A 130,370-nucleotide genomic window follows, 5' to 3' on the forward strand; every position below is an offset into this window, starting at 1 on the left:
TGAGGAGACGCTTGAGTTGTGGAGAAATTCGACAACGACGAGCTCAAGCTTGCCCAGCCAAGCCCGGCCCGAGTCAGCCAAGACGTATCGTACGAATGGATAGATGCTCTTTTTTCCAATGGTGAGCAAAGCGGGCACGTGACCAACGGCCAACACTCCATTTCGTCGCAAGGCTTTGAGCGGATCGCGTTGTCAAGCAGCCATAACTGAGCCTTGAAAATGAGAACAGAAACTGGCGCCCGATTTGAGCCGAGAAAAGCATAGCACACCAAGAGCAGACAAGGAAAAGGCGGGAGCGATAACTTGGGCTCTTTTCCCAAGTCGCAACCAGGGCGAAATGTTGTTCTTAGCAGCTCAATTCACCGCTCATCTGCTTCGGACAACGAGTCAGGCAGGAGTCGACCAAACTCACTCGTCCTGCTCCAGGTCAAGATGTCTGTGTTGGTTCTGCTTAAGTTCCGTCGGCCAAGTTCGATGGTAAGTGAGCGGAATGTTTCTTCCTGTGTTGCTGGCTCGAGAGCCCTTTGCCCCTTGGCCGCGCACCGAGACTTGCGCTCACTCTCAAACCACACAAAACGACAAACCGCGATGCGTTTTCACGTTTAATCTTTCGATTTGGAGTCCGATCAGCTCCTTGACCAGCCTGATCTGGTTGAAGTGCAGCAGCTCAATTTGATACATACTCGCTTTGTAGTGTCTTCTTTGGCGGGGGCTAGCATTTAGCGTGCTTGGGTGTCACAGGGTCTGCGCAGTGTCAGCGGTCGCGTGCCTGAGACCCAAAATCTGTACTAAAAGTCAATTACAATCAATCTCGGCAAGATCTATTGTAACAGCCTTCTATAATTATTCTTGCTGGAATCTGTCATAGGAGCCTTCTATGACTCTTCCCACTTGAATAGGTTGTAACTAAAGGTTATCATGATTCTTGACTAACTGCTGTGGACACTCCATCTGGAGGTAGCTTGGCACAATCAAAGTCCAATAGTCTCCTGTAACTGACACCAAGGTCTGGTGCAAATGTGTTTGTCTCGACACAGGTGTCCAGTGTGTTGATGGTTTGCTTGAGTTGAGTGATCCTGTCATAGGACCGCATGCACAGGAGGATCTGGAAGCATATGAGGAGTGGTGCAGGAATCGTCAGATCAGGCCAAATGAGGGTCCAAAAGCCAAATCCATTGAGATCAGTAGTAGAGAGGTCCTACAACAGATCCCACTCAAATTGGTAAGAGCAGGAGCTTACAGCAAAACCCACCAGAATCAGTAGTATCATGATCATATGACAGATCTCACTGAAACCAGCAAAAGGACATCAATATCATGGATGGGTGGCAAGGACATCTGGGTCTGCCACAAATGAAGCAGGGGACCTGCTTGGTAAATGAATCCAGGGCTGGAGATGGGAGAAATGAAAGGGGGTGTGAACTGTTGCTCACATGAGGTGGGAATGACCCCTGTTGATGATGAGACAACACAAGGACTGTCCATCCACAGGAAGCACGAGACACGGTGCTGATGAGCAGCACTGCAGGATGGATAGAAGGAAGAAGGGACAAGGAGGAGGAGGAGCAGTGCTGAAGAGGCGTTCCAGAAGCGGGAGCAATGTGTCATGGGCCTGGATGCGCAGAAAACAGGAAGATCCATTGATTCATATGAAGGTAGTGCAGGAATCGAGGGATCGGGCAGATCATGGGACTTGCAGAAGTATTCACCAAGATCTGTGGAAGAAACAGCTCTATGGCAGATCTCACCAGGATTGGCAAGAGCCAAGATGGTATCACAAATTATGCTGGGATCTGTAGTAACAAAGTTTAGATGACATGTTCTGCAGAGTTGAGGGGCAAGGATGATTGTACAACAGATTTGGCATAAAACTACATGGCAAGGACATTCGGGGTTGCCACTGGATGAGGTAGGTGTCAGTGGTCATGCACCCAAAACCTGATATCTGTAATAGAGTTGCATCTATTACAAATTCTGTCAAGATATGTGACAATGCTTGGGGTATTGCAATTCTTGGTGAGATATGTAGTAGAGGCATCTCTATCACTTTTCTTGCTTGGAAATGCAGTAGTGGTTTTGCTATTGCAGGTTTCAACTGACTGCTGTGGACACTCTGTCCAGAGGTAGCTCAGCATGATCAATAACTGGTATGAACTGGTACTGACACCAAGGTCTGGTGTAAGAGATATGTTTGGTGGCACTGACACAAGTGTCCAGTGTATCAACTGTATGCTTGAAGTGATCCCTGGACTGCAGTGGACAACTGCCTTCAGTTCTATCTTTATCCAGACTGCTGGTTTGCTATGAACTGCCTTCAGACATCAGTGAGCAGTGATACAACACATGTGCTACAATGGAAGCAACCTATTGAGATTGCAACTTGCTGACAGAATACTAATGTATACTTATGTGTAAAGCTATAACTAGTAATGTATGGTGTAGAGTGGATGGGGATCCACTCACTTGCTATGATGAGGAGCATGGTTATATAACCATCCCTGTGATGTTGCCTGTGACACTGCTCCTTCCCTGAGGGCCTTGTCAACTCTGCTCCTCCTCCTTGTCCTTCCTATCCTGTCCATCCTCCTGGTGCTGTTTCTTTACCGCTTCTCTCGCTTTGTGCAGACAGATGGTTCTTGTGCTACTTCATCATCATCAGGGGTCAGTCCCACCTCATCTGAGTGGCAACTTGCATCTGTTCATTACCCTCCTGTCATTAGCACCCATCTGTTTGCATCGATTTCATTGTCGTGCAAGGTCCCTACTTCATATGGTGGCAACTGTCCTCCCTTGTACAGTATCCTCCCCTTGTCGTATTGGCGATGGGGTGCCTCCCTGACCGATTCTCGTGAGACCTGTCATACTCAGCATGATATTGCTGTCACAGGGTCAGCAGGCCAGCGCAAGAGAGTGCGCCAAATTGATCAATGGCAGTCATGGGAATGTCATGCAATGGAGCAATGTATGAAGGGTGCGCAATGGATCAATATATGGAGGGTGCGCCAGATTGATCGGTGCCAAACCATCAGGGATCAACAAGATTAATCGGGCTGGCAGTGCATATGAATTATGAGATCGATCGAATCCTGGTGTCAGGGGTCGCATGCCTGAAACCTGAGATCTGTGGTAGTATTGATACTATCACCAATTCTGTCGAGTTATGCAACAGTGCTAATGGTATTTCGATTCCTAGTGAAATATGTGACAGAGCCATCTCTGCTGCTACTCTTGTTGGAATCTGTAGTTGTATTGATGTTATGACAGATTTCGACTGACCACTGTGGACACTCCATCCAGAGGTAGCTTGGCATGATCAAACTATGATATGACTCTAAGTGAACTTGATGTTGACACCAATGGTCTGGTGTGAGTATGGATTGATGATGCCAACACAAGTGTCCAGTGTGTCAACTAACGCTTGAAGTGATCCCCAGACCACAGTGGATGACTGCCTTCAGTTCTATCATTATCTGGACTGCTGGTTTGCTAAGAACTGCCTTCGGATGTCAGGAAACAGTGATACAACACACATGCTTCAATGAGGAGCAATCTATTGATTACTACTATACTGACTATAAACTAATGATACTTATGCTTAAAGTAATACTAGTTGTTATGATATGAGTAGAGTGGATGAGGATCCACTTGACCATTTGTGACAAGAAGGTATGACTATATATCTCTTCATAGTGTTGCCAGTGACACTGCTCCTGCTCTCTCTCTCCAGAGAGTACCCTCTTTGTCGAGTACAGTACAGGGATCCCCAAGGAGGCCCCTCCTCTGTATCGAGCCTTGTCCCTCCTGTCTTTCCTGAGCTGTGTCAACTTCATTGACACTGCTCCTCCTCTTCATGTCCCTCTCGCTGGTGTCCTTTACACAGCTCTCCTTCCTTTGACCAGCAATGGTTCTCTTTTACTCCTGTCCTGTGGGCCCCTGAGTGGTAACCGACTGCGTGTCACTGAGCTCAGTCCCTCTCGCATGTGAATCATCATATGGACATCCTTACTACCGATCTCCACAGAATCTGCCACATGATCTCGCTTGCTGCAGATTCTGGTGGGATTCATGATATCGACAATGCTTGTGCCGATTTCACTGTGTTCTGCCATAGAGCTGATCCTACTGCCAATCTCAGTGAACTCTGTCACAGCTCCTACAATCTACCCGATTCCATGATTCTTGCACTACCTTCATATGAACTTCGGTCTTTCCTCGTTCTGTGCACCCAGGCCCATGACACCTGGGTTCCAGATTAATCTCATGGGGATCGGTTGGAATCAGTCAGATCAGCATTCCTCAACAAGTCGGCCAATACAAGCAAGTACTAGGAGACTCAGGAAGGAAGGTACTGGCATCAGAAGGAGAGGCACTCAGAGATAACCATAGGAGGGAGCAGGGGACTGAGCTCAGTATCACACAGACAGTTACTGCTTGAGGGGTGCATGTGTAAAGTCACACAGGCCCAAGCACAGGGGTGACCACATGACCAAGGGATTTGGTCATGAGGTTCAACAAGTGGCTAAAGGGATTCACAAGACAAGGTCAAGAAGGAGCTGTGTCAAAAGGGGTCATCACACATCATCAGGCAGAAGGAGAGCATGAAGGTGAGAGGGCAGTGTTGCATAACCCTTACACTGTGCAAATGGTAGGGGCACAGTATCAATGGGATTGATGCCAGCAGGACAAGACAGTGTTGAACAGGGGACAAAGGCCCCTCAGGAGGAGCAGGATAGGTGTCGTGGGCAACACCAATCAAATGCATAAATACTCTCACTCTACCATAGCATATGAGTGGAGCCCCATCCACTCTATACTCTATCTACTTACTTACTCGACTCTTAGTTTCGTACCATTGCAATAGCAGTGCTCTTGCAATGACCCTCAAATGTGTGTGTTGTATCACCATTAGGCATCAACTGTAGGCAGTGTTCTTCAACACTTGTGGTCCAGTCCCTTGCTGTAGGCAGTGTTGCTTGACACCTGCAGTCCAGTCAGTTATTGTAGGCAGTGACTCACACCTGTGGTCCAGTAACTCCTGTCCTCTGTAGGCGATTAGCATATTGCAGTCCAGACAACATCCAAGAGCATTATCAACAGTACTATGAACACTCGTACTGTAGGAGAGGGTGTATCACTCACTCACCAACAAACAGCATTCATGCTGCGCAACCTCTGAACAGAGGGCGGTCAGCCGAGACTTACCAGTCAGAGACGTCTGGTTACATTTAAGTCGAAACATATCGAGTAGACCTTACTCAATCAACCTCATCTATACTGAACAAGTAACACCCAAAACTAGTCTCTGGCGCGCGACCGCTTACAATTGCAATCCCCACTGAACTCTGTGGTAACGGCTTTGTTCCTGCTGATCCCGGCGAGTTATGCTATAGGATCATTTCTCCTACTGATCCCAGCAAACTATGTCATAGACTTGTTTCTCCTACTGATCTCGGTGAATTCTCCCTTAAGCTCTCATGTAGCCTGATCCTGCGATTCCTGTGCTCCTTCATATGACTTCAACTTCTTCTTTCCTCCTGCACATCTGGCTCCTATGACATTACCCCCCTCTTAAGAGCTGAGCTCTGTCGAGGCCAGTCTTGCATCATGTCTGCATTACATGACCCCCTCCCTCCCCTGCCATCCAACTCTTTCCCAAGATGGTGACCTCTCCATACCAAACTCGCTCCAAGACTGTGGTGAGCACACCTCATCCCAAGGTGACTGCAGCTCCCTCTCATCGGTGTCGGATCATGGTCTGGCTCTGTTCACACAAGGGTCCTGTTGCAGGCACCAGCCCTCCTGCTTCTCCCATTCCAGCCCGTGTGGCCGATCCCCTTGCTTCTCCAGTGGCTCTTTCGCCACTGGAGCCTCTTTTCTTGGGGATGGATGATGACACCATCATCCCCAGTCCCCTCCCCTCCCCCTTCTTGGCATGCGCTGTTCCCCCCCTGTGGGGAATGACTATTCCCCAACCTCTCTGGAGGTTGACTTATACATGGTGGATGCAAGACATCCTGCAGTGGAGATGATGATGCCAGAGCATCAAGCCACCTGGGAGGCCAAATTGGCTTGGACTCCTACCCTGCCTCCAGATGCCAATGACATTGTGGATGCTGTCTTGGTGTTGGCTCAGGCTGCCACGCTGGAGTATTGTCCCAACATGCAGCCTCTTACCCCTCCTCCCCACTGGGTTGGTTGTTGGACCCCCCCACCTCCTCCTCCCAACCATCATCTCCCAATGAATGGTGAGATTGCTGGTTGGGCTGAGCAGTTTGTGGTGGTGGACCTGGTGGCCCAGATTGCAGATTGCCACTTCCCACTTGATTGGGATGTGCCTATCGGCTCTCTTCCGGAGCGCCACCTCCACTGCTTGGTGATGCTGTGGTTGACTGAGGGCTGTATGCCCTGGCCCAGCTGGCAATGTTGCTGCTGTTTCAACCTGGGAGTCCCATAAGTATCTCCTGCTCCTTGGTTTTCCTTTCTCTGCTGTTACTGACTTTCCCCTCTTTGTTTTCCAGTTGTTTTGCCTCTGCTTTCACCAATCTGTTTGGTGAGCAACACAGGATCCCCTGTGCCTGCACTCACTGCTATCTGGCTGGTTTGGGGCACTGTGAATGTACCTTCCCTGCCCATCTGGGCATGGAGCACTGGGGAGACAGGACTCCCAGCTTACAGCCTTGTGGTTCACATCAAACCAAGCAAGCCCACTTAATGGTAGCAGATGGATATGGTCCTGGGTTCATTTGGTTGGAGGAACAAGTGTTGGACCCTGTCATGACTCCCAGGCAGGTTATGGCCATGCAAGTTGTGTGGCACTTGCCCAACCCTTCTCTGGTGAGTTCAATCTTACAGACCTTACAAGTCTTCATGGCCCACCACAACAACTTGTATTCTGAACATCAACTGCATGAGTTGGTGATGGTGTCTGGTGGGTCCCAGACCCTCTCAACCATTGGGTGGCTCCCACGGTTGAAGAACAAGTGGCTCGTTCGGTTCTGGCTCCCCCTCCTGTTCCCTCAGACTATGTCGACATGTAGTGACATAGCTGTCATGGGACAGGATGTGCAGAAATCAGGAAGATCCATCAAGACATATGAAGGGAGCACAGGAATTGAGGAATTGGGCAGATCATAGGACTTGTAATAGAGTCCATTGAAATCTGTAGGAGAAGCAGCTTGTCATGGGCCTGGATGCTCAAGAAGCAGGAGGGTCATGGGTTCATATGGACGGAGCACAGGTATCGAAGACCTAGTCGATACCAGTAGAGAGCATGGTCGTAGTGCAGTCTCCATGGAGACCATGGACTCCTATGGATTCACATGCAAAGGAGCACTGAGCCCATATGCGAGGAGGACCAGGCACAGCCACGAGGAGGACCAAGCTCAAAGAGCAGGCGCAGCCATGAGGAGGACCAAGCTCAGATGGTTACCACTCAGGGGCTCGAGAGACAGGAAGTCGACACAGGTCATGAGGAGGAGGAGCAGTGTCGAAGGAGTCGACACAGGTCATGAGGAGGAGGAGCAGTGTCGAAGGAGTCGACACAGGTCATGAGGAGGAGGAGCAGTGTCGAAGGAGTCGACACCACTCAAGAGGCACAGGGGTGCCAAGCAGGAGAGGCCCCTGAGCAGTACTCGATGAAGAAAGTACTCTCTGGAGAGAGAGCAGGAGCAGCATCGCTGGCGATGCTGTGAAGAGGTATATAACCATGCTTTCTCATCATCATAGGTCAAGTGGATCCCCATCCACTCTACTCACCATACAACTAGTCAATACTTTAGAAACACAAGTACTCATTAGTTACAGTCAGCATAGCAGCAATCTATCAAGGTTGCTCCTCATCGTAGTGTGTGTGTTGTATCACCACTACCTGACGTCCGAAGGCGCCCATAGCAGGTTAGCGGTCCGGATATAGATAGAACCGAAGGCAGTAGTCCACTGCGGTCCGGGGATCACTTCAAAGCATCAAGTCAACACACTGGACACTCGTGTTGACGCCACCAACCTTATCACCAACACCATCAACCTCATTATCATTGACATCACCAATCTTATCATCAACACCATCAACCTCATTATCATCGACATCACCAATCTCATCACCAACACCATCAACCTCATCATCATCAACACCCACACCAGACCTTGGTGTCATCATAACATTGATATTGATCGTGCCGAGCTACCCCTGAACGGAGTGTCCACAGAGGTCAGCCGAAACCTACGATAGTATATACAACAAACGCCACCTGCTGTCACTGCACAACTTGATAGTCACCGAGTATCTCGAGACAATAGCTGTCGCACAGTTTGATAGTCACCGAGTATCTCGACAGACCGACCTGGGTTTCAGGCGCGAGACCCCTGACAGATGGCAGTATGTACTGCCTTTGGATGGTGTCAAGTAGCTGTGATACAACACACATGCTATATTAGAAGCAATGGCCTGCAATTGCAACTTGTGATGGAACTACTAAGTATATGATATGGTAAAGATATAGCTAGTAAGGTGTAGAGTGGATGAGGATCCACTTGACTACTATGACAAAGAGAATGTATGGTTATATAGATATTCTTGCAGTGCTGCCTGCAACACTGCTCTTGCTCTACTCAGGAGGCATAGGGTCTCCTTTGGCACAGCCCTTCCTCCTCTTGTCTCTCCTATGGCCCTTGTCTCTCTTAGGGTGTATACTCTTTGTTGACACTGCTTCTCCTGCTCCTTGGGGGTTGAGGTTGAGGAGACCCAGTGCTGTTTCATTGTTGATAGGGGTTGCTCCCACCTCCTCTGAGTGGCAGGGTGCACCCTCTTTCATCTGCTCCAGCTGACAGTGTCCATCCCCTTATGCCAAGTTCATTGTCACATAGGGCCCTTCCTTCATCTGGGTGGTGGGCTCTAACTTTCCATGCCCCATTGTCCTTCTATTGGTAGGGGTCATCTGGCCCCCTCACCTTGGTCATCTTCTCCTGGGTGGTGTGTTTTGTGAGATTGGTGTAATTAGCCCCCTTGACTTGGTTTTGTTGAGATCTGTCATACAGCCCTTGTTCTGCTGATCCCAATGAGTTTGATCATAAGGTCTATCTTCTGCTGATCTTGACAAACTCTGTTGAAAACCACTTATTTGCCTGATTCCACAATTCATGCAGATGTCACTTCTTCCTTCTGTGTACCTTGTCCTATGACACAGTGCCTCTGCTGCAGTCTGGCCCTTCCCATCTGTAGGTGATAACTCTATTGTGGTCCAGATACCAGAGCGCGATTTTTCTGGCTTGTGCAACCTTCAGGTGGCCTGCTTCCTTGGTGCCTGGTTCACCATGCTTGCCCAAGCATTGAGACCTTGGCAGAGCGATGCTGAAAAGTATCAACATCTTTGTGTTCTCAATTGGTTCGAACCAGCCATCCATAGCAATGCTAGAGGGTGTCAGAAGCTCCAGACAGCAGCGTTTTTTTTTTTTTTTTTTTCCTTCCAATTCTCGCCTGTGGTTGGGAGGCAGACCAGGAAGGCGCAGCAAATCAGCAGATTCGAAAATCCAATGGCATGCCGCTCAGCAGCGGCTGCCATTTTCAGAGTGTTAGAGCTGCACGAGCTGAACAATGTAAATTGTCGGAGCTTTGTTCTTTGACTCGCACGAGCAAAGAGACATGAACCGAATTGTTGGCGCCTTGGCCTTTTGAATTGCTATTTGAAATGGTATTTGGATTGCTATTTGAATTGCTGCTGCCGAGACGTTACGTCATAGAGGCAATTTGCTGTTGAGATTGGAATCAGGCTAAGGAGGCTAAGAAGGCTGTGCGGAGAGGAGAGTTGGAGAGCATGTAACTTGACGGTGTGGTTGCCTGTCTGGCAGGCGAACCTGGCGCGCTCGGCTGCCTTTTAGCGTTGCCCGCAATCTCACGGTTGGCGCGTCATTTCTGTGAAATTGCGAAATTCACGCTGCTGTGGTGCTGAGCGTTAAGGGAGTGTGGCGAAAAGTGGCAGAGAGCTCAGTCGGAGGAATAGAGTGAGAGACTCTCTCTCATAAACCCTTGCTCTTGGCCCTCCTTGGCTCCCCCTCTTGGCGCCCTCTTACGGCTCCTTGTTCTCCTCCTCCACCTTGTTCTCCTCATCATCGCCTCCGACTTCCACTTCAATACTCTCTTCCACATCTGCTCTTCCACATCTGCTCTTCCACATCTGCTCTTCCACATCTGCTCTTCCACATCTGCTTCTTTGCTTTGCTCGACCGCCACTTTGCACATCTCCTTACCTTTCTCCACTGGATACTCTTGCCGCTTTGCGTTTCTCGGAAAACGATCGCCTGCTTCGACCTGTCTCCACATCTCTTTCTGCCACCCGCACCGTTGGCAGCCATCATCCCACATTGCGACTGCTGCAAGATCATATATATACACCTTAGCGTCCGCACGTCACGCAATTCACAGTCTCGACCTACTGCACCCTTACTTGCCACATCTTGTTGCCTTGGCTCTACATTGCATCTTCTGCTGCCTCTCTTGGCCCTTCTCAACCCGATCTCCCATCGCATACCCCGACCATATCACTCTCTCCTCTCTTCTTCAACTCAGCATCCCTTGCTTCCCGCCTTGTTCCCGGATCAGCCCTCTCTGTAGCTTTACTTTAGCCCATCTCAATACACAGCATCATCAACACTCCTCCAGCTGCTCATGTTGTAAATCCGCCCACCCATCTCCGGTCTATCTCATTAGAAAGCAAACGATATCGACGTCATGCTACTCTTCTAATTCAAACCCTCGATAACCGCTACCACTCTGGACTCCTATCAGCTTCCCTTCCACCTATTCTCATTAGCATCGCCATCTAGCGATCACCAACAACTTTTGCAAAAACATGATGTCCACACAATTACCAGAGACCACCACCAAAGCCAAGTCTCGGCGCTCTCTTCTTCCTCCGCTCAACTTTGCATCCTCATCTTCTTCCTCGGCATCTTCTTCCTCCGCATCCTCTTGCTCCAGCACAACCTCCTCTCATCCATCCCGACCTCCACCCATGACTTCAGCTGCCCTCTCCTCCGCCGCTGAGCCGGACTACTTTGCCTCGATCCACCTCCCGGACACAAATCCACTTAAGCCTGCAGCGGTTCGAATTGCCAGTCCCTTTGCACTTGCAATGCCCCTCGTATCTGCATCAGGCGCTCGCCCCCCACCACGAGCCAACGGTCCTGGTGCTGCTGCTCATGACGACTCGCAGGACGGCGAGCAACATCCTTGGGCCAAACTGTTCCCTGAGGCTGGTATGGCGACAGCACTCCCAGATAGCTTCCCAATCGGTCCTCTAGCTCTTCCGCCCACACCAACCGCAAATCATAGCTCGGTTACCAGCAAGATGCAGCAGCAGGCTGGCTCACAAAACTCCATACCCTCCGATTTCAGGCGCAATCTCAACCTACCCGCTAGACTCAAAGCCGGTCTCTCTTCCAACGCCTCTTTGCCCTTGCCTGCTTGTTCATCTTCGAACAACAAAGCGAGTGCATCGACAGAGGATTTGTCCAAGTTTAAAGCATTGGATGTCGATGGACTTGCAGAAGTGCTGTCGCCACCATCATGCAAGATGCAGCGCAAAGCTTCACCATTGGCTTCACCATTGGCTTCACCATTGGCTTCACCCTCGGCTTCGCAACCGGCCACACCCCAAGACGTTCTCGTGCTCGACATTCGACCCTCCACTTCTTACTCGATGGCTCGTGTTGCATCCAGCATTAACATCTGTGCACCAAGCACGCTTCTCAAACGCCCTGCTATCACCGTCGAACGCATCGAAAACGAGATGCTCGCCAACGTCAGCGATCGTCGACATTTCATGCGATGGCGCAAAGGTCCTCTCAAGCCAAAGCCAGATGCTAAAGCTAGTCCCAAGGATCAAGCCTCGTTGGAAGCCGTACGTAAGCGTGATGCTACAATCTGTTTGCCAGACGAGCCAGGTGTCAACAAGATCATTGTGCTCGATACAGATACTTGCCGCATCGATGGCACTGGCAATGCTACAGCTGGCGGCGGTGGGCCTTGCCTTATTGGTGTGCTCAAGAAGTTCGAAGCTGCTGGTTTTGCTGGTGAGCTCTGCTGGCTCGTTGGAGGCTTCAACAAGCTTGCCCGCTCCAACAAGGCTCAACAGTTTATCGACACTGGTGCTCCCCAAAAGGGCGCCGACATTGCAATCAGTGGCCATGATCAGACGCCAAGCCAGAGTCGGCAGAATAGCAAGCCACCGACCCTCAAACTGAACGGTGTCGTTGCCACTCCTTCATTCGAAAGCCCGGCTTCGAGCTACGATCAACGCAAGTCCCTTGTTCAGCCTCGTGGTCTTCCTATGGAGGCATTCAACTCGCACAGTACCATCCCAGGATGGATGGGCCAGAATGGTACTTCACCAGCCAACGACCTTTCTCAGCGGGACTCGGGCGAGCACTTCCAGTTCAACTTGGCCGTTCGTCAGCAGGACGAGAGCCGCAACGGCAGCAACGCTCAGCATGGCGCTCAAGCAGGCGGACAAAACCGATCTTCGGCCAACTGTGCTAACCCCTTCTTTGACAACATTCGTCAGAATCGTGAACTTCAGCACGGCATCACGGAGAAGATCCCCATGGACCTGCCCCAGATGAGCGAATTGCAGGTGCAGCAGTTGCCGCCCTTCTTGCAGAAGCTGGTAAACATGCCCGATGCTGATCGCGCACTCGCACTTGCTCAAGCCTTCTTCGATATTGAAAAGGCAGAGCAGAACCGTCTCATCGCGACCATGCAGCAGCATTCCGCAGAGTCTGAGCAGGATCCTCGCTCCAAGGACTTTGCCAGTGCTCAAGCAGCTGCATTGCAGAAGCGGTCTTCAGCACAGACTGGGCGCTATCTTGACCCCAACTCGCATGTGTTCCCATTCAGCATCGCCGCAGCTCTCGAACGAGGTGCTGACAACCGATATAACAACATCTGGACTTATGAGCACAGCCGTGTTCGTCTTTCCAAGCCGCAATCAACACACGATCCCGGTTCGGACTACATCAACGGCTCCCATGTTCAGCCTTCTCGTCGGTTGGGTACCAAGCGTCGTTACATTGCAACGCAAGCACCTTTGCCGAGTACATTCGATGCATTCTGGACAGCCGTATGGGAGCAGAATAGTCACGTCATTGTGATGCTCACTCGTGAACACGAGAGTGGACGACTGCAGAGCCACCCTTACTGGCTCAAGTCCGAGTTTGGCGACTCGATCCGTCTCACCAAGCTGGAAGAAGTCGTGCTCAATGAGGCTGGTCAACAGATGCGCCCAGAGCAGTGCGATGGCCTGCTCAACAACGAGTCGCACGACGGTGGAACCTTGTTCCCCACCATGCCCTCGCAGCCTTCCAGCCAGCAAAAGCAGGGTGTAGATGCGTCGGACAAGAAACGCGAGCCTACAACGGTACGCAGGACCTTGTTGCTCCAGAATCTGTCCGAACCTCAATCCGCACCTCGAAGAATCGTTCAGCTGCAGTATATCGCTTGGCCCGACTACCACATCCCGGAGACGCCCGAATCGTTGCTGACGCTAATGGACATTGCCGATGGAGCACAGAACTCGGCTGATGCCGAGCTGCAGAGTTCGGTGTCACGAGGTCGGGGTGTGCCTGCTGCTGGACCTATGGTGGTGCATTGTTCTGCTGGTGTAGGTAGAACGGGAGCCTTCATTGTGATTGATGCTGCGCTTGATGTGCTTCGTCGGGCCAGGAGGAGGCAGAAGTTGGGTCCCAGCAGCAACGGCAGTAGTGCTGAGCCTGCGACATGGGAGAACAACATTGTCTCGGTTACAGCTACAGGTAATAGCAGCAACGGTATTGGCGGCAACTCACCTATGGCGGATGTTGGAACCCGAGAGGTAGATATGGCACCAGTCTCGTCCCCACTTGGCGATCGATTCCCACGCACACCACGACGCAGCCTCAAACGTGAACTCTCACCTACAAGCATGGATATCGATTCTGGCAGTAACCCAGGTTCTGGCAGTGGCAGTTTCGGTCGTGACCTAAGCTCGCCATCATCCATGTTCCGTTCTCGATCCAATGAGAGTGGAAGTGGTTTGGATGCAGCTAGCAATCCCAGCAGCAGTGTTTCTAGCACCGGTAGCTCCCCTTTCCCGAGCAAGGATACACCTATGCGCACGAGTCAATCCATGCAGCAGCAGCAAACAACGGCGGAAGGTGGCTTTACGAATCCTTTTACAATAGCTACTTTCCGGTTCAATCCTACAGCTGCTGCTAGAGTTGATGGAGTGGGTGGGAACAATCAAGGTTCTCCCACGAGGCACCAAGGTCAGGGGAGCAGTACTGGCTCTGGCGCGACGGATCCCGCTTTCGCCCCTACTAGAGGTCAGACGCTGAAATTAGGTGGACAAGATGGCGCATGGAGACAAGCCTCTTCTCCCTTTTCCGAGGTTTCTACGCCTTCGCGGCAGGATGGTGGATCTGCTCGATCTTCATTCTCCAGTGCTGCTGGGACAGGATTACATTCTCGATTCTCCTCCTCCAATGGTTTATCTCCCACTGGAGCAGGAGAGCGATCCATAGAGGAAGCACTCATGTCAGCTATGAACCCGTTCGATTTCGCCATTTCCCCACAGAGCGAGACCCGCTCTAGCGACATTCCACCCAACGCAGCGACAGCGGGGGATATATCAACCATCACGGGCAGTAACGAACCCACACCGTTCGACGCCGCCTCTTCTTGCTCCGCCGATGTATTCTTCTCGCGCCACGAAGGGTCCGAGGGAGTGTCTGCTTCCAACTCAGCCAATTCCACCTTAGCCAATTCCACCTCATCCGCTTCAGCTGAACCACATACTCGCAACACTTGGATCCATTGCACTCGCGCGAACAGCAACAGCCACGGGGAAGGGCAGATGCTGGAAGCTCGCAACCATTCACAGCTGAGCGTTGCGGAGGGCGGAGCGGTAGAGCAAGTGTTGGAGAAGGGAGAAGATGTGATCAAGGCGATAGTTGAGGGTGTCAGAGAACAGAGAATGTCGTTGATTCAGACAGGAAGGCAGTTTGTCTTTGTCTATAGTGCCGTGCTGGCTGGTTTGTTGCGCGATTTGAGGTCGGAGGGGGTCAACTAGATCGCATTCCCGTATCGGGATGCGAGATCTATCTGTTTTGCATTGTATTGGTACGCTTTGTTTCGCAATTCAGAATTCTTCCTTCTACTCACACGTTGATGTTTTTGATGATGGCACATTGGATTGTGCGAGGTGGTATAAAAGTACAGCAGGAAGGCTAGGAGGTCCGGGGAGGGGATTACTTGATATAACGATTCATAAACTTGGTATGAAAATCACTCCTAGTCAAATCATTAACAAAGCCATTCGCAGCGCCGTTAGGCCTGCCCGTATTGCCAGCAGCCTCGGCTTGGTTCTTGAATATCACATCATGATCCCATCTTTTTCTCACCTCAAAGCCTTGCTCTACCTCTTGTCTTCTGGCTGGAGATTTGTGCGATATTGGTGCAAAGACGGTTTCAAGGTTGAGCAGTGGGTTTCCTCGGGCGATTTCTTCTTGTCTCTTGAGTTGAGCGCTTGTTGAGTCTAGTTGAGTTTGACGTTGTTTTCCTGCTGCTCGTTCTGCGCGGATTTTTTGTAATTCACGGAGTAGAAGTGCCTGTTCGTCTTCTTCGCTGTCCTCATCACTGTCGCTATCACTTTCTTCGGAACTTGGTGCTTCTTGATCCTCTTGTTTTGGTTTGGTTTCCTCCTCCTCCTCTTGTTCCGCTTCATCATCCGAGGAAGTTTCACTGTCGCGATCCAACTCAATAGCCCTCACAATAGCCTCCTTTCTGTTCCTCTCCTCCTCTCCCTCCCTCTCTTCTGCCTCCGCCTTTACTGTGAACGGAGCGGGGAGGGGTTCCAATCCCGATTTAGCTCTTTTGCGATTTGTAGCTTCCCATTCAGCCAGCTCCAAATCCCTCTTCAAATCTCTTCTACCCGAGGTCGAGGCGGTAGATGAAGAGGCAACAGAAGAGGAAGAACAAGTTGGCGGAGGTTGACGAAACTTTAATTTGGTATACGAAGGAATATCCAATTTACTCGTTTGAGCACTCAGGTGTGCGGTGGATTGTCTTCCTTTTGCTGGATCAAAGTTTGGTCTGTGTGCTGTTGACATTGTTGCAACTTGTTTATGCTGTAAGATGGGTCGGTGTTGGATGGACCTGAGGTTCGGCGAGTCGATGACACCTATTCAAGCAAGTGGTCGTGCCGTGTCAGGGGATCGCGAGTGTTAGTGATGATGATGATGATGGTGAGAAGCAAAGCGTGTTTGGAAACTACAGAATTGAAATCCTAAGCATCTTCAATTCAGTTGAAAAGTGGAGCAAGAAACGTCAAAATTTGCCGGCCGATACGAGTTTCCCTCGTACCCTCCCGCCTTCCACGTCGACACCCCGCACGGACACACGGCGCACTCACTTTGGACTCTTGGTTTGCTCTCGCTCTCCACCACCATCAACCTTCGAACTCGATCTGCTCAAGATGAAGTTCACCCTGCTATCCGGCGCCATCCTTTTGGCTGCTACCGCAACCGCTAACTCCAGTCTTCCGGACAAACTTCAAGTAGGAGTCAAATACAGACCTACAGTATGCGAGGATAAATCTCAAGCCGGAGACCTTTTGTCCATGCATTATACTGGTACTCTTGTAAGTTACACGCCACCCTTGCAAAGGGAAGGAGCATGGTATGCTGATATATTCCGAGTTTCCGGGTGTGCAGGCCGACGGTAAGAAATTCGATAGCTCTTTAGACCGGGGCCAACCTTTTGAGTTTACACGTAAGTCCCCTTGCACCTTGCCATCTCCTCACCCGATACTCATGTTTGCCTACCTCATTCACTCACACCTACATCGCTCGCTTCACACCACATCCACCTTCCGCACCCCCAAACCAAACGCAACCCAACGCAACCCAACCCAACGCAACCCAACCCAACGCAACGCAACCCAACCCAACGCAACCCAACGCAACCCAACGCAACGCAACCCAACGCAACGCAACGCAACGCAACCGCACATGCGATCGGATTTGTTGTTTGCGGGGTGAACAGTCGGAACGGGCCAAGTAATCAAAGGATGGGACAAAGGATTAAGAGATATGTGTGTTGGTGAGAAACGTAAGCTCAAAATCCCCCCCTCGGATGGATACGGGGAGAGTGGTGCTGGTGGAACTATTCCTCCCAACGCTCATTTGATCTTTGAGGTGGAACTGTTGGAGATCAAAGGGCCTAGAGCTGCTGCTTTCAAGGCTCAGAAGGGTCATTCCGACCTCTAACTCAGCATTACTGTTCTCCTATGCAATCAACACGCTTCGAACTAGTTTCTTTTTCGGTTTTGCACCAACAGAATAGCAACCGTTACCGACGCCGACGCCGACACTTGGGATGCAACTTTTTACTCTCGGATGCTTTGAGCTTTGAACTCTGCACCCACAGACTTAGACAGCGACCAAGATGGAAGTGATAATACGAATGTTTCCGTTTCCAAACCGATACAGATGAGATGCAAAGTGCTAAAAGTCAGGGAAAATATGTCCTAGATTATCAGGCAGATCCGTCCTACTGTATTCGCCAACATCGTTCTCCGGATACCTTTCAAACTGACTACTATCTCCATCAGCGGTAACGGTGGGTAAGTAGGGAGCTGGAATCTCTCTTCTATACAACCTATCCCAATCTACCTCTGCAAACCACATGTGGCCAAAGATGTCTTTACTTCCTCTATGTAGATTGCCGTACCTCTTACTTAAATCTGCCGTCAGTAGATTCTTGAGTAAATCTTTGACTCCCGTTTCAAAGTAGGGTGGGTAGCGAACTTTGCAAGCGATGATTTTTTCGTAAAGCTTAATCGGGTTTCCGTCTTCGGTGAAGAATGGTGGATGACCAGCGAGCATTTCGTATAGCAGCACACCTAGTGCCCACCAGTCGACGGATTTATTGTAGCCTTTGCTGCTGACGATTTCTGGTGCGAGATAATCCGGCGTTCCGCACAACGTCCAGGTTACATCGGGCACGTACTTTGCAAATCCAAAGTCAGTGATCTTTAAATGGCCATCGGCGCCGAGTAAGATATTCTCCGGCTTTAGATCTCGATAGATGATATTGTTCTGATGCAGGTAGTCGATCGCAAGGGCTACCTCTGCAGCATAGAACTTGGCTACGGGGTGTGGAAATCTCTGACTCTTCCGGAGTAAGGTAAACAGCTCGCCACCAGGCACGTAGTCCATCACCATGTATAAAAAAGTTGAGTCCTTAAAAGTTCCCCAGAGGTTTACGAGGAATGGATGACGAACGATAGAAAGGATTGCTCGTTCGGAGTTGGTATGTTCGACCTGTTTCATCTTGACCACCTGTTCTTTGCGGAGAACCTTGATTGCGTAGAACCGATGGTTGTGACGAGAGCGCACGAGATGGACACGACCGAAAGAGCCAGTGCCCAAGGTTCGTTCTATTGCAAAGTCTGTTAATGCGTATCTGCCGGATAACTTGCGTTGTTGGGCAGCAATAGCAAGGGGTAGGGAAGAGGAGGAATACGTTCCAGCTGAATTAGCCGATGCTACGTGTCCCGGCATGCCAGCTACACCTGCAGGGGTAGGTTGCTGCTTGAGTGCGGGCTGAGAGCAAGATCCAGCTGCTGCAACGGCTGCTTCATGGGTCGCCAAATAGTCGACGGTATTTTGCTTTTGCTTTTGCTGTTGCTGTTGCGGTACGCCAGACATTTCGACCGAGGTGATTGAGGAGGTGGTGGGGCTGCTTTTTCGGATACACTCTGATTCGACGACAGAGCTGGCATGCGAAGGATTTGCGGAATTGGCTTGGTTAGATGGAGCAAGAGGTGAAGCAGGCTTTCTTGGATGCTGATGGGTCGATACGAGATCGCCGGAAGCCTTTCGTTTGTGTGAGGTCACTATGGCGGATATTAGGGGAGATGCGATTCCTGGTTTCTAAGACGAGCAGTCGATGATGATGATGATGATGATGATGATGATGATGATGGTGGTGGTGGTGGTGGGTGGTGGTGGTGTTGATGACTATTGGGTGCGCAGAGAGACCGAAAAAGGACGTGCACACACGGAGTAAATGGAGTAAATGCGGTCGAGTTGGACTGTGCGTTCTGGTTGTCTCTCTCTCACTCACTCTCACACACACTCTCTCTCATCTCTCATCTCTCATCTCTCATCTCTCTCACTCTCTCTCTTTCTCTTTCTCTCTTTCTCTCGGCGCTTTTTGTCTGTACGCCCAAACACAGCGCAGAAGCCGTTTCATTTTCACTTGATATCCACTCACAAACAATGCTCCGGGTATCATATGAAGAGCAGCAAACCAGGTCGCCGTCACCGCGCAAGGTTGCATTCTCGGCGCTGCTGGCTATCCATTCTCGCACCTCGCACAGCGCCGTCTTTGGTTGGCAGAGCAAGACAAGAAAAGTCAGGTCGCTTGCCAGGCGTGGTTTGCACACTTCTGTTTTGTTTATTGTTAGACCGACGCAATCATACACCCGTGCAGAGAAAGAGAGAAATTCATCCTTTCCATGCGACTCGGCTCCGGGAAATGCATGCCGAGCCCTCCACACCACGCCTTGACCATCTCCTTGTCTTGCTCCTTCCCATTCGGCCCGACTCTCGACTCAACTCTATCCCCAAGAGTACCAAGAGTCAAGCATCCATCCATCCACCTACCTACCTACCTACCTATCTTGCCCAAAAGCCATCGATACAGCAACACGTCACAAACACAGCATCCTATCCGCCAAGATGTCCCTCCCACGTCGATCCTACGACCCACGCCGGGTCTGTCGAATCCCCCTTCCCCAACTCCCCGCATTTCTTCAAACCTCCAAACGTCAACTTGGCATCTATCTCTCTGGCGCTCTCTTCGCTCTCGGCTGGTGGTTCTTCCTCGATGCAACCATCATCTCCAACATCCGACGCAAACCCCCTCTTGACCCAACGATCCCCTTTGAACCACCAGCAACCTACATCACTTTCGCCGACTGGCTTCCCGGTCTTTGCGGCACCTTGGGTGTGATTGTAGTCAATTTGATCGATAAGCAACACTTGACCGATGTCGGTGCTGCATTTAGCTTCGGTGCCGGTGCAGGAGCGTTCTCGGGTGATACCGTACAATGGAGAGCAAGGCTTTTCCTCTTTATCGGCTTCGCGCTCATGGCAGGTGGATTGGCGGGCAGCATTACCGTGTTGACGGTCAAGTATTTGGTGCCGGTGCTGCCGCAGGGGTACGAGTATTATGGAGTGGCCAACGTGGTGCAGAATGCTGCGATTATGTCTTCGACGGTGCTATTGTGGTTGAGTCAGAATACGGAGAGTGAGTACGAGTATAATCTTACTCTTTAAGCCCGCACTAGATACCCTCTCGCTTGCTGCTCATGTCGAAGCAGCCAAGTGGCACCCAATGCCTCCAAGCGATCGACCACCAGATCGAACTCTGTCACACGTTCCAAATGCTCTGCAATGCTGCTCAAGCCAGCTCACATGGCCGCCGCTACCTGTACATACACCTACCATTTCACATCCATCCTCTGGCAATACATCACGTGCTCCCTATCTATGTCTGCCTACCAATGGCTAGGCGGGCTTATGCTTTGCCTCGATCTCACAAGCATACTGAGAGAGATGCTCTTGCTTCAGCAATCGTCCGACTTCCAACAACATCGTGTTACGTCTCACCAACCCAACAAGGCCGATATTTCGGCTACACAAAATCGCCCAGTGCCCAGTCCGGAACCTTGCTCACCACACTTCTACCATCATCTCCCAGGACCACCTCCCCATCATGTCCGAACCGTTGCATATCCTAATCGTAGGCGCAGGAGCAGTCGGTTGCTTCTACGCCTCCAAGCTTCAACACACCCACCAGGACCGTCGCATTGACGTTTCACTCGTTTGTCGTTCCAACTACAAAGCAATCGCTGCTAACGGTGTATCCCTCGAGACTCACTCCTTTGGCAACTATCATTTCACGCCCCATCGGGTTTTTGCTTCCATTGCTAGTGCTGGTGAAGCAGGCATTAGGTGGGATTATGTAGTGGTAACGACGAAAGCGTTGCCTGATGTGACCAATGATGCACATGATATCCGACCCCTCGTTACAAGAGGCCTCGAGGGAAGTTGTATAGTCTTAATCCAGAACGGAGTGGGGATTGAGGAGATTCATAGAGTCGAATATCCAGAGAATCCGATTGTTAGTGCCGTTACGGTGATCAGCGCAGAACAGATCAGGCATGGTGTGATTAGGCAGAATAGATGGACAAGAATCACTATGGGCACCTACACAAACGGCCAAGCTAAACCTAACTCTCTCCTCTCCGATCAAAACCTGCTGGAAAAGCTCACTTCTACCACCGACAACCACATCCGAAACTTGGTAACTTGCTTCACAGCAACAGGCATCAAAGACGCAGGATTTGCCCCCGAATTAGCACTCCAACAAACACGATGGCATAAACTATGCATCAATGCTTCTATGAACCCTTCCTCAGTCCTCTCCGGTGGTACGACCAACTCGAGAATGTCGCTCGATCCAGAACTCCGCATTCACCTTGCAAGCTGCATGGAGGAAATTTGGCAGACAGCACCCAAGATTCTGGGTATACAGTTTGACGAAAAGAAACATGCATCTCCCGAAAGCATTCTGAAAAGTACAGAGAGGAATACGGCAGGAAAGCCAAGCATGTTATTGGATTGGCAAGCGGCTAGACCGATGGAGTTGGAAGTGATTTTGGGAAACCCAATCAGGATTGCCAGACGGCAAGGCTTGGAGATGCCCAGATTGCAAAGCTTGTATGCCTTGCTCAAAATGGCCCAGGTGAGGAAGAAGGAGGATGCTCAACAGGAGCAGGCGGAGAAGGCCAAGTTGTAGCTAACTCCTTCCACTTAACACAATCCTCAGAGCAGGTGGTGAGAGAATGGTATGTGTGCGTGTATATATATATATATATATTGCGGTCAAGTGCCGGTTATGCTGCTTTCCAACTCGTTTTCAAAGCCTCCAGTATCGCTTTCAATCCGGGGTTGGCGATTCCTAGAACCTGCTCTAGCCGCGCTATCTCCTTGTTTGCCTGGGCGTCGAGCCGTTGGAGTACGTCTGTCGTATAGTCGAACGACTTTGTTACATTTCGCATGTACGAAACGGCGTATTGTTTCGTCGCTAAATCCGTCGGCCGTTGCTTTAACACATTCAGAATCTGCCTATTCGCTCCTCCTCCCCTACCACCTGAAGTTAGGGTTGGATTGGGAACCTTCAATCCCTGCCCCTTGTCATCTCCTCCGCCAGTGGCTCCCTGCCGGACACTAGCCCTAATACTATGTATAATAGGAAAACTAAACTTCCCCTCAGTCAAATCCTCAGCAAATCCTTTGTTCTCAGCATACTTACTACTCTGCAGATTCATAAAATCGTCCAGGATCTGAAACAGCAATCCAATCAGATTCACCACTGGTATCAAATCTGGAAATCCTACCCCTCTCGCCGGTGGAGATTGCGAAAGCATCAACTTGACCGCTATCCGAAACAATCCTCCTGTTTTGTTGTTTACCATCTCCACATACTCTTCTTCGGTTGGACAGGTTAGGCTGTCTCTCCAGAGTAGATCCATTCCTTGACCTCGATGGAGATTGATTAATTCGTCCACGACTAATCTCTCCACTGTTGCCCTCGCTTCCCCTGTATTCGGCGAGAGAGGTGGGCAAGAGCCTTCCTGGTGGGAACAAGGTGGTTCGTTCATGCAGAAGATCTCGCTGAACACCAAAAAGTAGACATAATTGGCGGTATTGATGGTTTGAGGTACACCGTAGATCTTGTGCGCGACGGGGATTCCACGACGGAGATCAGAATAGTCTTCCACATCGTCCATTAGAAGGGAGGCGGTGTGGAGCATTCGAACTACGGAACAGATCACGTCGAGTTTGCCCGTTGGGACCTGAAGCCAGACGTTGAAAGCTTCGATGAGTTTGGTGCGAACTTCTTTGCCAGGGTTGGAGTCGAGGTAGGTGTACGGTTCCAGAATGGCGGATTCTTTGTCCGAGGGCCAGGTGGGTTGGGTGGAGAGATGCGTGAGCATCGAGTCGTACCATTCCGCCTTGTTGCCGAGCGTGGAGGAGGGTGTTTGGGACAGGTTCGCTTGCGATGGACCTGGAGTTGGAGGCGACATTGTCGAGACGTTTCTTGGGTGTGAGTGAGAGTGGTGGTGATGACAAGAGACGAGGCAAAGGTGTTGGTGTAAAGATGGATCATGTGGAGGAATGCTGTGCGAATGCGGCTGCCGATCCAGAGTCTGAATCGGGTCCAATTTGAACAGCCAAGACAGCCCTTTTCCTTGCCGATTTAACGCGCAAGCCCGATCCAATGATGATGGTATGAAATTTCATTCCGACTTCCGAGAAAAAGGCATCAAATCTCAAGAAGAACATCAGCTCTTTCATTTCAAACCGGCTCGACACCATCTCTCACCTTCACCTGCACATTGCTCTCTCTCTCTCTCTGGTCACTTGCCATCCTCGCATAACCCTACTCACGGCAGCAATCGTCGCCAGGGCGGTTGAGACGCTCACTTTCTAGTCACAAAAGCATCGACTGCTAGCATAGACTCAATATGGACCCGACCAACCTCTTCGACACGCAATTCGTCGTCAAGCAGATCGATCCAGATGGCAAAAAGTTCGATCGAGGTGGGTAGCCCTCCGCACGCCCCTGCACAATAGTCTCATTGCCGTTGGCTCAATCTAATCTAACCACATCTCTCTTCCATCCCTGCCTTCAATTCGTGTAGTGTCGCGAATCATCGCATCCTCCGCTTCGCTCGAAATGACTCTATCCATCGACATTGCAACCGACATCTGGCCCGTATCTGAAGGTCAACAGCTCACATTTCAACTCGCCTCGACACTCAAAAAGGACACTGCTACCGGCGCTTCCAAAACCGACGCAGCCGACGGTGACACACAAGATGCAGCAGCTCAAGCAGCAGAGCGTGATGCATGGAGACTCGATCAACCCGGAAACGGCGGTATCGCGGACGATTTCGACTACATCATGTACGGAAAGATCTACAGATACGATGAGAAGGCGGCCGATGAGGTGACGGTGTACGGGAGCTTTGGGGGGTTGATGATGGCGTTGACGGGAAACTTTAGACATATGAGCAACATTACCATTGGTAGCAATGTTTATTTGCTGATGCGCTGAAGTGCTCAGTCCACTAGCAGGATTACAGATGGTCGGTTATGGCAAGCAGGTGCGAATAGAGAGCTTTCTTCTGCTTTGTCGACGAAAAGGAGACTTGGAAAAGCTGTACAGGATGGCGTGCACAACGACGATACTGCTCCGATTCCGTTTCTGATCTTCTACCAAAGTTACGTTGATGGAGGCACACGTCTTTCTCGTACAGTACAGTACAGCAGCATTGTCGATGTTCAGCTCGCTCCAACTTGGTCTCTACATTGCCATCCTCCGTCTCATCTCCTCTCCTCGCTGGCCAATTTCTTGCCTCCATTCTTTTCTTTTTGCCATCAACATTCTTGTACTTTTAGCCATGTTTCTGCCACTTTGCAGATCACAAATCCATCCCACTGCTTGCATTGATACTTGGCCTGAGGCTGCTAGCCAAGATTGCTCTGTGTCAAGCCGTTGTCAACTTGGCATCGACAGAAGCATGACAGTGTCGATATGAAGAGGCGTATTCAGACAGTAGTGGGCACAGGGCAGAACAGAAAGCCAAGCAGATTCACTGTTTATAAGCATTGCTGGTGCTAAATGAGGAAAAAAAGAAAAAAAAAAAAAAAAAAAAAAAAAGTGTCACTTTTCTCTCCATGTGCTCTGCTCCGTGCTTTTGCTGTCGTGTCAAGGTGCGAGCACACCTTCTTACCTTCTCACCTTCTTACCTTCTTACCTTCTCGCCTTCTCGCCTTCTCGCCTTCTCACCTTCTCATCTTGATCATCTCCGTTGGTAATGCTTCCAATCAGTCGACACTCATCGAAGCACTGAAACCCATCCGAGCATCTTGCAACGACGGCTTTGGGTCCGGCAGTATCTGCCATCATGGCAAGCACAAACCGATACCGCCCCCTCCCACCCTCATCGGAGTACGACCTGCAATCAGCCCCAATACCCCCTTCAACCTCCACCCTCCCACCAGCAGATCAGTTTGCTTTCAGCACAACCCTTCGCAGATCGAACCCTGACGAGCCATACTCAAACACTGCCTCTACCGCCGATCACAGTGCTTACCCACCACCACCACCACAGTTCGCATCGCACAAACCCAACGCTTTCGATGCATCCTATCGCCAAATTACATCGATAGACCTCGCCTCTTCCTCCCCCTCCCGTTCGACCCCCGTCTCGGCTTCCGCACAGTACACCCATCTCAGCGTAGAGCAGTGTTTGGAGCGTTTGCACTGTCCATCTCTCCAAACTGGTCTGACACCACTTCTTGTGCATGAAGCAAGAAGAGAGGCAGGCGGGTACAACGAGTTTGCAGTGAGAGCCGGCGATGATCCGTTTAAGAAGTTTCTCGCCCAGTTTCAAGAGCCCTTGATATTGCTTTTGTTGGCGAGTGCCGCGGTTAGCTTATTGATCGGACAGATTGATGATGCGCTTAGCATTACGATTGCCATCCTTATCGTGATCAGCGTTGCATTTTACCAGGAGCAAAAGTCCGAAAAGTCGCTAGAAGCGCTGAATAAGCTCGTTCCCCACTACTGCCACCTGATTAGGGATGGAGTAACAAGCAGTGTACTAGCGAACGAGTTGGTACCAGGGGATATAGTAACCTTTGCAACAGGAGATAGAGTGCCAGCAGACGTAAGGATTGCAGAATGCCTCTCCTTGCAGGTGGACGAGAGTACATTGACGGGAGAGATCAAGCCGAGGAGGAAACATGCTGATCTCATCCCTCGCTCCCACCCCCAAAGTAACGCGGTAAACGGCACCAGCGCGAGTAGTGGCCAGTGTGGGCAAGTGACGTCGATCAGCGAGCGAGAGAACATAGCCTTCATGGGAACCCTCGTCAAATCTGGTCATGGAAAAGGCATCGTTGTTGGTACAGGCGCGAGTACCGAATTCGGCATGATCTTCAGCATGGTCGATGAAGTCGTTCAAAAGCGAACACCGCTCCAGTTGAGTATGGACGAATTGGCCAAGAAGTTGAGTATGGTCAGTTTTGCTGTTATTGCGGTGATCTGTTTGATGGGTGTATGGCAAAGGAGGCCGGCGTTGGAGATGTTTACTATTGGTGTAAGTTTGGCTGTTGCTGCTATTCCCGAAGGTTTGCCCATCGTTGTTACGGTAACGTTGGCGCTGGGGGTGCTTAGGATGTCGAACAGGAAGGCGATCGTAAAGAAGCTTCCCTCGGTCGAAACTCTCGGTTCTGTCTCCGTCGTATGTTCGGACAAAACGGGCACATTGACAACAAACAAAATGACCGTCACGAAATGCTGGACTGCAGAAGATGGGATTATCGATGCCGCTCAGCACATCTCCCATCGCCACTCGCAAGCACTGTCCAAGGTGCTGTTGACCGGCAATCTCTGCAACAACTCTCATAGAAACGAACTAGGCACAAACGTCGGCCAAGCTACGGATGTTGCACTCGTCAACGTTTTGAGCGTGTTTGGATTGGAAGATCAACGACCATACTTCAAGAGGAGTTCAGAAGTGGCTTTTGATTCGGAGAAAAAGTTCATGACGATCACTGGTACCCTCGCCACCAGCTCTGCAAGTAGGACTGGGGGATTGGGGGAGGCGGTGTATATGAAAGGAGCCTTTGAAGTTGTCTTAGAGAAAAGCAGTACAGTGTTAGGAGCGGATGGATCACCGGTGAGACTGGATGATGGGTGGAGGAAGAAGATAGGGGAAGCGGCGATCAAGTTGTCGAGTCAAGGGTTGAGGGTCGTTGCATTTGCTTCTGGTTCGAATGCAAGCTTGACCTTTGCGGGTTTGCAAGCGATGCAAGATCCTCCCAGAGCTGGGGTGAAGGATGCAATTGCGCAGTTAGCGAGGGGTGGAGTGCAAGTGGTGATGATCACGGGTGATTCCGAGGTGACGGCTGTTGCTATGGCTCGTCAACTTGGCATTCTCTCGCCATCCTCTTCTTCCACCAACACCACTTCCTCCTTCTCCTCCTCCTCCTCCTCCTCTACCACCACCACAGCGGGGGTATTAACAGGTCACCAAATCGACACTCTCTCCGAGCGATCCCTCGTTGAACTCATCCCCACGATCTCTGTCTTCGCCCGCACCACCCCTCGGCACAAAATGTCGATCATCTCCGCCCTCCAATCCTCCGGTCACGTTGTCGCCATGACAGGAGACGGCGTCAACGATGCCCCCGCTCTAAAATTGGCCGATATCGGTATCTCCATGGGTCGAGGCGGAACCGATGTCGCAAAAGAAGCCGCAGACGTGATCCTAGTCGACGACAACTTTGCAACCATCTTATCCGCTGTTGAGGAAGGGAAGGGGATATTTTATAATATTCAAAATTTCCTTTCCTTTCAGCTCTCCACCGCCGTCGCAGCACTAACGTTGATTACGTTGAGTACAGCATGGGGGTTGAAGTTGCCGCTGAATGCGATGCAGATTCTGTTTATTAATATATTGATGGATGGTCCTCCGAGTCAGAGTTTAGGAGTCGATCCGGTGGATAGGAGGAGTGTTATGGCTAGACCTCCCAGAGCTAAGAACTCTCCTGTTCTTACCCGCCGGCTCTTTTATCGGATTGCGTTTTCGGCGACGATGGTGGTGTTGGGTACACTCTACGTATACATTCACGAGTTGGCTCCAGCGGATATCGAACCAGATCCCTCAGCAGCGGTGGGAGGCAAGGTAGCAGATCAGAGAGATTCGACAATGACTTTCACCTGCTTCGTATTCCTCGATCTCGTTTCTGCTGTTCAGAATAGAGGCCTGCATACGGGGATCACCGCGAACAGGATGTTAGGGTTGACAGTTAGTATAAGTTTGCTGGCACAGCTGGGGATGGTGTATCTGCCGCCATTGCAGGGTGTGTTTCAGACGACTGGGTTGGCGCTGGCAGATTTGGTGTTTTTGGCTGGGATCGCGGCGGTTAGTTTTGGGTTGCATCAAGTTAGGAGAACTTGGGAGCGAAGGGTGGCAGAGGAAGAGACCAAGCAACTCGTTGCGACTGGGAGCGGGGATTGGGCGTAATCATAGAGGATCGGCAGCAGGTGGTGGAGCTTGTATCTCAAATATATATCTCATGCATTACTAGACGTCACATGGAACGATGAGTACGAGAACATCTGTGTCAGGACCGAATGGGATGGCGTCGTTGTGGTGATGCGTCCGATAGCGAGCAGAGAAGTGAGAAAGAAAAAGAAAAAGAAAAAGAAAAAGAAAAAGAAAAAGAAAAAGAAAAAGAAAATGGCCAAATTAAATTGAAACTCATTCGCTTTTTGAGATGCACGAACCAGTCACAGAAGAAACGGCATCCAACACTTGCCGTTTTGACAACCATCTCACGACCATAAGCCACCATCCTCGACCTCTAAGGCTTGCTCGTTTCGCACCAGAGCGTAGTAGAGGGCAGCCAGCATGAAACCATAGCCGCAACAACATTCCCTCCAGCATCACACCATCCAGACAGCAGCAATGTCGTCCTCTGAAGCAGGTCCTTCCACCATACCCTCGTCCTCCAAGGAAGTAGAGCTGGCAATAGAACCAGTCCACATCTACACCGATCCCAATCCCCTGCCTCCCTCATCCACCTCTATCACAACAGCATTTGATCGCGAGCGACAACTAGCAGACATTCTGCCGGATGGAACCAACATCTTCATCTCTCGCAAGCCCGCATCTCAGCAACTTTCAGAGGATGTTAGACGGCTTTGGGCCGAAAGAGGCGATTTTTCTCGATTCCGCACATCCGATCTCACCCGCAAATGCCCCGCTTCTGAAGAAGAAGAAAGCGACGATGAAGAAGATCAGCCCAAACTACAAGGAGAAGAAGAGGAAGAAGGGATACTGCGGAATCCTTGCAAAGGCACAGTAGGCGGTACGATCGGGGAAAGCGAGTTTGTGAAACTGAGAGGCAAAGTGTTACAGAACCTGGATGTAGCGCATCTCAACTCTATCCATGCGCATCAGTTGTTGGGCATGTTGATAAAGCAGTATCGCTCCACCAATACTGCTTCTAGTTCGAATAATGCGGCGGTAGCGGGGAGGATGAGGTCTCCAGCACCGAGTCTTGGAACGCAGTCGAATAGGTCAGGTTCAACAACTACCGCCGCTCCGAACCCAACCAAAGCACCGTTGGGGATCTTCGGTTATCTTACACACCCATCCAATCGTGAAGAGGAGTTTATTTTAGATCCGCTCTCCATCGCGCTCTCTAGGACAAGTTTGAACCCTTCCACTGCCACTCGGCGAGAGGTGTCCACTGAAGGCGAAGTAGAGGAAGAGGAGGATTTTGACGAGGACCCAAACAGCGCAGCGTACGGGTTGAAACAAGCGAAGCGAGAATTAGAGTCCACAGCAGGATTCAAGCTGAATAAGTTGCGAGAGTTTAAGATCGTATTGGAAAGTAAAAGAAAAGCAATCGCTAATGCAGCAGAACTGCTGAGTAGTGCAGGGGACGAGTTGAGAGAGAGTCAAGGCGCCAATCGAGAACGATGGCGAGCATTGATAGGATTACATGGGCGAGGATGGGGTTTGACTCCAGGGCGGCCTTTGTTGGATGTTGAACGATTTGGTGTCTCGAATACTGAAGAGGAGGAAGGCTCCCAAGGCACTAAAAAGGGTGCGGGGGGAAAGAAGAAGGGCGCTGCGGGATTGCAAGGCTTTGGAACACCCGTTGTTACTTCGGACGGGAAAGTCAAAGAAGAAGGTGCGAGAGATGCTTGGATTGGGTTCGGATCGCCAGAAGCACCGATTGAGTTGAGGCGACGAAGTCTGGCCTACTGGGCCGATACGCCCGCCTCGTCTGCTGGTAGTGGTGGGAGAGAAGAAGGAGGAGGAGGAGGAGGAGGAGGAGGAGGAGGATTGGTAGAGAAGGTGAAACAAAAACTTGTCTTCCCTGATCGGATGCATCGGAGATTGCGGGTAAGGTTTGTTCTTTGGCCTTCTACGACAACAGGCGGTGAAGGGATGGAAGGGAAGGTTCAATGGTCCAGCGACCCCCCTTGTGCTACTGCTGCGGAAGGGGAAAAGAAGGAGGGAGGGATTGTTATGGGGCAGGTACTGGATTCGGAATTGCAGATGGCGTCGAGGGAAGCCTCGGATGAGTTGATTTTTGGAGATGTTGTTGCCCAGGCTCGACTGCTACCGCCTTCTTTTGGGGTGAGACTTACGCCTACTTCGGTTCGCATCGTTTTGACGAAAAGACTCGATCTTATTGTCGAGCTTGTGCCGACCAATCCTGACACTGGAGATAAAGAGGAGGAGGAGAAGGAGGAGGAGGAGGAGAAGAAGAAGAAGGAGGAGGAGAAGAAGAAGAAGGAGGAGGAGAAGAAGAAGGAGGAGGAGAAGAAGAAGGAGGAGGAGAAGAAGAAGGTGAACTACTCACCACACGCTAGTCTGCTTTTAGCCTTCCTCCGACTCGGTCCGCTTAGGAAATCGATGGCATTCATGAGCGCAACAAAGGAGGGCAGGAAATGTGATGCACCGAGTCGTGCCAGCGCACTGAAAGCGAACGCTCTTGCTGTCCCGAAGAAGTCCACTTCTGCTGGTAACGCCAAGGCCGACACAGGGTCAGGAGGAGGAAAAGGCATTGCAGCGGGAGGAAAAGCGACGAGCGCGGCGCTATCGAAACTGGATTGCCTCGGTCCCATCCTAGTTGGACTGCACTATTGGTCTTTCGTCTACAGACTCGGAGTGGTGCTACGAGGAGTACAGGAGAGAGTGCAGCGCGAAAGAGCGATCAAGCTTAGGATCAAGCTGGTTCCCATCACACCAAGAACTTGTCTCTCCCCAGCGGCGCGCGGAACGGTGGAAGAGCTGACGAGGAGCCTAGCGAGGATGGTGGATGGGGTACCTTGTACTCCTCCCACCAGCAAAGCAAGCGGGGGTGAGGGGGAAGGGTCTCTACACTCGATCTACAGGCCGAGCCAAAGTGGGAGGGAGGAGATGCTGAAAGGATCTGCCAAGGTGTATGTCGAGCAAGGTAAAGGAGGGCAGAGATTGGTTTGCACGTTATCCTTTGCTCAGCCGAGTTTGCTCAGTGTTCAATTTGCGGGAGGAAAGAGGACTTCAGGAGGAGTGAGGTTAACGAATAGACCTCTGAGTGTTGATCTGGATACGCTAGACCAGCTGTTGTCTCGATACATCTCCTGATACTTTAGCGATTCAGTACAAGTGAAAGCTGTTCATCCTCACAAACTTGCAAAGGGCGTGTGAGAGAGATGCTTTTGATTTGCAAGCATTGCTTTTGTGCTATGCTAGGTCAAGGGCTGATTCATGCTCAGAACCGCTTCATGCTCAGAACCGCTTCATATTCTGCTTCTTTCGATACTGCAATCCCAACAACACCAACGCACCTATCGCCGCCAAAACCAAACCCCATTTCAGCAAGAAAAACACAAACCCAAACACATCCTTGACAAATCGCACCAACCCTGCCCCGACTCGTGCTCGACGCTTATTGCCACTACCACCAACACTGTTTACATCACTAGACCAGCCTTTGGTGTTGCCGCCGAAATTCCAAGCTTTCTTTTTTGGTTTGAACCCGAACTTTTCTGGGAAGTGTTTGATCTTTTCTTGTCTCAGCTGTTGTGGGGTTCGGTTGCGATAGATGAGGTTGGATGAGGTGATTGAGACTACGTCGTGGTTGTCTGATACGTCACCTGTGAGTGCTGAGAATCCGAGGTAGGGGTTTAGTGGCAGGGTGATGTTATCCAGCTTGAAGCATGATTGCCAGTGGTCCCATTCGGAATGGTGGATTTGGAGTTCTGTGTAGATGTCTTTGACGTGGATAAGTTTACCCTTGGTTGCGACCTTGGAGTTACGATAGTCGATGGAACAGCCAGCAACTTCCTGTCTAGCACCATCTTTGTCATTCTCATATGCCTCGACACCGTTTGCATTCATGATTGAGATCCTGGGGAAGCTGTAGGGATGTCGAGAGTTGGGATAGGTATCAAAAAAGATGCCTAAACCGGTGAAGTAGTTGATGCTTCCAAACACGGGCCCTGGTTTTGCTCGATCTTGGGTGAGCCAGACTGCCATGCCATCTCCAGCTACGTGGGAAGCGTGGCCGTCGATGTTGAACTCGAATACGATTTCAAAGTTCTCGGCGGTGAGAGGGAGACGAGACCATAGCCAACCCATTTGGTGCGAACGGTCTTGGGTTAGACGGATGTGTCGGTTGGTGTCGACGATGGCGTCTGCTCCGAAATCCCAGAATTTGTTTTGCAGGTTGGAGTCGACGTAGGGTGCGTAGATGGAGTGGGAACGGAGCGGGACGATTGCGTCGGAATCCATTTCTCGCATTTGGACATTTTTGGCCGATGCTGAGACGGATGATGCCAAGATGAAAAGGGAGGAGAGAATCGCGAGGAAAAGAGATGTGAGGGTGCTGCTGCCAGAGCGAGAAGCGAAAGACATGACGGTGGATGCCATGATCGGCGGCGTATGAAGCGAAGACCAACCAGCGGCCGAGGGTTAAGTGTCGGTGTCGAGAGCAGGCAAGGAGTAGTGCGTGAGCCCTGTTTGGCCTGCTTGATTCGAATGCGATCGGGGTCGAGATGAGGGTCGAGATGAGGGTCGAGATGAGGGTAAGGTAAAGATGGTATTGGTGACGGGGTATGATGAGGGGAAGCAAGAGTCGGACAAGGTGTTTCGAGCAGGCCTTTCTCAGTCTTGTGAGACGTCATGCCAAGCTTGCGAATGGGCAGCGACACCTCATCATTTCGCGCTGCATTCTCAATGTTAGATTCGAATTCCTTTTACCTTCTGTTACGTCGACACAAAAGTAACACTCAGCTGGATTTTCCATCCCAAAATCCCGCCCGATGTGGTCCGCGCCTCTCTCTCTCTATCTCCTCTTCCCCTTCTCCTCTTCCCCTTCTTCTCTTCCCCTTCTTCTCTTCCCCTTCTCCTCTTCCCCACAGTCGAGACTGTCACACTTTGCCTTCATCTGTCAACCTTCTCATCATCATTTCCATCACCTCTCCAACATTTGCAAGCTTGAGCCGCTCTCACCGATCATTGCAACATAAACAACAAACGGCCAGGAAATCTACTTCCCCTCGACCCGTATTGAACGCATACACCTTCACCCTTAACCGATCACTTCTCATCGACCCTCAGCTTCCAATAGTCCACATCTACTCTCTTCCGCTGAGCTCCTCTCCAATCGCACTGGATCACTCGGTACTCGGACTTGCGGCTACGCCAATAGTAGCTGTCGCTCAGCACGCTGTCCAGCAATCACCTCCCAACTGCTTCCGCCGTTGCTGCCTGCCAACAAGCCGGCTCCAACTCGCACATCAACAAGAGTCTCTTCAGCCTTGGGCTTGCTCCGCACCATTCTGCACACGCAGGTCCCTGGCTCTGTCCTTCTGACCTGCCAGCCCGTACGAAATCACAACCTCGCAATCCGACCTTGATACCCACAATCTATAGCCACCCTCCGACACCATGACAGATCGCATCCCACCATACGACATCCCCGAGCCAACTCCCATGGCCAAGCAAGACGTCAGGGACAAGTATGCTCGCTTCGAATCGCTGCGAGCTCAGCTTGCCACCATCTTTCGTGGTCAGATCGCCATCCGTGGTGAACCTCTCTTTGCTAAGAGCATCACAATCTTTAACGATGCTGCTCCATTGGGTGGCTGGATGGTCACCATGCCTGTCGATGTTCAAGACGTTTCCGCTCTGGTCAAGTTCTGCGCTACTCACCGTCTCTCGCCATCCATCAAATCCGGAGGTTTTGCCACTGCTGGTTGGGCCATTCAGGGTGAGGTGGTCATCGACACTAGTCTCATGCATGACATCAAGCTTGTCGTGCCCAACTCGATACCATCCCGAGTTGGCGCTGGCGCTGTACCAGATTCATCACCGTTGACCGTTCCCTCTACAGGGCTCGCTACTTCTTACCAGCCAAGTAACCTTTGCCTTAACCGCTCTGACGCTGCTTCCAGATCGTCGAGCGCCTCGTCTTCTCAGCAGCAGCCCCCATTAGCAGCATCTGCTAGCTCGCCAACCTCGGCCTTCGCTGTCCCACCACCATCAGCAGCAATCGATCCCATCACCGCTCAAGCCGACTCCAACTCGATCACCCTTCAGAGCGACTCTGTCCTCCGTGCAGCAGACCAACTCACTATTCAGCAGAACCATAATTCATCCGCGACCCCTCTCCAGGATCCGGCCACCATGTCCAAAAACTTCAAGGATGACTCCTCCGAAGATGTCGACCCGCAGGATGCTCCTAAGAATGCATTGAAGCGTAAGCCACGCGAGTCGGACGATGCCTACCTCGCTACGCTCTCGGATGTCGACAATGCCAACTTCAGCGCCTCCCAGTATACATCTACCCCAAAGCGCAGGACGGAAGATAGCAATCTGTTGTATCCCACATTGCAGGATGCAACCAACGATGCCAAGTCGCGGTCACAATCAATGCAGCAGGATCAAAGTCATGAGTGTGGCGCAGATGCAGACAGCGAGAGCTCCTATGCCAGTTCAACGCATCAGCACCAGGACCAAGAACGTGACAATGATAACGAGCAGGAACGCGAGCAGCCAAGTAACGCTGCTGCCTCTAGTCTTACCAACAGCGACGTACGGCGTGTGGCCGCTTCCAGAAGTGACTTCCTTGACGCTTCCGAGCCGCCTGATACTGCGCCGCTCTACCCGACTGCCAGATCTTCCTCTTCGCTTCCATCCGTTGCACCCCTTCCCGCAAAGATCTGGGTCGACAGACAGCCTGATCTGTCGGGCAATGCATCCGACTCACCTGGTGGTGGTAGCAACTCTGGCTCCAACAGTGGTGGCAGCTCTTCGCACCTCGCATCTAGTTTCACTTCGGCTTCGAAGCAGTCGTCCGCCAAATCTTCGAATGCAGGTTGCGACCGCGACCATGCCGACATCAAAACAGACGCAGATGCCATCGGTAGCGTCATTACTGATAATGTCGGCGACGAGTCACTGCCTTTCAAGCGTCGCTCCTTGATCTCAATGCCGAAGCCTGAGGGTGGGCGCAGATCTACATCGCAGCGTCGCTCTGCCTCTCGTTCGAATTCAGCATCTGGGTCTGGTTCAGCTTCAGATTCAGGATGCTATCGACGCCGTGTCTCCAACAGCCAAACACTAGATGATTGGGACATGAGTGCCAGTGCAGAGCATTCACCATGGCACAGAAACCACAGACCGCCCGCCGACACTTCAAGCGAGAAGCTCAAGCTTCCTCAAGGTGGATTCGTGTGGCGAAGCGACGGTGCAGAAGCCGGTATCTCGAGTATTTCAACTGCACCTGGTTCGCTGCCATGGGACGCAAAAGCATTTGCAGCTGATCCTGAAGCTGCCCTGTGTCAATCCAATTCGCGCAGTTGCCGCTCTTCTTCGGGCGAAGATTCGTCCAACGAGATGGATTCAGGTCGACCCAGCGGCGCGACGGGCTACTTTGGCGCCTCGACGCTCAGCGACTTGCAAGATGCATGGCCATCCAGCACTTGGGCTGTGAATCAAGATGCCAGCAACGATTCCAGCTGCAACTTGCCGCGCTTCATCCCGTCGCCATTGCCAAAGTACGGCTCGCCATCGCCGACTCCACAGCTTCCTGACGCCTCGACCCCGTTCAACTTTGATTCGCGTTTGGAAGGGTCTCACCAGCAAGCAACGGCCATCCTGTCTCCCGGCGTGTACAAAGACAAGTATGCACTGGCATCATTTGGCCCGGGCGTAGGCATTCGAGGTCTTGATGCCTTCACAGACCGCGCAGGACGGCAAGGTAACTTGCTCGCTGCAATGGATGAGAAGAACAAAGGCAAGAGTGGGCAGGTGGAGCAAGATGATCCTATGCCACCACTCGTTGTCAATGGTGTGCCATACCACGTGCCTGTTTCGGCGTATCCTGTCGGTTCGACAGCCATGACGACTGGTGGGTTCGGATACCTGACGCGAGCTTACGGTCTCTCGCTCGACAACATTGTCCAAGTCGAGATGGTTTTGGCGGATGGCAGGATCATGACGCTCAATGACGAGTCCAGGCACAAGTCGCAGGAAGAGCAGGACTTGTGGTGGGCTGTACGAGGTGCAGCGCCTTGTTTTGGCATTGTCACTCGACTCACCGCTAAGGCATACCCTGTGCCATCCGTCTACTCGGGCAACCTCATCTACCCCCTCAATCCAGCAACGGCGAGCTCGCTCATTCGACATTGGCGAGACTGTCTCAAGGCTGGACTTCCACGGAACTTGTACACGAACCTCATCCTCACTGCTGGACCGAGCAAGACATCGCATGTCATCGTCATTCAGGTCTGTTACCTCGGCCCAAAATTGGATGGTGAAGCACTTGTCCAAGCCATCAGCAGTTGGACTGGAGAGAGGCTCTTGTTGAAGGATGTGGAAGAACGCAGCTTCCTCTCGCAGCAAGATGGTGTTGCAAAGGTTCTCAAAGGTGGCACTGGTCGACGATGGATGGTGCGTGGAGACCTCATTTCGACACTGACTGATGATGTGATTGCCAAGAGTGTTCGCAACTTCCAAAGCCTCGGTAGCCGAGCAGTGTGGCTCTTCGAACTCATGGGTGGAGCAGTGCAAGACAGTCCTGCAGACGAGACTTGCATCTGCCCCGAAGCACGAGCAGCCAAGTTCACCGTCGGATCCTTGCAGCAATGGAGTGGCAAAGCAGAGGATCGAACTTGTATTGAAAGCGTCGAGCGCTGGCTGAACGAGGTGGTGAACAAGGTCAGTGTCGGTGGGCCGTATCCTTGCTTCTTGGGCAGATCCGAGAGGATGGATCGCGTCATCGGTGCATACGGGCTTGACAACTTCACGAGGCTGTTGGAAATCAAGAAGCGTGTCGACCCAAACAACATGTTCAGACATACCTTCGCACATGGCTTCGTCGTAGATGACCCCGACAAGCTGCTGCAAGAGCTCGATGAGAGGCAGAGACACCGAACAAGGGTGCAAGAAGCTCAAGCTCATCAAGCCGCACAGGCTAACGGCCAGACCATGTCCTCGCAGGAGTGAACGCACTGCTCAATGGCAAACTGAATCTCCCTTTGTTTGAAAGCGTATGAATCGACAGACTGAGAGCGTGAAATCAACATGCAAATATGATGAGTACGAGATGTATGGTCGCTGCTGCCAGGCGTCGGTATGAGTGTTTTTTCTTTTGTGTTTGATAGACAGATGTCAGGGACGCCGCAGCGGTGAATGGCGACGCGAGATTTGGCCGAATTCGACAAGGAGCAAGCGAAAAAGGAAAAAAGAAAAAGGAAAAAAGAAAAAAGAAAAACCGGAAAGCGGAACTCGGAACTCGGAAGACCGATGCAATGCGGTCTCGGTTGCTTCCCCCGCGTCCTCAAACACTTGACTATCATCCATCATCATCTCTAACAACAATATCCGTGCTTCGAACCATCGCGGAACCTCAATTTCATCCTCATCCGACACATGCAACCAATCACGCACTCGAGCTTCACTTCAGCTCCCTCACCCCCTCTCATACGGGCACAATGAAATACCTACTCCAAGCAATCGAAGCAAAACGCTCCTCCGTCAAGCTCGCCGATTCCGAACTGCGCGACCTTCTCACCCAAGTCTGCAAAGGTCGTGATGAACGAGAAGAATTCCTCGAATCGATCGATCGAATCATTACCGAACTGAAAAACTACACCGAGCATTCCACCGCTTTCCTCTCCAAAGTTTCCAAGCGCGATGCACCGGACTACTACGACGTCATTAAGCATCCGATGGATTTGGGAACCATGCAGAAAAAAGTGAAAAGCGGACAGTATAAGACAAAGAAACAGTTTGCGGCGGATTTAGAGTTGATCTGGGAGAATTGTCTGACGTATAACAGCGATCCTAGTCATCCATTGAGGAGGAATGTGGCGTTTATGCGAAAAAAGGCGAATCATTTGTTGGAATTTATTGGCGAGAAGAGTGAGGTTAGGGATGTTTTAGGGCAGTGGGGTGCGAATGCGGGAAGCGGAAAGCGGATGAATGCGAATGGGGTGCCAGTGGAGGATGTTAGAGTTGATCAAGGCGTGGAGGGGAGAAAGGTGGGGAAGGATGGAAAGGAGCAGAGGAAGAGGAAGAAGAGGAGAGAGGGAGGAGGGGAGTTTGGGGATCAAGAAGCCTTTGTGAGGACATCGGCGGGGATGCTGAATTTTGCGAGGATTGATGCGGGGTTGAGTATGGTGGAGCAAGGTGCTGGGCCAAGTTCGAAGCCGATGATGACCGCACTAGCTAAGCAACCACTGGAAGCTATGGATAGCATTAAGGCGGATGCGGAGGAGGAAGAGCATGTGTTGAGTACGGTACTCTCTTCCATCTTCGCACCACCACCGCAGCGGGGGAAGGGCAAGGAGAAAGCTACGCCGGAACCTCGGTCGCAATCACAAGCGCAATCTCACGCTGCATCCATCACTACCGCTTCAACAACACCGCACGGAATCTCGCCCCTCGATGCATCAGCAGATTGGTTCACAGTCACCACTTCACAGCGACTCATGACTGGTGCTTTACCCTCCCTCCCCTCTTCCGACCGCGTTCCAGTTCAAGAAGCAGAAGACGAAGAAAGAGGTAGAGGGAAGAAACGGCGGAAAAAAGCATACCACCTAATCCCAGCCACCCATCGGAAAGGACTTCAGGGCAAAATAGCACGTAACATTCGAACCCTACACAAAGTTCAAGCAACCCATGCAAAGTTCCTCTCCCTAGCCCACTTTGTCGAGAACGAAGCACCGATCCCTGCATACCTCACTTCGATGAGTTCGGATGAGGAATCGGACTACCCTTCCGACCCTGAAGATGACGCTTCTTGGTCGCGTTTTGGGCAGATCCGAAATCCGTTCACCCGTATCTCGGCGGAGTCGGCGCGCGAGCATGCGTCTTACAACGTAAGGCTTATACTCGCACACCAGGGGTTCGAAGGTGGACATCGATCCGCGGTTGATGTGCTAACTGATACTCTGGGGGAGTTTTTAGGGAACATGGGTCGAATGTTGAGGCTGTATGCTGATAGGTACGCAACGAGCATGTCGGCGGAAGAAATGATCCTTCACACGCTCCAAGAGACCCAAGGAACCGACGTTGCTGGGCTGGAAAATTACATCAAGAACAACGTTGAACGGTACGGATCGAAAATGTCCGACTTACTCCGCAAACTCAGGTCGAGCTATCGAGAACAGTTTACCCTCTCCACCGAACGGGGTAGAGGAGTGATTGAAGATGAAGCATTGTTTGCGGATAATGGCGAGGCTTTGGTTGCGGGTAACTTTGCTGAAGATTTGGGAGATGATTACTTTGGGTTTAAAGAACTTGGATTGGATAGAGAGGTCGGGTTGAGTGGCTTGACTGTTCCCAGTAGACTGTTTTACGGGAGGGGGAAGAACTCAGCCCTGTTGGCTAGAGCAGGCGGGGAAAGTGCGGCAAAGGAGAACGTGCTTCCTTATCCACCACCTCCAGAATCAATACCGCTGGTTGCAAGTGCGATTGGAGACCAGATTGGCTTGTTGCAAGGATTCTATCAGGAGAAAATGCGAGAGCACAGACAGAGGACGAAACATGCTCAGGAACTCGCCATTGCCAAGGAAGCCCAAGAGGAAGAGAGAGTGGAGGAGGGTGAGGATGGGGAGAAGGAGGCAGAAGGCGAGGGTGAGATGAAAGATTGGGTTTTGCAAGCCAACACTCTTCCGGATCAAGAACAGGAGAAACAGAGATACAAAGTTCCTCCTACGGGTAAGATGCCCCGGAGGGTTATATGGACCACGGCAACCGAAAGAAAATGGTTGATTGATAGGGAGAGGGAGAAGTTGGACAGGGAGAAGGCGGAGCAGCAGGCGGCGGCGGCGGGGTTGAGTGGAGTGACGATGGCTGCAGGAGGTGCAGGGAGTGGTGCGGGAGGAGGTAGTAAAGGCAAGGTTAAGAAGAGCGGTATCACAGCTTGAGACCACATATAGTACTGTGGCCGCAAATAACACCGGAAGCTTGGGTTTTGGGCTGAACACAGATTGATATGGCACTTGGGAGCATGTGAAGATGAAGTGTGAAGAGCAAAGTTGCGAAAACAGACTCTCATTCGCATTCGACTGGCTCAGTCCAACTGCATGACAGTCTGCTACAAGCTTAGTTTGTGAAAGAGATCTGTAGAAATGCATCCTTGCTCAATCAGAAGCAGGCAACTATAGCATCAAACGCCGATCAAGTAAAAGAAAAAGAAAAAGAAAGGAGATGTCAGCTCTACAAGCACTCGTCAAATGGACAAGGTTGTCATATGGACAAGGTCGTCAAATGGACAAGGGGCACTTACTTTCTGCAATGCCGCACCATCGACCCTTATCCTGGCTCCGTTGGCAAATTGACTGTTTCTACTAGCCAGATACAAGACCGCACTGGCATGCTCTTCTTCCGGTTTACCACACCTGCCGATTGGGATATCTGCTCCGTTTGTGTGACTTAGCTTTCCATGACCTGTGGTTTCGTCTCTTCCTTCTGTACTGGTTAGGTCGCTTGGATAGAGACCTGGTTCGATGATGTTGGTTCGCAATCCGTGGTCGCAAAACATCGTCGACAGAATCTGACCCAGATGTGAGACGGCGGTTTTGGAGATGTTGTAGATGGGGTTCAGCAGTGGGACTTTTGCCCAAGCAGCGTTGGAAGAGATCAAGATTGTTTGAGAGAGATAGTCTGGCGAGGTTCCTGCTTTGAGGAGGGGTAGGAAAGCTAGAGCGGTAAGATAGTTTCCAGTGACATTGGTGTTCAGTATTGCGGCGCAGTCGGATTGGCTAAACGACCATAGCTCATCAACTATCTCGCCAAACTCCCTATCCTTTTCAGCCTGAGACTTTGGGTTTGGGACAGAGGGAGGATGTTGACCATAGGAACGGAGGAATTTCCCACCGATACCAGCATTACAGATCAATGTCTGAATACCTTTCTTCCCCTGCTGAGCCAGGTCGGTGGTGATAAACTCTCGAGCAGCAGTAAGTGACTCTTTGGATGTGATGTCAGCTTGAACAGCGACCAAGTCTCCAGACTTGCGGGAGGATGGGTCGGGAAGAAGAGAGTGGAACTGGGAAACAGTGGTGTCGAGAAGGGGTTTGCGTCGACCAAGGATGTAGACTAGCGCACCGTTGGATGCGAGCGCATGGGCGGCGTAGAGTCCAAGACCGGAGCTGCCGCCAGTGACGACTGCGACTAGGCCGGCGACGTCGAATAGGTTGGCTGATTGGAAGTGCGAGAGAGGATTGTTGTGTTGGTTTGAAGACATGTTTACGGTGTCGTTCAGGATGATTGACGTTGCGCACGATGGCGGTGAAGAAGAAGAAGAAGAAGAAGGAGGGGATGGGAGATGAAGGGGGAAGGAAGAGGGTGGGATGGCTACTAGGTCCGAGATGACCGACTTATTCGCCGTGCGTGCCGTGTACAGCGAGCAAGTATAGCATCATTTCGGGGCGAATAGGCTGGCCAGCAAGAACCAACTGACACCATACGAGAGAGTATAGTAGTGAGCATCAATATTGAACAGCACACAACATCAAATTAGCTCAGGAGACCATGATAATGGCAAATCGGCAATTCGAGTCAAATGGGGGATATCATTGAAAGTTAACTACAAACATTCTTAAGCTTGCGCACTTAGTGTTGAGGCTTGTAGACACCGCTAGCAAGCTGAATCTCCTGGCCGGTCAAGATGAGGAGCTTACCAGGGCTAGCAGTATGACCGCTGACTGCAGCCTTTGCCATCTGACCCAACTGTGCAAGCTTACCGTCAGCCTTGTAGATCCTGATCTCCTCAGGCTGGACATCGAGCAGCACAACACGAGGATCGTTGTGGTCACCAGTGTGCTTTCCATCCTTCTTGTCATCGAACCATGCATTCAAGCTGCTGCTCCAGTGCTTCTTGATCTTGGTAGGGTCACGGTTGATAACCGCCCTACCGGAGATGGAGATCCAGTCGGTGGTCTTGGGGTCAAAGTAAGCGACGTTGACTTGAGGGTCAGATTCAATATCGTCCGTCTTGCCAGAATCGGTGTTCATGTAGAAGGAGAAGACGAGACCTTCGGTGGTTGCAGGAGCCATGGCTCGAGAGGCAAGCTTGCCATCGGGAGAGCGAGAGGTGAGCATACCAGTGCCGATGTGCTTGGTGATCTCGAGGAGGGTGTCGATCTTTTGCTGGGGAGTGAGATCGGAGCCCTTGTGGGCGGCGCCCTGAGCGGTGGGGTCGTGAGCCTGAGTGTTGGTCGACATGATTGTTATGCTTTCCTGTGATAGTGTGAGAGCGGTATGTGGTCGTTGGTGTGGAGCGCAAGATGAGGTACAGGCTCAAGGTATAAGTATGCCTTGACACTCGAGAGTCACGGCGTTTAGGTGGAGGTCACGGTGTTTAGGTGGAGGAACACAGCAGACGTAGCAGAGGTGGGAAGCAGGGCGGAGAATCACATCATACCCAGCCCTGGCTTTGCGCTGCTCAAGGTGGAAGGACAGGCAGACTGGAAGATGGGCAGAGGGGCAGGGGGCAACACCTCGAAGCAGGGTGATCTCATAGTCCACACCGCCACGCGGTGTAGCAAACCAAAAAAAGATACTCTTGGCCTAGGCGATGGCGTCTCGATGAATCATAACTTCAGCAGCGGTCGAACTGCCGGATAGACAGACAGACAGACAGAGTCAGCTGTCAGATGCTCGGCTGCAGCTACGAGGAAGCAAGGCGGTTGTTCGGTCTTGTCAGACGTTTGGAAGTATGAGTAACGTCACTTTGACAGAAATCTTGGCTGCCGTCGAGCGAGCGTTGGCAGGCAAGTGATCTGAGCAGAATGTGGAGGCAGCTTATCGCGATCCCTTTTTAACAAGATCCCCGATTGCAATTTCTGCCGTGTGTTGTCAAGGTGTCGTGTTGTGAAGGTGTCGCGTTGTAGGTGTCGGACGCGTTGGCGACAACTCTCAAAATTGGTTACAGTCCCGACTGGACTCACTCGCACGAAAGGTAACTAAAAATTGTATATACATGAGGAACGGAGAAGCGGAACAATTCGATTGTTGAGTCCAGCAAGCCTTTTTGATGATCACGTGAAGCACTTGGAGAGAAAAACGGCCAAATTGCTAGACATGCCAGCACGCCAAAGCGGGGCGCGATTCTTGTCCTTTTTTCTTTTGTTTCCCTTTTGTTCCCCTTTTTGTGCTCGGCATCAAAGGAAGGGAAGGAAAGAAAGGACAGGACACTTTTTTGTCCGCCTCTCTCTCACTCTTGCTTGGCTTGGCAGGATCGCCGGGGTCCAACGTGAGCTATGAAGCAAGAGTTTTCTTTTTCTCTCTCGCTGGCCGCGTGTGACTGTCTCTCTTTGGACCCGAGTCTGCTGGTCCGTCTGCAGGTGGATTGATTGCAAAATTGGGTGTGATGGCCGCTCATATACATATGTGTGTGTGCGTGTGTGTGTGTGTGTGTGAGTGTGTGAGTGTGTGAGTGTGTGAGTGTGTGAGTGTGTGAGTGTGTGAGTGTGTGCTCGGTGATTATAGGGCATTGTCGCTGCACTGCCCCTCATGTTCAAATTTAGCGTGCACAGCAGCAGCGGCGGTGAAGCAGTCGAACTAAGCAAGGTCTACAGCAGCACATCGCCTCAGCTTTGATAGGTTTGCTTGCCATCAACACACGCTTCCTCGCTTGGCTTGGCTTGCTTCGGCCGTATCCACGTTAGAGAGCACTTTTTCATATCTCAGTCTTGCTCCTGTCTCCATCCACCATCTCGAAACTTCATTTCGACTCAAGCCGCCTTAACCTCACTCCAGTCCGAACCCCTTTTCATAGTCGCAGACAGCCTGGACGGATTTACACGCTACCAATCACCGAACTCTCATCCAACCTCGGCCATCACGATCCAGCATCAGTGATTGATCGCCATCCCACCTCATCTGCCACGGCCAAAGCAACGTCGTCATCACTGCCAGTGCACGTCCTCGCCGCCTTCACGTCACTCTTCGCACCATTCGCTCACGACGGAAAGAGCGATAAGGAAGGATCTTGGATAGCACACGCCATCTGCACCTTCTTCTGGATCTGCACCTTCTTCTGGACTTGCACCTTCTTCTGGATCTTTACAGTGCGATCATTCAAGGTCACACCAACAGCTTAAGCTATCAACTGCTGATATTGCACACTGCATTTTCTCACGCCATCGTCGGGCGCAGCCGAAAGCTGAAACATCTCATCGGCTCTTCCGAAAACTTGACAGAGGCAGACGATCCCGTAGCAACAGCGACAGTTCGCCATGATGCCCATGCAGCCCCCGCCTCAGCCACCCCACCAACACTTCAACCCGAACGCAATGTCGCCACCTCCGAATATGAATGGCATCGACGCTGCTAGCAGAGGAATGGCATCCTCTCGTTACTCTCCCTCTTCAAACGGATCTGCGATGGCCTTCCATCCACCCAACCGTGTTGGATCTCACGAATCTTATTCAAACTCGCTTCCACCAACATCGCCGCAAGGAGCTCCTTCTATTCAGCTTCAGGATGCTCCTGCTTCCAGTCCGCGCTTCGTCTCAAATAACATCAGCAATCAGGACGCTTCCTTTGGTTCCTCTGTAACCTCGTCACAACCATCCGGCTCGAGATATCGTCGCATACGCCCAGACACGGAAGAGATCAAGCGTGTCGGTCGCTCTCACTATGTCGAGCTTCTTGGCTTCCTCCGAAGTCATCTCGCCAAGGTTGAACAGACAGCACCAAGATCCAATGCTCGCGAAAAGCTCACTCGTCTTAGCAAGCAACAGTTTACCGAGCTCTCCACTGATGTCTATGATGAGCTCGTGCGACGCCAGAACAATGCAAAGAACGGCAACAGCCAACCCTTCCTTGCGGTGCGCGATGAGTTCCACCCGAAAAGGAATCAGGCTAGACAAAAGCTTGCAACGCTGCCAAAGAACCGATTCAAGGATCTGGCCTCCGACGTCTTCTTTGAGCTCGAGCGAAGATTCCCCGAACTCAAGCAAGAGTTTCGTCCCGAAGCTATCGCCCGTGACAAAGCGCGAGAGCAGCAGATGCGAGACGAGGCAGAAGCGGTATTGCAACGCAAAGACTCGATCGGTCAACCACAGCCCTCCACCTCGGACCGCATCGTTCCTGCCAAGAGCACACTCGTCGAAGAAGACATCACCGTGCCATACTCGGTTAGCGGATCCAAAGCGGCTGATCGCAGCCTCGACAACATCTCGGAACGCGTTTCCTCACCCTTGCGCGACTCGATGGGATCCAATGGCGCCAACGGCATCGCAGACAATCGCAGCACCATGTATAGTCAAGCAAGCAGCATTGGTACGGGCTTCTTTAACGGCTATACAGCTGGTAGCATTGCAAGCCCCAGCTTGGGACGATCCAGTGCCTTCGAGACGGATGCATCATCTGCTATGATGGAAAAAATGCGGTCCGATTACGAGCTTCGCATCGCCAAGCTGCAACAGCAAGTCAGCTCACTCGAGTCTCAGGTTGCTGAAGCTGCGCCGCGCGCACGCAAAGCCGATGAGCTGGCTGGTCGCAACGAAGAGCTCAACAAACAGCTAACACAGCTGCGCAACGAGCTCCAAGAGGCAAAGCAGAAGCACCAAGATGATCGCCAACGTCATCGCGCTTTCACCACAGAGAAGCAATCCGAGATCGAGTCAATCAGGAGAGAGTTGCAGCAGAAGGCCGAGATCGCTGGACAGGCCGACTTTGAAGCATTGCAAAAGGAGCATGCACAGCAAGCCGAGGTGGTGAGCGAACTCAAGCAGGAAGTGAGCAATCTCTTGGAGGAGCTTCGTGGTCTCTCAGCGCGCAACGACGAGATGCAGGCGGATAGGGACAACGACGTGACCGTCATCAAGGACTTGAATGCACAGATGGCCAACTACAAGCGACTCTATGAGACAGCCAAGACAGAACTGCGCAATCTCAAAGCCACATCGCAGCTGTACGTTCAGCCGCCAAAAGCAGATGGCTTCTTGCCAGCTTCGGACAAGGGTGCGATTGCCGATGTCAACCTCACAGCGTTCCAGAGCTCGATCGATGAGCTGTTGGCAGCGGCGCGATCCAAGACGCCAGGCAACGTGCTTTTGTCGATGAAGACAGTCGTGCTGGCAACAACGCTGGTGACGGACGATGTTTCCAAGTACGAACAGATCCCTGCCAACCTGGCTGAGTTGTCGCCCGAAGAGCAGGAAGAGCTGATGGCACTCAAGTCCAAATGCTCGGCAACACTCAACAACCTGATGACTGCATGCCGCAACCACGCCTCTTCGCATGGACTCTCACCGGTCAGCTTGTTGGACGCCGCTGCAAGCCATGTCTCTGCTACAATTGTCGATTTGGTCAAGCTGCTCAAAGTGCGTAAGGCGAGCAAGATCGAAACGGACGAATTTCAGGCGACGTTCGGCGAGGTTTCGGTAGCAGCACGACTGAAGCCGTTGCATATCAACGCACAGTCAGCCAACCGTGAGGCAAGCGCAACTTTGTCGCCCAACACGGCCAACTCGTACAGCTTTGCGAGTCTCAATCCTAGCTCGGCGGCTGGCGACGACCGCTTCTCGCCGCGCATCCGCAACAGTCCTACCATGGGTCGATACTCGCCCATCGGGTACAAAGCCGAGACGATCCGTAAGGACTCGAGCGGTGAGAACGAGTGGCGCAGTCGAACGACCTCGATCTCTTCGTTGGCAAGTGTCAACGCAAGCACACCAAGCATGGCAGCGATGGCCGAGATGCGCAACTCGCACGGTGCCAAACGCTTGATGGCGGATGCTAAGCCCACAGCAGCGATTGAAGGTGTCAATGGCATGTTGCCACGCAGCGGAGCAGCATCGCCATCTGCTCGAACGTCGGACAGCCAAGTGCAGCGATCCGAAACGTACGACAGCCTTGACACGACCACCTCTGCGAGCGGAAGCGGATTCGAGAGCCAGAACGGTGAAGAGAACTGGTCAGAACTGCGCAACTACATTGAAGTGCAAACCGAGGCTATCGTGCACTCGATCCAAGCCCTTCTCTCTGCCATCCGCGAGGGAGCGCAGGGTGTGCAGCTCAGCGAGAACCTCACTCAGATCACTACCATCGTTTCATCGATTGTAGCCATCTCGAAGGGCAACTTGCCAGCCAAGAGCAGGAGCGAGGGAGAGAGGATTTTGGACCAGTTGACGGACAACTGCGAGAAGCTGAGCGAGATGCAAGGACAGGAAGCATTTGACAAGAGCACCAAGTCGACGATGGCTAGCGCATCTTACGGCGTTGCAAAGGGATTGAAGGCGCTCAATGTGCTGTTCAATGATGCTGATCTTTTGCAGTAGACTGGCTGGCTTTCACTTTGTAGGATGCTAATGGGCAGTAGCAATGATAGGCCCGCTGTCACACGCTTCCAACAGCGTTTTGTTTGCTGTGAAGCCTGTCTGTCTGAATTTGTGTCGACGCTGTTTGACATGAACACCGGAGCTGGGACGAGCGCAAGGGCCGAGTGCGAGCAAGTCTATGCTTGTCCAAGCCTCGACGCTGAAAGGATGTTGGCAATCGCTCGGTTTGCAATCGGGACGCAGGCTGCAAGGCTCCGTTTGACCGCCAGCAAAGAGAGGTCCTCAGCCTGCAGCCTTGACCCTAGCCAGAAAATCGGGCCATATGAAGTTAATCGAGAATAAATTTACCAACCCATAAAACGCTTTTCTGGAGAGTGACGTCGCGATGGTCAGTCCTTACGCTTGCGCCTCGCAACAAGGGGTTGGGTGGGGGAAAAGAAAAAAAGAAAAGAAAAAAAGAAAAGAAAAGAAAAAAGAAAAGAAAAGAAAAAAGAAAAGAAAAGAAAAAAGAAAAGAAAAGAAAAAAAAGAAAAGAAAAGAAAAAAAGAAAAGAAAAGAAAAAAGAAAAGTAAAAAGTAAGAGGACAGTAGTCTCGTTCAAAGCGAGAGAAGAAGGCTTACGTTGCGAAAATGGAGGAAATGCGGTTAGGCGACTTTCTCTCCTCCTTGGCTGTTGCCAGAGAACAGACTTACGCTTAGCTTTTTCACACCCCATTGCGCACACACTTGGCACTGTCGCTTCCTCCGAAAGACACAGAGCCACAGAAATTGGAATAAGAGATGCGGAATGAAGCCGAACTGTCAATCTGCCCCGAAAATACAGTTGTCGGATGATCCGCTGAAAGTGTTTGTCTGATTTACTCGAGCATTGTATCGTGGGAAAATGTGAGAGCGAGTTGCGTGTGGTGACCGCAATTGACGGCTCCTCAGCCTCCACTCAGCCAACTGACGACAATAGCCAAAGCCTCCAACCAAAGCAAGGACCAACACTTGCCAGTCTCTCCTCTTCTCTTGGCCATTTGCACCCTCTTGGCCTCGACATTCCTTCCGACACCACCACCACGACACCACCACCACGACACCACCACGAGACCTGATCGATCACTACCTTCTGCTGACCTTCGAGCAGCATGACCCCCCTAGCAAACATGGCACCTCAAAGAGATTTCATTCTCTTTGACGATCCCGCTCCGTCGACAGCAAGCCGCGACAATGCCTTGTCACCACCATCTTCCCACAGCAAAGAACTTCTTGGCATCGGCTCCTTTAGCAAGCATCGCTCGCCCAGACAATCCCCAGCTCTAGACGATGTAGCAACTCCATTACCAGATACACTCGATCAAGTCGGCGGTCCTAGACGCAAACGACACAGAAGTCAAGCCTATCCTCCCTTGGCGCCACTCCCACGGTCCAGCTGCCAAGGTACCAGCGACTCTTCCGCTCAAGCATCCAACCAGCGTCTCACACCTCCTCATCCGCCCAGCGGCAGTCTTGGTCCACCGATGCATGATCTTAGCCTAGCTGATTCTACGCCAGCTTGCAAGTATCATCCCAATCCTCCTCCACCTGCCCTCACCTCGCTTGCTTCGGCTGGCATGACTCTCGAGCAACAAGAACGAGTCAAGGCACAGATCCGTGCAGAGCTTGCTGGTGTCGACACTCGTGCTTTCAAAGGTCCATTGCGAGACATTCTCCAGAAACAGCACTACACCCCTCGTCCAACTGACATGCAGACAAGCCCGCTCTCAGCATCATCTGATCCTATGCAAGCAGGTGTCGCACCTTCTTTCGCCCTCTTTCCTGACTATGATCTCGGTGATCAGTCTCAGCGTCGGTCAAGTCAGATACCCAGCAAGGAGCCAGAGCAAGAGCGCACCCCTGATCAAGAGATGCCACCTCTTCACCATCGCAGCAGCGCCGACTTGCGCACACGCAGCAGTACCTTTGACAACGGCTTTGCCGCCAACTCTTACCCACCTGCCCGTCACTCGCAGAACTATTTGCCGGACTGGGCTCGTCAGTCGCAATCCACCCAGGGCTCTCAGATCGCCTACTCGCATCACCACCACCAGCAGCAACAGCAGTCGCAACAGCAGTCCCCGCAATCGCAACACTCTCAGCAACAACGACCCAGCATGCCTCCACCCGCCATGTCGCAGAGTCAACTTGCTCAACGAGGAGGTCCCGTATCCATGGCTTCGACAGAGACTTACGGTGCTCCTGTCAGCAGCTATCCGCCAGATAGGCGGCGCCCTTTGAAGCGAGAGTCGAGCGGCCTCACTGTCAGTCCACAAGAGGCATTCTTGGATTATGATGATGTCGAGAATGCCTTGTCGCATTCCGGCCTTGGCAAGATGCCTAGCCTGTTTGCAAGTGTACCGCCTGGCTTGTCGGATGCAAAAGATGGTTCAGCAAGCTATTCGGCAGGGCATACCGGCACTAATACCCCTCGAATGGGATCACAGCAGAATGTGACGCCAGCACGATCCTCGACCGGTGACGCCGCCGCTGCCTATGCTGCTCGACCTGTCCCCATGAGCCGCAACGATACAGCACGACCGCATCACTACCAGCAGAAACGACCAGGCCCCAGTGTTCACCAAAGTCCTCCCAATGGTCGCTCGCCGTATCCGAACCATAGCGATGGACGTGGATCCGTTAGCCAAGAGTCGGGCTCCCAAAGCAGTCTCTTCAGCCCCGCTGACAGTGGTGATACAATCTCGACCGACGACGACGAGGACGAGAGGCCTTACTACCCTCCTAACATGAAGCCAAGCATGATCCGAGGCGGACCAAGCAGTCTCTACTTGAACTATCCCGTCAAGGCAGATGGCAGTCGTGCCTCTGCTTCTCCTGCGATCCCACCTCGACCTCAGTTGGGTAAGGAGCGCACTTCAAGCACTGGAAGCAGTACATGGTCGCATGTCCGCAATGAGCCATGGGCATTCCGACAGACACACACGAACCAGCCTCGCTTCTCGGACGTATCTGCTTCGAGCAGTGATTCGGAGGATGATCGTTCTGGCAGGAGGAGTGCTTATAGTCAAAGTGCCGAATACCAAGCACGACATGGTCATCCACACGCTTCCCATCCTCATCCTCATCACAGTCAGCATCACCGACACAATGATCATCACCACCAGCACCCGCATCAGCAGCAGCCCTACGGTCAGCCCAACGGCGGTTACCCTCATTCTCGCTATTCTTCGCAGCTGGACCCACGATCGGCTCAGACCCAAAGGCCAAGTCTAGGTCAGCATCAGTCCTCGTCTGAGTCGGTAGATGACACTAGCGATCGCAGCAGTAGACCTTATGTGCCCCTGTCAAGGCAACACATGCCTGGTGCGATGGGTGGATACGGATACATCCCAGGCAGTCAGGAGAGTGGCCTGAGTGTTGCTCCGCCCGGCGGTGGAGTTGGTGGTATGGGTGGCAGTCAAGATGAAGGAAGCATCTCGCCTAGCATCAGGTCGAGTGCTCAGACCAGCGAACGCAAGTTACAACAAGAGGTCGGAGCACCACCGCCTTTGCTTGCCGCCACTCGACAACCTGCACCCATCCGACCCGCCGCTCCGATCACACCTGCTACACCAGACTTGCCCATTAAGGAGGACCGAGTCGAAGCCAGAGGAGAAGAAGAACCATCCGAAACAGGCAACTCTGGTTCAGCAAACAGCAACGAATCTGACTACGAAGACAACTCGCCTGACTCCACCACCAAGAAAACTGCTCCTCCCAAAACTAAATCCACCAAACCCAGCGTACAGAAAGCTGCAGCTGCACCAGCCGCCGCCGATGGAACCACAAAGTGCGACTACGTCAGCCCTGTCACTGGTGTCGCTTGTCAAACTGCTTTCCATCGACCGTACGATCTTGCTAGACATAGGGAAACAATTCATGCGAGAGAGGAGGCAGGCTTTATGAGAGAAGGGAAGTTGAAGTTGGAAGATTGTATAGTGTTGGGTAAAGAGGTTGATCCGAAGAAAAGTACAGCTGTTGTCGAGTGGAAGTGTAAGTCTTGTGGTGCTAATTTCTCCAGGAAGGACGCTATGTTGAGACACGAGAGGTTGAGGCATAATGGTGCCAAGTAAGCAACTATCGTTCAATGGACAACATCGCTCTCTTTGTACTTTTACATACCGGTGTCATCATGGAAACTTTCAAATCGGCTCTTGCGACTGTTTCTCTGAGCGGCTCAACATGACGCTTCGAAGCAAGGATTTGTGTACGAGAATGGGCATGCAAGATGTCAAGAGAAAGGGGAAGCAAGAGAGACAGACATGAGATGCGAAAAGAAAAGGAAAAAAAAAAAAAAAAGAAAAAAAAGAAAAAAAAAGAAAGAAAAAAAAAAACGAAAAAGGGAAAAGGGAAAAGAGGGAGCAACTTGTGCCTGCCTCCTAGCCGACTCGAACGACTGACCTCTTCATTACTAGTGAAGTGCTCTACCGCTGAGCTAAGGAGGCTGATGTATACCAACGAGCTTACATTGCGTTTATATACACACACCTTCCATGCCATCGATTCTGTATTCGTTCGAAGGCATATCTGCAAGGAACCTCGCCCACCTCGCGACGTCTTTCTAGCGATGCTGCAATTGCTGAAGCCCTTGAGTGACATTCGGAACAGTCTCGGCTGAATCCAAGCATCGCGAAGGCCGTGTTTGGGTGCACAGAAGAAGACGGGGAAAGACAAAAAGATTTCGACCTGTGATGCGAAGATGATCGATTAGAGGGCCTCGTCGAATAGAGAACACAAGGAAAGACTTGCCCTTGTTGCTCGCTTGTTGGGGAAGCGGGTTCAAACTTTTCCACGTCAGAAAGCCAAGCACAGCGTAAAGGGGACAGAGGCAAACCAGAGAGGAACGGCGAATCTCTGTAGTAGTGACTGGGTGCGAGTGAGTGAGCAGCGTGTCAGAAACTGTCCGTCTGGATGCGGGGGCCCAGAATGCCAACTCTTGCACTCAGAGCAGTAGTACAGTAGTAGTACCAGTAGTACAGTAGTACAGTAGATCAGCTTGGCGTTTGTAAGTCTGCAGCCTGTCGCTCTTGTCGATGAAACTTCAGAAGGTGGATGGAAAGAAGCGAAGCACGAGCCATCTTTTTGTGCAAAATACCATTGTCTTCCTCCACAGCCTGCTATATACTCTAGGGTGGCAACGAGCAGAGAGTCGACATCTAGCTGATCCCCAGACCCCCCCCCCCCCCCCTAACTTGCTTCCTCCTCCTTTATGTGTTTTGAACCATTCTCATCAAGGTAACTCTATCACAAACACACCCTTTCAATAGCACACCCTTTCAATAGCACACAGACCTCCGTCATCATGGCAGCTGCCAACACTGCCGCCCCGGCGCCGATCGACTACACCAAAGCCACCGACGGCACTGGTGTCATCGGTGGTGATCCATGGCTTGAACCCTTCGCTGGCGCCCTTCGCGAGCGATACTCTTTCTACTCCTCCTGGCTTTCCAAGATCGCCTCCACCGAAGGCGGTTTGGAAGACTTCTCCCGATCCTACCTCAAGATGGGATTCCAAATCGACCCCGAAAGCCAATCGGTAAGCTACACAGAATGGGCACCGAACGCTGTGGAAGCCTCCCTCATCGGTGACTTTAACAACTGGTCTCGCGACTCGCACAAGATGAACAAAGATGACTTTGGTAAATGGCACGTTACTATCCCTCCCATCAAGTCTGGTCAATGTGCTATCCCCCACGATTCCAAGGTTAAGATCTCCATGGTCCTCCCCTCGGGTGAGAGAATCGAGAGGCTTCCTACTTGGATTCTTCGCGTTACCCAGGATCTGAAGGTCAGCCCCGTTTACGACGCTAGATTCTGGAACCCACCAGCAAACCAACGCTACAGGATCAAACACAAAGCTCCTCCCAAACCAACCAACATCAAAGTGTACGAAGCCCACGTTGGTATTGCTACCCCTGAAGCTCGCGTTGGTCAGTTCAAAGAGTTCACCAAAAACCTTCTTCCCCGAATCAAAGAGCTCGGCTATAACACCATCCAGCTGATGGCGATTCAAGAGCACGCGTACTACGCTTCGTTCGGTTACCAGGTTACCAACTTTTTCGCTGCTTCTTCTCGATACGGCAATCCTGAAGACCTCAAGGAGCTCATCGACGTCGCTCATTCCCTGGGTATTACCGTATTGCTGGACATTGTCCACTCTCACGCATGCAAGAACGTGCTTGACGGATTGAACATGTTTGACGGTACCGACCATCTTTACTTTCACGAAGGCGCCAAGGGAAGACACCAACTCTGGGATTCTCGCTTGTTCAACTACGGACATCACGAGGTCCTTCGTTTCCTCTTGAGCAACTGTTTGTTCTGGATGCAAGAGTACGGATTTGACGGCTTCCGTTTTGATGGTGTAACCTCGATGCTTTACACTCATCATGGTATCGGAACTGGATTCTCGGGTGGTTATCACGAGTATTTCGGTCCCTCGGTTGACCTTGAGGCAGTGGTATACCTTATGTTGGCCAACGATTTGATTCACAAGGTCAATCCTAACGCGATTACGATTGCAGAAGATGTGAGTGGAATGCCTGCACTTTGCAGGCCTGTTAGTGAAGGAGGCCTTGGATTCGACTACCGTCTCTCGATGGCCGTTCCTGATATGTGGATCAAGTTGTTGAAGGAGAAGAGAGATGAAGATTGGGATTTCGCAAACATCTGTTTCACCCTTACCAACCGTCGTCATCTGGAAAAGTCGATTGCTTATGCCGAATCGCACGATCAGGCTTTGGTCGGTGACAAGACGCTAGCGTTCTGGTTGATGGATAAAGAGATGTACACCAACATGTCTGATCTTACGCAACGCACTCAGGTGATCGATAGAGGTCTAGCTTTCCACAAGATGATCCGTCTCATCACTCACGCTTTGGGTGGTGAAGGATATCTCAACTTTATCGGAAACGAGTTTGGCCATCCAGAGTGGTTGGACTTCCCTCGTGAAGGCAACGCAAACTCTTTCCACTACGCTAGACGACAGTTCAACCTGGTCGACGACCCCCTCCTTCGCTACAAGTACCTCTATGCCTTCGATGCAGCCATGAACAACGCCGAGGAGAAGCACAAGTGGCTTGCTGCACCTCAAGCCTACATCTCGCTCAAACACGAGAGCGATAGAGTCATAGCATTCGAGCGCGCTGGATTGCTGTTCGTATTCAACTGGCACGCAAACACCAGCTTCACCGACTACAGGATTGGTGTCGACGTTGCAGGAAAGTACAAGGTGTTGTTGGATAGCGATGCAAACGAGTTGGGCGGTCATGGCAGAGTGCATCACAGTACCGAGTATTTCACGACGGATATGCAGTGGAACGGTAGAAGAAACTTTGTTCAACTGTACTTGCCTAGTAGAAGCGCTATTGTACTTTACAAGGCTGATTGAAGCACAACTCTCAACCCGGACTTGACTCTGTATATACTGTAGCTGTTCTTCATTCAATAGCACCACAACATGTTTTCCTCAGTAAGATCAGAAGGACTACCAAAGCATTCCTACCCTGCCTCCTGTCGTGCAATTGGGTTGAGTTTCTTGCTACTACCTTCGTACCTTGCCCCAAAAGGACAAAGATCGCCAAATTGATGGGGAAAAGCGCCGAACACCCAGATGGTTGATTTAAATATACAACCTTTTTGGACCCCAGCATGGAAAGCCCAAAACAGGCTGTTCTTCTGCCTCCTTAGCTCAGCGGTAGAGCACTTCACTAGTAATGAAGAGGTCAGTCGTTCGAGTCGGCTAGGAGGCATTTTTTTATTTTTTATTTTTTATTTTTTATTTTTATTTTTTTATTTTTTTGTTTTTTTTTGACTTTTCAATTAAACAGGATCGTCCGAAAGCAAACGGCTGCCTAAGACTGGACGCAATGCCCATCAATGATCACCCCTCGTACTAGCATACTTGTCCCTAAACTCGTGCATCCCAGCCACACCACCTTCATGAAAACCCGCATTCCCAGCCTGCAAATCGTACTTCAACATCTCTTGCTCCGTTGCACTTGCACTCAATCCATCGCTTACACTCGCACTCGCATTGCCTCCGACAGCATTTGCCCCTCCCTTCAGTTGCCCCCTCAATCCCAACTCGGCATTCTCCACCGCGCCCAGATTATGCTCCAACTGCTGTCTCGCCGTGATATACGCTACACCCGTTCCTGCTAGCAAACCCGAAAGATAGCTCGCATTCTTGGAAAGATTCAAGGCTTTACGAGAGATGAAAGCTGAAATCACACCTCCGCCGAAACCGAGAGCAATACCGCCGAGTTGTGCGGAACGGTTGGCTGCACCCACTTGGTTGACAGGGAGTGGAGGATGGGTTGCAGTATCGAGCTTGCCAGCATTTCGACCGAGATTGATGGTTGTCTGAGTCGGGTAGCCGCCTGGAGAGTTAGGGTTTGGGGAGGAGACGGTGCCACCGTGATTTGCAGGTGGGTTGGCATTGGGTGCTGTAAATGACATGATCTCGATTCCTTTGAGGACACTCGACTAGGGATGTGAGGCGTCCGAAGGCTGTACGAAGTCGCTGTAGTTGATTGAAGAGAGGGTGAGTGGCTACGATGCAAAGTCATGCTAAGCATCTATCCAAAAATCGGCTCCTTCACCTCCACACAGAATGAGTCCCGAGTCCCGAAAAATAATTCGCTACCCAACCAAAAAGGCCAATTATTCTAAAAAAAAGAGTTGAAGATGCGCCGGCATCTTCACGGGTTTCACAGGGTCCATGGAACAATACAGGGTCTGTGGAACATAAGTGAATCCTCGATGAAGAAAAACTGCATATAGGTGGCAATGCATGTGGGATGCATACATGTTGTCATAGTGACACAAAGGAGATTGCAACTCAGGGGCAACAATGAATAGTGACTCATCATGGATTGATAAGGGTTGGAGGCAATAATCAAGTATATATATGCTCATATACACAGTAGTACACAGATTGAATGTTAAGCTTTTTACAAGAAGAACATATGCCCATGTTAGGTGCTTGTTAGTAGCCCAAACTAGCGTACAGGACTTGTATATCTTCAACTGATTAAGAGTCTGAAGCTCTACCAACTGAGCTTATCAGGACCCCTTCACCATTATGGCAGACAACACCAAAATGCAAGCTGGTGCAGGCAGAGCCAAAGGAGGTAGAAAAGGTAAAGCCCCTCAACTGCGAGTTGCTGATAATGAAGTCACCAATGAGACAGAAGCTGAAGTGACTGATGATGAAGCCAATGAAGAAACAAACTCTGATTCTGATCAAGACAGCAGCAGCAAGCAATATAACTTCTGCACCTTGGTGAAGCTTCTTGAGCCAGTGCCCAAGCTCACATCACAGAACTACTATAGTTGGAATGTCCACATCAAGTCCTTCCTCTGATCTGTTCCCCATGCTATGAAACACCTTGAGGGAACATATGACAAGAAACACCCGAAGTGGAACTGTGCCTTTGATGATGCCATGATGAATGCAGTATGTGGCACCATTGATACCACCAGGGAATATAACATCAACTATTTGATTCTTGACATCATCAGGGAATACCACATGTTCCATCAGGTCTGGAAGAAGATTGAAAATGGCTTGACCAATGAAGCCACCACAACTTCATGCCAAATTGCCCTCATTGCCCAGTTAGGCAAGCTCAGGATGTTCAACTCTGATGCTCAAAAGCTCATTCAGGAAATTAGGTCTATCCAGACAGAGAGCAGCTTGTTGGGAAAACCTTTTGCCAATGACACTTTGTTCTCAAACTTACAGAAGTGCACTATCTGCCACCCAATGTATAAAGAAATGGTTGCCACCATTAGCCAGCTTACTTTTAACACTCTTGCTACAGCTTTGACTATTCAGCAATCAGCAATTGAGAATTACCCTGCTCAGAAGGTTGACCCCCACCAAGCTAGTGCCAGAGTTGCCAGCAGCAATGACCAAGATGAACCAACCTTGAAGGATGGGAGGGATGAGAAGGATGAAGACAACACCAATGCCAAGGTCACTGCTCAGCCCTGAAGGCTTCGGTGCTGGATCTGCAAGCGACCAGGACACAGAATCAGCCAGTGCAATGCTATGGTAACCATTCCTGAAAACTCCTCCCTTGCCAAGACCAAATAGGAACCATGGTGTTCCTTCACACCAAGTTGGCAGAGGCCCCTAGACTCTAAAGAAACATCCCATTGGATCTTAGACTCTGGGGCCAGTTATCACATGGTCAATGTTTATAGCATGCTTATCAACCCTAAAACCTGTCAAAAACATGTATTCATGGCCAGAAGCAAGGTTTTAGAAGCAACAGCTATTGGAGATGCCAGCATATCAACAAATAACAGAGATGTACTACTCCATAATGTATTGTATGTTAGGCATCTCAATATTAACCTTTTTGTCAGGGGTCTCACGCCTGAAACCCAGGTCGGTCTGTCAAGATACTTGGTGACTATCAAACTGTGTGACAGCTATTGTCTTGGTATCAGTTTCGATGAGCTACATTGCTCAGTGACTATCAAGTTGCATGATGACAGTGGGTGGCATTTGTGGTATATACTATCATAGGTTTCAGCTGACCTCTGTGGACACTCTGTTCAGGGGTAGCTCAGCACAATCAATATCAATACATAGGTTGTGATGACACCAAGGTCTGGTGTGAGTGTTGATGATGATGAGGTTGAAGGCATTGGTGATAAGGTTGGTGAGTGTTGATGATGATGAGGTTAATGGTGTTGGTAAAAAGGTTGGTGGTGTCAACATGAGTGTCCAGTGTGCTGACTAATGCTTGAAGTGATCCCCAGACTGCAGTGGACTACTGCCTTCGGTTCTATCTATATCCGGACCACTGACCTGCTATGGGCTGCCTTTGGATGTCAGGTAGTGGTGATACAACACATGCACTACAATGAGGAGCAACCTTGATAGATTGCTACTATGCTGACTGGAACTAATATATACTTATGCTGAAGTGATAACTAGTTATGGTGTGTGTAGAGTGGATGAGGATCCACTTGACCTTTGATGATGAGAAAGTATGGTTATATACCTCTTCACAGCGTTGCCAGTGATGCTGCTCCTGCTCTCTCTCCAGAGAGTACCTTCTTCATCGAGTACTGTACAGGGGGCCCCTCTAGCACCACTCCTGTCCTCCTTGAGCTATCCTGCTTGCTTGGCACCCCTGTGCCTCTTGAGCTGTGTTGACTCCTTCAACACTGCTCCTCCTCCTCAGGACCTGCTTGCTGGTTTCCTATACACTGCTCCTTCTCCTTTGACCAGTGACAGTTCCTTTGACTCTTGTCTCTCAAGCCCCTGAGTGATAACCATCTGCATGCTCCTTGAGCTTGGTCCTCTTCATGGCTGTGCCTGGCCCTCCTCACATATGGGCCCAGTCCCCCTTTGCATGTGAGTCCATGGAAGTCCATGGTCTCCATGGAGACTGCACTACAACCATGCTCACCACTGGTATCGACTAGATCTCCGATACCTGTGCTCCTTCCATATGAACCAGTGACCCTCCTGCTTCTTGAGCATTCAGGCCCATGACATTGGGTTTTAAAAATTAAAACGGATGCAAACCTGATCCTGACGAAGTTCAAGGCAAGGCTGGTAGCACGAGGTTTCACACAAAGAGAAGGGATTGACTACATGGAGGTGTTCACACCCATGGCACCCATTCAGTCTATTCGAGGAGTTTTAGCCATAGCAACTGTATGAAATTGGGAGGTGGACTACATCAACGTCAAGCAGGCATACTTGAACTCAACACTACACCATGATGTCTTCCTGAAGCTGCCAATTGGAACAATGATCCCCTCAGGAAAATTTCTAAAGTTAATTAAGGGACTGTACAGACTAAAACAATCAGGCTGAGAATGGAATGTGGAACTGGATTTACATTTGTGAAGCATAGGCTTCCATTGCATGCCAAGTGCACCTTGCCTATACTCGAGAGGAACCAGAGGCAGTCTGACCATCATTACAGCATATGTGGATGACATGCTCATAGCATCCCCCAGTCATGAGGAGGTGGATCACACCAAGAGGGAAATAAAGACTAAATGGGGCACAGAGGATAACAGACCAGTGAAGGAGTTTTTGGGCATAAGCATCAACCAAGACAGGGCACAGAAGAAGATGTCACTTGATCTATCAGCCTACATTAAAGTGATGGTGGGCAAATGGTTACAAATGACTGATCTGAAGTCCTGGGTACCAATGCAAGGAATAGTGAGTATTACCAGGGAAGACAAATGTGGTCCAATAGAAGCCAAGCGATACCAAGAGCTAGTTGGACAACTATTATGGGTATCAAACACTGCACACCCAGACATATCATTCACCATAGGGGTACTAGCAAGATACATGTCAAGTCTGACAAGCAGTGCATGGAAAGCAGCTATCCATCTGCTCAAATACCTGAATCAAACCAGCGAATATAAGCTGATCTTTGGAGACAGATTGAGCAAGCACTCAGAACACCCAGTCATCATGTATACAGATGCAAACTGGGCATCAAACCCAATGAATGGACAAAGGAGCATGTCAGGAGCAGTGACATATGTGTATGGGTGTCTGGTCAGCTGGAAGTTGCACATTCAAAAGTGTGTAGCATTATCGGCCATGGAAGCAGAATTTGTTGCTGCCTCAGAAGCAGCAAGAGAGGCACTCTTCTTCTCCTATCTTCTCAGGGACCTAGAGGTAGGAATGATCCAACCAACCTTGTGCACCAACAGTCAGGGATGCATTCAGGTGAGTAAGGATCCTGCAAAACATTGGAAATTGAAACACATAGACACTAGGTATCACTTCATCAGGGATCATGTACAGGATGGAGAGATAGCAATTGAATTTGTTGGAACAGCAAACAATGTGGCAGACATCTTAACAAAGCCACTAAAGGGTTTGGCAACATCCCAGCTAGCTCAGTCGTTAGGGTTGGCAATGCTGTTGAAGGGGGGAGTTGAAGATGCACTGGCATCTTCATGGGTTTCACAGGGTCCACAGAACAATATGGGGTCTGCAGAACATAAGCAAATCCTCGATGAAGAAAAACTGCATATAGGTGGCAATGCATGTGGGATGCATATGCATTGTCATAGTGACACACAGGAGATTGCAACTCAGGGGCAACAATGAATAGTGACTTGTCATGGGCCTGAATGCTCAAGAAGCAGGAGGGTCACTGGTTCATATGGAAGGAGCACAGGTATCGGAGATCTAGTCGATACCAGTAGAGAGCATGGTTGTAGTGCAGTCTCCATGGAGACCATGGACTTCCATGGACTCACATGCAAAGGGGGACTGGGCCCATATGTGAGGAGGGCCAGGCACAGCCATGAAGAGGACCAAGCTCAAGGAGCATGCAGATGGTTATCACTCAGGGGCTTGAGAGACAAGAGTCAAAGGAACTGTCACTGGTCAAAGGAGAAGGAGCAGTGTATAGGAAACCAGCAAGCAGGTCCTGAGGAGGAGGAGCAGTGTTGAAGGAGTCAACACAGCTCAAGAGGCACAGGGGTGCCAAGCAAGCAGGATAGCAAGGAGGAGGAGCAGTGTCGAAGGAGTTGACACAGCTCAAGAGGCACAGGGGTGCCAAGCAAGCAGGATAGCAAGGAGGAGGAGCAGTGCTAGAGGGGCCCCTGTACAGTACTTGATGAAGAAGGTACTCTCTGGAGAGAGAGCAGGAGCAGCGTCGCTGGCAACGCTGTGAAGAGGTATATAACCATACTTCTCATCATCAAAGGTCGAGTGGATCCTCATCCACTCTACACCCATCATAACTAGTTATCACTTCAGCATAAGTATATATTAGTTTCAGTCAGCATAGTAGCAATCTATCAAGGTTGCTCCTCATTGTAGTGCATGTGTTGTATCACCACTACCTGACATCTGAAGGCAGTTCATAGCAAACCAGTGGTCCAGATATAGATAGAACTGAAGGCAGTAGTCCACTGCAGTCTGGGGATCACTTCAAGCATCAAGTCAACACACTGGACACTTGTGTTGATGCCACCAACCTTATCACCAACACCATCAACCTCATTACCATCAACACTCACCAACCTTATCACCAACACCATCAACCTCATCATCATCAACACTCACACCAGACCTTGGTGTCATCATAACCTACATATTGTTATTGATTGTGCCAAGCTACCCCTGAACAGAGTGTCCACAGAGGTCAGCTGAAACCTATGACAGTATATACAATGAATGTCACCCACTGTCATCATGCAACTTGATAGTTGCCAAGCAACTAGCTCATCAAGACTGATACCAAGACAATAGCTGTCACACAGTTTGATAGTCACTGAGTATCTCGATAGACCGACCTGGGTTTCAGGCACGAGACCCCTGACATGACTCATCATGGATTGATAAGGGTTGGAGGCGATCATCAAGTATATATATGCTCATATACACAGTAGTACACAGATTGAATGTTAAGCTTTTTACAAGAAGAACATATGCCCATGTTAGGTGCTTGTTAGTAGCCCAAACTAGCGTACAGGACTTGTATATCTTCAACTAAAAGGGATGGAATCAGAGGTCGCGAAAATCGTGGCATTTTCGACTTCACAAAGAACTCATTTGCAGCAGCCTAGCCTTCTTCGACACAGCACATGAAACGACGAGCAAGAAGCATACGTAGGATGCATACTTGCATTCCAAGCAGGGGTATAATGTTCTATGAACATACAGTAAAAGAGGTTTCTCGCAGCCATCAGGCACCGACACGAGCAGCCCTAGCAAAAATTGCCTCCTGTTCCGCCTTCTTCTGCTTCTGAATCTGTGCCTTCCTGATCACCAAACGACGGTTCAGATACTCGAACACAAACAAGCCCTGCGAGTTAGTGCCAATCTGTGTCGCTTTCTCTTTTTCATCTGCCACAGCTGGTTCTGCTGCAGTCTGTGTAGCAGTAGCTTTCGTTTCTTTGGTAGCCGCAGCAACATCAACGGCCTTCTTGTTCTTTTTGCTTTTCTTGTCTTCCTTTTCCTTTTCCTTCTTTTCCTTCTTTTCCTTCTTCTTCTTCTTCTTCTTCTTTTTTTCGTCTTCTGAAGAATCAGAGTCAGAGTTGGAGCCTCCTTCAGCTTGTAGTCGTCTGTCAACGTCCATTAGTGCAATTTCGCTTCCGCCTGGTCCAGGATATGTTTTGGATGGTGCAAGTGTTGGTGTGCATGTCCCTGACCCAACTTTCGGTGTACCAGCTGTAGAGGAGGAAGGTGTAGATGCGATACCGAGAATCTCGTTAACACTAGCGAGGTCGTTAGCAGAGACCATGCGTTTGGCACGCAGAAATTTGGCTCGATGTGCTAATCGTACCGGTCTGCCCTGTACAACGTCCTTCTTGATCTCTGCCACCGCAGTTTTATCTTTCGCCAGAACAGCATCAGCGTTTGCAACTGCAGACACAGCTTCCTCTTTCTCTTTTTTCCATCGCTTGCTCTCCTTCTCCTTCTTGCTCTTCTTGGAGGAAGAGAGATCGTCGGTTGTGGAATCGAGTTTGCGCTTCTTAGACTTGTCTTTCTCCTCCTTCTTGTCCTTCTCCTCTTTCTTGCTCTTCTTGCTCTTCTTGCTCTTCTTTTCGTCCTCATCGTCAGAGGTAGAAGTAGAAGCAACGACAGACGAAGATGACGAAGCAGCATTAGCGGCGTTGAGTCGTTCAAACAAGCTTCCCAGATCGCCGCCTCCTCCTACCCAAATATCCTTGCCGTTGGCTCTCGCTTCCCGTTCGTGTCGCTGTGCACCGATCCCTTTGTTGTCCATCTTGTAGGCTACTTTGAGATTCTCGGTCAGACCAGGCATGGTGAGACCGAGAGACTGACCGGATGCCCAGCCCATTTGTGCGAGCATGCGTTGGCCCGGTGCGGAGCTGTCGTTGAGCCATGCTGTGTTACGCGTAGTTGCGGAGCCGACGAGGCGCTGCTTCTGTTTTGGGCCTGATAGACCCATCTTTGCGGCTGTATATAGGGATGTGGAGCTAGTGATGGCCTCGAAAATCTGTCTAAGAGTCCAGAGCTGAGTATATGGGAAGGTCTCCGCCTGAAAGATACGGTGGAATGGCAAGCTGGCGAAACCAAAGACGTCGAGAAGCTCCTTGGCCGTGTTCCTTCGACGTTTATAAATTGAACTTTTTTCAAGGTTTTCAGACCTTTTTTTTCTCTTTTGTTTTGTTTTGTGTTTTTTTTTTTTTTGTTTTTTTTTGTTTTTTTTTGTTTTTTTTCAGGCGCAACTTCGGGAGTCGGATTTGCTTTCAGACCCTAAATTCGAGCCCGATGATCGGGCGACCGTCATTCCACTATTTTTGCGGGGTTGAAGTTCGCAGTCACAGTTGATAGCGCTTAGGCCACATTGATTTGACAGCTTCTGGTAACAACTTCGCTTGGTCAACTCATCTCCGCAGTCTCTTGCTTCAATCCTTACACCTTCTCTAAAGCTCTAGCAGTATGCAGAGCGAAGCATCACGCTAATGCGCTGACACAATATGGCACGTTATCACCTTTCCTGCTGATTCTCCTCCGTCGCCGTTGCCGAAATTGGCGCTTCCGTACCAAGAACACGAGGTGAACAGTCGCAGCTGCAGCGTTGCGAGCTGAACACAGCTGGAACGACGCTCAAGATGCCATCAGAGACCAACAGTCCAGCGTTCCCGTCAACGGAAATCTCAGCCGCCGTCACCTCTCCCCCGCTTCACCTTCCACCCGCTGGACAAGATGGCTTCGATGCACGGAGGGCTGTCTCCGGCCCAATTGATCCGGACAACACAGCTGGTCCCAATGGGACCACTGCTCCTATCCCAATACCTTCCACGGACGCTAAAACTGTGAAGCAGCCTGTATCTCAGCGACACCCATCCAACACCTTCTATCGCTCATGTGAGATTTCGTTCATGGAGCCTGTCGGTTCGATGTCTATCAGTCCGGCCAATCGAGATGTTGTCCTAGCCGCACGTAAAGGCCTTTTCATCATTGATCTCGAGGACCCTTTTGCACCACCTCGATTCCTAGCACACATGACAACATGGGAAGCTGTTGACATTCAGTGGTCGCCTCATCCAGCGAGAAGTAATTGGGTCGCCAGTACTTCCAACCAAAAGCTCCTTATCTGGAACTTGGATCGGCCAGGTGATCCACGCGCTGCCCCACCTCTCATCAGGATGCTACATCGCGGCTCCATCCACCGCAGTTGCAGTCCAGTGGTGCCAAGCAATCCACACTTTGCAACACAACGAAGCAGCGCTTATCAGAGCATCTACAATAGTCAGAGCCTTCACTCTGGCGTTACCGGCGGCACTCGAAGCGGGTTCGGCGCTGTCTCCGCTACTTCGCCCTATGGCAACACTCCGATCTCAGCTTCGCAGTTTCAGCTAGCCACACCGAAATCCTCGGCTATTGAACACGTCCTTCACGCGCACACACGAGCGATCACAGATATCAATTGGTCTCCCTTCCATCCAGAAGTGGTTGCTTCGAGCTCCATCGACACTTGGACTTGGGTGTGGGATCTTCGCATGAGTGGAACATCAGATGGTAGAGGACGACAGAAACCAGCACAGGGCTACTCAGCATGGAATGCAGCAGTCACACAAGTCAAGTTCAATCGTGCTAGTGAACATCGTCTCGCCTCCACATGCGATAACAAGGTTCTCATCTGGGACGACCGCAAAGGGTCGTTGCCGCTAGCTACGATTGAAGCACACGAAAGCAAGATCTACGGGATCGATTGGAGTCGGGATACCAGTTTAGGCCTCGATAGGCTGGTAACGTGCTCACTGGACAGAACAGTCAAGTTCTGGAATTTGGGCTCGGATACTTCGCAAGCTGCAATCGGAGCGAGAGAGTTGGTTACAGAGGCTGAGTCTATCATTGAGACCAAGACGCCCGTTTGGAGAGCTCGTCATTTGCCCTTTGGTAACGGAGTCATGACCCTGCCTCAACGTGGAGATACAACGTTGAGCATGTGGGCTAAAGATCAGCCGGAGGAGCCACAGGCAACATTCGCTGGTCACACAGACATTGTCAAAGAGTACCTCTTCCGTACAAAGGGAGGACAAGATAGGGAGAGTGACGATCGACAGTTCCAGCTGATCACTTGGTCGAAGGATCAGACGCTTCGACTCTGGCCAGTCAGCGATGAGGCGACACGCAAAGTAGGTCACAAGCCAGGCGCTCCTATTCGTGTTCTGCTCACAAGAGCCGATGCTCCTGACATCTCGTACCGCGACCCGCCTCTCGCATTGCCAGCTGCTGGAGAGGATGCGGCCATGATGACGAGCCAAGCTTCGGGCAGCAACATCACTTCATCGTCCATCCTGCCTCCTGAGCACGCAACCCGATCACTGCTCAGCGGAAAAGGTAGTGGCAGCAAGATCCAAGCCACCTCTCCTTACGGCTCTTCCACGTCTGGATTCCAGAACGTCATTCGCGATGGCAGAATGAGCCCACTCGCACCTTTCGGGTCAAGCGCAGGCAACAAGAGGAGCCTGCATCACAGCTCGAGCCACGGTGATCTCGGGGCGGATCTCAACCCATTCTCACGTAGCCCCAGGGAAAATTTTGCCCGCTCATGGAGTCGAATGGAGGGACAGCAGGTATTCGGGAGTGGGTTCGGACGCGGTAGTACCTCACAAATGCATCAGTTGGCGCGATCGTTGCCGAAACAGGCCGGCGAGCAAGGTGGAAGCCGGTTTGGGACTTGGTATCACAGCAGCTCCAAGTATGGTGGTGGGAGTGCATCGCAGCACAGTGGCGGCCACTCGTCGTTCAAGGTCCCGGCCAATCTGCGCGGCAAGCCTGTCACAGGAGCGGGACCAGCATCAAAGCAGAGGCCAGCCAATCCGCGTCGTTCTTCTGGGCGGCCGCTTCCGATTCAGGAAGAGTTTCCGATTCGGGAAGAGCACCACGGAGGGTTGCACAAGCGTTCGCAAAGGCGCAGAGAGCAAGAGAGAGCAGCAAAGAGAGAGGAGCGGCGCAAGTTGGCGAAAGCGATGGATACTCGCACTGCTCGAAAGGCAGTTGGTGCAGCCATGCGACTTGATCGTGGCCGAGCAGCAGCACCTGCGGTTGACCCGATCGAATGGATTGCCAACGTGCGACTCGAAAAAGAGAACCTTTCCGAGGATCAAACCGGCGGCAAGACAAGTCAAGCTCGTGACTCTGACAGCATTTTCCCCTCTGGCTTAGGCACCAGTGTCAAGGGCGCAGCCCGCACCGGCGTGGCGTTCGGTCGCGAAGGCCTTACAACTGAAGATGAAACAGACGCCGAAACTGGCTTCACAGCGCAGGGCCTCGGAGACGAGATCATAGGTATCAACCGCAAGCTTCCTCGCATCGTCTTCGAGAAAGTCGAACTTACGGGTCGCATGTGCGTGCTGACCATGTACGGGCCTTGGGCAGACCACGAACCTGCCTTCCTACGCATCAAGACTAAGTTCCCTGCCAGCTACCCTCACTGTCCACCGCTGTTCGACCTGGAGAAGAGCGCGAATATCAGTCTGAAAACTAGGTCGTATCTTCTGCGCGGGTTGACTCGGTTGTCGAATAAGGCAGCCAAAGCGGGGAGACCGTGTTTGGAGATCTGTGCGCGGTTCTTGATTGGCGAACCGATCAAGTCGCTCGATGAAGAAGAGAGGCATGGCGAAGATCATGAGATCGGGAGCGACTTTGCTGCCATCAGACTCGGTGATGAGGAGTCAGCTGTGTCGGATTCAGATTCAGAGCACGAGCTGTTGGCTTTCCGTCCAGCACGCATGGCAATTAGTCCGGGCGAAGCGCAGGTCAAACTCAAGATGCCAGCAAGGAGGATGGGAGCCAGCTTTGGTCCGAACAACGAGCTCGTCGTCTTTGGTGGATCTCTCAATCACTACCGGCAGTCACGCAACTCATCGAGGCAGACTTCGCGGCAAGTCTCAAGGCAAGTCTCGCGCCAAGGGTCGCGTTCAGCGTCCCAAGCACCACCCGACAGTGCCGTAGGCAGGAGCAAGTCGATCACGGCCCTTGCTCGTGCACAGTCCAAGTCGCGATCACGCTCCGGCATCGCTGGTACGCAAGAGGACACCGGCAGCGACGCCGGAGAGAGGAATGCAGCAAGTCGACGAAGAAATGAAGTTGACGATGGCGGAGAAGAGTCTCGCTTCCTGCGCTCTTACACTGCGTTATCGAATGCGATGTCGTCCCTGGCGCACTACTCGAGGAAAGCGAGCGAGGGTGTGACGACTGGCTACTCGGTACGCGACTCGGATGTTGTCCAGCTGATGAGCACCGACTTTTTCGCAAGACGATTGCTGCGTAAAAAGGACTTCTTTGACATCTTTGGCAACGCTACCGACAACTCGGGTGTCAAAGGTGGAGCAGCAACTCCAGGTGGCAAAGATGCGCTCTTGGCGAGGCAGAAGAACTCGTCAAGATTCTACAGTGGTAGTGGGGCTTCCACACCAGGCGCTCGACGTGGCGGCAAGGTTGGCGCTGATGTTGGTGCAGGTGGAGGGGCATTGGAGGATGAAGATGGAGGCGGCTCAGCGGATGAGCAACAAGGAGGGGGAGCGAATACATTGCATCATGCGGATCTGCTTGGATCACTCCCGGCGCCAGCAGCATTGCTTGCCTTGGACAGGCTTGAAGAGACGCGGAAGCGAAGACAGCTCGGATTGGTGACCATCTATCAATTTGTGGAGACGGTGGCTGAGGAAGATGGATATCCTGGCCAGTCGTCAACGTCATCTGCAGGAGCGTAATGTGGCTGTTCTGACTGTATAGTATGCTTGGAGGGAGCCATGGGAGTGGAGAGTTGCGGCTCCACGTTTGTCACCACCATCCTAGTGTCGCGTCTAACCAAGCGGCAGGACGGGTATGGCGAAATCGGGACTTTGAGCTCGGAGTTGCCCTGGCGGATTATTTGCAGCTCCGCAATTAGCATTTGGCGCTCCGCTGAACAGGATCGACCTGGGACCAAGCATGGGGCAGCGATGGTGAGAAGAAGCGATCTGCTCGCTCGGCTGTGGCCAAGGCGAAGGGCGAAGGGCTTTTTTGAATCTATGGTTTCATCTGACAGCGAAGCGAAGCAAGAGCGCACCTCCAAAAGCCGTCGTAGGAGTTAAAGCATGTCACTCCTAATCCGGTCTCACATTGACGCCAACTTTGCTCACTCGGATCTGCATCATGTTACCCGGATCTGCATCATGTTTCCCGGATCAACTATCGAGAGAGGTAGCAGCGTGCCAGCTAAGTAATACCCTACCAAGTTATGAACATCGCTGGCCGCTGCATTGACACGGATACGCCTCGGGGTGGTGAAGCGGCTAGTGCGAAATTGCTTTTCGGATACAGTCGAGGCGTAAAAGGTCACCGGGCGGCGATTGGAGTGGCTTTTGTGCTGATTACCGAATGACGATTGCCGATTGCCGATTGCCGATTGCCGATTGCCGATTGCCGATTGCCGATTGCCGATCGCTGTTAAAGGACGATGGGAAGAAAGGAGGATTTGGCCATGCTTGCAGCGCTGCTCACAGGCCAATGCAAGGAATAGGGGAGAGCGATCATTGCAGATCCGAGCGACGAAAATATGGGCAGCTTCATACGGTGAGCTAGGAAAGATTAAGTCTGAGTGGCTGTAAATGGAGTTGCAAGCAAGAGGTTAGGGTTAAATCAGACACCGCACCAACGCTTGCTGTCATGATGAGCTCTGACGTGCTCAAAGTATCATTACTCACCCACCTCTTGCGCTCTTCATTGCATCCATTGATGATGTCGTAGGGGCAAGCGTGCAGAGGGCGAGCCAAAGAGGCACCAACTTGTGATCGTCCATGATGCAATCTTTGATTGGAGAGAGATAGAGAGAAGGCTGAGTTGTGATTGCAAGCAGAACGGCAAGAAGCTCCTCTTCCAAGGTGATCTTAGACCAAGACCAAGAAGGTGAGATCGAGGTGTGATCAACGACAGTGCTCAGAGCGTGAGAGATTTCTCTGTTTCCAGCCGAGGAGCCGAGGAGCCGAGGAGCGGAGGAGCCGAGGAGCGGAGGTCGATTATGGCGGCTATTCACTTGGGGGTTGGCAAAAGAATATGTTGCGCTGGATGTCTATGTCAGGTCAGCCGCAATTTTCAGTCCAAGACAGGCAGAGATATCTGTTTGGACTAGTGGCTGGCCAGCAGTTGAGGAAGTTAAAGCCGCACAAAGCGTGGAGACAGTGAAGGTAGTGCTTACGGCCGAGTAGAAGGACTAAAATGTGTCACAACCTACTCAAGGCAAATGCTTTGTTATGCTCCGCAGTTAATGCGGCTCTCCGCCGCTCTCCTTTTGTATATATATAGACTTCTCGCTCTCTGTCTCTTACCACCACCATCATCGTAAAAATACCATACTCCTCAACTGATTAAGAGTCTGAAGCTCAGCAGCTTCCAGCCCACCGCCACCAAGATAGAGTCTGAAGCTCAGCAGCTTCCAGCGCACCGCCACCAAGATAGAGTCTGAAGCTCAGCAGCTTCCAGCGCACCGCCACCAAGATGCCACCAAGAGTAGACAGCGTAGCGCTACTCGAACGCACAATGCAAATGATCAGGGAAACTCACATCGACTGGGATGAAGACCAAGTCCTGGAGCGCGCCTTCTCGCTAATAAACATCCAACCCAACACCAACCAAGCGGAGAAGATCCCCAAGTCGGTGCTCAGCATCATATCGCAAATCGTCAAGCTCAACGAGAACAACTGGGCCATCTGGGAGCCGATGTTCATGGACTGTATCCGGCCGGTCAAGAACGCCAAGCGGATCCTCACTGAGGAGATTCCCAGGGGCCACACCGACTATGATGAGGAACTGGACAGCCACTTGCTGGGCCTCATCCTATCCTCCTGCGACCACGGACCCACCAGCCGCATCGACACCTACACAGTGCGGGAGCAAGGTGAGGAGGAGCAACTCGGCTCTACACTCTACAGGAAACTCAAGGCCGCACTCACAATAAACGACGAAGTTAAACTCTCCGCCATCCACGACCGAGTACACGAAGTAAAGCTAGCCCAGCGGAACATTGTCAACCTCGGTAAGGAGCTCGACCAAATCTGGAATGACGCAGCCAGGCTCGGAAGCCGCATGGACGAAAAGCTCAAGAAGTCTACTCTGTACCGCTGCGTCAAGGATGACTGGCTCTACACCCAGACAGTAGACTCCCTCAAAGCCGCTCAACCTGGTTGCAGCTACGAGTATGCCTACCATGCACTAGCCAAGAAGCACCAAGAAGCCGAGCTCTCAGGTCGTATCCGAGCCACGGCCAGAGTTGCAAGCAACAGAAGTCCGGCAGGCCAAGCTGGCGAGCACAGGCAGGTCCTTAACCAAGAGGGCTACAACAGGGGCAGGCGTGACCCTGCGCACCCTAATGAACCGGCCAAGTGCTACAAGTGTAGGCAACCCGGGCACATCACCATCAACTGCACCAACAGCCAGGAGCGAACCCCTACTCAGCAGGAATAGGGACTCGGGTGCACCTCCTTCGTAAGCAACACTGGCAACCGCAACCAAGACAGCACGTGGATTCTCGACTCAGGAGCTACACATCACATGGTACGTGATGGGGGTAAGCTCATTGCTTCGACGACGAAGCAAGGATCCGTAGACACTGCTGGGCATGAACGGTTGCGGGTACAGGCTATAGGCGATGCAACTTTGCGAGTAAGAGACGTCAAGATACCGCTCACTGATGTACTTCACGTCCCCAACCTTAGCAAGAACCTATTGTCAATCCCAGCGCTGACTGAAAATGGTGCACGCGTGATATTTGAAGAGTCTGGAGCTACTATCCTCCAACACGATGGGAGCATGGTCAAGAGCAAGACCAACCGGCGCAAGAAGAGATGGGAGGTCTACAGTGACGCCCTAGCAGCACAGCTCAATGATCCCCTAGAGGGCATTGATGCCACCACAACACCAGCAAAGCCCGCAAGCCACACAACGAGCAAACTATGGCATGAACGATTCGGTCACCCTGGCAGGAACAAGACCAAGCAAATCCAGGCCCACTACTTAGGAAAAGAGACACAGCTTGGACATGATGCAAGGGACTGCAACTGTTGCAGCCAAGCAAAGCAAACACGCGCAAGAATGACAAGCAGCAAGACAGAGCGAGCCCAGGCACCTCTGGAGCTGGTACACATTGACCTGATGACGGACCTGAAAGGCCATCCCAACTACCACCACGCATTGATAGTTGTAGATGACTCGTCATCTTACGTATATGTGAAACCACTCCTCAGCAAGGCCGAAGCGTTCCCTGCCCTAAAAGCATGGATCAAGACGGCAGAGATAGCAACGGACCACACACTAAAGTGCATCCGCAGCGACAACGGAACAGAGTGGTCCAGCTTTGGAGCAGAGGAATGGAAACGAGAAGCAGGGTTCAGGTGGCAGAAAACCACACCATACGTCAGCGCCCAGAACGGGAGAGCAGAGCGCATGATTAGATCCCTTCAAGAAAAAATGCGTGCAATGCTGGTTCAGAGATCGGTACCAAAGGAGCTGTGGCCCTACGCCATCATGGCCGCAGGGCACACACTGAACTTGACACCCTCCACCGAAGCAAATAGGGTTCCATACGAGGACTTCTATCGCAAGTCTGCGCATGGTTTGGCCAAGCAGCTGCGTGTCTTCGGTTGCCTCGCTTGGGTCCACCTCCCCAGGAAAGATCACGCAGGAAAGCACGGCGTAAGAGCAATCCCAGGAATCATGGTCGGATACGATGACGAGCACAAGGGATGGAAATTCTTCACCCCCGGCCACTCCCCATCCATACGGTGGAGCAACTCAGCCACATTCCACGAAGCCAAAGGTTGGCATGATCGCCCCAGCGAGCAGAGCCCACTGCAGTTCGGGTTCGAGAGCCTCGAAGCAGAAGGCACTAGACCCGAGGCAGATAGCGACAAGCCCGAACTGGAGGTGGAAGTACTCGACATGGAGGATCCACTCCCCGAGCCACACACTGCACCGCCCACCGACCCTACCGACGACAACAGGTCGGAGCTCGATGTCGAAGAGATGATTGGAGAAGCACATACAGCCGCCTTGAACCTCACGCCGACCTTAAAGGAAGCACTTGCCGGTGATGATGCGCAACAATGGCAGGAAGCCATACGCAAGGAGCTAGATGGACTCGAGGCAATGGGAACATGGGAGATAGTGGATGTTCCACCAAACACTAGACTGGTCGACTCCAAAATAGTCCTTCGGCTAAAATTGGATGCCGACGGCATACCCGTCCGGCACAAAGCAAGACTCGTCGCACGGGGCTTCACACAGCGGGAGGGTATTGACTTTGAAGAGACCTTCGCGCCTGTGGCACCACTCAGCGCAATAAGAGCCCTGTTATCCTTGGCAGTAGAGCGCAACTGGGAAATCCATCAGCTCGACATCACAATGGCTTACCTTAACTCCACGCTCAACCACGTGATCTACATGAAACCACCGGAAGGCGCCAAGGTGCCGACGGGGAAAGCCTACCGAGTCATCAAGGGACTATATGGTCTTAAACAGTCGGGACGGGAGTGGAACATGGAATTTGATAAGTTCCTGCGACGTTCAAACTTCCACAGGCTCGACTGCGCACCATGCATCTACACCAGAGGAGAAGGGGATAACTTCGCAATAGTGGTCATCTATGTCGATGACACGTTAATTATAGCCCCAACCCTAGAAACAGTAAGGCGCATCAAGGAGGAAATAGGCCAAAGATGGCGGATGGAGGATGGCGGCAACGTCTCCCACTTCCTCGGGATCAAAATCACCAGGAATCGAGAAGCAAAAACCATGGATCTCGAGCAAACCAGCTACGTCAAGCAGCTTCTGGATGAACACCTGGACAAGCGCAGGAGGAAATCTAGCGTCCCACTCCAAGATATCCCAGTCCCAGAGACGGCAGCAAGCATGGCAGAGCGAAAGGAATACCCACAGATCGTCGGCAAACTTCTGTGGCTGTCAAATGGAACACGTCCGGACATCAGCCAAGCTGTCGGCGTGCTTGCACGCTACATGACACAGCCGTCAAAGGAGCATTACAACGCTGCACAAAAGGTACTCCAATATTTGGACCACACACGTGACACCCACTTGCAATATGGCAGCGACAAGCAACAAGATTTCCTGACAGCGCACAGCGATGCAAACTGGGCAAGCGATGCCACAGCACAACGCAAGAGCTCATCTGGCTCAGCGGTGTTCGTGTGCGGCAACCTGGTAGCATGGAAGTCAGCTCTTCAGCGCTGCACCGCCCTATCGGCAGTGGAAGCAGAATTCGTAGCTGCGACAGAAGCCGCACAAGAGATCCTGTTCTTCAAACACCTCTTCAAGACCGTAGGCATTGACGTCGGTATCCCCACAATCTTTTCGGACAACACTGGCACTATTCAGGTTAGCAAGGATCCCGCGCAACACTGGAAGTTAAAGCACATCGATACCAAGTACCATTTCATCAGAGATAACGTGCAAGACGGAAAGGTCAAGATCAAGTACATCAACACTGCAGACAACTTAGCAGACCTCTTTACCAAGCCGGTGGGAAAGACCACGTTACAGCGCGCGCGACAGGGATTGGGACTGAAGGCCAAGCATGATGCAGTGGATCGGCAGCCTCCTGCCTTACCACTGAGGGAGGCAGTTGAGGAAGTTAAAGCCGCACAAAGCGTGGAGACAGTGAAGGTAGTGCTTACGGCCAAGTAGAAGGACTAAAATGTGTCACAACCTACTCAAGGCAAATGCTTTGTTATGCTCCGCAGTTAATGCGGCTCTCCGCCGCTCTCCTTTTGTATATATATAGACTTCTCGCTCTCTGTCTCTTACCACCACCATCATCGTAAAAATACCATACTCCTCAACTCCAGCTCTCCTAACTTTGACGGCGCTTTCTCTTGCTCTCTCTCTCTCTGTCCCTTTCCGCCTAAAAAGCTAGTCTGCGTTGGCGCTTTTGATGCATTTTCAGCTGCACTTTTCCTCTGCATTGCATTGGAGTGCAGTTTCAATTTTCTCCCATTTTCATCTTTTCTCGCTCATTCCACTCCACAGAGTGAAGCCACACAACCCACACAACACAAAACACACACACACACACACACACACACACACACACACAAGCACCGCCGCACGCTTCAGCCATTTAGGTCTTCCCTAGCAGCAGCAACACCCACAGGGGCCTTGTCTCTGAATACCTGAATAATCGCGCTCGCCTGTTCCTCGCTTTGGCCGCTACACTCTTTTTGTGATTGCCGGGCTACACAGAGCGTTTGTGTGTGTGTTGGTGTGTGTTGGTGTGCTTTTGCGTTGCGCTTCTCTTTAGGCCTTTGCTTTGGATTGCCTGTCAGACCAAATTCTGACGGCTGACGGCTGACTTTTTTGACATAACCACAGGAAAGATCTCCATCCGCCAGTTCATCCTCCTCTTTCTCCTCCTCTTTCTCCTCCTCAATATTATTGTCATTACCGTCGTCATTGTCGGCTCTTCCGTTATCATCTTCATTCATCTCGTCCTCCTTGGTTTATCCGACAATCTAGCGTCTCGGTGTTTCAGCTTGGATCGCTTTCGGCTTTCATCCGCCTGTTCCGCGCTTTTCTCAACACACGGTGATTCTCTTCCGGTTGGATCTCGTCTCGCTCGCTCTTCAGCAAAGCTACTGTCTTTGGTGTGTGATTGGCTAAATCACAGGAGGCGCTCAACCCTCTGCTGTCACGCTCAGCTCTTTCTCACGCCATTCAGCTTTCGACTTGCGGGCAGACACTCCTTCGGCCGTTCCGATCCGCTGACCACTGCTGCTCAATCCTAGTATCACTCTTGCCAGCATTATCGCCTTATCTCCGGACTGCCCGGCTTCGCGTCACCTCTAGACGGCAGAGAAGGATCCAAGTCTCTCTCGATCGATCCAGCTGAGGTCCAAGTCGGCTGATCCGCAGCTGAGCTTTCGCTGTCTTTCAGGCTCGAATCCTCACCGGCTCCAGCTTTAGCGTTGCGAGTTACTCTCTCTCGAGAGGGAGACTTTGGCGGGCCATACATCTTTCCTTGCCCTTTCAGGGATCGAGAAGCAGACCGGCTGGCAACTCGCCCAAAGAGAACAGCGCTGCCCTCCTTCGGCAAGGGAACAGCGACCCTCTCTCTCTCTCTCTCTCTCTCTCTTTCTTCCTCAGCGCTAGCTTTGCCAAGCCTTGATGCACTGCATCAGAGCATTCCGCACCTAACGATCATCACGCTGTGCCCCTTGGCATCGGACTTGCGTAACAGTCACCTCTGACCGCCCGTCCGGCGCTGCAGTTGGCGCTCGTCGCAAAGCGCAAAGATCGAAATCTCCCTTTACCGACTGGATCGAGTTTGAATAGATAGCAAAATGGGCAATTGCCTTTCTTCCTCAGATCAGAAGGAGGCCAAGGACCGGAGCGTGGCGATTGACAAGCAGATCGAACAGGATAGTCGACAGTTCAAGAAAGAGTGCAAGATCCTCCTCTTAGGTTCCGGCGAGTCGGGCAAGTCAACGATTGTCAAGCAGATGAAGATTATTCATCAGAATGGTTACTCCAAGGACGAGCTCTTGCTATATCGTCTTACCGTCATCAAGAATCTAGTCGACTCAGCACAAGCCATCGTGCTCGCCTTGCGAAAGTTCAAGATGGAGCCAGAGATGCCGGAAAACCGTGAAAATGTGGATGTCATCTTGCAATATAGAGTAGATGCCGATCCAGGAGCGACGCTCGATCATCCTATGGCAAGAAAGGTCGATTCGCTATGGAAGGATCCCATCATTCCAGCTATCATGGAACGCAGCAGCGAATTCTACCTCATGGACAGTGCCGCCTACTTTTTTGACAATGTCAATCGCATAGGTCAAGCAGACTACGTTCCAGACGAAAACGACGTTCTTCGCGCACGTTCCAAAACAACAGGCATCAGCGAGACTCGCTTCAACATGGGCCAGCTCTCAATACACCTCTTTGATGTTGGAGGTCAACGTTCAGAGCGCAAAAAGTGGATCCACTGCTTCGAAGCGGTCACCTCGATCATCTTTTGCGTCGCGCTAAGCGAGTACGATCAGGTGCTACTCGAAGAGAGCGGCCAAAACCGAATGGCCGAGTCACTCGTCTTGTTCGAGTCGGTCGTCAACAGTCGATGGTTCCTGCGAACCTCGGTGATTCTCTTTCTCAACAAGATCGACATCTTCAAGCAAAAAATTCCAAAGCAACCGCTATCCAAGTACTTTCCCGAATACAGCGGCGGTCCGGACATCAACAAGGCTGCAAAGTACATTCTTTGGAGATTTACACAGACCAACAGGGCGCGGCTCAGCATCTACCCGCATTTGACGCAGGCCACCGATACCAGCAACATTCGTCTCGTATTTGCAGCCGTCAAGGAGACCATTTTGACCAACGCGCTCAAGGATAGTGGTATCTTGTAGTGCAACAATCCTCCACACCGTTGGAGGTTCAGGATAGTTTCCTATCCCACTCTCGCAATCAAGATTGCAAAGTTCATCCAGCACAGACAGCAGAGCGCCTCCAGGCTTTCTCCTTGAGCACGCCGGGCAAGCAGAAGAGCACCAGTGACAACGGACCTGCCTGCGACTCTGTCGCTCCGACACATGGCGATCTATCAATTTCCTCCTTGCATCATCCTCTCCGCCCGGCATAGCAGCGGCTCAAGTCGCACTGCGCTCGTTTGTTCGTCGTCGACAGCCATCACATCGGTGCACCATCAATACAAATCTCTTGCACTCTTTAACTTTCTACACTTGTTTTAATGGAAACCCTTTTTATTTGTACTCTTTCGCATCAATCGCTCTCTTTCACCATCCTTCTTGCCTCTCACTGCTCTCTCAATGTCTCTTACTCACACACAATCGCAGCAACTTGCCACCTTTACACGTCTGGATGCCATGTCTGTGTCAGATAAAGTATTGCAGCAAGGATTGAGACTGATCAAAAGGATTGGTCCAGGAGGCGGGATGATCAAGATCGCTTCCACGCTCCATGTGTTAGCTGTTGATAGACATTGATTCTTGAGCTTGTCTTGACATGCAACCTTTGCTTGGCGAGCTGAGATGAGACAGATTGCTGCATTGGCATCCTACCCTTGCCTGAATGAAAAGAGGGCCAAGACACCAGCACGACTCACCACAAACAAGCACGCAGAGACGGTGAGAATGCGGTCCAATAATATCAGACTCAACCTACCGCTGGAAAGGCCGAGTCGAACAAGTAAACTCACATCTGCTCGATGCTGTCCAAGTTGGACGGCAGCGTATAGTAGGCTTCCGCTGGGGACCTTCGGGTTGGCACCAGGTCTGACTAGCCTAACAGGAGAAGACAAGCAAGTGGCGCTAGTAATGCAATGTCGCTTAACTCGCTTTGCCATTGTACTCCAACGTGGGTTGAGCAAGGCAGTGTCGCTTGTGCCCGTGGGGTGGCAAGCAAAGCTTCAGCCTCGAGTCTGCTGATGCAGATATGTCGGCGTGATCAGCATCGAGGCAGCAAGGCCTGTGCAGTGAAAGCGAGGTCTACAGGCGCCTCGTAATCAAGATCTGACAGAGAGAGAAAAACGTTGACTCCTAGCTCTCCCGACTTGCAATCGCACCGAGCCTTGTTTGCTTGACCTCCAGAAGCCTTGCTTTGTGAGATCGACATGGCAACAATAGCGACGACAGAAGAGACTCAAAGCTACCCACCATCCAAATCAGCAGGCAGCAGACCGTCGACCAGAATCCACTTTGGCATTGTTGCATCAAGTTTCGTTGATCTGCAAGCTTGGTTCTGCTCTTGTCGCTGTAACAGAAAACCCTTTTGCTGTCTCTCCTATCGAACTTTCCACCCAAATGTCGTCTTGCTATACGAGAAGCAGAAAGTAAGTTGCTTCCCCCTCCCCTCCTGCCCTCCTGCCCTCCTGCTCTTCTGCTCCTTTTCTGCCATCGATCTTGGCTGCCTCTCTTTCCCCCTCTCCTTCCCAACTCCTCTCTCCCTGTCTCTTTTCGATATACCGCGCGCTCTCTTCAGCAAACTGCATCGAAACCTTGCTGGTAGCCACCACCATTCGTTTCTACCCGACTCCAACCAGCTACCAAGCACTACTTGCCCCATCATCTCCAACCCTCCGACCAGTGCAACCAAGCCATCGTCGCATCAGCACAACCAAACGTTTGTCTTCTAAGCGCTACGATCGACCTTGTGGCTACCGGCATTCTCGTCCCGACCGCCCATCGAACACTACTCTCCTCCATCGTCGACACCTCTCCTTCATCACGCGCCCAGGACTCATTCTCGATTCACTCTAATCACAGATCAGCCAGTCCAACGCGAATGCTGATCCACTGACATACGCGCAGTCCTACATCCTGCTTTCGAGGGCCAACATCAAGTGCTGCTCTCGTTTCAGTCCACTTTCACACCCGCAATGCGCGACCAGCACTGCCAGTGCGGCTGCGGTCTCAACGCAGCCAGCTCGAGCCGGTCGTCATATTCCCCTGTCTCATCTACTCGGACGCCGAGTCGCGCACAAGTTGCTATGACGAGATCTGGCATTGCACAGCAACCTTCCTTGTCCCCGATTGCAATCCAGTCTTCCCTCAATGACGAGCAAGGTGCCCTGTCTTCATCACACAACATTACCCTCGCCGGTGGTGTTCAACTCTGCTCGGTCATTGCACCCAAGCAAAGGCCAAGAAGCCCCCTTTTGCTCTTCCCCTTCATCGCTCTCATGCTGCTCACCCTCATCAGCACTGTCGCATCCTCATCGATCCCTGCTCTGACATTTCTTCCGCAGAATAGCAACTCCTCCGCTCCTTCACAGACAACCTACACTGCTCTGCCCACCACCGCTCTGCCCACCACCGCTCCGCCTCCCGCCGCAGGCGTGGACAGTCACAAACAGCTTGCTGTAGCCGGTTCAAACTCTGCTAGTGGAACCCCCAATCACAACGTCAATGTAGAGATCTCCCAACCCGTCATGTGTGAATACATGAACATCACCTTCGACCCAAGCCGCGGCACACCGCCTTACACCGTCATGATCAGCATCGAAGATTACTGGCCCGTCACCGTCAATCTGCCCGCCAACTATGACCATGCTACCAAGGATCTCTGGCTATACCAGTATCCCGTCCCGGCCTTCACTGGTGACACCACCAACCCATCCTTGATCGTGTCCGTCACCGACTCCACCGGTCTCATGTCCAATTCGTCCAGCTTTCTTCAAGTCAGCAACCCTAACAGTGGCGCCACTTGTCCTCCTTTCCAGTATGACGCCACCTGGTTCTTCTATACCGAACGTGCCGCATCCATGTGCCAGGATTACAACATCTTTTGGAACGGAAGCTGGGCTCCTCCCGTCACTGCCATCTTCTTGCCCGAACAGGCTCCGCCCATCTACGTCCCTGCCCCGGCGAATGTGTACAGCAATATGTCCTGGAAAGTCGCCATGGAGGGAGGCACACGCTTCATCATGACCTTGGGCGACAGCCGTGCCCTTGGCGGCAACGCCGGAAGCTCACGACTCAACATTGTCGCACTCAATGAATACTTTAGCAATGCCTGTATCGCCGAAGCCAACTACGAGCACCGTCTCTTCCTTCCTACCACAACTGCATCGCCTGCGACAATCTTCCCTGACGCAACATCCACTATCGCCTCCTTGACTACCAATGGCGGCATCGTTGCTACCGTCACCGTCATAGAGACCATCAAAGCTGGTCGTTACGTTCATGGCAAGAATGGCGGCCCACTATCCTCTGGCAAATACCTCATCCTGATGGTTGTCATTTTGGTGACCGTTGGATTAGCCGGCGTGGCTCTTGGCTGGCTCTGTTTTCGAAGACATCAGAAACGAAAGCATAACATCAAGGCTTGGGATCTGCCCAACAACGATCCATCCACGCCTTTCAGTGCTGATCCCAACATGCCCATTGCCCCCGGTGTCTTTGGCCGTAGCGTGACTCGACACGACTCCACCTCTGCCAGCTCACGCCGAGGGCCGGACCGAAACAGTGTTTCTGGCGTTAGCAACTACGACCCCACTTCCCTCACTTGCCGACCTCTCACCCACGCCCCTTCTACACGTGCTTCGCTTCGCAGCTGGACCTCGAGCGCATTTGAGCCTTGTGGTGGTCAAGGTGGGGACCCTGACAACTATGCGTTGATGAGCACGGCCTCTGGAGGCCTTCCTGGCGTTTCTCCCTCAGAAGCTCATCGCTACTCTTATGGTCTCCGTGGCGGCAGTAACAATCACGCTCGCTCTATGACCATGGGCACTTTCTCTAATGAATCTCGAGATGGCTTGTCGCCGACCGATTCAAATCCTCGCAACTTTGGATTCTATTCCGACGACCCGCCTCATCATCGCAATGGTGCCCCACCTGCCCCTTCTCGTGCGGTCAGCTCAGACGGCGCTTCCACCAAGTCCAATCGTGTCGGACCGGGTCCAACGTATCGCCCAGATGCAGCTTCTCAAGCTGCTTACCAGGATCTTCTGGCCAGCAACACTTCGCCCACCAGTGGCCTTGATCGCTCCTTTCCCTTCAGTCCTGCGCGAAGTCAAGCGGCCACTCCGCGAGGAAACGGCTGGGCTGAGATCTCGGACAACAACACGCATGGCAACAATGGCTCGCAACCGCGCCTCGTTCAACATGCCGACGCTGGCCTCTTGCTCGATGACAATGACAATGGCGATGAACTGATCAACTTTGGCACGGGCCGACTCATGGAGCTTCCCCCTCAGTACGATACCATTCATCCCAGTAGCGGCACTGGTACCCAGCAACGGCCGCTCTACGCGCAGTCACCGTCGTCGACCCGTAATGAGGGCTCGACCAACTCTCAGTCGCTTGCAAGTCAACAGAGACAGCATACTCACGGCACGATGGCATCGGTTGATATCTCGGATGCCCGCAACCACCCAGCTGAAGTCCACGCTGCTGATCTGGTCGACCCGAACGACGACGAGTCTGATTTCTGGGCACACTGATCGGGCTTGAGCCGCACAAGCCACTCGAACACCAGGGACACTACATTCTGACTCTTCTCCCAGCTTCTCTCACATCGACGAGCGATGCTTCATACCCACGGAATGACAACACTTTACAGCTTTCTGCCCGTCTTCAACATTAGACCCTATTACATGTATTCTAGCTCCTTTCCACTCTTTTTGTATCATTCAACATTTCAATCGGACTTGCATTGCCAATAAGAGACAGAGGTGGTACTACGAATGCATGCCTGGGTGTGAGAACCGTCACGATCGAGCACTTCTGAAAGAAAGCTGGACTGGGTGTCGAGGCTAAGAAGAATCGGAAGATTGCTTGAGCACTTACGAACCACACGACTTGTGTTTCATGGTTGCGAGCAAGGCCATTATTCGTGCGTAGGCGAAATGAGGTGCTTGCACAGATGCCGCTGCAGCCGACTGCCTAAAGCTCAACCTTGATGATGGTTTTCTTCTCAATCCTTGAACACCATCTCCGACACACATCCTGGGCCCCTGCAGAGATGCCTTCATCACCAAACTCAGACGTCGAACCATGGCCACCATTTACACTACCCATCACTGACCTGGTTGCGGGATCACTAGCCGGAGCAGCGCAAGTCATCATCGGCCAACCACTCGATACAGTCAAAGTGCGCTCACAGATCGCTCCTCCCGGCGCATTCTCCGGTCCGATGCAAGTCCTAACGACAACTGTCAAACAAGAAGGAATCTTAGCTCTGTACAAAGGGATGGCATCTCCACTCGCCGGAATTGCCGCACAGAACGCCCTTCTCTTCACCGCTTTTCAAGCCGCAAAACGATTCATCTCGCCAGAAACACAACGATTGAGCACTGGTCAGGTAGCAGCAGCAGGTGCGATCGCAGGAGGAATAAATTCAATACTCAGTAGTCCCGTGGAAATGTTCAAGATCAGAATGCAGGCTCAAATCACCTCTCCTTCTTCTCCAGTGCATGCCGGGAATGCGAAGAAGCTCTCTCAGGTTGCAAGCGAGGTCTACTCGCAGTTTGGAGTAAAAACTGGAGTTATGAGGGGATTCTGGGTCACAGTGATGAGGGAAGTTCCTGCCTATGCTGGCTTCTACACTGGCTTTGAGGTCTCCAAGTCGGTGTTACGCAGTAAGCTACCCTCTTCGAGCACGCAGGGTGGAACAACACTGCCGATTTGGGCGCTGATGGCATCAGGAAGCATAGGCGGCATTTGCAACTGGTTGGCCTGCTATCCGTTGGACGTGATCAAAAGTAGGATCCAGCTCAGTGACAAGCCTCTGGCTCGCGGTTTCGGTGGAGTGCTAGGATTGAAGTACGTTTCAGAAGAAGCAAAAAGCATTGCAAGCAAAGAAGGATTGCGGGCATTCACAGTAGGTTTAAGCCCAACATTGCTCAGAGCAATCCCTGCTGCCGCTGCTACATTCACCACTTTCGAACTGGTCAAGACCGCTCTCGAAAATCCGTAGTTTCAGCTGGGAATCAATAGAGAAATCACAAACGACAGGCGTGAAACTGAGTATGCGAATGCGAATGTCCATTCCGTGCGTGAGTGCTGAGTGTCTAGGAAAGGGGCACAAAGTTCTCCCTCTCAACCCAACCAGTGATACCGTGTTCAGAATGGCCAAAGAGCAGCAGACCTCCTTCATGTGCGTCCGTGACGCGGAACAGATCGCCTACGCTGTACTGGACAAAAGGGAACCCGTTCTTCATTCCCCGACCTTCAGTAGTGGTGGGACTATCGGCTACTGCTGCCATTGTCCCGAACGCTGCCTGCGAAAGGGGAGGGGTAAAGTTGGTGGTGGGCTTGCTTGTTCGCTTGAGTGCGTCGACTGTTCTATCTTCTCCTGCTACAACGCTTTCCGCGATGGAAGTTGGTGGGTGAACGCTCTTTGTCTCCTGCCCGGTCTTAACCTGCGACTGAACAGACGCGGAAGCAAAAGTGAACACCGCATCGGACTGACCGAAGAATCCGGAGTTGAAGCTGAGGGCAGGTAGTGTTGGAGCTGGCGCATCTTCACTGTTGCTGTTTCTCCTGTTCATCAACGGCGTGTCCTTGCTAACGGGCGTAGGCGGGTTGGAATCTTCTAAACCATCAACAAAGCTCTCCATGGCAGTATGGTCGGTCGATTGTGAGTTCTTGCGCGATCCGGCGACACTGCTTATTGCTGAACTGCTTCCCACTGAACGCAGGAGTACAATCAGACCACTTGATTTCTGGGATCGCAGCGGTGGAGGTCCGCTTCCCGATGGCAGCGAGGAGTCGATCGGTGCTGGGGATCCAAGCAGGTGCTGTTGGTGCGATTGCGGAGGGAACGACGGTCGACGTGACCCTAGAGGCGGTGTCGTGAAAGGACTCGTTCGTGCACTGACGGGGTCCAGCAGCTCTTCCGAGCCAGCAGCTGTAACCGACTCTATCTGCTGGCTCATGCTCGAAGCGTCCGGCACCTTGGATGCGAATTCCGAATCCGGCAACGCCCTGGTCGACTGCAATGGCGAAAAGTGGTTGTTGCTGACAGGACTCAAGTTGCCAACGGCCAGAAAATCGCTATCTGTGCTCATCGAAGCCGAACGCGAACGATCGTCCACAACGATGCCCGTAACGATCCCTAACGACTCAGCATAGCCAGCTACATTGCTATGCAAAGGCCAGAAGATCTTGACCGGATTCAAGTGGCGCATTGACTTTTCATCCGTCTCTTCGTTGTGAGCGATGTCGGAGTTGCCTTCAGGTCCAAAGTTCTGCCAGAAGCTGATGAGCGAACGATGCACGCGAAGGTGGTAAGAAGCTTGCGTGCGAGAGAGCGACTCAATGCAGAGGTCGAGGAGCGTTTGGATGCCGTAGTTGAACTGAGGAAGTTCGTTCATCAGCTGAGTGTGGAGGGCAATGAAAGCATTGGCACTCTCGGTGAGCTTCTTGTCGGCTGCCTTGACACCGCCGCGTGTGATCTCGGCTCTGTAGCGTGTGTAGTCCGGTTCTCTGTCATTGCGCTTTGCGATGACGGACTGAGGGAGGATGAAGAGTGCAGCAATTCTTTGCACCGCAGGCGTGAGACTGGTACGGATCTCTGAGTCCAGCTGCGACCAGTAGTCGCTCAGGAAGGTTCGTTCAATCAGATGCATGAACGCACGGAGGCGAGTCTCGGCCTCTGTACCAGCAGCCATCTCGTCAACAGCGTATGCGCGGCACCACTGGTCCAACAGCTTCAGTTGCGCCACGTGAGCTTCCTTGACGCTTAAGGACCATGCAGTGCATCGTCTGGAGAATGTAGTTGTCGCCTTCTCCAGCTGACGGAACTGTGTCACCATTGCTTTGTACTGCCCTTCGTCGGCCAGGATATCTTCTGTCGGTCCGAGAACAAGCTTTTTGACCTTCTCTTGACGACGTAGAAGCTTCTTGGTCGCTCCGTGCTGCATGCGTTGGCCGGTTGTTCGTTTCGCGGTCTTGCCGCTCACGATTTGCTCCACAAGATCTTTGCGCTTCTTGACCTCGTTGATGTTGTCGGCTACTTTCTGAATCTCGACCGACGCCGCGGAGAGGCTTCCCATGTCCGGATGCTTGCTGCTGGTAGACGCCAGGATCTGCGATAGCAAAAGTGGGTACTTGAGCACGCGCTGCACTGGCTTGATGAGTAATGAAGACAGGTCCCATGCATTCGTGTACGCCCGCGCAGCCTGTGTGCATTCGGCAAGAAACGCTGCGACTTTGGGCTGAGTGCTCAAAAGCTCCTGCAACTTCGACATGGAAACCTCGTGTCGCGAGCAATATGCTGAGTAGACTTGTTCAATCCTTGGCATGAGTTTGAGGAAGGCCTGTCCGACTCGATCCGTCTCTGACTCTTCACGAACTTCACCCTGAGCAAGCAGCTGGCACGCTTCTTCAGCCGTGCCGCTGCACATCTTGCCGACAGCACTTTCGAGGATGGCGACCATCTCGTCTGCAAAGGCGGCACAAGACTCGAGCTGAGCAAACACGATGCGGACATCGCTGGCACTGAAAGGAGCATCTGGCGTGCTGGTGGTGGTTCCTTCGTTCGAACCGATGAGACCAGGCGACATCACCTCCGATGGGCTCGAGATGGACGGTGTCGCAGGCGTCGAAGAATACGGCGAGATTGCTGGACTTGGCTGGACCATTGATGGGCCTGGAGTGAGTTTAACTCCTGTCGCGGGAGACAGACGCTTGCCGTCGATCGAGAACGACGTAGAAAAGCCTCCTGAGGAGGTCGGATGTCCGGAAAGTGCAAAGTGACTGGCATCCGAGGTCTGCGAGCTCTGCGACGACACAGTGTACATTGAAGAGCGGTTGCTCGGGTTGCTGGACGTGAGCGAGGCCGAAGATGCAGTCTGGTTGACCTGGTTGGGATTAGCTAGCGCAGAAATAGCTGTGGCATCTCCGGATGCATTGCGAAATAGCGTGCGCTGAGGTAGAGCGCCTTTGCCTGAGGGCAAGCTCGGCCCAGAGCTGAGGGTGCTCGTAGTTCCTCGCTGTTGCAAATACGGTTGCGAGGACCTGCTGTGAGTCGACGGCTCGGGGGAGGCAAGCTGCGAGAAGATGCTTGCCGATCGCACGCTCAAAGGGGAGAGCGGTGCCGTGATTCCAGCTCTCAGCTTGGCTCTTGCGAGGTAGATGTCTCGAGCGACTGCAAGGTCAGACGCATACGCTCTTTCAGTCTCGAGAAGCTCGCGCAGAGTATACCATCGCTTTACGAGTCGCTTCTGCTCTTGTGACAGATTCTCCTGTGGGATGGACCAGCTCGGCTTGACAAAGTTAGGACTTCGAGCGAGGAAGACGCCGCTGCCATTCCTTGCTATCTGAGGCGTCAATAGGTGGGTAGAAGCAGGTGTCATCATATCTCTTGCTGTGCTTCCTGTAGACGATGCTGAACGAACGAGGCTCGCGGAGCTGGGCTGTCGACCTCCCACCGTAGCCGAGCTGTAACCGCCGGGAGTGCGGGGGCTCATGGCTGCTGCGGCACTGAGGTCAGCAACAGAAGATCGGGGACTGACTCCGTTTGTGAATTGCAGTGGCGATTGATGAGCATCGACAGCCTGTCTTAAAGCAAGCGCGGCAGCTTCGCCTTCCAAAGGTCCGTCATACAGTCTGCGAATGACGGGGCGGACGGTTGCGTCACCTTTCTTTGATTTACTGCTGCGACCGAGACGGAAGGTGGCTGAGCTCGACATCGTTGCGTTTGTTTCGCTTCCTTCACGATTGGAGAAGTCGCGCGCAAAGGCAAACATCTTGCTGCCTGTTCCATCCTTCTTCTTGCGCGTTCCAGACGATGTCTCTGAATGGAGCGAGGGCGTGGAAGCTGCAGCCTCAACGACAGATCGAAGGTCGGCCATGGAACTGGTGGCATCGCTTGCAGCACGTTCATGCCTTCTCAAAGCCCAGCCAGCCGTCGACTCGCTCGAGGGTGCTCTGGAGAGTTGCTGCGCAGAGGCAAAGGTCGAATGCGCAGGCGATGATGACCCACTGTGAGTGCTGTGAGACACTCCGGGCGAGCGAGATGGGATCTGTCCAAGCTGTGCACCATGTTGCCTGGCGATTTCACGCGAGCGGAAGTCGTCATCCGCAGTGTGCCTCTCTGTGTGCCTCTCTGTGGACGGGAGTGTGCCCGGCTCCGAAGTGGGGCTCCTGTACTCAGCAAGGGACGGCGTTGAGCTTGAGGGTGACAGTGGTCCGATCAAGTCTCTATTTCGAGCCACTGGGCTCAAAAGTCGTTCATCCGGCTTGCTCATGGCAGGGCCGTGAACTACACCTGTCGTGTGGGCCGAGGATGGTGAATCGCCTGACACCAAAGGTGTGTTGTTGACACTGACTCCAGATGGCCTCTGCTTGCGAAGGGGGTTCTTCGGTGGAAGGCCGGGCCGCTTGGATTCGCCAGGCGAAGCTCCAAATTTTGATGATGTAGCAGCAGACGGAATTCTGTTTGCCTCGAAACGTGGCGTGTTTTTGTTTTCTGGCGTGTTGTAGACGGCGCCCTCCTCCGAGATGGTATGTGCTACCATTAGAATATCTCTGAGGCTAGATAAAGAGCCGGAATAGGCATGACCGCTGTCAGCCGTCTTGGCTCTGCTTAGCCGATGTGCCACACGGTTTGCGGGGGATCCACTTGCATACGGAGATGGGCTGAACGAGGGACTGCCCTGTACGGTGACAGGCCTTCGCACCGAGCCTTGCAAAGTCGAACTGGTGGTCCTGGGCTGGATCTGAGGTACAAAAGAGTTTGCGGAACTGGAACGAGGTCGTCTGCGGGGTGAGTCTGGCACCTCGGGGGAGAGCATCGGTGACGAGACAGATCGGTCGACCGATGTTTTGGAGGGAGGTACAATGCCGAGTTTGCTTCCACGTCCAACAGAATCGTGAAGACTGCTGCTTCTCGGGATGTGAGTTCTGGCGCCATGACCGCCTGACCGAGATGAGGGCGGACGCGGCACACTAGCAGTTTCCGCACCAGCAAGAGATCCATTCGTTTTTGATTGAGAGGATGACGAGCTGCTCCCCCTTGCAGGCTCCTGCTTCAGACCAAGACTAGAGTTTGACTGTAAGAGATTGGCTTGGCCTTTGAGGTCGCGTTCAGTGACTGGAGGTAGAAGGGCGTTGGGCGCGCTGTTGCGCAGACGATCCGTTGAAGCACGAGGGACGAGAAGCGTCTGATCGCCGCTTGCATCATGGTACTGTGGCCCCCTGCGGCCGCTGACCTGCTTGTAGACGGGCACTTTCCTGGTGGAAACCTCCACGTCGGAGCCGCTCGGCGGATCAGCAGGAGACGGAGGCACGGAAGCTGATGTGGAAGCTGCAGATTCGGATGTCATCGAGGAGACAGAAGGGCGAGTCTTGAGAAAGGCCGACTTGTCCTTGAAGCGGATGGTTTTCCGGAGAAAGCTGGAGGCTCCGCTAGATTTGCGTGTGGCATCGGAACGCGGATCGGTGGCGGCGGCATCACCTGTCTCGCTGGCGTCGTCACAATCGTGCCCAGAATGGGAGGCTGCAAAACCTGGAGATGGCAAGCCTTGCTCAACAGAGTGGGTATCGCTGTGATGATCGCTGTGGGAACGCTCGGAGCGAAGAGAAGGAGGAAAGTGAGCAGACTTTGGCGACGGGGTCTCATTGCCCGAATCGGCGGAGGAAGGAGAATTGGATGCAGCTTTATCGTTCTTGAGACCAAAGATGCGGGACCTTAAGCTGAGCTTTGTGGGCGCCGACGCGTTTGGCTGGGCCTTTGTGGGTTGGCCTGTGGGTGGAGGCATGTTGGCAGCACTGGCAATATCTCCAGATGAAGAAGCAGACTGTGTGGGCGCTGGGCTCTTGCTTGGTTTGGAAGAACTGGCGCTGCTTTTCGATCGTGGCCGTGCGGCTGTTTCTGGATCGAGATGCCCAAAGCTGGCAACAGATCTGGAGCTGGAGATGGATCTAGGCTGCGAGACAACAGACGCAGCCGAGGAGGGTACTGGCTCGTAGCGAGAAGCTGAAGGCGCTCGATCATTCTGCAGGGGAGGCTGATTCTGGGATGCCAGGATGGACTGCGACGAATAGGATGACAGAGACGGCATCAAGGTAGGCACTTGGGGCTCTTGACCAGATCTGCGATGTTGAGCAGACGCTGAACGGTGCGCAGATGTAGGATTGGTGACGTTGCGCCTATCAGTAGTTCCGCGGTGGGATGTGGCTGGCATGGTGTTGGGAGATGTTGGAGCTGCCGCTTTGGAAGAATGAGCAGCGGACAGACCGTTGTGCTTAGAGGCGCCTTGTGGTGAGCCAAGGGCGGATGTTGAACCAGCTTCGTTGAAAGAAGCACGAGTGGAATTGATCTGCATGCTGCCCTGATGTGACCTCCGAGGCGAGGTCAGAGGAGCCTCGGAAACAGAGTAGAAGGAGACTGGCGAAGCATTTCGCTCCCTTTCCTCATTTCGAGATGCTCGATGTGAGCGCTGTCTTGGAATGGAAGAACCAACGTGCGAGCTGCTGCCAACAGAGCGGATCGACTCTCTGTCCGATGTGGCGCTGGCACCTGTCGCATCGGAGGCTGAGGCGAGAATGGAAGAGCGAGAGCCTCGACGATGACGTGAGGTGTCGGGAGAGAAGCCGGTTGGCGATGAGAGACCATCGGCCTCGCCGGACGCCGAGCCCGGGACCGAAAGTAGCTGACTGCCGTACGAAGACCTTCTAGTGGTGGGTGATGTGCTGAGTGCAGAAGGAGATAGGCTGCGCTGAGCGCGTTGACTTGCGTCGAGCCGCGGCGAACGAGAGGACGAGGGTATGGAGCGAGGCGACGACAGATTGGCGTGGTGGCTAGCTCAGCGAGCTAGAAACGGAAAGAAGCTACGAAGAAGAGGTCCGAAGCTGTCGTCCTTAGTTGATCAGGATGGACTTTATCATCGACAGGGCAGGGACCAGCGAGATATGGTTCTTGTTCAGGCGCCGGTATTGAGCGTGAGGGTATACGAGGTCTTAGATGCAAGCTGAACGGCCTTCGAAGCTGATGATGAGATGCAAGAAGCAAGTGGGAGATAAGAGAGGAAAGGGCAGCTGGTTGATGCAGGTCGGGTGCGCGGATGATGATGATGATGATGATGGATTGAAAGTAGCAGATGCGATTGTCCGGAAGGTGCGGTCAAGTGAGACACCGACGCAGAAAAGGTGGGGAGCGAGTTACAAAAAGCAGGTCCGGCAGTTCAGTCAGAGGTCGGCAGTTCAGTCAAAGTGCCTCGACAATCTCATTATTTGCCGGCCATTCTTAACCCCTCTCGACTCAATCGCACGAAACAAAACCGAAAATGTAGAAACCTAACACCAACCAACCTAGCCCAGACGCGGACGCCTTCATGTCTGATCACGTGATGCCAAAGTGTCACTCGCACAACCAACTTTTCGTCGAAGCCCATCATGCTGATCGGGTTTTCACTCTTCCCGATCTGTGATCATCAGCACTCTAACAAACTTTCCCTTTTCAAATTCTTGGCGACATTGGTGACCGCCTCCTTCCCGGTCGGCGAAATCGAGATGGCGAACAAGCTCCGAAATCAGGCCTCCTTTCGCCATTACGGCCATTTCCAAGCTTCAACCCCCCACGTTCCCCGCACCGCTTCGACAATGTGCCCGTTCATGGCAACATCGACTGTGGGGGAGATGAAGCAGCGCACCCCGCAACTCGTGGACTGACAGGAAGCCTGAAGCGACAGATGAATCGATCCCAGATTGTGGGGTCGCTGCCCAAACCGTTCTCAAGTGACCGGGTCCTTGTCCGTTCCGTGTGACCGTACGGCCGACATGTACAGCTGTACCATGCCAATCAGAATTGCCGTCACCACTCCGATCTCGGACAGAGCTCGACAAGAAATGCCCCGACCTTGACCCCTCCCCGGACCGTGATCAGCTCGGCAGCTGCAAAGTTCGTTAAGCCATGTCTTTAGCCCAGCATGCCAAATGCCGAAAGATATTTGCGATGCCGTGTCACTGCGGCTCGACTCTGTGGGGAAACATCATGGACAGGCAAGCTGGATACAGCGATAGCAGTCAATCAGACCATTCGAGTAAACGAATCACTTGCGATCCATCTCCAAGAGCCAAGAAGGCCAAAGTTGGGAAAAAGTTCCGCTGGCGTTCAAATCGCAACAGCACATTTCGCCGAGAATGCTCCATGCCCATATTCCTCCCTCTCTGTTGGGCCTTGTGAGCCTGCAACGCTCTATTCCAGCTCAAACGAGTTCGTAGTTGGTCGTTGGACGTTGGTCGTAGCTAAGTGACCGAAATCTCTCTATTCTTCGCTGCACACGACCAGTTTCGAGGCCTTTCCTCCCAAATCCAACCCTAACCCGACCATATAATGCGCGTGCATTTTACAACCTCCTTCGCTAGGTTTTTCCTCCACCTCGCATGGAATCTTCTCTTCTCTTCCCTTTCTCCCACCATCTCCACCATCTCGATCTTTCCGTTGCTTCTATTTATCTCGATACCCCTTCTTCCCCTTCTTCCCCTTCTTCCCCTTCTTCCCCTTCCACGTCAAGCTTCCTCTCACTGCATAAATACTTAGGTTGACACTACGTCTCTCAACCACCAGCACTACAACAAAACTCAGCCATCCTCCTGATCAGCTGTTCGACTACAACATGAGTGACCGCGACTCAGCACTCTCTCCTGCTGAGGAGAAGCCTCGCTCCATCGAATCCGATGAAAAGTATTCAGCCGATGCCAAGCGTCTCGCCGAGACTGGCCAGCTCAACGTAACTCGCTCCCTCGTCTCCACCGAAGGTGTCATCGATGCTGCCGAGCTCGACCAGGTCCTCGATGAGGCTGCCATCGAGGCTGCCGGCCAGGGCGAGAACAACAGTGTCTACCTCTGGGGTCTCACCTTCTTCGCTACCATCGGTGGTCTCCTCTTCGGTTACGACACTGGTGCCATCAGCTCTGTCCTCGTCCAGGTAGGCACCGATCTCGACAACAAAGCCCTCGTCGATTCGGACAAGGAATTTATCACCTCAGCTCTTACTGTCGGCGCCATTATCTCGGCTCTCGGCGCTGGTATCGTTGCCGACAAGATCGGCCGAAAATGGACCCTCGTCATCTGCGACATCATGTTCATCGTCGGCGCTCTTGTTCAGGCCGCTGCTCATGCCAAATGGACTCTCATCCCTGGACGCTTTGTGCTCGGCTTTGGAGTAGGAGCGGCTTCACAGGTAGTGACAGTCTACATACAGGAGTTAGCACCCGCTCGGGCTCGTGGAAGGCTCACATGTCTTAACTCGATTGCCGTCACTGGTGGTCAGGTCATTGCATATGCAATCGGTGCTGCTTTCGAGAATGTTTCCTCCGGTTGGCGCTGGATCATCGCCCTCGGTGCCATCCCACCAATCATTCAGATCTTCGGTATCCACTTCTTCATGTCCGAGTCGCCTCGATACCTCATCAAGCAGCAAAGAGACGATGAAGCCACCCGTGCTCTCGCCCGCATCTACCCTCACGCCACATCGGCCCAGATTGACGCCAAAATCGGGGTATTGAAAAAACATATCCAGATCGAAAACACGCCCTTGTCGCGCCGCATCGCCAAGGTCTGGACTGATATCCCCACACGAAGGGCCGTCTTCCTCACCAGCATGACATTGGTGGCACAGCAACTCTGTGGCTTCAATTCTCTCATGTACTTCAGTGCTTCGCTCTTCCAGAAAGCTGGACTCCGCAACGCCACTGCAACTGGCCTAATCGTCTCGGGCACCAATTTTCTCTTCACCTTTATCCCGCTGAAATACATAGATCGGGTAGGACGTAGACGTCTCCTCCTCGTCACTATGCCATGCGTCATCATCTTCCTCGTCTGCACTGCCGGAATCTTCTACAAGATGCTGGAACCCACCAATCAGCGCTTCACCGACGGATATCCGTACCCTTCCTCGCTCACCTCGGCAATGCTTGTATTCATGGTCCTCTACGTGGCCTCCTACGCTACTGGTCTTGGCAACGTTCCTTGGCAGCAGGGCGAGTTCTTCTCCACCGAGACTCGCATGATCGGCACTTCCATCTCCACCGCCGCCAACTGGTCCGGTAACATTGTTATCTCGTCCACCTTCCTCAGTCTCATGAACGCCATTACTCCTTCCGGCGCTTTCGGTTTCTACGCTGCTCTCACCTTTGTTTTCCTTGTTCTCATCTATTTCCTTTACCCCGAGACTTCGCTGCTCTCGCTGGAGGAAGTCCGCACCACCCTCGACGGTGGCTTCAATGTCAAGAAGTCGCTCAAGGTGCGAAAGGAGAAGATCTCTCTGTGGAAGGCCCAGAAGGAAGCATCCAAGGCGGAGACCAGTGCTTAAGCGCTGAACGCTAAACTTGCTTCATTTTTACAGTCTCACATTCCGTAACGAAATCATGCCATTTCACTGATGCAACAACCTGTACTATTAGCTCAAAGATATCCCAAGAGTGCAAAAGATTTCACTTTTCCATGTTGTACTTTCCACATGCTGTGTCTTTCGCTTCTGGTGACGGCTGATGACGAAAACGGTTGCGGTGACATTGCGGAGTTCAGCCTTGTCAAACAGCGAAGCACTGAAGTACATGAGAGAATCAAGACTGCAGAGTATGCTTGCTTGCTTGCTTGCTTGCTTGCTTGCTTGCTTGCTTGCTCGTAATAGTTGTGGAACATCTAGGTTTGAGGATACCATCTGTCCATGAACTGTGCCGATCTGTTTCCTTTTCCTCCCGATGTTAGGGTTGATCGGCAGGCATTTTCGGCACCTTCATTTTATCACGCAATTTATAAAGAAACAGAAAATATCAAACATGTCGTGCGACAAGCTTTGCTGTCGATTCGACATTGGCGTCATGGAACGGCAATCTTCAGTCACTATTTGCAGTGACGTCTTGCTGAATCACCGCTGCTGCACCTTGTTCCGCAGTGCTCGCAGTTGTTCTCAACTTCAGTCAGCCAACGCACTTTCCTTGCTCGCACCGCTCCCTAATTGCAAAGGTAAGAAAGACAGTTGCTATCCTGCTCACCGTGTTACAGTTAAGATGCAGTGTACAGTCCGAGTTGTACACGAAGCTGAGTCTTCAAAGACAGATTGTGTGTAAAGGCAGCTACACGCAGCTATTGTTCTGTTCAAAGGAAGAGAGAACAAGCCATGCAGATCCTAACGGCTTTCCAACGTCACAAGTCCTGAATCAGCCTGATGTCGTGTGTCGTATTCGAAAGACCCTTCTTGTCATCTTTGTTGTCTTCTGTGAAGTTTCAGTCGACTGTCACTCTGGTGGTCTTTCGCCTCTTCAACGATCCTTCAACAATCCTGCTGCAGCGAGTGACAAGTCCCTCAAACTGGACGAGTCGCTCCGTAAGCGACCATGTTGGATATAAGAGGGCATACAAGTTCAGGGATCTTTTGAAAGTGTTCTCTCAACATCCAAACATCAACAGCATACCCCTTTCCCACACACCTTCTCCGCGCCACTAGCATTATTTCAGAATGTCGAGCGAATCTATTCCCAATAAGATGCGTGCTGCCACCATCAAGGACTTTAAGAAAGGCTACGAAGTCAAGGACATCGATGTCCCGACTGATCTCGGACCCAACGACGTTCTCATCAAGATCGCCGCCGCCGGTTACTGCCACACGGACTTGCAGGTCATGGATGGTGTCTACGAGTCTCAGGGTGCAAAGCCAGGTCTCGTTGGCTCGCATGAGCCCGTCGGTACTGTAGTCAAGACTGGCTCGGACGCTGAGAAGTCGGGCATCAAAGTTGGCGACCGTGTCGGCTCAATCAACACCTACGGCTTCTGCGGCAAGTGCGACTCGTGTAAGCAGGGCCAGCAGCTTTGCGACAAGCTTCCCGGAATGCTCGGCCTTACACTCAACGGCGGCTTCTCTCAGTACATGAAGGCCGATGCTCGAGTCGTCTCCAAGATCCCCGACAGCATCCCCTTCGACCAAGCCGCCCCGCTCGTCTGCGCAGGAGCCACTGTCTACGGTGCCTTGTTGGCTGTACAACCCGAGAAGGGCCAGTGGCTCGCTATGGTCGGTATCGGCGGTCTTGGCCATCTCGGTGTGCAATACGCCAAGGCGATGGGCTGCAAGGTTGTTGCCATCGACAACCGAAAGGAGGGCATCGAGCTTGCCAACAAGGCTCCCGAAAACCTCAGACCCGACAAGACTTTTGTCATTGATACGGAAGATGCAAAGAACAAGTGCATCGAAGAGCTATCGAGCAGCTTCTACGAGACCAATCCCGGCGTCGACCGAGTTGTGATCAACACGGAGAACCGTGGCTTGATCAGGTTCAGCCAGCAGTTCCTACGAAAGGGTGGCCAGCTCGTCGATGTTGGTCTGCCTGCGGACGGCCCTTTCGAGGTCGACTCTTTCGGTTTGAACTTCAAGGAGCACACCATCCGCGGCCGTCTGATTTGCACGCCAGAGCAGTGTCAAGAAATGATCAACTTGCATGCTGAGAACGGCTGCTCTACGTTCATCGAGAAGACCTACAGCGTCGAGGAAGCCAACGAGTTGGCCGAGCACTACAAATCGAAGAAGCTGCAGGGTCGACTCTGCATGGTGTTCTAATCTAGTCGCTCATGACCTATCTGCATCCTGTAATGAGCAAGCTTTTCGGAATATGCAACAAGCCAATTTGTTTTTGACAGATACGAGGTCATGTCTGTGATTTGCAGCGATTACAGCGATACAGTAGCTAATTCAAGTCATCGTCTTGGTCACGTCGCACAGGTGATACCGCACGACTGCAACACTTTAAGATTTGAACAGCGTGAGTCCGTCATTGCAATGCGAAACCGGCGGAGCTTTGCTGTCGGCGAGAAAGGCGTGAGAGGAAACAAGTTCCGAGCGGGTATGAGACCGATAGAGAGCACGCTGGCCCGCTTCGCTCTCCATGGGGACGATAGCAATTCCTTGCTCAGATGAGGTCTGTCGGCCGTGATTTGCAATGGACGCGGTGAACAGTGCAAACAGGTTGGTCTGTGCTGAAGTGTCTCGGCAAAGTGCGATGATCAAAGCCAACACCATCGCATTCGTGAAGTGCTGATTCTGTAGCAAAAAGAGGTCTAGAAAAAGGATTCAGACGTTCTGCGTCTTCTAACCCCTTTTTCATTTTGTATTCATCTAGCCGCCAAGTTCAATTCGATCGCCTGCGAGTTGGTTTTAGCAATTGTTTCATGTCTCAAGCCAGAAGCCACAGATAATAATCGCTTGGTGTTCTGACAGCATATTTGAATACAAGATGAGCTTCAAACTTCGATGTGTCCATTACCGCTTAAATACAACACGAGGCGCCGTTCCTGGTTGCGGCTTCTGAACATCTGGCCATGTTGCACCTCTCCTTCAAGCCAGTCTTACTCTTACGGACTCTGCAAGCGACAAGGCTATCTGCCCGTCTCCTAGACTTGCTGCCTTCCTCTCGACGGATTCGACTTCTAACCGGCCTCAACATGATCACATAAAGAATGCTATTGTGCAAAGCAGAGTCCCGCGTAACGTAGCAGTCTAGCCAAAGAAGGACCGTTGGGAGTCGCGCGAGGAAGCTCGTTTAACCCTGTGAACAGCACAAGAGGCCGGGATTTTGGGCGGATTTGTTGCCTAAGAATGAATTTCCGGTTCCGCCGCCAAGTGAAGTGTTGCCGTTTCCCGCGGCTTTCATGGCTTCTCTCCACTTGGGGCGCTGAGGCATGACGTAGCTTGCGGGACGGGATCTTCTTTCCGCAACAAACAAGCTCGTCGCTAGTTCAGGGCTGTAGCACAGCAATATTCGAACAGAGACGCTGATCATATGGCTGAGACCAGTGCACTGACCATCAATTGCAGCAGACGCTTGACGGCTAATTGTGTGTGTTCAGAGGGATAACCAGCGCCATCGTTCTCTCTCCTTTCAGCCACCAACACCTTTCACGGCAATATGGCGACGAGGAACAAGCAACCAGCAGCGTTGATCTGGCATTTGATAGCAATCTCATCTTGCATCTATGGCTTCAAGTCTCTCGACGTCTTGCCTGACTTGCTCGGCGTCAGCATGGGGAACGAGTATGGAGGTATGTCCGGACATCAAAGGCAAAAGCGATCATTTCACCGCCAAGTTCTGTTCTGACTCACCAGCGATCTTGACACTGCTCTGAATGCTGTTGTAAAGGCTTCATGCAATTTCTGACAATGTGCGGCTTAGTAGGTACCGCAACCACCATGGGTCTGGCGCTAATTCTTGACTTGGTTGGCGGACCAGAAGGTGAGTCGGTCAACGAGAGTCACACTGGAAACAAATGGTACTGGCATCTCAACCTTTGCTGACAAGAACCGCCTGCTTCCACCCGTTTGAACAATCCAGCGCTTTGCTGGCTCAAGGATGTACTGATGGCGGTGTCGCTGCCTGCTGAAACTCTGATCACGGTCATGTACTGGTCGATTGTGGCGATCAACAAGGACCTGTTGATGCAGCCGAGGAAGATCATGGATCCTGCCAACCCTGGTCAAGTGCTCCGCGAAGACAAGATTGCGGTGCCATTCTCTATCGATGCAAGCTTGCACGCTTTCCCGGGCGTATTTCTCTTGATCGACTTTTTCGTGTTCAGTCGAAGGTTGCCAAAGTCGATTCCAATCCCAGTCATGGCCGCAGTTGCGACATTCGCGTACTCGTAAGTATACAATTGTGGACATAGCTGTTGCCTGGGTTGGGCTTGCGAGCCAAAGGTCGCGTGGATTGACCATGCTGCATCCTTTTCACGTCAACAGACAATGGGCTGAAAAGTGTGCAAAGATGAACGGGCATTTCCCCTACCCTCTGCTGGACATCATGAACAGGCCTCAGCGCTTCGGGTTCTATGCTGTTTGTGGTGTGGCGGCGGCGATCATGGGAGTGCTATTGACGAGGCTCCAAGCGAATGTCAAAGGGCTTTCTCACGGCCAAGCTGGTACACGAAATAAGGGCAAGAAGAGAGAGTAGCTTCAAGGTGAACGGATGAAGCCATAGAGCTCGAGGGGGCATCCCACTCCAAGGTCCTATGACAGCTGCAAGACCATCTTTGTTCGGGCCTGTAAGCCACTTTGTTACATCACACGAATCCTGCTTTGTCTCTCTACAGCCGTGCACGGCCAATGATGGAACATCCCGAACGACACAATGATTGTGCAACAGTGTGTGGCGACCGTTTGCTGCGTGATTCCGAAGAAGATCCGCTATGAAGGTAGAAGCCGAACGACAGGGTCGAAAGCATTCACCCGATGTCGTGTCGATATGGTCAATCGGGGTTTCTGATCACCGATTCTCTCCAAAGGATTTTGCGCTTTCAACAGCGAAACAGCTCAAATTCAAAATCGAAATTATGCAGGTGCAGCAAAAGAAGGGTCTAATTGCATCTCGAAACGCTCTCTCTCTCTTTCTTCTCAGATCTTGCTTAGGGACCTTCTGCTCAACCAACGCCTCGAAGAAGGAGTCTTGTGAGTCGGCAGCAGATCGAACAACTCCGCACAGCCTTGCTCTTGTGTGTTAGCAAGGATCAGAGCTTTCGAGCAAAATCTTTTTTTTTTTTTTTTTTTTTTTTTTTTTTTTGCCTGGCTGTGTTCCATGTTTTGTCGAAGATTAGCAATCCAACACGATGACATGAGTCAATCTGATTGGAGATCAGGCAAGACTGATCAGGAAAAATGACAAATCTGATTGGAGATCGAGTGGAGCCAACCTCTCCAGAGAACAGGTGCAACATGGCCCTGCTCATTGTCATGGTAGGTCATTAGATAGGAGTACCCCCACTGTCAGCATGTGCCACTTGTATGTATATATATCTCACAGAGAGCACTAGGTTCTCACCACATACTAAGTAGGTCAATTGAGTATATGTTTCTGCTATAACAAAGTAGTGACATTGTACTTAGACCATCCCTGATCACCAGTATTGGGACCATAAAACTTCTTTACTTTTATCAGGTTATGAGCCCAATCAGCTGATACACTACCAGTATGTCTAAAGTAAACTATTCTATCTATAACTCCTTTGTCACCACTGTGCAGAACCTCCTGCCACAACTACCTAGAATGGTCCAAGACCATTTCAATCAGGTCATGGAAGATGAGGTCTATGGTATGCCCAATGCTCCAAAGGATGGCCAGTTGTTGAAATTCATTATCAATGATGATGAAGAGCAAACAATCTCACCCCTGACTATCCTGGTTGAGTGCATTAGTGCACTCTACAAAGGAACACACAGTCTTGGCCCATTCACCAATCAAATTGAGCTTGGTAAACAAATGTGAACTAGAGTGAACCTCTTTGTGAGAAACAAAGAATGGGATGCATCCCACATACTTGACCTCAAGATTGAAGGACAGCTGGAACTTGCTCCTGAGCAGACCAACTATCCAATGAAGATGGACACACCCACATCTGTTGGAGGTGATCCTCCCATTTTTGACTCGGATGGACCCAATAGGTGGTTAGTCAGACATGATGCCACTCCAGGGCCCACACCCAAACTCAACCCACTCACAAACCACCACCTGAAGGTGCTCTCCGGCTTGAATGACAAGATGAGGTGGGATGACCAAGATCTCCTCAACCCAAGGATGGTCTCAATACATGCATGGCAATGCAGGATCTTTGCAATGCTGTCTGTTGTCCCATTTGCACAAAATGTTCTCAATCAAAAGGCAATAATGTTTGAGGACACTGACTCAATGCTTAGCTTGATCGTCAAGCATAGTTTCTTGAATAAACTACATACTGAATACTTCGCAGAGCATGGTGATCAGCTGGTGCCGATTGCTGTCAATCTCTTTGACTGGGCAGTGGACAAATGTAAGAGACATTTGGCCACTAGAGAATACAAGCTCCTTGCCACAGCTTATGCAATTCACTGGGATCAAGTCGGCAGCAATGCATATGACTTCCTCGTCAAATGGGAAGCACTCATGTCAGAGCTACATGCATACCTGCATAAACCCTGGACACCAGACCACTGGTATAGGATGCTTAAATGGGCTTTACCATCCAATAAGAATGCCCTCTTTAATTCGGTCTTCATTCTACATGAGCAACTCCATGGGAGAGAGGAAACAACTGAAAGCATTGCTCATGTTCTTTGCCAATGTTATGAGCTTGCTGCCAACAGTGCCCCAGTAAGCATGTGCAACATGACTGAGGAATCGGAACTAATTGCACTACAAGCCACCACACTCATCAATTGCTGGGCATGTGGTGACATCGGGCATGCTGCCAACTGCTGCCCAAATGACATAGCACATGCCCAATGGAAGGAGAGTAAGATCAAGGTTGCCCCAAAGGGTCAGGCAAACACATGTATTGTATTGCCACTTACAGACATGCAAGAGGAATAGGATGCATTGCCAGTCTTAGCCTTCTTCATGGAACTCAGGCTGGCACCAATAGAACTCCCCCCACAGTTTGTGCCATTTGTGTTTGACTCAGGAGCATCTTGTGTCATGGTAAACTCCTCACACCATGGAAAAGGGTGGCATGATATGGACAACTCAATCAGCATCACCACTGCCAATGGAGGAAAGCTCTCTGCTACCAAGATGGGCAGGATGGTCAGTCTGCTCAGCTTCAGTCCAAAGACACATCAATGGGAGCGGATGACTTACTTGAACTGTCTACTCATCCCTGGTCTGTGTCATGGGCCTGGATGCTCAAGAAGCAGAAGGGTCACTGGTTCATATGGAAGGAGCACAGGTATCAAAGATCTAGTCAATACCAGTAGAGAGCATGGTTGTAGTGCAGTCTCCATGGAGACCATGGACTCCTATGGACTCACATGCAAAGGAGGACTGAGCCATATGCGAGGAGGGCCAGGCACAGCCATGAGGAGGACCAAGCTCAAGGAGCAGGCACAGCCATGAAGAGGACCAAGCTCAGATGGTTACCACTCAGGGGCTCGAGAGACAAGAGTCGAAGGAGTCGACACCAGGTCATGAGGAGGAGGAGCAGTGTCGAAGGAGTCGACACCACTCAGGAGGCACAGGGGTGCCAAACAAGCAGCAGGATAGCAAGGAGGAGGAGCAGTGTCAAAGGAGTTGACACAGCTCAAGAGGCACAGGGGTGCCAAGCAGGAGAGGCCCCTGAACAGTACTCAATGAAGAAGGTACTCTCTGGAGAGAGAGCAGGAGCAGCATCGCTGGCGATGCTGTGAAGAGGTATATAACCATGTTTTCTCATCATCAAAGGTCAAGTGGATCCTCATCCACTCTACTCACCATAACTAGTTATCACTTCAGCATAAGTATATATTAGTTTCAGTCAGCATAGCAGCAATCTATCAAGGTTGCTCCTCATCATAGTGTGTGTGTTGTATCACCACTACCTGACATCCAAAGGTGCCCATAGCAGGTTAGCAGTCCAGATCAAGATAGAACCGAAGGCAGTAGTCCACTGCGGTCCAGGGATCACCTTAAGCAAGCATCAGTCAACACACTGGACACTCGTGTTGACGCCACCAACCTCATCACCAACACCATCAACCTCATTATCATCGACATTCACCAACCTCATCACCAACACCATCAACCTCGTTATCATCGACATTCACCAACACCATCAACCTCGTTATCATCGACATTCACCAACCTTATCACCAACACCATCAACCTCATCATCATCAACACTCACACCAGACCTTGGTGTCATCATAACCTACGCATTGATATTGATCATGCTGAGCTACCCCTGAATGGAGTGTCCACAGAGGTCAGCCAAAACCTACAATAGTATATACACGAATGCCACCCATCGCGCAACTTGATAGTCACCAAACGACTAGCTTGCCGAGACAGATACCGAGACAATAGCTGTCGCACAGTTTGATAGTCACCAAGTATCTCGACAGACCGACCTGGGTTTCTGGCGCGAGACCCCTGACAGTCTGGTGACAAACCTCATTGGGATGAAGTCAGTCATGCACAACCATGGTTGAGTGATCTTCAAGGACCAACTCATCACAGTCCAGGACAGGCATGGTAATGCAATTCATGTACATACAAGTGGAGATGGCTATCCAGCCACTGCAATGATGATTTGGAGTGATGAATTGCCTGAGCCTGCAGTCTCTATGGCTTTTGCTGCAATAATGAATGCCATGGATCATGCACACAAACCCTGCAGCAAGGCAGAGCTCTGGCACCACAGATTAGGTCATGCAAGCCATGATTCTATTCAACACATGCAGCCAGTGACCCTATCCCATGACATCCCATCAAGTCCAACACCTCCTATGGTATACTCTGTGATGTTTGTGTATGTAGTAAGGCTGTTGCTCGGAACGTAGCCTTCCCCAGATGTGTCGAAAAGCCACTTGAGTTAGTATCAATGGAAGTGATGGGCCCACTGCATGGCACTGCCAAGTTCACATATGTGCTCATCATCCATGATGCTTACTCCAGCATGATTTGGACATGAGGTCTCACAAGCAAAGGCCAAGCATCTCAAGAGGCAGCATGGTGGTTATCAGAGGTGTGTGCTGACATACATTGGGAACCTAATGAAGTGATCCTTAACCAAGGTGTTCAAGAAGTCCATGTAGACCAAGGAGAACTCTGGTCCACCGCCTTCTGAAACCTCTGTTTGTTGACAGGTGTGAAGATCACTGCTTCACCCACTCAACAGCACACTGATAATGCCTTTGCAGAATGAGCAATCCAGATGATCCAGAAGATCACTCACAGCTTGCTCTACAATTCTAACATGGATGAATGTTGGTGGCCCCATGCCATCTCACAGGCAACATTTATCTACAACTGGTTGGCAGGGACTACCTGCAGCCATATAATGCTGTTCGAATTATTCTACAGCAAACACCCTGAACTGTGCCAAGTACAGAGATTTGGATGTGTTGCATACATCGTACTTTGAGGTAACACATGTTCAACATGGCTAAACAATCATCCAGTGGTCAGCAAACACCTCTGCCTGTGTGCTCTCTGGGGAACCTATTTGGGTTTCTCTGATGCTCCATGGGCTATTAAAGGACATAAGGTGTGGCTCCTGGATCTCGACCAGATTGTTGTTGCCAAGGATGTTCTTTTCTCTGAGTTCGAACAACCAGAGCCTGATGCTGCTCCCTTGCATGTGCCCATCCTCATAGGGGACAATGGATTACTTTGTTCATACACATGGCTCCCACCAGCTGAGACCAACAACTATGGAGGTGTTGAGCAGGATGACATCATACTGCCTTCACTATCACAGTTTTCTCATCAACACAGACCAACATCACAGCCAGCACCATCAGATATGTCAAGTTATGATCAGGAATGGGATCGCTTGATGGCAGAGATCAAAGTGGCCAGCGAAACCATTGTTGATATCGATGCAATCGCTGTGGACCTCGAAGCGGAGCTGGATGCAACACAATCCAAAAAGGGGGATGTCATGCAAGAACCACCACACATCAATACCCTGGACACAGTGCCACTACTCGAAACACCTCGTAGCAATGCAATTGCTGATGTATATGACGATGTCTCTGTAATAGAACATGACTTTGCATCCTTCGCTGCGACATGCTTGGAAACCCTCACAATGACCATCAGGAACTATTACATTGATCACATGGCATATGCAGTCACAGTAATAAATGGGACCACTCTCATCGCCAGTGGTCAGCAACTCAGAAGCACTGACAGTATCCTATTGGAACCCTCATCACTCAATGAGGCAAAACTATGCAATGATTGGCACAAATGGCAAGAAGCGATGGAGAGTGAAATGAGGAGCATGAGTAAAATGGGTGTCTTTGAGCTGGCAAACATTCCAGCAGATGGTAAGCTCATTGGTGTCTGCTGGGTATTCAAGCTCAAGCTCAACACTCAGAGACAGGAAACTTGGTACAAGGCACGATTGGTCACACAAGGGTATGCACAGTGTCAAGGTTTGGACTATGACCAGACATTTAGTCCAGTCATCCATTTGCAGACTGTACACATGCTACTCACAATCACCAGACAATATGGACTATATGTGATGCAACTTGATGTCAGCACAGCATTCTTGAATGGGAAGATTGACAAGGACATATATGTCCAAATACTGCCAACATTTGAGACAGATGAAACCAAAGGTAAGTGTTACAAACTCAAAAAGGCCCTCTATGGTCTCAAGCAAGCTGGATGCCTATGGCATGCAGTGCTTGATGAGCAGCTACAAGCCTTCAGTTTCAAGCATTGTAGAGCCAAACCATGCATCTATACACATGGGACAAACGATGCAATGATACTCCTCACAATCTATGTGGACAATCTACTTGTGATCAGAGCAACTATGTCAAGAGTCCAAGCTGTAAGACAACAACTCTCAAGTGTCTTCAGTATTATGGACCAGGGCAACATATCACACATCATCGGGTTGAGTGTACAATATGATCGTGAAGCTTGCATGTTGTCAATAGATCAAAATGGATACATTGAAGGTGTCTTGACAAAGTTCAGGATGAGTGAAGCTTGGACAGCCTCAATGCCAGCAATGGAGACAATCAACTTGCTTGGGCTGCAGGAAGCCAACATCACCAGCACTGAAGAGGTGTGTCACTATGTGTAGCTGGTAGGATCACTACTGTGGATTGCACAAGGCAGTAGGCCCAACATTGCCTTCGCTGTTGGACACTGCACACGATTTGTCACAAACCCTTCTGGAGAGCACCTTGCAGTCGCAAAGCGAATTCTAAGATACCTCAAGGGAACAATGAGAGCCAATCAGCGAACCAATACTCACTGGTTGGGCAGACAGTGATTGGGCAGGCTCACGTAACTGTTGCAAATTGACTTCGGGATATATATTTGCCATAGGTGGACTCATATGCAGTTGGTCATCAAGACTTCAGCCAACAGTGGCAAACAGCTCCATGGAAGTGGAGTATGTAGCACTGGTGGGAGCTGCAAGAGAGTCAATCTGGACCACAATGTTCCTAAGTGAGTTAAGACAATCTGTGCCAATGACAACAGGAGTACAAGTAAGCACCAGAATGTCAATCATTCATTCCTGTGACAGAAGACTAACCTTCAACTGGAACATACCAGTGCTGTACAGTGACTCATCTGGAGCACATGCAATTGCAAATGACCCACAACACTTCAAAAGGACAAAGCACATCGATATAGCACATCTTTTCTTATGAGACGAAATTGCGAGCCAATGACTGGCAATCTCTCTGATCCAAAGTAGCAAGAATCTGGCTGACATGATGACCAAACCACTGGCAGCACCTATGCTGCTTCATCTCCATCAACTCTCTGGGCTAACTGTGATGAAGGAACATGCTGGATTGAGAGGGGGTGTCAAAGATTAGCAATCCAACATGATGACATGAGTCAATCTGATCAGAGATCAGGCAAGACTGATCAGGAAAAATGACAAATCTGATTGGAGATCAAGCAGAGCCAACCTCTCCAGAGATCAGGTGCAACATTTCCCTGCTTGTTGTCATGGTAGGTCATTAGATAAGAGTACCCCCACCATTGGCATGTGCCACTTGTATGTATATATATCTCACAGAGAGTGCTAGGTTCTTGCCACATACTAAGTAGGTCAATTGAGTATATGTTTCTGCTATAACAAAGTAGTGACATTGTACTTAGACCATCCCTGATCACCAGTATCGGGACCATAAAACTTCTTTACTTTTATCATGTTTGACACCATTTCGGTCAACTTGTTGTGCTTCGACGCGGCTTTCTTCTCATCTTTGCAAAATTGCACTCTTGAGCACTGAAATTGCGTGCTCGCTGCCGACTCTCCACATATACACACGCACAACGCCAACACAACACATCGCAACACACGGACACACAGCAATTCACCTCACGCACGCCATCACCGACACCAAGAACGCCTTACCATCTTCCATTCTTCTCGTGGAACGGTTCAGCTTATTCAAGCCGATCTTTATCAGCGTGACTGTGTGTGAGTGCGCGCGTGTGTCGAACAGATGCAATGCAAGAAGCAAAAGCCTCGCTAAATCATATATACTCTGACTCCATCCCCATGATCATCCTTGCTTGCACCCTACAACTTGACCCATAGAAGATCACGCCAGCCATCGACCAAGAGAGCCCCTTTCTCCCTCCGCCTTGGCTCGACACGCTATTTGCTCGTCCCGCTGCTACCTCTAACATGCCAGTTCAATCCCTCGACGGTGCTCCGGCCGTCAACGGCTCCGACTTTGGTCAAACTGCTCACGCCAACGGTCACAGCACCAACGGTCATGCTAACGGTCACACCAACGGTCACTCTGGAAACGGCAACGGCCTCAACGGCAACGGCATCAATGGTCACCATGTCAATGGCAATGGCAGCGCCAAAGCTGGTCTCAACGTTGGCCTCTCTTCGGGCTCGCAACCCAACATCCTCTTTATTATGGCCGATCAGCTAGCTGCTCCTCAGCTGCGCATGTACAACGAAAAGTCGCAGATCCTCACTCCCAACCTGGATCGTCTCGCCCGTGATGCCGTTGTGCTCGAGTCAGCCTACTGCAACTCGCCTCTCTGCGCTCCATCCCGCATGGCTCTCGTCACGGGTCAGCTACCTTCGAAGATTGGCTCCTACGACAATGCTGCTTCCATCAGCTCCGACCTCCCCACCTATGCTCACTATCTTCGTTCTGCTGGCTATGAGACCGTCCTCGCTGGGAAGATGCACTTCATCGGTGACCAGCTCCACGGCTTCGAGAAGCGTCTCACAGCCGATATCTACCCTGGCGATTACGGATGGGCTGTTAACTGGGACCAACCCGATCGCAGGCTCGAATGGTACCATAACGCCTCTAGCATCCTCCAAGCAGGTCCATGTGTCCGCTCAAACCAGATGGACTACGACGAGGAAGTCCTCTACAAGTCGAGGCAGTATCTCTTTGACCATGCGCGTCGTCGTCATGGTGGTGGCAGCTCCACTCGTCCCTTTGCTATCACTGTCAGCTTCACCCACCCTCACGATCCTTACACAATCGAAGAGGAGTTCTGGAACCTCTACGAAAACGTCGATATCAATATGCCCGAAGTCGATATCCACCCAGACGATCAAGACCCGCACTCGAAGCGTCTTCGTCACGTGTGCGATTTGGAAGGCAGGAACTTCACTCCAGAGCAGATCAAGCGAGCCAAGCGTGCTTACTACGCTTCCGTATCTTACGTCGACACCAAGATTGGCCAGCTTCTCGAGACACTCGACAAGTGCGGCCTGCGCGACGACACCTTCATTGTCTTCAGCGGTGACCACGGCGATATGCTCGGTGAGCGATCGCTCTGGTACAAGATGAGCTACTTTGAAAGCTCCGTCCGCGTTCCGCTTCTTTTCAACTACCCTAAGATGTTTGCTCCGCGACGTGTTAAAGCCAACGTTTCCACCATGGATCTGCTGCCCACCTTCTGCGATATCGTCGGTATTCCGCTGCAAAAGCAGCTTCCGCTCGACGGTATCAGCATGTTGCCCCATCTTTTGGGCCAGACCGGGCACGACACCGTCATCGCCGAGTACATGGGTGAAGGGACCGTGGCTCCTCTGTTCATGATCCGACGCGGTCCTTGGAAGTACATCACCTGTCCTGTCGACCCACCCCAGCTCTTCAACCTGTCAAAAGACCCCAAGGAGCTTGTCAACCTCGCCTCTGATCGCGACAACCTTGATGCAGAGACGCGCAAAGTGCTCGAAGAATTCGAGCACGAAGCTCTGCAGCGATGGGACGCGAAGAAGATCACTGAAGAAGTTCTCATGGTCCAGCGTCGAAGGCGCTTCGTCTTCTCCAGTCTCAAGCAGGGCGCCTGGACCTCTTGGGACTACCAGGTGCCTACTGATACTCAAAATATGTACATCCGTTCCCACCTCGATCTCGACGATCTCGAGCGCATGGCTCGATTCCCACCTGTCGATGACTTTGGCAATACCATCGGCCCATCTTCAAAAGGCATCACCGCTCTTTCTGCTGCCAGACCGCAGTACACTTGAAGCAATTCTGACACAGACTCAAGCACCACATACCCTACATACACACTCTTCGAGATTCGGCTAATCGCTCCACTTGCATTCTCCAGCATTACACTCATGTTCACTTCTCCATTGTACCACTAGATCCCGGCAATCTCCATGCATTGCTTCGTCACTTGATCTTTGCTTCTTTGTTGCGGTTCGGTCCATACTAACTTGAACGGCAGTGTCTGTCGGCCTCGACTGACAACGAGCGATCTGAGTTTCACCCCCACGCAGCGGTTGCCTGCCCAAGTCCATGCGAAGTTTTTTTTTCAGACTCGACCTAGGCCGAAGAATTGTCGACACTGTGGAGCAGCTCGCAAGCTGAAAGGCTAGGTATTCTACTTTCTGCTCCCATCGGGTTGGCTTAGACCGCTCGACTCTGTAATCACCTAGCGTTCATCAATATGCAGCTTCTTCTGAGTCCGTATCTTCCGACCCAGAACCTTCTGGACACTGTATCGAGTGAAAAGTTTCCCAATTCGATCGCAATTGCTTTGCAGCATCTTCGAGGGAAAGACCATGCAGCTGAGCAAAGTACTCGTTCGCCTGATGCAGATATCCAGGGATGCCTTTGACCGTGTGAAAGTCGCTTTCCATCAATGCTCGACTGCGGTCCGCCGCGGCCAAGCACTCCTTCGCCAAAAATTGTTTCCGGTTGATGGTAGACGAAAAGCCAATGTAAACGTTCGGATGCTTCTTCGTTATCGACTTGACCACATTGTTGTCAAGCGTGCAAGAGTGCAAAGACACCCGTATCGCACCAAAAGAGGTCGGTTCGGCGTTCCTGAGAGACGAGAGCAGGTCGACCGTCAGACCTGCTGCTTGAACTGAATGAAGCGAAATGTTGCGCCGATACTGCAAAGCCACATCGATCTGCGCCCGTAAGACCGCGAGCTGGTGTGCCTGTGGTGTCTTCAGCTTAGTGAGCTTTGGCTCGGAAGCTGGCAGATCCGGCTTTTGAGGATCATAGTTCCATGCTCGTCGTGGGATGCGAAAGGCTCGATCGATGCCAACTTCGCCCAACAGCGCACCTGGGAATCGCTCGAACTGCTCGCGAATGTCTTGACAGACGCTTTCTATCGATATTGGATCCGGTAACTGATCCCAAATGGCCTCCAGCCCCTCTTTTACTCGGTCATTGTCCATTGAGCTGGCCGTTAAAACATTGAAGAGGTCGTGATAATGTTCTGCCTTGCTTGGAGCTGGATGGCGCAGAGAGATCTGATGCGCGAACCACGGATGCCATCCGAAGCAGGGAACAACTTTGTCTGGATGGAGCGAGGCCAGCTTCGCAACCATGGTTTGGTCACGAGCATTAGTTGACATGCATACAAGCCGCCCAACAGTGACGTTCCCTATGCGAGTCGAAAGCTCGTCAAGATTGGACGATGTGTAGGCTGCCGGATCGTCGGTGGGGTGGCAATGGGAGTCAACGAACAGCTCAGCAATCGCCGGCCTTGGTGGCCCAAAGGCGTCTGCCTTGCGTCTTGCTTCGTCTCCGCTTCCTGTACACATCTTGACCACAGCTAGACGTCGCCGTCTATCCGTTGCTCGATGCGAAGTTGGTGAAACGAGGAGTTAGGTGTCGTAAAGGTCGGACTTTCAGAGAGCACCGATGGGCGACGGCAATCATGCCTCCACTTGACCACATGTTTGGTTCCCAGTTGAGAAATTAGAGACAGCCTGACTCACACGGCTGTATAGATTGTTGGAGATTGCGATCTAGTCCGATCTAGGGATAATGTAGATCAGATCATAGAGGATCGGGTGAAGCAGGTTCAGCTGGCAATCAGATAAAGTAGGTCTAATTGGGATTGGGTGAGACAAATCAGACAGGGAATTGGGCTGAACCAATACAAGACAGAGATTGGATGCAACCATGTCCCACTTGTTGCTACACACTGTCATTAGGTAGGATACACCCACAGTTGGGCATGTGCCACATGCTTGTATACAAGTCTAGCAGGGAGCTTGAGGCTCCCACCACATTCACTTCTAGTATGTCAATATAGTATAGAGTTTTGCTCTTTAGCTTGAACACTGTACTGTGACAAATATCTCCCAATCATTGTTGCTGAGTGACTCCTTTATTACAACAGGTTATGAGCCCAATTAGCTGATACACTACCAAAGTCCAATATCAACAAGAGGTTTCACCATTGACATGTTGAACCACAATTACTCAGCATACAAAGACTTTGTTCAGGATGCCGAGGACATCATTCCTTGCCTCCCAATCAAGCTTCAAAGTCAATTCCACAGGATGATCAAGAACAAAGTATATGGCACAAAGGAGGAGCCGAAGGATGGACCAATCTTCGTGTAAGCAGTCATGCACCTGAAACCAGATTGGGTGTTTCTGATTGATTTTGGTGAGATCGATTGAGTAAGATCTACTCAGTATGTTTCAATTGAAAGTAACCAGACAGCTTTGTTCTGGTAGGTTTTGGCTGACTGCCTTGAACACTCCATTCAGAGGTTGTGTGGCACATCTGTTACTTCCTGGGGAGAGAGTGTTACACTCTCCTAAACAGCACAAGTGTTTGTAGTGCTGTTGCTTGATGCTCTTTGACATTGCCTGGACTGCAATAAGGCTATCACCTACAGATGATGGGAGTTACTGGACCACAGGTGTTTAGACACCACCTACAATAATTGACTGGACCACAGGTGTTTAGACACCACCTAGCCCTAGCCCTAGCCCTAGCCGGTGTGTCTTGCTTGCGGGCAACGCACAATTGCGCTCCGCCAAATTCGAAATTCACGCGACTGCGTTGACCCCCAACGCACTCGAAATTTACACTGCTCAAGTGCTGCAACGCAAACAAATTTATTTTCGCTGGAGCAGCGCAAATTGAGCAACGCACAGCTGGAGCAACGCACTCACAGCTGGAGCAACGCACACTCTGCTGGAGCAACGCAATCTGAGCAGCGCACAGCTCGAGAGCAACACACTGTTCGAGAGCAACGCACAGCTCAAGAGCAACACACAGCTCAAGAGCAATGCACAGCTGGAGCAACGCAATCTGAGAAGCGCAATCTCATCAGCGAACTGCTGGACAGCGCACACTCTGTTGGAGCAGCACAATTGAGAGCAGCACAATTGAGAGCAGCGCAATTGAGAGCAGCGCAATCGAGAGGAGCGCAATCGAGAGGAGCGCAATCGAGAGGAGCGCTCACTCTGCTGGAGCAGCACAATCGACATGAGTGCAATCAAGACGAACACAATCGACAGGAGCGCAATCGACAAAAGTGCAATCAACAGCAGCTCAATGGACAGGAGCACAATCAAGAGGAGTGCAAGCGACAGGAGCGAGCACTCTGCTGCAGCAGCGCAATCGAGAGGAGCGCAATCACGAGCAGAGCAGGAGAGAGGAGCACAATCGACAGTAGCGCAAGAGAGAGCAGAGCAGGAGAGAGCAGCGCATTCGAAAGTAGCACAAGAGAGAGCAGAGCGAGAGAGAGGAGCTTTATCGACAGCAGTGCAATCGACAGGAGCGCAATTGACAGGAGCACAATCGACAGGAGCGCAATCTACAGGAGCGCAATCTACAGGAACGCAATCGAGAGCAGAGCAGGAGAGAGGAGGTCTATCGACAGGAGCGGAATCGACAGGAGCTCAATCGACAGGAGAGCAATCGACAGGAGCCAAATCGAGAGCAGAGCAGGAGAGAGGAGGTCTATCGACAGGATCTCAATCGACAGGAGCACAATCAGGAGGAGTGCCATTAAGAGGAGTGAAATCGAGAGGAGCTCAATCGAGAGCCGAGCAAGAGAGAGGAGCTCACTCGAGAGGAGCGCAATCGACAGCAGAGCAAGAGAGAGGAACGCAAGAGAGAGGAGCACAATCGACAGGAACTATATCGACAGGAGCTTTATCAACAGGAGCTCATTGGAGAGGAGCGCAATTGACAGGAGCGCAATCGAGTGAAGAGCAGCAAAGAGGAGCGCAATCAAGAGGAGCGCAATTGACAGGAGTGCAATTGACAGGAGTGCAATTGACAGGAGTGCAATCAACAGGAGCACATTCGACAGGAGCGCAATCGACAGGAGCACATTCGACAGGAGCGCAATCGACAGGAGTGCAAGAGAGAGGAGTGCAATTAAGAGGAGCGCAATGGACAGGAGTGCGGTGGACAGGAGCGCAATCGACAGGAGCGCTAGCTCTAGCCCTAGCCGGTGTGTCTTGCTTGCGGGCAACGCACAATTGCGCTCCGCCAAATTCGAAATTCACGCGACTGCGTTGACCCCCAACGCACTCGAAATTTACACTGCTCAAGTGCTGCAACGCAAACAAATTTATTTTCGCTGGAGCAGCGCAATTTGAGCAACGCACAGCTGGAGCAACGCACACTCTGCTGGAGCAACGCAATCTGAGCAGCGCACAGCTCGAGAGCAACGCACTGTTCGAGAGCAACGCACAGCTCAAGAGCAATGCACAGCTGGAGCAACGCACTCACAGCTGGAGCAACGCACACTCTGCTGGAGCAACGCAATCTGAGCAGCGCACAGCTCGAGAGCAACGCACTGTTCGAGAGCAACGCACAGCTCAAGAGCAATGCACAGCTGGAGCAACGCAATCTGAGAAGCGCAATCTCATCAGCGAACTGCTGGACAGCGCACACTCTGTTGGAGCAGCACAATTGAGAGCAGCGCAATTGAGAGCAGCGCAATCGAGAGGAGCGCAATCGAGAGGAGCACAATCGAGAGGAGCGCTCACTCTGCTGGAGCAGCACAATCAACATGAGCGCAATCAAGACGAACGCAATTGACAGGAGCGCAATCGACAAAAGTGCAATCAACAGCAGCTCAATCGACAGGAGCACAATCAAGAGGAGTGCAAGCGACAGGAGCGAGCACTCTGCTGCAGCACCGCAATCGAGAGGAGCGCAATCACGAGCAGAGCAGGAGAGAGGAGCACAATCGACAGTAGCGCAAGAGAGAGCAGAGCGAGAGAGAGGAGCGCAATTGAGAGGAGTGCAATCGAGAGGAGAGCAACCGAGAGGAGCGCAATCGGGAGCAGAGCAGCAGAGAGGAGCGCAATCAAGAGGAGCGCTCACTCTGCTGCAGCAGCACAATCTAGAGGAGCGCACTGCTGGACAGCGTAATTAAGAGGAGCGCACTGCTTGACAGTGCACACTCTGTTGCAGAAGCACAACTCAGAGCAGCGCAATCGAAAGCAGAGCAAGAGAGAGGAGCGCAATCGACAGGAGCGCAGGAGAGAGCAGAGCAGCTGAGAGGAGCTCTATCAACAAGAGCACAATCGACAGGAGAGCAATCGACAGGAGAGCAATCAACAGGAGCGCAGGATGGAGGAGGTCTATCGACAGGAGCACAATCGATAGGAGCGCAATCAACAGGATTGCAATGGAGAGGAGCGCTAGAGAGAGCAGAACAAGAGAGAGGAGCTCAATCGACAGGAGCTCTCACTTTGCTGCAGCAGCGCAAATGAGAGGAGTGCAACCAAGAGGACCACAATCGACAGGAGCTCACTCGAGAGCAGAGCAGGAGAGAGCAGCGCATTCGACAGGAGCACAATCGACAGGAGCACAATCAACAGGAGCACAATCAACAGGAGCACAATCAACAGGAGCACAATCGACAGGAGCTCAATCAAGACGAGTGCAATCGAGAGGAGCGCAATCGAGAGGAGCGCAATCGACAGGAGCGCAATTCGAAGCAGCTAACACTCTGCTGGAGCAGCGCAATCGAGTGCAGAGCAAGAGAGAGCAGAGCTATCGACAGGAGCGCAGGAGAGAGGAGCTCTACCGACAGGAGCGCAAGAGAGAGGAGTGCAATCGAGAGAAGAGCAGCAGAGAGTAGTGCAATCGACAGGAGCTCTATCGAGAGCAGAGCAGGAGAGAGGAGAGCAATCCACAGGAGCGCAAGAGAGAGGAGTGCAATCGAGAGGAGCGCAATTGAGAGCAGCGCTCACTCTGCTGTAGCAGCGCAATCGAGAGGAGCGCAATCGAGAGGAGTGCTCACTCAGCTGGAGCAGCACAATCGACAGGAGCGCAATCAAGAGGATAGCAATCGACAGGAACTCTATCGACAGGAGTGCAATTGACAGGAGTGCAAGAGAGAGCAGAGCAAGGGAGAGGAGCGCAATTGAGAGCAGAGCAATCGACAGGAGCGCAAACGACAGGAGCTCAATTGAGAGCAGAGCAGGAGAGAGGAGCGCAATGGAGAGCAGAGCAATCGACAGGAGTCAATCAAGAGGAGCGCAATCAAGAGGAGCGCAAGAGAGAGGAGTGCAATTAACAGGAGCGCAATCGAAAGTAGAGCAGGAGAGAGGAGCGCAATCAACACGAGCGCAAGAGAGAGGATCGCAATCGACAGAAGAGTAGCAGAGAGGAGCTCTAGCGACAGGAGCATAAGCAACAGGAGCGCAATCGACAGGAGTTCTATCGACAGGAGTTCTATCGACAGGAGCGCAATCGACAGGAGAGCAATTGACAGGAGCGCAATCGAGAGCAGAGCAGGAGAGAGGAGGTCTATTGACAGGAGCGCAGTCGACAGGAGAGCAATCGACAGGAGCTCAATCGACAGGAGAGCAATCGACCGGAGACCCATCGACAGGAGCGCAATCGACAGGAGAGCAATCAACAGGAGCGCAATCAAGAGGAGCGCAATCGACAGGATCTCATTGGAGAGGAGCGCAATTGACAGGAGCGCAATCGAGTGAAGAGCAGCAGAGAGGAGCGCAATCAAGAGGAGCACAATCAAGAGGATCACAATTAAGAGGAGCGCAATCAAGAGGAGCGCTATCAAGAGAAGAGCAATCGACAGTAGCACAATCGAAAGCAGAACAATCGACAGGAGCGCTGTAGAGAGGAGCGCAATCGAGAGCAGAGGAGGAGAGAGGAGCGCAATGGACAGGAGCTCAATCGACAGGAGCGCAACCAAGAGGAGCGCTATCGACAGGAGTGCAATCGACCGGAGCGCTCACTCTGCTGCAGTAGCGCAATCGACAGGAGTGCTCACTCTGCTGCAGCAGCGCAATCAAAGCGAGTGCAATTAAGAGGATCGCAATCGACAGGAGGGCTCACTCTGCTGGAGAAGCACAATCGAAGGAGCAAACACTCTGCTAGAGCAGCGCAATTGACAGGAGCGCAAATCGAGCGCAATTAAGAGGAGCGCAATTGACAGGAGCGCAACTGAGATCAGAGCATTCGAGAGGAGCGCTCACTCTGCTGCAGCAGCGCAATCGAGAGGAGCGCAATCACGAGCAGAGCAAGAGAGAGTAGTGCATTCAAAAGGATCGCAAGAGAGAGTAGAACGATCGACAGGAGCGCAATCGAGAGCAGAGCAAGAGAGAGGAGCGCAATCGAAAAGAGCGCAATCAAGAGGAGCGCAATCGACAGGAGCGCAACTGAGATCAGAGCATCCGAGAGGAGCGCTCACTCTGCTGGAGCAGCACAATCAAGAGCAGCGCAATCAAAAGGAACTCTATCGAGAGGAGCGCAATCAACAGGAGCTCATTGGAGAGGAGCGCAATGGAGAGGAGCGCAATCAAGAGAAGAGCAGCAAAGAGGAGCTCAATCGACAGGAGCGCAAGAGAGAGGAGCGCAACCAAGAGGACCACAATCAAGAGGAGCTCACTCGAGAGCAGAGCAGGAGAGAGCAGCGCATTCGACAGGAGCGCAAGAGAGAGGAGTGCAAGAGAGAGGAGCGCTCACTCTGCTGTAGCAGCGCAATCGACAGGAGCTCAATCGACAGGAGCGCAACCAAGAGGAGCACTATCGACAGGATTGCAATCGACTGGAGCGCTCACTCTGCTGCAGTAGCGCAATCGACCGGAGTCCAAACAAGAGGAGCACAATCAAGAGGAGCTCAATTGAGAGCAGAGCAGGAGAGAGGAGCGCAATGGAGAGCAGAGCAATCGACAGGAGCTCAATCAGGAGGAGCGCAATCAACAGGAGCTCATTGGAGAGGAGCGCAATGGAGAGGAGTGCAATGGAGAGGAGCGCAATCAAGAGAAGAGCATCAAAGAGGAGCTCAATCGACAGGAGTGCAATCGAGAGCAGAGCAGGAGAGAGGAGCGCAATCGACTGGAGTAGGGTTAGGGTTACAAGGGGGCCCCCTTGAGAGTTTTGATGATCCAATGGTACTGTTGGAAAGCTCTTTCAAAATGGTATATGTTCAGAAAATTTTGGGTGGAACTGATGGTGCATTTTGGTGTGGTGGAGGAAAATGTATGTCTATGCGATGACTTTGGCTGGTGGCAATGATGAGGAGGCAAAACTCATGGAAGATTTTGGTGGTGTTAGGTGCTCTATAGGGGTACTAGGGGGTATGCAAAATCGGAGTGCTGTAGCATATGCGTGTGGCTGTCAGGAGATGATCCAAGATTTGGTTAGTGGTCCCCGAGGTGCAGGGTAGGGGATGGTGTGCTCCTGAGTGAGATGGATTCCTCGGGGCCATGTGACTAAAAGACCGAAGGGGATGGTATGCTCCCACGTGAGACAGCAGCATCAGGGTCACATGACTTGTATACTGTATAATGTATGGTGAGGAGACCAAAGGGGTCCGAGGTGCGGGAGTAGGGGCCAGTATGCTCCCAAGCAAAACTGCAGCCTCGAGGTCAAGTGGCTGGAATACAGTATAGTGTACAGTGAGGGGACCGAAGGGGTCCAAGGTAAACAGAAGGGGATGGTGTGCTCCCAAGCGAGATGGTATCTTTGGGGTCATGTGACTAGAACACTGAAGGGGATGGTATGCTCCTGCATGACATGGCAGCCTTGGGGTCACATGACCAGAATACTGTATAGTGTATGGTGAGGGGCCGAAGGGGTCCAAGGTGAACTGAAGTGGACGGTATGCTCCCGCATGAGACAGTATCCTTGGGGTCACATACCTTTTCAACACGTATTTTTCCAAGTTTATTTTTCGACATGTATTTTTGCGACCTCTTTTTGCAACCTCTTTTTTCAACATTTGGGTTACAAGGGGGCTAACCCCTTACTGAAGTGTACAGTTTGCTCCCATGCAGGTCAGTATCCTTGGGGTCACCTCACTGAGAATACTGTATAGTGTACCCCAAGGAGGCCGAAGGCCACCGAGTTTATCTGAAGGTGAGTAATAGTACAGTATGCTCCCGCATGAAGCTGTATCCTAGCCCTAGCCCTAGCCCTAGCCGGTGTGTCTTGCTTGCAGGCAACACACAATTGCGCTCTGCCAAATTCGAAATTCACGCGACTGCGTTGACCCCCAACGCACTCGAAATTTACACTGCTCAAGTGCCGCAACGCAAACAAATTTATTTTTGCTGGAGCAGCGCAAATTGAGCAACGCACAGCTGGAGCAACGCACTCACAGCTGGAGCAACGCACACTCTGCTGGAGCAACGCAATCTGAGCAGCGCACAGCTCGAGAGCAACGCACTGTTCGAGAGCAACGCACAGCTCAAGAGCAACGCACAGCTGGAGCAACGCAATCTGAGAAGCGCAATCTCATCAGCGAACTGCTGGACAGCGCACACTCTGTCGGAGCAGCACAATTGAGAGCAGCGCAATTGAGAGGAGCGCAATTGAGAGGAGCGCTCACTCTGCTGGAGCAGCACAATCGACATGAGTGCAATCAAGACGAACGCAATCGACAGGAGCGCAATCGACAAAAGGGCAATCAACAGCAGCTCAATCGACAGGAGCACAATCAAGAGGAGTGCAAGCGACAGGAGCGAGCACTGTGCTGCAGCAGCGCAATCGAGAGGAGCGCAATCACGAGCAGAGCAGGAGAGAGGAGCACAATCGACAGTAGCGCAAGAGAGAGCAGAGCAGGAGAGAGCAGCGCAATCGACAGTAGCGCAAGAGAGAGCAGAGCGAGAGAGAGGAGCGCAATTGAGAGGAGTGCAATCGAGAGGAGAGCAACCGAGAGGAGCGCAATCGGGAGCAGAGCAGGAGAGAGGAGCGCAATCAAGAGGAGCGCAATTGACAGGAGAGCAATTGACAGGAGCTCATTCGACAAGAGCACAATCGACAGGAGCTCAATCGACTGGAGCGCTCACTCTGCTGCAGCAGCGCAATCGAGAGGAGCGCAACCAAGAGGAGCGCAACCAAGAGGACCACAATCGACAGGAGCTCACTCGAGAGCAGAGCAGGAGAGAGCAGCGCATTCGACAGGAGCACAATCGACAGGAGCTCATTGCAGAGGAGCGCAATCCACAGGAGCGCAATCGAGAGCAGAGCAAGACACAAAAGCGCAATTGAGAGCAGAGCAGGAGAGAGGAGCGCAATCGACAGTAGTGCAAGAGAGAGCAGAGCGAGAGAGAGGAGCGCAATTGAGAGGAGCGCAATCGACAGGAGTGCATTCGACAGGAGCTCGATCGAGAGCAGCGCACACTTTGCTGGAGCAGCACAATCAAGAGGAGTGCACTGCTGGACAGCGCTCACTCTGCTGGAGGAGCACAAGTCGAAGGAGCACAAGACTAACCATCATTTCAAACCCGATCTAACATTTGGAGCACGTTGACCGACATTTATTTTTGACATCAGATTCAATCTAACATTCTTGAGACGCGTCTAACATTTTGTGACCTCTATTTCGACCTCATATTTTCGTACCTTTTGTTAAATATGTGTTCTTTGTTTCGATCTAGTATTTTGCGCACATTACTGATACTTTGAAATTATTGTTTCGATCTAACCTTTTTGGCATGTGACCTGTGTTATGTAACCCCTTTTTGATCTAACATCTACCACACGTGACTGATATTTTCCTCGTGCCTCACAGCTAGCAGCACACTGCTGGACAGCGTAATTAAGAGGAGTGCACTGCTTGACAGTGCACACTCTGTCGCAGAAGCACAACTCAGAGCAGCGCAATCAAAAGCAGAGCAAGAGAGAGGAGCACAATCGACAGGAGCGCAGGAGAGAGCAGAGCAGCTGAGAGGAGCTCTATCAACAAGAGCACAATCGACAGGAGAGCAATCGACAGGAGCGCAGGATGGAGGAGGTCTATTGACAGGAGCACAATCGATAGGAGTTAGGGTTACAAGGGTGTTCCCGGCGAGACCCTTGGAAACATGAAATCTGTACTAATGAGATATGTAGGGATACCCTAGGACTATGTGTATGCAAAGTCTCACGGTACCCTGTTCCGCGGTGGCTGAGATATGGGCCATCAAAGTTTGGTCACTAGGTTTGAACTTTGGTGAACCTAGGTAAACTTCAATGAAGCTGGGTAAACTTCAATGAACTGGGGTAAACTTCAATGAACCTAGGAAAACTTCAATGAACCTAGGTTAACATGAATGAACCTAGGTAAATGTTGATGAAGCCAGGCAAATGTTGGTGAAGCTAGGTAAACTTTGATGAAGCTAGGCAAACTTTGGTAAGCCTTGGTAAACCCCAGTACATCTATGTTCAATGTACCTCAACCTCTGTGAACCCCAGCAAACCCTAGCCCTAGCTGGTGTGTCTTGCTTGCGGGCAATGCACAATTGCGCTCCGCCAAATTCGAAATTCACGCGACTGCGTTGACCCCCAACGCACTCGAAATTTACACTGCTCAAGTGCTGCAATGCAAACAAATTTATTTTCGCTGGAGCAGCGCAAATTGAGCAACGCACAGCTGGAGCAACGCACTCACAGCTGGAGCAATGCACACTCTGCTGGAGCAACGCAATCTGAGCAGCGCACAGCTCGAGAGCAACGCACTGTTCGAGAGCAACACACAGCTCAAGAGCAATGCACTGCTCGAGAACAACACACTGTTTGAGAGCAATGCACTCACAGCTGGAGCAACGCACTCACAGCTGGAGCAACGCACACTCTGCTGGAGCAACGCAATCTGAGCAGCGCACAGCTCGAGAGCAACGCACTGTTCGAGAGCAATGCACAGCTCAAGAGCAATGCACAGCTGGAGCAACGCAATCTGAGAAGCGCAATCTCATCAGCGAACTGCTGGACAGCGCACACTCTGTTGGAGCAGCACAATTGAGAGCAGCACAATTGAGAGCAGCGCAATTGAGAGCAGCGCAATCGAGAGGAGCGCAATCGAGAGGAGCGCTCACTCTGCTGCAGCGCAATCGAGAGGAGCGCTCACTCTGCTGGAGCAGCACAATCGACAGGAGCGCAATCAAGACGAACGCAATTGACAGGAGCGCAATCGACAAAAGTGCAATCAACAGCAGCTCAATCGACAGGAGCACAATCAAGAGGAATGCAAGCGACAGGAGCGAGCACTCTGCTGCAGCAGCGCAATCGAGAGGAGCGCAATCGACAGGAGCTCACTCGAGAGCATAGGAAGAGAGAGGAGCGCAATTGATAACAGCACGGAGCTCAATCAATAGCAGCACAATGGACAGGAGCGCAATCGAGAGCAGAGCAATCGACAGGAGCGCAATCAAGAGGAGCGCAATTGACAGGAGCTCATTGGAGAGGAGCGCAATGGACAGGAGCGCAATCGAGTGAAGAGCAGCAGAGAGGAGCGCAATCAAGAGGAGTGCTATCAAGATAAGAGCAATCGACAGTAGCACAATCGAAAGCAGAACAATCGACAGGAGCGCTGTAGAGAGGAGCGCAATTGAGAGGAGCACAATTAAGAGGAGCGCAATCGAGAGATGAGCAGCAGTGAGGAGCGCAATTGACAGGAGTGCTCACTCTGCTGCAGCAGCGCAATCAACAGGAGTGCAATCGACAGGAGCGCAATCAAAGCGAGTGCAATTAAGAGGATCGCAATCGACAGGAGGGCTCACTCTGCTGGAGAAGCCCAATCGAAGCAGCAAACACTCTGCTAGAGCAGCGCAATTGACAGGAGCGCAAATCGAGCGCAATTAAGAGGAGCACAATTGACAGGAGTGCAATTGACAGGAGCTCAATTAAGAGGAGCGCAATCGACAGGAGCGCAACTGAGATCAGAGCATTCGAGAGGAGCGCTCACTCTGCTGCAGCAGCGCAATCGAGAGGAGCGCTCACTCTGCTGCAGCAGCGCAATCGAAAGGACCGCTCACTCTGCTGGAGCAGCACAATCAAGAGCAGCGCAATCGACAGGAGCTCTATCGACAGGAGCGCAATCGACAGGAGCGCAATCGACAGGAGCGCAATCGACAGGAGCTCAATCAAGAGGAGCTCGATCGACAGGAGAGCAATGGAGAGAGGAGCTCAATCAACAGGAGACCAATCGACAGGAGCACAATCGACAGGAGCACAATCGACAGAAGTGCAATCGAGAGGAGCCCAATCGAGAGCAGAGCAAGAGACAGGAGCGCAATCGACAGGAGCTCAATCAACAGGCACAGAATCGAGAGCAGAGCAGGAGAGAGGAGCGCAATCGACAGTAGCGCAAGAGAGAGCAGAGCGAGAGAGAGAAGCGCAATTGAGAGGAGTGCAATCGAGAGCAGAGCAATCGAGAGGAGTGCAATCAAGACGAGTTCAATCGACAGGAGTGCAATCGATAGGAGCACAATTCGAAGCACTGAACACTATGCTGGAGGAGCGCAATCGACAGGAGTGCAAGAGAGAGGAGAGCAATCAACAGGAGTGCAAGAGAGGAGAGCAATCAACAGGAGCGCAAGAGAGGAGTGAAATCAACCGGAGCTCGATCGAGAGCAGAACACTATGCTGGAGGAGCGCAATCGAGAGACGAGCAGCAGAGAGGAGTGCAATCGACAGGAGCACAATTGACAGGAGCGCAATCGACAGGAGCGCAATCACGGGGAGTGCAATTGACAGGAGCGCAAGAGATAGAGGAGCGCAATTGAGAGGAGTGTAATCGAGAGCCGAGCAAGAGAGAGGAGCTCACTCAACAGGAGCGCAATGGACAGCAGATCAATCAAGAGGAGGGCAATCGAGAGCAGAGCAATCGACAGGAGCGCAATCGAGAGCAGAGCAATCGACAGAAGCTCATCAAGAGGAGCTCAATGGAGAGGAGTGCAATCAAGAGGAGCGCAATTGAGAGGAGCGCTCACTCTGCTGAAGCAGTGCAATCGAGAGGAGCGCAATGGGAGAGCAATCGACAGGAGTGCAATTGAGAGAAGAGAAGCAGAGAGAAGTGCAATCAACAGGAGCTCTATCGGCAGGAACTCTATTGACAGGAGCGCAATTGAGCACAGAGCAAGAGAGAGGAGCACAATCACGAGCAGAACACTCGAGAGGAGCACAATTGACAGGAGCGCAATTGAGTGAAGAGCATTCAAGAGGAGCGCTCATTCTGCTGGAGCAGCACAATCTGGAGCAGCGCAAGAGACAGGAGGCCAATCAAGAGGAGTGCAATTAAGATGATCAGAGAGCAGAGCAATCAACAGGAGCTCAATCGACAGGAGCACAATTGAGAGAAGAGCAGCAGAGAGGAGTGGTCAGATGGTTTAATTATTGTGGTCTAACATGTGCTAAAATTCAACATGTCGAGCAAATAGCTCTAAGACTGACAAAAAAGACACATGTCAAGGGAATAGCTTTAACAGACAGAAAAAACACGTGGTTGGAGCGAATAGCTGTAACAGACAGAAAGGGGTTAGGGTTCTAAGGGTGTCCAGCCATGGGGCAGACGCGTCTTGCCCTAGCCCTAGCCCTAGCCGGTGTGTCTTGCTTGCAGGCAATGCACAATTGCGCTCTGCCAAATTCGAAATTCACGCGACTGCGTTGACCCCCAACGCACTCGAAATTTACACTGCTCAAGTGCTGCAACGCAAACAAATTTATTTTCGCTGGAGCAGCGCAAATTTGGGTTAGGGTTAGGGTTACAAGGGTGTTCCCGGCGAGACCCTTGGAAACATGAAATCTGTACTAATGAGATATGTAGGGATACCCTAGGACTATGTTTTTGCAAAGTCTCACGGTACCCTGTTCTGTGGTGGCTGAGATATGGGCCATCAAAGTTTGGTCACTAGGTTTGAACTTTGGTGAACCTAGGTAAACTTCAATGAAGCTGGGTAAACTTCAATGAACTGGGGTAAACTTCAATGAACCTAGGAAAACTTCAATGAACCTAGGTTAACATGAATGAACCTAGGTAAATGTTTAGGGTTAGGGTTACAAGGGTGTTCCCGGCGAGACCCTTGGGTTACAAGGGGGTTCCATTTTTAAATCGAGTAGGGTTGCTTAATCAAAGTTGTAGTACTACCCAAACTATGCATGTTTCATTATCCAACCCTACTCCAGTTGAGTAATAAAATTTTCCGATACAGCTTGGTGAAGTTGGGCCTGGTACGAGTCAGGTCATTGAAATATTGAAATTTTTGACATGCACCCATAATAAAAGTTGTTGCTCTATACACCAATAAGAGTGTCCTAGACTGTCATGATGATAGACCAACTTGTTGTGGAGCTGCGGCCAACTTTGCATTTTTGAAATTTTGGCCAAAGCTGCAAGGGTCCCCCCTTGGAGGGGTAGGATATGGACCACCTCAGATCTTTATGCTACCTTAATGAACATTGTAGAAACATGCTAGGAGATGATGGATACAGAGTTTCAGACAGGAGTGAAGTCTGGTCATTGAGATATGGTGATTTGTGTTGGCCAACTCTAACCCTACTTGGTGACATGTGACAGTCATGACCAGCAGAGGTTGTTGGCTATTTACAAGGGTGTTTCTTTGGGCTTTGTGAGGAGTGCTATGTACATACAGTCTGGTCAGTCTGATCACAAGCTCAGGATCTCATAGTGGTTGCCACCCAGGTGGATGAGCCCCTGGTATGGTCCACCAGCTCCACCTGGGTAGGTGGTGTGGAGGTCATGCTGGTCAGAGTACACCCACAGGCTGCAGTGGTGTGCCTCTGCGAGTCCCAGAAGGGCGAGCTCATCTCCCCAGGTGCCTTCCTTGGCCATCTGGTCCAGCCAGGCACCAGGTCCAAGGTGACCACTACCCTCTGCAGCAAAGGTGGCCACCAAGTATGGTTGGCTATGGAGCCACTCCACTGCATCTTTCCTGACCTCCATGTGGTGGTCCTGAGTACCATAGACATGGTAGCTGACAGCCCTAAAAAGACAGTTACCATCTGGCTTGATTGTGGTGGACCGCTTGACCCTTGGTAGATGTGGTACCTCCACCATACCATCCATTGGGACAATAGTGTTGAGCATGGGCACCCAGGGGATCTCCAAAGACATCTGCATGGCTGTTGTAGGGTCCTGGACCATCTTGGAATGCAGCTGCATGGTGGTGGTGGCAGCTGGAGCCTCTGGAGTGGGCAGACGCTCCACTGTGGTGATTGGCTCAGCTGGGGAGGGAGACCAAGTTGACTCGGCAGGGGCTGGCAGGAACTCCTCTGGCAAGATCAACTCATCCTGGGTAACAAGCTGGAGGATATGCTCCCTGGCCTGGGACTGGTTCAGCTTTCTGCCACACACTGAGCACTTGATTCGGAACTGTTGGGCTTGACCATCCCATGTGTATGTGTAGCCTGGGTCAGGGCAGGCATGGCATTGCAACTGCTTCCTGAGTGCTGTGAAGAGTGCCTTCATGGCTGGCACACCCTTGATGTGGTTCAGGGTGATATGGGTAGGCTCTGGTTCCTGCACCAGTGCAGCAGCAGGCTGCTCTTGGTCCTCTTCATCCAGCCACCAGGCATCAGCAGCATTGAAGGCAGTGGTCTTGAGGCGTCCGGTGTTCCATCCCAGGGCATTGAAGAGGTCAAGGATGATCTGCTTCTTGTTGCCATGCAGCTTTGACTCATCCCTGCCGATGAAAGCCCTGACTGTCTCTGCCTTGGTGAGGAGGTGCTTGAGGTTGGCCAGGTAGTCTGCCTTGGTGATGGTGATCATCCTGAGCTGGTAGGGATGCAACAGCTCCAGTCTGTCATACAGGTAGGCATCAAGGTTGAGGAGTGGAGTCTTGTGGATGATGTCCTTGGCCAGCATGAGTGTGGGTGCAGTGACAGTGACCTCGAGGTGGAGACCACCCATGATGGAGCGTGGTGTGATCTCCATGGCCTTGAACTGGTTCTTGAGGTTGGTGTGTTGTACTCTAGCCCGCCTCACAGTGTCTGGTGCCCAGAGAGCTTGATTGCCTGACTCTGCCTTGATGCAGTGCACCAGATGTGGGTATGCCTTGACCTGGTACATTTCACCTTTTCCAAGGGCGATATCCATGTGGACTGAGCCATAGCCCATGGCAATGGGAAGAAGCATGGGGTACAGTGTCATCTTGGGGTTACTGTACTGCACAGGTTGGACAAGTGTGATGCGTGGATCATCATACATGGTGCCGAGGTCAAATGTGTTGAGGTGGGCAAGTGGGTGGTTGAGGTTTCCGATGTTGGACTTGAGGGTGAGGAGGTGCCACTTCTGGCCATAGACTTGGAGGCGGATGGTGTTGCAGCCTATCTGGCTGAGGTAGTCCATCAGCTGGCCGACAGTGATGGTTTGCTTGCCTTTGATGAGGGCCAGGGGGAAGGTTGAGGGCTTGATGATGAGGTGGCTGTCCATCATGGCCTTGAGGAGAGGTTGCTTGAGGGAGGGATTGAACTTGAAGAGGCTGGCAGCTTGGGCAAAGTAGACCCAGTCCTTGAAGTAGGCGTTGTCCTTGATGATGGGGGTGGGGGCATGGCTGATGAGTTGCAGGGTCAGCTCTGGGTGGTAGAGCTTGAGGAGGTCTTGAGGGAAGAGGGATATGTTGTAGGCATTGACATCTTGAGGGACAGAGTGGATGATGGTTAGGGTTACAAGGGTGTTCCCGGCGAGACCCTTGGAAACATGAAATCTGTACTAATGAGATATGTAGGGATACCCTAGGACTATGTGTATGCAAAGTCTCACGGTACCCTGTTCCGCAGTGGCTGAGATATGGGCCATCAAAGTTTGGTCACTAGGTTTGAACTTTGGTGAACCTAGGTAAACTTCAATGAAGCTGGGTAAACTTCAATGAACTGGGGTAAACTTCAATGAACCTAGGAAAACTTCAATGAACCTAGGTTAACATGAATGAACCTAGGTAAATGTTGATGAAGCCAGGCAAATGTTGGTGAAGCTAGGTAAACTTTGATGAAGCTAGGCAAACTTTGGTAAGCCTTGGTAAACCCCAGTACATCTATGTTCAATGTACCTCAACCTCTGTGAACCCCAGCAAACCCTAGCCCTAGCCGGTGTGTCTTGCTTGCAGGCAATGCACAATTGCGCTCCGCCAAATTCGAAATTCACGCGACTGTGTTGACCCCCAATGCACTCGAAATTTACACTGCTCAAGTGCTGCAATGCAAACAAATTTATTTTCGCTGGAGCAGCGCAAATTGAGCAACGCACAGCTGGAGCAATGCACTCACAGCTGGAGCAACGCACTCACAGCTGGAGCAATGCACTCACAGCTGGAGCAACGCACACTCTGCTGGAGCAATGCAATCTGAGCAGCGCACAGCTCGAGAGCAACGCACTGTTCGAGAGCAACACACAGCTCAAGAGCAATGCACTGCTTGAGAGCAATGCACTGTTCAAGAGCAACACACAGCTCAAGAGCAATGCACTGTTCGAGAGCAACGCACTCACAGCTGGAGCAACGCACTCACAGCTGGAGCAATGCACACTCTGCTGGAGCAATGCAATCTGAGCAGCGCACAGCTCGAGAGCAATGCAGAGCTCCAGCACAACTCTTGCACTTACACCCCACAACTACTCAGCCTTACAACTCCTTTGTCGACATCATGAGCCTCCTTTGCACTCTTAGGCCTTTGTTCTTGCTGCCACTACTTCTCATCATCACCGCACAACATAATCACCACTTGTCTTCATCAGCTGTTGTTCTCTCTCATGCTCACACCTCACTACCACTCTGCCTTACAACACCTTTGTCGACATCATTTCTCTCTCACACTCACACCTCACTACCGCTCAGCCTTACAGCACCTTTGTTGACATCATTTCTCTCTCACGCTCACACCTCACTACCAATCAGCCTTGCAACACCTTTGTCAACATCATCAGCCTTTGTCCTTTATGCTCTCACACCTTTGTCGACATCATTAACCTTTGTTCTTACACTCTCACACCTTTGTCGACATCATCAGCCTTTGTTCTTACACTCTCACACCTTTGTCCTTTACGCTCTCACCCCTTTGTTCTTGCCACTGCTGCTTTTCTCACCATCACCACACATCACCATTGCCACTTGTTTCCTCCAGGTGTTTGCTCATCATCAATCCTTAGTTGATCTTCAACCCTAGCCCTAGCCGGTGTGTCTTGCTTGCGGGCAACGCACAATTGCGCTCCGCCAAAATCGAAATTCACGCGACTGCGTTGACCCCCAACGCACTCGAAATTTACACTGCTCAAGTGCCGCAACGCAAACAAATTTATTTTTGCTGGAGCAGCGCAAATTGAGCAACGCACAGCTGGAGCAACGCACTCACAGCTGGAGCAACGCACACTCTGCTGGAGCAACGCAATCTGAGCAGCGCACAGCTCGAGAGCAACGCACTGTTCGAGAGCAACACACAGCTCAAGAGCAACGCACTGCTCGAGAACAACACACTGTTTGAGAGCAACGCACTCACAGCTGGAGCAACGCACTCACAGCTGCAGCAACGCACTCACAGCTGGAGCAATGCACACTCTGCTGGAGCAACACAATCTGAGCAGCGCACAGCTCGAGAGCAACGCACTGTTCGAGAGCAACACACAGCTCAAGAGCAATGCACTGCTCGAGAACAACACACTGTTTGAGAGCAACGCACTCACAGCTGGAGCAACGCACTCACAGCTGCAGCAATGCACTCACAGCTGGAGCAACGCACACTCTGCTGGAGCAACACAATCTGAGCAGCGCACAGCTCGAGAGCAACGCACTGTTCGAGAGCAACGCACAGCTCAAGAGCAACACACAGCTCAAGAGCAACGCACAGCTGGAGCAACGCAATCTGAGAAGCGCAATCTCATCAGCGAACTGCTGGACAGCGCACACTCTGTCGGAGCAGCACAATTGAGAGCAGCGCAATTGAGAGGAGCGCAATCGAGAGGAGCGCAATCACGAGCAGAGCAGGAGAGAGGAGCACAATCGACAGTAGCGCAAGAGAGAGCAGAGCGAGAGAGAGGAGCGTAATCGACAGGAGAGCAATCTAGAGACGAGCAGCAGAGAGGAGCGCAATTGACAGGAGTGCATTCGACAGGAGCACAATCGAAAGGAGCTCAATGGACAGGAGCTCAATAGACAGGAGAGCAATCGACAGGAGCTCACTTGAGAGCAGAGCAGGAGAGAGGAGCGCAATCAACAGTAGCGCAAGAGAGAGCAGAGCGAGAGAGAGGAGCGCAATTGAGAGGAGTGCAATCAAGAGGAGAGCAACCGAGAGGAGCGCAATCGGGAGCAGAGCAGCAGAGAGGAACGAAATCAAGAGGAGCGCTCACTCTGCTGCAGCAGCGCAATCGAGAGGAGCGCAATCACGAGCAGAGCAGGAGAGAGGAGCACAATCGACAGTAGCGCAAGAGAGAGCAGAGCGAGAGAGAGGAGCGCAATTGAGAGGAGTGCAATCGAGAGGAGAGCAACCGAGAGGAGCGCAATCGGGAGCAGAGCAGCAGAGAGGAGCGCAATCAAGAGGAGCGCTCACTCTGCTGCAGCAGCGCAATCGAGAGGAGCGCAATCACGAGCAGAGCAGGAGAGAGGAGCACAATCGACAGTAGCGCAAGAGAGAGACCAGCAGAAGAGAGGAGCGCAATCGACAGGAGTACTCACTCTGCTGCAGCAGCGCAATCGACAAGAGCTCGATCGACAGGAGTTCAATCAAGAGCAGCACAATCGACAGAAGCTCAATCAAGAGAAGAGCAATCGGCAGGAGCTCTATCGACAGGAGCGCAATCGAAAGGAGTGCAATCGACAGGAGCACAATTGACAGGAGCACAATCGACAGGAGCGCAATCGACAGGAGCGCAATCTACAGGAACGCAATCGAGAGCAGAGCAGGAGAGAGGAGGTCTATCGACAGGAGCGGAATCGACAGGAGCACAATCGAAAGGAGGGCAATCTACAGGAACGCAATCGAGAGCAGAGCAGGAGAGAGGAGGTCTATCGACAGGATCTCAATCGACAGGAGCACAATCAGGAGGAGTGCCATTAAGAGGAGTGAAATCGAGAGGAGCTCAATCGAGAGCCGAGCAAGAGAGAGGAGCTCACTCGAGAGGAGCGCAATCGACCGCAGAGCAAGAGAGAGGAACGCAAGAGAGAGGAGCACAATCGACAGGAACTTTATCGACAGGAGCTTTATCAACAGGAGCTCATTGGAGAGGAGCGCAATTGACAGGAGCGCAATCGAGTGAAGAGCAGCAAAGAGGAGCGCAATTGACAGGAGTGCAATTGACAGGAACGCAATCGACAGGAGCGCAATCAACAGGAGCTCAATGCAGAGGAGCGCAAACGACAGGAGCGCAATCGAGAGCAGAGCAAGAGACAGGAGCGCAATCTAGAGCAGAGCAGGAGAGAGCAGCGCATTCGACAGGAGCACGATCGACAGGAGTGCAATCGCCAGGAGCTCAATGCAGAGGAGCGCAAACGACAGGAGCGCAATCGAGAGCAGAGCAAGAGACAGGAGCGCAATTGAGAGGAGCGCAATCGACAGGAGTGCATTCAACAGGAGCTCGATCGAGAGCAGTGCACACTTTGCTGGAGCAGCACAATCAAGAGGAGTGCACTGCTGGACAGCGCTCACTCTGCTGGAGGAGCACAAGTCGAAGGAGCACAAGACTTACCATCATTTCAAACCCGATCTAACATTTGGAGCACGTTGACCGACATTTATTTTTGACATCAGATTCAATCTAACATTCTTGAGACGTGTCTAACATTTTGTGACCTCTATTTCGACCTCATATTTTCGTACCTTTTGTTAAATATGTGTTCTTTGTTTCAATCTAGTATTTTGCGCACATTACTGATACTTTGAAATTATTGTTTCGATCTAACCTTTTTGGCATGTGACCTGTGTTATGTAACCCCTTTTTGATCTAACATCTATCACACGTGACTGATATTTTCCTCGTGCCTCACAGCTAGCAGCGCACTGCTGGACAGCGTAATTAAGAGGAGCGCACTGCTTGACAGTGCACACTCTGTTGCAGAAGCACAACTCAGAGCAGTGCAATCGAAAGCAGAGCAAGGGAGAGGAGCGCAATCGACAGGAGCGCAGGAGAGAGCAGAGCGAGAGAGAGAAGGGCAATTGAGAGGAGGGGTTAGGGTTAGGGTTAGGGTTACAAGGGTGTTCCCAGTGAGACCCTTGGAAACATGAAATCTGTACTAATGAGATATGTAGGGATACCCTAGGACTATGTTTTTGCAAAGTCTCACGGTACCCTGTTCCGTGGTGGCTGAGATATGGGCCATCAAAGTTTGGTCACTAGGTTTGAACTTTGGTGAACCTAGGTAAACTTCGGGTTAGGGTTAGGGTTAGGGTTAGGGTTAGGGTTAGGGTTAGGGTTAGGGTTAGGGTTAGGGTTAGGGTTAGGGTTAGGGTTAGGGTTAGGGTTAGGGTTAGGGTTAGGGTTAGGTTAGGGTTAGGGTTAGGGTTAGGGTTAGGGTTAGGGTTAGGTTAGGGTTAGG

At 51.6% G+C, this 130,370-nt stretch overlaps 35 protein-coding genes and 2 non-coding genes across 37 annotated transcripts; 25 read left to right on the forward strand and 12 right to left on the reverse strand.

Annotated features, from left to right (window-relative positions):
• Positions 1–10,847: 10,847 nt before the first annotated feature.
• Positions 10,848–15,098, forward strand: UHO2_04569 (uncharacterized protein; the record flags this gene model as incomplete). Its single annotated transcript, XM_041558561.1, has 1 exon — positions 10,848–15,098. One exon carries the CDS (start codon positions 10,848–10,850, stop codon positions 15,096–15,098), a length of 4,251 nt encoding a protein of 1,416 aa, XP_041414495.1.
• A 178-nt stretch (positions 15,099–15,276) lies between these two features.
• On the reverse strand, positions 15,277–16,137 carry UHO2_04570 (uncharacterized protein; the record flags this gene model as incomplete). Its single annotated transcript, XM_041558562.1, has 1 exon — positions 15,277–16,137. One exon carries the CDS (start codon positions 16,135–16,137, stop codon positions 15,277–15,279), a length of 861 nt encoding a protein of 286 aa, XP_041414496.1.
• A 365-nt stretch (positions 16,138–16,502) lies between these two features.
• Positions 16,503–17,295, forward strand: UHO2_04571 (uncharacterized protein; the record flags this gene model as incomplete). The annotated part of the gene is made up of 3 exons (XM_041558563.1): positions 16,503–16,667; positions 16,741–16,798; positions 17,072–17,295. The coding sequence occupies 3 exons, from the start codon at positions 16,503–16,505 to the stop codon at positions 17,293–17,295; spliced, it is 447 nt and encodes a 148-aa protein (XP_041414497.1).
• Positions 17,296–17,532: 237 nt separating this feature from the next.
• UHO2_04572 (putative protein kinase A, catalytic subunit) lies at positions 17,533–18,738 on the reverse strand (the record flags this gene model as incomplete). Its single annotated transcript, XM_041558564.1, has 1 exon — positions 17,533–18,738. The coding sequence occupies one exon, from the start codon at positions 18,736–18,738 to the stop codon at positions 17,533–17,535; it is 1,206 nt and encodes a 401-aa protein (XP_041414498.1).
• A 1,035-nt stretch (positions 18,739–19,773) lies between these two features.
• UHO2_04573 (uncharacterized protein) lies at positions 19,774–20,373 on the forward strand (the record flags this gene model as incomplete). The annotated part of the gene is made up of 1 exon (XM_041558565.1): positions 19,774–20,373. The coding sequence occupies one exon, from the start codon at positions 19,774–19,776 to the stop codon at positions 20,371–20,373; it is 600 nt and encodes a 199-aa protein (XP_041414499.1).
• Positions 20,374–20,812: 439 nt separating this feature from the next.
• On the forward strand, positions 20,813–21,898 carry UHO2_04574 (uncharacterized protein; the record flags this gene model as incomplete). The annotated part of the gene is made up of 1 exon (XM_041558566.1): positions 20,813–21,898. The coding sequence occupies one exon, from the start codon at positions 20,813–20,815 to the stop codon at positions 21,896–21,898; it is 1,086 nt and encodes a 361-aa protein (XP_041414500.1).
• Positions 21,899–21,995: 97 nt separating this feature from the next.
• UHO2_04575 (uncharacterized protein) lies at positions 21,996–23,189 on the reverse strand (the record flags this gene model as incomplete). The annotated part of the gene is made up of 1 exon (XM_041558567.1): positions 21,996–23,189. The coding sequence occupies one exon, from the start codon at positions 23,187–23,189 to the stop codon at positions 21,996–21,998; it is 1,194 nt and encodes a 397-aa protein (XP_041414501.1).
• Positions 23,190–23,630: 441 nt separating this feature from the next.
• On the forward strand, positions 23,631–24,223 carry UHO2_04576 (uncharacterized protein; the record flags this gene model as incomplete). The annotated part of the gene is made up of 2 exons (XM_041558568.1): positions 23,631–23,706; positions 23,808–24,223. 2 exons carry the CDS (start codon positions 23,631–23,633, stop codon positions 24,221–24,223), a joined length of 492 nt encoding a protein of 163 aa, XP_041414502.1.
• An 853-nt stretch (positions 24,224–25,076) lies between these two features.
• Positions 25,077–28,205, forward strand: UHO2_04577 (putative PMR1 - secretory pathway Ca++-transporting P-type ATPase; the record flags this gene model as incomplete). The annotated part of the gene is made up of 1 exon (XM_041558569.1): positions 25,077–28,205. One exon carries the CDS (start codon positions 25,077–25,079, stop codon positions 28,203–28,205), a length of 3,129 nt encoding a protein of 1,042 aa, XP_041414503.1.
• A 444-nt stretch (positions 28,206–28,649) lies between these two features.
• On the forward strand, positions 28,650–31,328 carry UHO2_04578 (uncharacterized protein; the record flags this gene model as incomplete). Its single annotated transcript, XM_041558570.1, has 1 exon — positions 28,650–31,328. One exon carries the CDS (start codon positions 28,650–28,652, stop codon positions 31,326–31,328), a length of 2,679 nt encoding a protein of 892 aa, XP_041414504.1.
• Positions 31,329–31,472: 144 nt separating this feature from the next.
• Positions 31,473–32,615, reverse strand: UHO2_04579 (uncharacterized protein; the record flags this gene model as incomplete). Its single annotated transcript, XM_041558571.1, has 1 exon — positions 31,473–32,615. The coding sequence occupies one exon, from the start codon at positions 32,613–32,615 to the stop codon at positions 31,473–31,475; it is 1,143 nt and encodes a 380-aa protein (XP_041414505.1).
• Positions 32,616–33,635: 1,020 nt separating this feature from the next.
• On the forward strand, positions 33,636–37,196 carry UHO2_04580 (uncharacterized protein; the record flags this gene model as incomplete). Its single annotated transcript, XM_041558572.1, has 1 exon — positions 33,636–37,196. The coding sequence occupies one exon, from the start codon at positions 33,636–33,638 to the stop codon at positions 37,194–37,196; it is 3,561 nt and encodes a 1,186-aa protein (XP_041414506.1).
• A 488-nt stretch (positions 37,197–37,684) lies between these two features.
• Positions 37,685–40,123, forward strand: UHO2_04581 (uncharacterized protein; the record flags this gene model as incomplete). The annotated part of the gene is made up of 1 exon (XM_041558573.1): positions 37,685–40,123. The coding sequence occupies one exon, from the start codon at positions 37,685–37,687 to the stop codon at positions 40,121–40,123; it is 2,439 nt and encodes an 812-aa protein (XP_041414507.1).
• Positions 40,124–40,339: 216 nt separating this feature from the next.
• UHO2_04582 (uncharacterized protein) lies at positions 40,340–41,445 on the reverse strand (the record flags this gene model as incomplete). The annotated part of the gene is made up of 2 exons (XM_041558574.1): positions 40,340–40,357; positions 40,486–41,445. 2 exons carry the CDS (start codon positions 41,443–41,445, stop codon positions 40,340–40,342), a joined length of 978 nt encoding a protein of 325 aa, XP_041414508.1.
• Positions 41,446–41,813: 368 nt separating this feature from the next.
• Positions 41,814–42,425, reverse strand: UHO2_04583 (uncharacterized protein; the record flags this gene model as incomplete). Its single annotated transcript, XM_041558575.1, has 1 exon — positions 41,814–42,425. The coding sequence occupies one exon, from the start codon at positions 42,423–42,425 to the stop codon at positions 41,814–41,816; it is 612 nt and encodes a 203-aa protein (XP_041414509.1).
• Positions 42,426–44,443: 2,018 nt separating this feature from the next.
• UHO2_04584 (uncharacterized protein) lies at positions 44,444–47,491 on the forward strand (the record flags this gene model as incomplete). Its single annotated transcript, XM_041558576.1, has 1 exon — positions 44,444–47,491. The coding sequence occupies one exon, from the start codon at positions 44,444–44,446 to the stop codon at positions 47,489–47,491; it is 3,048 nt and encodes a 1,015-aa protein (XP_041414510.1).
• A 1,147-nt stretch (positions 47,492–48,638) lies between these two features.
• Positions 48,639–51,581, forward strand: UHO2_04585 (uncharacterized protein; the record flags this gene model as incomplete). The annotated part of the gene is made up of 1 exon (XM_041558577.1): positions 48,639–51,581. One exon carries the CDS (start codon positions 48,639–48,641, stop codon positions 51,579–51,581), a length of 2,943 nt encoding a protein of 980 aa, XP_041414511.1.
• A 300-nt stretch (positions 51,582–51,881) lies between these two features.
• tRNA-Thr(AGT) lies at positions 51,882–51,953 on the reverse strand. The gene has a single exon. It is a non-coding gene; the product is annotated as a tRNA-Thr (tRNA).
• Positions 51,954–52,810: 857 nt separating this feature from the next.
• On the forward strand, positions 52,811–54,898 carry UHO2_04586 (putative branching enzyme (be1); the record flags this gene model as incomplete). Its single annotated transcript, XM_041558578.1, has 1 exon — positions 52,811–54,898. The coding sequence occupies one exon, from the start codon at positions 52,811–52,813 to the stop codon at positions 54,896–54,898; it is 2,088 nt and encodes a 695-aa protein (XP_041414512.1).
• Positions 54,899–55,187: 289 nt separating this feature from the next.
• tRNA-Thr(AGT) lies at positions 55,188–55,259 on the forward strand. The gene has a single exon. It is a non-coding gene; the product is annotated as a tRNA-Thr (tRNA).
• Positions 55,260–55,383: 124 nt separating this feature from the next.
• On the reverse strand, positions 55,384–55,968 carry UHO2_04587 (uncharacterized protein; the record flags this gene model as incomplete). The annotated part of the gene is made up of 1 exon (XM_041558579.1): positions 55,384–55,968. The coding sequence occupies one exon, from the start codon at positions 55,966–55,968 to the stop codon at positions 55,384–55,386; it is 585 nt and encodes a 194-aa protein (XP_041414513.1).
• Positions 55,969–56,593: 625 nt separating this feature from the next.
• On the forward strand, positions 56,594–57,508 carry UHO2_04588 (uncharacterized protein; the record flags this gene model as incomplete). Its single annotated transcript, XM_041558580.1, has 3 exons — positions 56,594–56,794; positions 56,906–56,968; positions 57,056–57,508. The coding sequence occupies 3 exons, from the start codon at positions 56,594–56,596 to the stop codon at positions 57,506–57,508; spliced, it is 717 nt and encodes a 238-aa protein (XP_041414514.1).
• A 4,699-nt stretch (positions 57,509–62,207) lies between these two features.
• On the reverse strand, positions 62,208–63,437 carry UHO2_04589 (uncharacterized protein; the record flags this gene model as incomplete). The annotated part of the gene is made up of 1 exon (XM_041558581.1): positions 62,208–63,437. One exon carries the CDS (start codon positions 63,435–63,437, stop codon positions 62,208–62,210), a length of 1,230 nt encoding a protein of 409 aa, XP_041414515.1.
• Positions 63,438–64,104: 667 nt separating this feature from the next.
• On the forward strand, positions 64,105–68,217 carry UHO2_04590 (uncharacterized protein; the record flags this gene model as incomplete). Its single annotated transcript, XM_041558582.1, has 1 exon — positions 64,105–68,217. One exon carries the CDS (start codon positions 64,105–64,107, stop codon positions 68,215–68,217), a length of 4,113 nt encoding a protein of 1,370 aa, XP_041414516.1.
• A 2,818-nt stretch (positions 68,218–71,035) lies between these two features.
• Positions 71,036–74,182, forward strand: UHO2_04591 (uncharacterized protein; the record flags this gene model as incomplete). Its single annotated transcript, XM_041558583.1, has 1 exon — positions 71,036–74,182. The coding sequence occupies one exon, from the start codon at positions 71,036–71,038 to the stop codon at positions 74,180–74,182; it is 3,147 nt and encodes a 1,048-aa protein (XP_041414517.1).
• A 1,652-nt stretch (positions 74,183–75,834) lies between these two features.
• On the forward strand, positions 75,835–76,899 carry UHO2_04592 (Guanine nucleotide-binding protein alpha-3 subunit; the record flags this gene model as incomplete). The annotated part of the gene is made up of 1 exon (XM_041558584.1): positions 75,835–76,899. The coding sequence occupies one exon, from the start codon at positions 75,835–75,837 to the stop codon at positions 76,897–76,899; it is 1,065 nt and encodes a 354-aa protein (XP_041414518.1).
• A 1,988-nt stretch (positions 76,900–78,887) lies between these two features.
• On the forward strand, positions 78,888–81,452 carry UHO2_04593 (uncharacterized protein; the record flags this gene model as incomplete). The annotated part of the gene is made up of 1 exon (XM_041558585.1): positions 78,888–81,452. One exon carries the CDS (start codon positions 78,888–78,890, stop codon positions 81,450–81,452), a length of 2,565 nt encoding a protein of 854 aa, XP_041414519.1.
• A 521-nt stretch (positions 81,453–81,973) lies between these two features.
• On the forward strand, positions 81,974–82,927 carry UHO2_04594 (uncharacterized protein; the record flags this gene model as incomplete). Its single annotated transcript, XM_041558586.1, has 1 exon — positions 81,974–82,927. One exon carries the CDS (start codon positions 81,974–81,976, stop codon positions 82,925–82,927), a length of 954 nt encoding a protein of 317 aa, XP_041414520.1.
• Positions 82,928–83,021: 94 nt separating this feature from the next.
• On the reverse strand, positions 83,022–90,353 carry UHO2_04595 (uncharacterized protein; the record flags this gene model as incomplete). Its single annotated transcript, XM_041558587.1, has 2 exons — positions 83,022–89,757; positions 90,334–90,353. 2 exons carry the CDS (start codon positions 90,351–90,353, stop codon positions 83,022–83,024), a joined length of 6,756 nt encoding a protein of 2,251 aa, XP_041414521.1.
• Positions 90,354–91,574: 1,221 nt separating this feature from the next.
• UHO2_04596 (putative ITR2 - myo-inositol transporter) lies at positions 91,575–93,272 on the forward strand (the record flags this gene model as incomplete). Its single annotated transcript, XM_041558588.1, has 1 exon — positions 91,575–93,272. One exon carries the CDS (start codon positions 91,575–91,577, stop codon positions 93,270–93,272), a length of 1,698 nt encoding a protein of 565 aa, XP_041414522.1.
• A 1,149-nt stretch (positions 93,273–94,421) lies between these two features.
• UHO2_04597 (uncharacterized protein) lies at positions 94,422–95,513 on the forward strand (the record flags this gene model as incomplete). The annotated part of the gene is made up of 1 exon (XM_041558589.1): positions 94,422–95,513. One exon carries the CDS (start codon positions 94,422–94,424, stop codon positions 95,511–95,513), a length of 1,092 nt encoding a protein of 363 aa, XP_041414523.1.
• A 1,345-nt stretch (positions 95,514–96,858) lies between these two features.
• UHO2_04598 (uncharacterized protein) lies at positions 96,859–97,896 on the forward strand (the record flags this gene model as incomplete). The annotated part of the gene is made up of 4 exons (XM_041558590.1): positions 96,859–96,991; positions 97,090–97,182; positions 97,282–97,588; positions 97,686–97,896. 4 exons carry the CDS (start codon positions 96,859–96,861, stop codon positions 97,894–97,896), a joined length of 744 nt encoding a protein of 247 aa, XP_041414524.1.
• Positions 97,897–106,066: 8,170 nt separating this feature from the next.
• On the forward strand, positions 106,067–107,893 carry UHO2_04599 (putative choline-sulfatase; the record flags this gene model as incomplete). Its single annotated transcript, XM_041558591.1, has 1 exon — positions 106,067–107,893. The coding sequence occupies one exon, from the start codon at positions 106,067–106,069 to the stop codon at positions 107,891–107,893; it is 1,827 nt and encodes a 608-aa protein (XP_041414525.1).
• Positions 107,894–108,316: 423 nt separating this feature from the next.
• On the reverse strand, positions 108,317–109,432 carry UHO2_04600 (uncharacterized protein; the record flags this gene model as incomplete). Its single annotated transcript, XM_041558592.1, has 1 exon — positions 108,317–109,432. One exon carries the CDS (start codon positions 109,430–109,432, stop codon positions 108,317–108,319), a length of 1,116 nt encoding a protein of 371 aa, XP_041414526.1.
• Positions 109,433–111,120: 1,688 nt separating this feature from the next.
• UHO2_04601 (uncharacterized protein) lies at positions 111,121–112,689 on the forward strand (the record flags this gene model as incomplete). The annotated part of the gene is made up of 2 exons (XM_041558593.1): positions 111,121–112,096; positions 112,256–112,689. 2 exons carry the CDS (start codon positions 111,121–111,123, stop codon positions 112,687–112,689), a joined length of 1,410 nt encoding a protein of 469 aa, XP_041414527.1.
• A 10,810-nt stretch (positions 112,690–123,499) lies between these two features.
• Positions 123,500–125,650, reverse strand: UHO2_04602 (uncharacterized protein; the record flags this gene model as incomplete). The annotated part of the gene is made up of 2 exons (XM_041558594.1): positions 123,500–125,563; positions 125,615–125,650. The coding sequence occupies 2 exons, from the start codon at positions 125,648–125,650 to the stop codon at positions 123,500–123,502; spliced, it is 2,100 nt and encodes a 699-aa protein (XP_041414528.1).
• A 1,741-nt stretch (positions 125,651–127,391) lies between these two features.
• UHO2_04603 (uncharacterized protein) lies at positions 127,392–129,094 on the forward strand (the record flags this gene model as incomplete). The annotated part of the gene is made up of 3 exons (XM_041558595.1): positions 127,392–127,882; positions 127,954–128,457; positions 128,524–129,094. The coding sequence occupies 3 exons, from the start codon at positions 127,392–127,394 to the stop codon at positions 129,092–129,094; spliced, it is 1,566 nt and encodes a 521-aa protein (XP_041414529.1).
• Between the last annotated feature and the right edge of the window lie 1,276 nt (positions 129,095–130,370).

This window comes from Ustilago hordei (genome assembly GCF_900519145.1).
Source record: "Ustilago hordei strain Uho2 genome assembly, contig: UHO2_contig_09, whole genome shotgun sequence".
Taxonomy (NCBI): Eukaryota; Fungi; Basidiomycota; class Ustilaginomycetes; order Ustilaginales; family Ustilaginaceae; genus Ustilago; species Ustilago hordei.